Raw genomic sequence first — 142158 nt, 5'->3', positions numbered from 1 at the left:
GCGTGAGCGACTGTTGGGATTACAGGCGTGAGTGACTGTTGGGATTACAGGCGTGAGACACTGTGGGGATTACAGGCGTGAGCGACTGGGGATTGCAGGTATGAGTGACTGTTGGGATTGCAGGCGTGAGCCACTGTTGGGATTACAGGCGTGAGCGACTGTTGGGATTACAGGCGTGAGCAACTATTGGGATTACAGGCGTGAGCGACTGGGGATTGCAGGTATGAGTGACTGTTGGGATTGCAGGCGTGAGCCACTGTTGGGATTACAGGCGTGAGTGACTGTTGGGATTACAGGCATGAGCGACTGTTGGGATTGCAGGCGTGAGTGACTGTTGGGATTACAGGCGTGAGACACTGTGGGGATTGCAGGTGTGAGCCACTGTGCCCAGCTGACATGTGATTTTCACCCAGTGAGTTCACTCCTGAGAATTTATCCAAGGGAAATGCATGCACTTGTCCACATGTCCTCTGAGGAAGGAACACTGGAGCTGAGACCCGAAGGAGGGAAAGGAGGAACTCTGAAAAGGGTTAGAGGAAGAGCATTACAGGAAGTTGGGGCGTAGGGAGGGTCCCCTGGGGCTTGGCCTTCTGATTCTAAAAAGGCAACCTAATATAACGCGAAAGGGATGGGCCTAGGACCCAGGAACCTGTCAGTCCTGCCTCTTCCAGTCACTTGCTGTGCAACCCCCACAAGTTCCTCACCCTCTCTGAACACAGAGAACTTCTGACAAAACAACCTCTAGGAGCTGTTCAGCTGTGACAATCCAGGGGCATTCAATTGCAAAGCACAGACCACACTCTCTAAAGGTTTTGAGACCAAAAGGACAAATGACCGAGGGACCAAGTCCACCCAGGCAGTGTTCTGGACAAAACACATTGCATCTGAGGCCAAAGGGGATGAAAACTGAGGCTCCAAGGCTCTGACAGCCTTTGCTGCTGCAAAATGAAGATGTTCTCCTGTCTCCCTTCCCGTCTGCAGGAACGAAACAGGGTGGCAAAATCCCAGAGCCTTCCACTCAGCTGTCGGCAGCGCTGCGACTGGCTGCAGCCTCGGAAAGAAATGGTCCCGTCAGCTGCTGGGGAGGGTGAGCTCAGGATTTCAGATGAAAATGAAGTAAGAGGGAACGCAGCCCAGAAGCAATGCAAAGTAACGGCAAGGGGACGAAAAATCTTCCACTGCAGCAAGACGGACGCTGGAATGGTGCAATGGGACGCTGACCTCAGATCTGGAGACACTGGGGAATGAGCTCCTCCTGGGGGACCTGGCTGGTGGGCCCTGTGCTTCTGGGATCCAGGGGCTGTCTGAGGGGACCTGGTCCCAGCTGGCAGGACCACTGCTTTCTTGTCTTCCCCACCCCCACCCTGCCCTCCTCTTGCGAAAGCCGTATACTTCTGCGTGTGTCCAGATCAAACAGCCTACAATAATAGACCTGAGGGGCTGGCTAGCTTCAACCCCCTGCTAAAGAAGAGAGCCACAAGCCTGACAGACTCCTGCAGGAGAGAGACAAATTACAATCCCAAGAGAAGGGACAACACAGCAATAGGTCCCTGATCTGGGGGAGGAAAGATGACAACAATAACAAAATCCAGCATCTACCAGCACCTTGGATCCTGCTATAAAATCCAGCTTCAGGGTCTTTCTGTGTGTGTTGCTGTCACAGTTTCTTGTGTTCTGGCTGTGTCATCCTGAGCAAGTTATTCACCCGTGTCTCATTTCCTCCATCCCAGAAACGGAAAATCATGTTATCCACTATGGGGGTTATTGTGAGAAGGAAATATAAAAACTTTAGAACAGTATCTGGCACATGCTCTAAAGAAGTTAGATTCATTTTGGTTTTTATAACCGTATTATTCTGTATTCACCTGAAATATAGCTCTACCTGTACACAGAACCCACATCACATCAGCCAGGTTCAAACACCCATCCGAGTTCATTGATACTAAGCATCTATGGACCGGATTCATAGTAAGCACCCTCCTGCCTGACTCTCCCCAACCCCCACCCACTCAACAGTCTTGGGTGCTCACACACCCCCTTTTCCACACCCACCCTCCCTTTGGGCTATCCAAGCATCCGCCAGTGTGCAGTGCTCTGATGAGCTGTCTCTCTTCTTAAGAAAGAGAAAAGTTGAACCAGGACTTAAAATCGCAGATGCCTATGGAGACCAGACAGGTAGACAGGTAAAGGGTTCTAGAGTGGTGAGGACTGTGACAAACTGGAGAACCCATGCCCCAGCTAAAGGAAAACGTTGCTACCAGCTCTGGCCAATTTTTGCCAGGCAGGAATGCAGGTTCAGAATTGGCACATCTTCTAAGTTTTCAAGGGAAGCCAGAAATCTGGATTTGTATGTGAAAATCTCCTAATTTTCAAATATTGGCACATACTTCATTATTTTTAAAACGTGGAAGTCCTGGGAAGATACATCAGTTTGCACCCTCTGAGTAGAGGGGAATGAGCCCTCCAGCTATTACCATCAGGCAGTGCCCTCTCCCTGCAAGAACCAGAATCTTGTGGCTGGACTGAAGCACTGAGGAACTCTAGACAGATCTTGATTAAGTGCCAGGGAGAGCGCCTATTAGTTGATAAAGGCTTAAGAGAAGGGTAGGGGGAAGGGTCCCCTGAGGGCTGGAGCAGTGGAGGAAAGCTGAACGCAGGAGGTGGACTTGGAAATGGGCTTTGAAAGTTGCCAGGACGAGGAAAAACTGAGGAGCAAACCACAACCCAGAGGAGGGATGGAGGGAGATGGGGTTAGAGAGAACTGAAAGCTTTAACTCAGAGCTTCGTCCCTTCGAGTGTGGAGCCAAAATGTAACACTGCAGCACTCTCTTGAGGAGGATTATATTAGGAAGGTGCTGTGCACTGCTCGGGACTGATGGCATCTGGAGACAGCACCAAGGATTCAGGCTTCCTCCCAGGAGAGAACACGGTGCACAGTTCCCTCGAAGTGGCCACATCCTCCCTGGAAGTCCTCCACCACTGCAGGCTTCTCAGGGCACCCGGATCTGCTCATGGGCAGTCTCCTGCAGTGGAAAGTGAGCTCCTCCAGGCCTGCAAACGTGTCTTTTGCATCCCAAGTGCTTGCTCAGTGCTTGGCATATAGAAGGTCCTTAAACAATGTTTATCTAATGATCCAGGGAATGAAACCAAAAAACAAAAAACCGAGACATCAAAGAATAAGGTACAGAAGCATATTGCCGAAACAGAAATTTCCTCCAGGACAGGAAAAAGGCATGAAGGCACTGATGCTCATTACACACAGCTGCTGTGAAGATTTTGTGTTTACACAGAGGAACCCCTCGCGTGTAGAGCCAAGAAAGAAACAGTGAGTGACACCTCATAATGGTCAGGGTCAGCAAGGCCTCAAATGGCTCCAAAGCCCCCAAGAGACAGACACAATGCACCACCGGTTAGAGTTCTAGCAGATGTCTTAGATCATTCTGGAATAGAGTTAGGTATAACCCTTTCCCTGAATAGATGATACAGCTGAGGCTCAGGGTGCAGGAGGATTGTGTGCAACCACACGGCTAGTCTAGTGACACAAGCTGGACCAGAACCCAGGTCTCCTGACTCTCAGCCCAGGGTTCTTGCCAAAGAACCCTGGACTAGGAGCAGGGCTGGAGCTGGGATGAGGCAGGCAGGGTGCAAAATGTAAGAGGGAGCCAGATGTGGTGGCTCACACCTATAATCCCAGCATTTTGGGAGGCTGAAGAGGGCAGATCACCTGAGGTCAGGAGTTCAAGACCAGCCTGGCCAACACGGTCAAACCCTGTCTCTACTAAAAATAGAAAAATTCACCGGGTGAGGTGGCAGGGCGCCAGTAATCCCAGCTACTTGGGAGGCTGAGGCAGGAGAATCGCTTGAACCCGGGAGGCAGAGGTTGCAGTGATCCGAAATTGTGCCACTGCACTTCAGCCTGGGTGACAAGAGTGAAACTCCATCTCAAAAAAAAAAGAAAGAAAGAAAGAAAAAAAAAAAAGTAAGGGGGCACCCAAAAGCTCAGTCATCAAGATAAATAACATTTTGAAACAATCAAAATTAGTCCACAAAAATCCACAAGAAGCAAAATATCACATTGTCAAAGAAAGACTTCAGTGAAGTCACGCCCTTGCATGCCTCAACCTCACCTACTGCAACCTAACCCCAGCCCAGACCAGGAATCCCAAGGGCTGAGACCTGCAGGAAGTGCCTATATGGAAATCTGTGGGAAGGTGAAGGGATTTGGGGAATCAGGAACAGAAAGGGGAAGTGCCTGGGGCAGAGTGATTGTGGAGAGAGAGCAGGAGAATGCCCCCGTCCCAATCCCTGCTTTGACTCAAAGACCAGCCTGTACCCCACAGACACCCAGTGGGATCCCCTGTCTGAAGAGCTAACTCCAAACCAAGAAAATTCCACCCCACCCACCACTCTCAACAGATTCCTCCCAACTCCAACCAAATCCAAGCCTTTTCACCTCAAGGAGGAGATGGGTTTAAAAAAAAAAAAAAAAAATGGACAGCTCTGGATAACTTTTCCTGCCCTGGAAAAAACAGCCCAGAACTTTATGGCTTACTGACAGCTGGTTATGAATGGGAAGGAAGGCATATTCTTAAACTGCTGACAGTAACTCCCTTTTAAGGTGTTTCCTCAGGGCCAGCAATGTCACATTCTCCTCCTGCCCAAAAAATTAACAGCAGTTTTTATTTCAGTGACAAGCTTGGGCCTTTGGGTCAGGCAGTCCTGGGTTCGGATTTGACTCTGCCATTTACTGCGCAACCCTAGACAATCTGCCAAGATGAAAAGTCACCAACTCTTGCTTCCTGGGGCCTGGCAGTAACCGAGATGGCATGATGTGGGTAGAGGGGCACACCACAGGAAGCAGAAGCCACTGCCCAGCGCCAGCACACTGCATGGGTAAAGGATGTTGGCCAGATCTCACAGTGTTTCGAAAGAAAATATTGTATGTGAAATCTCCCAGTTTTTAAAGGTCAGCAACTAATTTTCAATTAATTTTTAAAAAATTTAACTCAGTAGGGACAAATAGAATAGGTCTGCGTGCCAGAGTCCACCTCCTGGCCCAGTTATGCCTCTGATGTCTTCAAATCACCCAGCAACCACCGGGCACCTCGTAGGTGCCTAGCAAGCATTGACGGTTCCCATCTTCTCAGGAAGCTTCCACGAGCATCATCAACATCTCTTTCCACACAACAGCTTGGGGAAGGATGCTTTTCAAGAGGAAAATGAAGACATGAGGAGAAGAGTGAAAAATCTGGAAGGCTCTAAGGGAGGGAGGAACTGCAAAGAGGGAATTCCTTAAAAGGACTTAAAAGGATTTTATTGGACATTGTTTAGCACAGTGAGGGATAAGATCAGGCAGTAATTTAACTCCTGGGTACAGCAAGTGAGTGTGTATGTTGCGGGTAGGCAGGACCGGGCGGAAGTCATTGTTCTCACTGAAGGTCTCCACACAGTGTACCAGGTCTTCTGTCTGCAGGTCACTGTGAAATTTGACTCAGGTGTACAGTGTTCTAACAAGCCCAGCCCCAGCTCTAGAGGTGGCCATTAGGTCCTAGGGATCCTACACAAGAAGAAGCTGGCTTGAGTCTCTCCCGGGACCTCATGAGGGCTCTGAGGTCAGACCCAGCTGGGTAGGGGTTCAAGTCTTCAATATCAGTGGTTCTCAAAGTGGGATCCCCAGACCTGATGCATGAGCATCAGCAGGGAACTCCTCAGAAGGGCCCTATGCCAGATCCACTGAATCAGCTACTCCAGGGTTGGGGCCAGCCGTCTGGGTTTTAACAAGCCCTCAGGGGAATTCAGATGCACAGTAAACTCTGAGAGCCCCTGCTCTGCATCCTTACCCTGTGATCATCAGTGAGGAGTCTGACTCTCTGAGACAGTCACATCTATTCCAGAAAACTGTCCTGAGTTCCCCCAGGAATCATTTCCAGGAATTATTTAAGAAGCCTGCTCTGTATGTGCCTAGCAGAGTGGAAGCTGCTGGAGAAGGGAGAGACAGCACACAGTCCTTGCCTTGATGGAGCTTGATCCCCAGTGGGGACACAGACAATATGCAAGTAAAAAAGATAGAAACATGGCCAGGTGCAGTGGCTCACATCTGTAATCCAAGCACTTTGGGAGGCCGAGGTGGGTGGATGTCTTGAGCCTGGGAGTTCCACACCAGCCTGTCTCTGCAAAAAATATATTTTGTTTTAAATTAGTGGTGCATGGTGGTGCGTGGTAGTCCCAGCTACTCGGAAGTCTGAGGCAGGAGGATCCCTAGAGCCCAGGAGTTAGAGGTTACAGTGAGCTATGATTGCACTACTGCACTCCAGCAGGTAACAGAGCCAGACCCTGTCTCAAAAACAAGATAGAGACAGCAATTTTCTGACTGTGAGCAGTGGCTCACGCCTGTAATGCCAGCATTTGGGGAGGCTGAGGCTGGCAGATCACTTGAGGTTGCAAGTTCAAAACTAGCCTGGCTAACATGGTGAAACTCCATCTTTACTAAAAATACAAAAATTAGCTGGGCATGGTGGTACACATCTGTCATCCCAGCTACTCAGGAGGCTGAGGCAGGAGAATCACTTGAACCCAGGGGGATGGAGGTTGCAGTGAACTGAGATCGCGCCCCTGCACTCCAGCCTGGGAGACACAGGGAGACTATGTCTCAAAAAAAAAAAGAATTTTCAGATGGGAAAGGAAAGCAGAAGCCTGATCCACCACAAGAGGAGTGTTTCTCAATATGTAATCCGGGGACCCTCTGACCACGAAAGCCCACTCCACCCCACTAGGGCCCCTCCCCTACACTGCTGGTTGGTCTCGTTGCTGTTTCTCAGACCTGCCTTCCTCTCTCCCGCTTGAAGGCCAGTGACTTTGATGTTCTGTCCACCTAGAAAGCTCTCTTCCCATCTTGCGAGATGGGCTCCTTCTCTGGGCTCAGGGCTCCACATAATCATCACCTCCACAGGAGCCCTCCCCCATAATTCTATCTAAAGCAGCCTCTCTGACTTCATTCTGCAATCACGTATTTCAGCAGTTTCCCAGTTCTGCCAAGCCCCCAGTAGAAGGTGAGCTCTTGGAAACAGGTCCTTAGGCAGATTCTTGTCTGTCCAGGCCTCCACCTCACCAGTAAGCCAGTGTTTTTATTCTTGTTGTTTTAGAGGCTGGCTCTAGCTCAGTCACTCAGGCTAGAATGCAGTGGTGCCATCATAGTGCACAATAACCTGGAACTCCTATGCTCCTCCTGCCTCAGCCTCCCAAGTAGCTGGGACTGCCGCGCAGGCTAGTGTGCCCTGCGCTCATTTCTTAGGGTTAACCCTAACCCACTTAATGAGCACCCACGACTCCCTAACCCACGCCCCACTCTTAAGCAGAAGGCCTCAGGCTGGAAGGCAGCAGGGTTTCTTCATGTCCTTTCTTGGTTCTCTGATGATGGGCAAAGGCAGTAGAGACAGAAAGGAAAAGAGGAAAGGAGTGCAAGGCGTGACCCTAAGAGGCCAGCCCTGCCAGCAGCACAGATCCCTCCAACCCAATAGATCCCTCCAACCCAACCTCCAGCATCTGTGCAGCATCCTACCAACTCAGAGGCTAGGCGGCCACACTGGGGCAAGACCCCAAGACCCCAGGACCTGGTCCAAGTGCCCTGCACTGGCCACAGGAGTGGACGACGAAATGCGGGTCTGCGGGCCCGGGAGGGCTCTGGGACCTTGGCCCCGCGGGACTGGAAGGGCAAACACCTGGCACGATGCGTACTGGCCCTAGGAAGATGGCACAGCAAGGTGCTGGCAGTCCCTGGGTGGCGGTGGCAGGAAGGGCCCAAGGGCAACATTGCTTCAAGAGGTCGAGAAAAGACGCGCGATTATGTGGTCCCCAGGATGTGGAAGCTTGCTTGGAGCGTGCGGCTCCAGGGCAGCAGCGCGTGGAGGGCCTTAAGGATGCAATACTTGCCCGGGGTAGGCAGGCAGGGGACCTGGAGACAGCGGTGCGCTTGAACTTCCAGGGAAAGGCAGGAGACATGGCGCATGTGGTTCCCAGGATGTGGAAGCGCGTGGAGAGCGGCCCTGGGGCAGCGGAGAGGGGGATTTTAATATCTGGCACATGTAGACCCTGGGGCGGTGTTGCTAGGGGCCCGGACCCGGGACCACCGGCGCACTTGGACCGCGGGGAAAGCTGACAGGGCGCACGACCCGAGGAGGCTTGCCGCGCCGCCTGGTGCGTGAAGCTCCAGGGCACCGGAGCGCGGGGACCTTAAAGGCTGGCGCGTGCAGGCGAAGGGGCCGCAGGGTGGGCGCTCCTGGAAAAGCAGACCGGGAAGAAGGCAACGGAAGGGAGGGCGTAGCACAAGCGTCCCGGACGCGGGCTCAGGAACGTGCCGAGAGGAGCGCAATCCAGCAGGCATGCCAGGGACCCCGGATCCAAGGTGCGGGGTCCCGATTGGGTGCCTGGACGCCCCGTGACGGTGGCGCCGCTGCCACTGTCCCGAAGCGGGGCGAGGCCCGGCGCCGCGCTCTCGGCTGCCCGCCCCTTCTCCCCGCCCCGCGCTCAGTCCCCTCCCTCCGTCCCGCCTCCTGCCCCGCTCCCTCCCTCGGCGGCTGCCGCGCCGCGCTCCCGGCGCACTCGGAGCCCTGCAGGGACCGGGAGGCAGAGACGGGGCGGCCGTGGCTCCGAGGGCGGGAGCTGAGCCGGGCCCCGGGACCGAAGTTTGGCGGCGGCTCTGGAAGGCAGAGCGGGCGCCCTGGGCGGCTTCCAGGCCCCTTTCGCGTCCTCGCCCCGGACCCGTGGGCAGCCGGGGGACGGAAGCCGCGGCCGGGCCAACTCTGAGGCGGGGACGCCGTGACGGGAACTTGAGGTGGGAACTTTGCGCGCTGCAGCCTCGCCGGGCGCCACCGAAGCGCGGGCCGGACCCCGAGCCTGCAAACTCGGGCTCGGGGGCGGCTGCACGTGGCCGTGGCCCTGAACTCCCTGTGGGGGCCTCGAAACCCGCCTGCGGGGAGGCCAGGGCGACAGAGGACCCGGGAGCCACCGCTGGTGGCGGCGTGGAGCGCGCTTGCTACGGCCAAGGTGCCGGTCGGGCTTCGGTTCTTCCCAAGGGGTCCCCGGGATGCGAAGTCCGGGACGTTCGCCACCGCGGTGACCCGAGCAGGGGCGCATCCCGGCTCTGGACTGAGATTTCTCCCCGGATCCCGGGAGGAGGGAGAGTTAGGGAATGGGGTGGGGGGTGTCTGTCACTTGCTCATTCACTGTATCCTTAGGCACGGTATGGAACCCCCCTCCACCCCCACCATGGGCCTGATTGAGTCAGTCATTAACTATGAACATAACAAGCATTTATTGAGCGCCTACTGTGTGCTAGGCGCTGGGGATACTGAGACAGTTCACTAGGCACCCCAGTAACTGGTAGGAAGGTGATGGTCTCAGCCTTAGGGTTTCCATATGGGAGAGAGGTTCAGCCCGGAGGTATGGAAGGAAAAGGGTGAAGTTCATTCATTCATTCATAGATTGGACAAAGATGGGTTGAGCACCTATTATGAGCAGCTCATCATGCCAGGTGCTCAACAGTCATTCATTCGGTTCACAAACATTTATGGAGGTGCTATCCTGGGGAGAAGTGAAGAGGGATGGGATGGGGGCAGGATAGAATGGAGGCACCCTTCAAGCAGCTTAGAGAGAAGTAAGGATTAAGACCCAGGCCCCCCCTTGGGGGGTCACAGACTGCTGGGGTGGCCAACTGTAGCAGCCCCTGTGTATAGGCAGAAGTCTTGGTTCATCTAATGCATTCATTCTCAAGGTGGGAGGCGTGGAAGCTGGAATTGGTTCTAGAATAGGAAGAAAAGATCTTTTCCAAGCTCCTTAGGGGCGGGTGATGGGGTAGGGTGGGGAGGAGTTGAGAAACACTGATCCGACATTACTAAGGAATGCAGGTGCCCACCAATGGGGTTTGTGAGTTAAGTTGTGCATTCAGCAGGCATTTTCTTAAGCACTTGCTGTTATTAAGTCCTTAAAGGGTGTCAGGCACCAAAGTTACCCAGGTAAATGACAGACACATAGAAGAGGAAGACAGACACATACGCCCCCACCCCCTTGGCTGACTCCCTGAGATAAGTACAGGGGGAAGTGAGAGGAGGGAGCAGGAACTGGTCTGATTCATTGTGGGTTGGGGGAAGCTCCTGCCCTATGAATCTGAGCAGAGGTTTATTCATCAGTGTGTATTTGCTACCCCCATACCCATGATGGCAGAGTCCCTATGGAGAGCCTCACCGGCAGCACATCTCCAAGAAAAGTTTGGCACTGCTGACCGGGGCCATGTCGTGGGCACTGTGGCTAGGTCATGCTGTCCTTCTTTGGGGGATTTTTCAGGCTCTACCAGACCTGAGCTCTACTTGTGCCTCCTCCAGCTTTTGGAGCTCTGCAGTCACCTGCTAGGAGGGGAAGGAGAGAAAGTGTGTTTGAAAAACAGGCAAGCGCTGGCCCCTGGGGATCACCCTCCTCAGTCATTCTTGAAGCCAGCCCGTTCCAGTGGAAAGATGTCTGTCGTGGGACACACTCCTAACCTGCAGGGAACTGCAAGCGCACTGGAAATGAGGCAATCTAGGTTCTTCTCCTGAGACCTGAGAGCCCAGGCTCACAGCCTACAGCCTGGGTTCTCAAGCCGTGGGAGTAAAACAATCAACAAAACCCCTAGTTTTGCCAAACTCTGGGTTGCCTTTTTGGCCTCCGGGAGGGAGATGTGACAGTGGAGGCAGAGGTTACTTGCTTCTCCCCATCCCCAAAGACTTTCTCGAAGCTTGTCCTGGAGCCTGATTGGTGCAGATCTGAGCACCACTTTGAATTTTCTGCACCAGATGCACAGCTGGGCTCTGGCAAGAGGGAAGGGAGATGCCTCAGGAAACAGAACAAAGAGATGTGTGCTGCATACAGGGCTAAGTGACTCAAACCAGCTCCAAGGAACTCACCTCCTGGAGCCTCAGTAGGTACCTTGGCTCAGCTGTCCTTTCTCCACCCTGCTTTCCAATGTTGATGAAGAGTCAACATTGCCTGTTGCTAGAGGTCTAGGAGTACAGGAATCTACTCTTGGTTGATACATTAAGCCCAGAAATGGAGCCCTTGGATGAAAAATGGCCCTTTAAGTAGAATTAATAAAAAGGGAGAGGCGAAGAATCTAGCAGAAGCACTCCATTGCTGTGGACCATTTTTGTCATCCAGCAGACTGTACTTGATTAACAAAATCAGAAATGAGGTGATTTTGCTACAAATAGGATCTGAATTGTGCCTAAGACTGTCCCTTGCCCTGAGGTGAGTCTTCAGTCTCACACCCACACCTCCCTAGGAAGGTCCAATCATGCTGTCCCTCCAGAGGACTCCGGTAAGCAGGTGTCTCCCTTCCTGCCGTCCCGAGGTCCCCACTGCTCCCGCAAGCCTGCTTCTCTGCTTAATTTTGAGCTACAAGGAGGCAAAGAGAAAAGGATCTTCTGGCTCCAGTCCCCAAACACCTCCCCATGGAAGAAGGCAAACGTAAACATGCATTTGGTGTTATTTTGCTTGCCTGCAGCACAGCAGGGAGGCTCTGGAGGCAGCCTGTCTTTTTTATAGCGGGGAGGGACACTGGCACTTTTTCTCATTTGGGGGCAAGTGAGGGATGGAGGGAAGAGCCCAGCTCCCAGCGCATAATCTCCCCAGGAACTTGGGCCCCAGCTTTCAGGAGGCTGGGCCAAGGCCCAGGGTGGTGGGACTATGGTGAGAACAGACAGCAGGTGGCTAAGAAAGACAGATTCTCCACCAGGGCACAGCAGCTCTTAGAAATCTAACATGCCAGGACCCGGGCCAGGCTAATGGTTGGATCCATTTTGATTAACGTTTTAATTGGGGATTAATGCAGCCTGACCCGCCTCTGAGTCGGCCGGCCAGGAGCCCTAATCCTGACAGATGAAGCTATACTGGCAGTGAAACACTGCAGGGCCTGGGAAAGAGTGGCATGGAGAGAGATGGACAGGTCCCCAAGACACCCACTGGGAGTGAGGGAATGGCAACGTTGAGAGACATGGTACGAGAGAGAGAAACCAAAGCCTGCAGAGTGCAGGAGAGAAATGCTTTCCTTCTGGAAAGTTGCCTTGGAGGCTATGTTAATTTCCTCCTTTCACATACTTGCACACATTTAGTGGCTTAAAGCAATACAAATTTATGATCATTATTATTTTATTTATTTATTTATTTTGAAGACAGGGTCTTGCTCTCTCACCCAGCTGGAGTGTAGTGTCACTATCATGGCCCACCACAGCCTTGACCTCCTGGGCTCAAGTGTTCCTCCCGCCTCAGCCTCCTGAGTCACTGGGACTAGAGGTACACACCACCATACTCAGCTAATTTTTTTTTTTAATTGTAGAAACAGGGTCTCACTATGTTGCCCAGGCTGGTCTTGAACTCCAGAACTCAAGCAGTTCTCTCACCTTGGCCTCCCAAAGTGCTAGGATTCCAGGCGTAAGCCACTACGCCCAGCCTGAATTTATTGTCTCATAGTTTTTGGAGCTCAGAAGACCAAATGAGACTCACTGGGCCACAATCAAGGCATCCGCAGGGCTTCTGGAGACGACTCCACCCTCTGCCTCCATCGTCAACATCTCCTTCCCAGAGGCCAAAATGGCAACCCTGAGTTTGGCAAAACTAGGGGTTTTGTCGATTTTTTAATAGTGATAAATATGTTTCCCCAGCCATAGACAATTACCTGCTTCTCTCCATCCTCAAAAACATTCCAAAATCTTGTCCATATGAAATACAGACTAGAAACCCAGTCCTTGATTCACTGCAAGGGGTGGAGACATCACCCCAGCTCCCCAAAAGGAACAAGTGGTTCAAGGAGTCAGTAAAAGACAGGGGTCAAAGAGGTTTGGCCTGGAGTCCCACAGACCTAGTTTAATTCTGGCTTCATCGCTTCTTGCCAGACATAAGTTTTCACTTCTCAGAGCCTCAGTTTCTTCATTTATAAAGTGGGGGTATTAGTGATAATGCCCACCTTTTTAGGAAAGGATGGAGACTCATGCAATTAAGCCTCTAGCACAGCACCTGGCACTTAGTGAGTTTGCAGTGGAGGGAGGCTGTGGTTGCTGCTCTTTATAACACTTTGTGCACTTAGCACTCTCTCTGCATTCCCCACTGCCACTTGGAAGAGGGACGGAGAGCATAAGACAGAAAGAACAGAGTCCAGAGAGGCCCGCAGTTTTTTGGAACCCCAGAGAGAGACCTGAAAGCAGTTGGGGTCAGCCCAGGACCATTTGTAGAACCATTTCATGTCCCGATGGAATGTAGCCATAGGGACAGGAGGCCTGGTGACACTGCTCATCTCTACAGCAAACCTCCGTTCACCAGATCCCCATAATAGCCCTGTGAGGCTGGCAATCTTATCCCCACTTTCTAGGGGAGGAGGCAGGCTCAGAGAGGCCAGCGGCTCAGTGGGTGTGATGGCCTGCTCAGGCCACAGGGTTATTAGCAGCAGCAGGGGCGACTAGCCACGCCTGGCTTGGACCTTCACTCCATCCCATTCCGCCCTCCCAAATCCCACCGCACAGGTCCTGCACCTGTACCCTCAGTCATGTGCTGACCTCAGGGTGGTCACATGACAACTGCCACTCAGAACGCCTTATGGTCTCAATGATCATTTATCTTTGGAAGTATGTTATCAGCCCTCAGCCATAGCTTATAAGCATCACCTTTTTCCCTAAAGGAAGGATAGAAAAATTGCAAGGAGAGTGTCAGTGGATCTCTGGGCTCCTGAATGGAAATTTGATCAAGGCAGCCCCAGTGCAGAAGATTTTTCTCACGAACCAGAAGGGATTCCATTTCTCCAATGAAGCGGGACTCACAGAGCCTTCCAGAGCCTCTAGGAGATTGACACATTGGCCAGGGGAGTCCTGGCCAAAGCCCAGAGCAGCTCCTGTGCCTGGAGGCCCCTGGGAGAGCTCCAGGCATTCCCAGTCCCCTCCTTCACGCAGAATCTCCAGGAGAGCCTGTGAAAATTCCTGGGCCTCCCCTCCAGGCATTCCCACTGGGAAGGGAGGGTCCCAGGAATCTGTATCTCCACCAAGCACCCCGAGCAATTCAGAAGGTTCTGTTGTTCTTGTGCTCTTCATTTTTCTTTTTAAACCTGGGTTAAAACCAGGAGTTGTACAAACCACACCGCTTCCCAGCACGCCTCCTCATTGGCCTGTGCCAGGCTGTCTCATCTTACTCATTTTTCTTCTATTTTCCAATCTCCGTGCTTCTTCCCCTTCCTTTGCCCTTCCAGGCACCCTCCATGTGGTTGATATAGATCCTCACATGTGCTGGAGACCTTGTAAAATATGTAATGTGTGTGTGTTCATTTACATGAATAGCACAGTGCTAGAAACTTCTGTTTCTTTTTCCACTCGGCACACTGTTTTTAAGACCTAAATGTGTTGCTAAACTTCCACCCAGTCCATTGCTTCTGATTCCTGGGCAATCTGCAGGATTCCAAAATCTGCCTCTATGAAGACTTGCTGTCCACTCCCCTGGGGATGGATGCTAGGGGACCTCCTGGTACCTTAAACAACACAGAACACACATTCTTGTACCTCGTTTGTTACTGTCTTCCATCTGGTTCCCCAGAAGCAAACCCTGAGTGAAGGATTTGAGTGCAAATAATTTATTACTGACAATGTCTGCCACAACCCTTTGTGGTCCCAGGTCTGGGAAATATACCCAGAAGTGGGATTCTGGGTCACAGGGCAGCGGCATCCTCATTTCCCTCATCACCACCCAGTGGCTTTCCCAGAGTGCTAGGCCAGCCCACACACCCTCCAGCAATGGGGTCCGGGGGTCAGATGATGCTGGATCCAAATCCCAGTGGGTCAGGTCAGAAAAGAAGATTCTCTTGGGAAGCAGGGAGCGGGGCAGCCGACTCTTCTCGTAGCTCGTGAGAATTCCGAGGCGACTACTGAGGGTTCACTGAGTATCAGGCATGGAGCCAAGCGTATCACCTATGCCATCTGCTTTTGTCCTCACCATAACTCAAGGAGGCAGGAGCTGTTTATAGCCTCATTATACAGATAAAGAAACTGAGTCTCAGGGGTAAGGCATGACTTGCCAAAAGTCACAGAGCAACTGGCCTTGAACCCAGGTCTCCTGATTTTAAAGCCTGTGCGCCCTTCTGCTTCCTCAGCTTGGGGTGGTTGGCACATTGTCCCCTGAGCTGGAGCAGAACCAGAGCCAGCTTTTTTTCAACATCCTTTTTTTTTTTTTTTTTTTTCTCAAGACAGAGTCTTGCTCTGTCGCCCAGGCTGGAGCTCAGTGGCGCCATCTCCGCTCACTGCAACCTCCGCCTCCTAGGTTCAAGCGATTCTCCTGCCTCAGTCTGCCCAGTAGCTGGGATTACAGGCGCCTACCACCATGCCCAGCCTAATTTTGTATTTTTAGTAGAGATGGGATTTCACCACATTGGCCAGGCTGCTCTCAAACTCCTGGCCTCAAGTGATCACCCGCCTCAGTCTCCCAAAGTGCTGGGATTACAGGCGTGAGCCACCATGCCCGGCCTCAGCATCCCATTTCCTATTGCAACTGTCACAAATTACCACAAACTGAGTGGCTTAAGACAGCCCAATTGTATTATTTTACAGGTCTGAAAGTCAGAGGTTGGAAATGGGTCTGCCTGGGCTAATATTGAGTATTGGCAAGGCTGTGCTCCTTTCTGCAGGCTCCAGGGAGCTCATTTCCTTGCCTCCTCCAGCCTTTGGAGGCCACCTGCATTCCTTGACTCATGGCCCCTTCCTCCATCTTCAAAGCCAGCAGTGGCCAGTGGAGTCATTCTCATGCCACAGCCCTCTGCCGCTCTGCCTCCTGCTTGCTTCTTCTTCCACAAATAAGGACCCTGTTGATTACACTGGGCCTGCCCAGATCATCCAAGATAATTTCCCATCTTAGGTCAGCTGATTAGCAGCCTTAATTCCATTTGTAACCTTCATTCCTCCTTGCAATGCAGTCTAACATAGTCACAGGTTCCAGAGATTAGGATTAGGACATGGATATCAAGGGGAATGTGGGGACATTTTTCTGCCTACCATATGCCCTGCACTGACCACTCTGGCCTGATGTGATACACATTCAGTGGTTACCGGACACAGGGCACAGGTGAGGCCCCTGCCTCTGGCTTCACCAGAGCTCTGCTACCCGGTGGCCCCCCTGCCCTTGCCAGTCTAGCCAGGTCGAAGCTGCCAGGTGACACCCTCCCCCCTCCGCAAACACACCCATCAGCTCAGCATTGATGGTCTGGCACCATCCTTGGGAGACACCCAAGGATGTCTCCACCCTCTCTCCTGGATTTTACCGGCATCCTCTTCGGTCCATCGTCCCACAGCCAGGAACGGCTTCCTCTGACTCAGCTCACCATAGCGCCACCTATCGGTAGCCTCGGTAAATGGTACCCCCGGAATCCTGATTCTCTTTCCCGCTCCCCCAGGCCCCATTCCTCAGCCAGTCCTGAAGGCTCTTCCTCCAAAGTTCATCCCAAATCCCTCCCGTTCTCCAGGACTTCCACCGCTGCAAACCTTAGTCGTTTCCACAATGACTTCCATAGCCTCCAGCCTGGGTTCTCCAGCCCACCCACTGTCCACTGACCTGGCAGGTGCACATGGACTCCTTGTCCCTTGCAGAATAAGCCCCAGCTCCTTATTGTCAGTCCCTGGGCCCTGCTGCACCTAGCCCCTGACCCCCTCCTCTTCTCCCAGCTTCCCCTTGCTCTGTGCTCGGCCTTCTCTGATCTTTGATCATCCAAGCCCACCCCCAAGTCAGGGAGCAAATTCTTGCCACTCCCTCTGCCAGGTCCTCACAGAGCTGGATCCATCCATGCGGCTCAGCCCCATGTCCCCTCCTCCAAGAAGCCCTTCCTCACCCCTCCAGCCAGTGTTGCCCCACATCCCACAGTAGACATTCTCCATCTCTCACCTTGCTCTGTCAACAACACTGCAGTCGCTGCAGCCTGAAATGACTTGTGTGCTCATTTGGAAGCAGTCTCTCCCACCAGAAGGTCACCTCCGTGAGGACAAGGGCTGGGTCTGTCTTGTTCTCTGCCGTGTCTCCGGCTCTAACACAGAGTCTGAGTCTGACACGTGGTGAGTGTTCAGTGACTATTGAATAAATGAGCAAATGAATGAATGAATGAATGACACCTGCCTCCGGACTTTACCTCACCTCCCCCATCACAGCCTCTGCCTCAAACAGCTTCCTGTCCCCAAACATCCATAGACCCTCGGAGGCAAAATCACTAAAACCCACCATGCTGTAGAACTAACACCATGGAGAAATAAAAATTTTCTTGTGAGGATGTCAGGCTGGGTGAAAAGCAGCATTATTTTTCAGAAGCCCAGGCTTTGGGGCCTCTTTGATTTATGAACTTTAGTGTAGGGTCTAGAGGTGCTGAGCCGTCCATCTCACATCAGATTGGGTATCTGCAAGACCAAAGGCCATGGAAAAATATGCCTGTTCTTCCTTTAGCAAGTTCCGGCCTCGGCATCTCCCTAGGGAACTCTGGCTTTGAGAACAAGGTCGTTACTGTGTTTATTACCCTCCGAGTAGCATCAGCCTCTCCATACTCACTGTGCTGCCGAGACAGGATCACTTTCCACACAGGAAACTCACATGGCGGCAGGGCGTGAAGGAAATAAATCACTAATTGGAGGAGTTTTCTGCTGGAGGGAAAGCTGGGAGGGTTGAAAGAAGAAATTCCTAAAAAGAAGAGGTCATTAAAGCCATGGAGATTCACAAGAGCCCTCCAGGGCTTGTGTGAGGCACTTTCCCTTTACCGCCATCACCATTCTTGCCAAACAGAATGTCACTTTTTCTCTTGTCTGTGGTAGCAAAGATGAAACAGCAGAGCTGAAAAGAGAGATCACCAAGGAAAGTGCCTGAAAGGGATTATTCCCACGCCTCCAAGGGATCCTGGCAGGCTGTGCCTGAGGAGATGGGTTCCAATTTTAGGTGAAGTTAAAAACACTCTCACCGTCTAAAATCAAATCATTTTCTTTTAAACACAGGTGTACCCTATGCAATTGTAGCCTGCCCCAAAGATCAGTGAGTAGTAGAGGGATGATGTGCTTTTGTAAAGCAATTCCTCTTAGGAAGGAGCCCCTTTTAAGTGTGAAGCACGCTGCCTCTCCTTCCAGCACCTATTAAAACACTTTCTCATTCATTTGTTCATGTGTTTGTGTATGTGTGCGTGCATGAGCGGGTGTATTCCTGAACTTGTCCACACCACCGACCCATATTTAAGTATTAGAAATGGGTTTCCATTTGGAATTGATAGACTTTTACCACTTGATTCCATCGGGGATTTGTCTAGGGAGAGGGCTAGTGAATTTTTTTTTTTTTTTTTTCTTTTTTGAGACAGAGTCTTGCTGTGTCACCCGGCTGGAGTGCAGTGGCACAATCTCAGCTCACCGCAACCTCCGCCTCCCAGGTTCAAGGGATTATCCTGCCTCAGCCTCCCGAGTAGCTGGGATTACCAGCACGTGCCACAACACCTGGCTAATTTTTGTATTTTTAGTAGAGATGGGGTTTCACCATGTTGGCCAGGATGGTCTCGATCTTATGACCTCGTGATCCACCCACCTCGGCCTCCCAAAGTGCTGGGATTACAGGCCTGAGCCACTGCACCGGGCCGAGGGCTGGTGATTTTTAAAAGCAGAGTGTTTGACTCCTACTAAGTTTTCTGTGCATCAGCTTAATTCCAGAGAGCTCTGTAGCTGTAATCTACGAGTCTCCAACTCAAATGCCTATAGGGCCAGGAAGGAAACACATGTGAGTGGAATAGAGTGGGCGTTAGGAAGACAATAGTGGGGGTGGGGGGTGGACTGTGTGGATTGGAGTATGTGCTGTCTAAAGGGGTAGCCATTTCTCAGTTGGCGTTTGGGCCAAGTGTTGCTGGATACCCTGATTTTTTAAGAGAAGCCAAGGATACGGATTTTTACATGAAATTTCTCAACTTTCAAAAACTTCTCCAAGCCAAGCAAAATATTTGTGAACCAAATTCAGCCCATGAACTGGTAATGAATAAGCGATCTTGTTCCAGTAGCGCAAACCCTTAGCTTTGAGGGTAGGGAAGGAAGGAGTCCATGTGAGTTGATGTTTTGACCTCGGTTCCCCAGAAGTCGCCTGATCATGTTGGTCTCATCAACAGGAGATGTACTTATTTAGCAAGCACTTCTTTGAGCCCTTACAGTGCTGAGCGCAGGGATTCAGAGATGACTGAAGCATGTTTCTTCCCCCAGGGAGCAGGCTGCCTAATGAAGGAGCCAGGCTTGCACACAGACAATTCTAGAACCGGGTGGTAAGTGCCATGAAGACGGATGCAGCACCAGTTGTAAGGGGAGGGGTGCTCGATTTAGCTGGAAGAGCCGAGGAAGGCTTCCTGGATGAACGTGGCTGTCTAGCTCACCCCTGCATCCATCCTCAAGGTGATGTTTGCGTCACCTGAGCAAACATGGCATTGCTTTCATAGCTGTGCATTTCTTTGTCCGTTGCTTCTGATTTATGGCAAGTGATACCTGTTTTCCATTAATGGAAACAATATAAGTTGTCCCTTTAAGATAAATAATAATAGGCCAGGCACGGTAGCTCACACCTATAATCCCAGCACTTTGGGAGGCCAAAGTGGGCAGATCGCCTGAGGTCAGGAGTTCAAGACCAGCCTGGCCAACATGGCAAAACCATTTCTACTAAAACTACAGAAATTAACCGAGTGTGGTGGCACACCTGTAGTCCCAGGTATTCGGGAGGCTGAGGCATGAGAATTCCTTAAACCCAAGGCGCACAGGTTGCAGTGAGCCAAGATGGTGCCACTGTGCTCCAGCCTAGGCAATAGAGCGAGCCTCTGTCTCAAAAATAATAATAATAATTGACAATAATTACTGAGTACCTACTATGTGCCAGGCACTGCATTAAATGCTCCTATGTACATAATTCACTTAGGCCTCCCAGTAATTTTATCAAATAGGTCACGTGGCTGTACCCATTTTACAGACAAGGAAATTGAGACACACCAAGGTTGAGTCACTTGCCTAGGCTGTGTAACTCCAAAGTCTACGTTCATAACCACTAACCAGGCTTCTCCACCTCAGCATTAAGGACATTTGGGACCAAATAAGTGTCTGTTGTGGGGACTGTCCTGTGCATTGTAGGACATGCAACAGCATTCCCTGGCCTCTACCTACTAAATGTCAATAGCATCCCCAGTCATGACCAGCAAAAATGCCTCCAGGCATTGCTACATGTCTTTTGAGAGAAAAAAATCAGCCCTATGAGAACTGTAGGTCTACACTAAATTGTTTTTCCAAGCCAAATACCAAAAAAAAAAAAGGTTAATTTAAAATAAAATGTTAAGTAAATAACAGTATATGTGTCACCTGAAAATCCACTAGGATATCAGCTGCCTGGGATCAGAGACCCCCTTCACATTCTGCACACGGCTGCATCCCCAGTGCATAGATGGATATGGGAGACTCGTGAAGGCTGGGAGATGCTGAACAATATTGTTGCTATTTCACTATTAGGTGAATGTCTTTGTCAGCTCAGGCTGATGTAACCAAATATTAATACCACAGACTGGGTGGCTTCAGCAACACTCATTTCTCCCCGTTCTGTTGGCTGCAAGTCCGAGAGCAGGGTGCCAGCAGCACTGTCCTCCAGGTTTCACACTTAGACGCCTCCCTGAGTGTTCACGCGGCAGCGAGAAAGCCCCTGCTGTCTCTTCCTTTTTTTTTTTTTTTTGAGACGGAGTCTTGCTCTGTCACCCAGGCTGGAGTGCAGTGGCGCGATCTCAGCTCAATGCAACCTTCACCTCCCAGATTCAAGTGATCCTCATGCCTCAGCCTCCCTAGTAACTAGGATTACAGGTGCACAACACCATGCCTAGCTAGTTTTTCTATTTTTAGTAGAGACAGGGTTTCACCATGTTGGCCAGGCTGGTCTCAAACTCCTGACCTCTGGTGATCCACCCGCCTCAGCCTCCCAAAGTGCTGGGATTACAGGTGTGAGCCACTGCGCCCCGCCTGTCTTCCTCTTCTTAAAAGAACATGAATCCCATCGTGGGGACTTTGCTGCCATAACCACATCTGAACCAAATCACATCTCAAAGCCCCCACCTCCTAATACCATCCCATGGAGGGCTAAGGGCTGCAGCCTATGGATGTGGGGGACAAAGATTCCATCCCTAACTGAATATCTGCGGAGTCTGCATTCTCAGCAAGGTGAAGCTAAGGGTGATCACTAAGGTCTTTCCTCCCTTCTCCCCACAGGCCCGAGAGGGATGTGAAGGCTCAAAATGACCCTCTTACCGGGAGACAATTCTGACTACGACTACAGCGCGCTGAGCTGCACCTCGGACGCCTCCTTCCATCCGGCCTTCCTCCCACAGCGCCAGGCTATCAAGGGCGCGTTCTACCGCCGGGCGCAGCGACTGCGGCCGCAAGATGAGCCCCCTCAGGGCTGCCAGCCCGAGGACCGCCGCCGTCGGATCATCATCAACGTGGGCGGCATCAAGTACTCACTGCCCTGGACCACGCTGGACGAGTTCCCGCTGACGCGCCTGGGGCAGCTCAAGGCCTGCACCAACTTCGACGACATCCTCAACGTGTGCGATGACTACGACGTCACCTGCAACGAGTTCTTCTTCGACCGCAACCCGGGGGCCTTCGGCACTATCCTGACCTTCCTGCGCGCGGGCAAGCTGCGGCTGCTGCGCGAGATGTGCGCGCTGTCGTTCCAGGAGGAGCTGCTGTACTGGGGCATCGCGGAAGACCACCTGGACGGCTGCTGCAAGCGCCGCTACCTGCAGAAGATCGAGGAGTTCGCGGAGATGGTGGAGCGGGAGGAAGAGGACGATGTGCTGGACAGCGAGGGCCGCGACAGCGAGGGCCCAGCCGAGGGCGAGGGCCGCCTGGGGCGCTGCATGCGGCGACTGCGCGACATGGTGGAGAGGCCGCACTCGGGGCTGCCCGGCAAGGTGTTCGCCTGCCTGTCGGTGCTCTTCGTGACCGTCACCGCCGTCAACCTCTCCGTCAGCACCTTGCCCAGCCTGAGGGAGGAGGAGGAGCAGGTAAGAGCCCACGCCCCGCGGGGAGATGCGCCACGAGGGAAGGGACGCTGAGCATTGTCACCTCCTCCAGGAAGCCTCCCCTGATTGCACACTGGCTGAATAGTATCCCTGGTCCCTCCTGACATCAGGAATGTTTGTGTGCATGGTCTGCCTCCCTGTTAATATGTGAGCACATGGGGGTCCATCCCTGTCCCTGTCCTGGCCTCCACTGTGCCTGCCATTGCACTCTCCCTTGCCAGTATCTAGAACAGTGTCCAGCACAAACAGGCTCTCAGCCACTATTTGTTGAATGAACAAATGAGTGGATAAATGGATGGCGTGATTTTTGTCGTGCCTGGCCCTGAGTGAAGCATATTACATAGATCATCAAATTTATCTCAACCACTTGGCCCTTTCTCAACCTTCCTAATCCTTTGCATCATAGTAGCCCAGACACATTTTCTGGGTCCTGAAGATAATTTTTACTGATGGGTATGTGTGTGTCTACAAATGGTGAGCATTTCTTTTTGTTACATAAGAGAATGAATGGAGTTTATTTACTCTAGGGCCTGACACGGGTGTGTGCTACGGTCTAAGGGCCCCCACTCATCTGGGAGTTAACGGGAGCCGGGAGCTGGGCTGCATGTGCCACCTACGTCTTATCTCCCCAGGGAATGATAAGAGCCCTGAGGAGCTCCCTGGAGCAACCCTGTTGGGGAAGTGTTTTCACACCCACTCGGCATTTGAGGACACTGCCCAACCCCAGGTCTAAGTCCAGTCTGTGTTTGTAAGCATGGAAATATGGCTCCCACGTGGCAGCTTGGGGACCTAATATAGCCCCACCAGACTATGTGATTTGGGAAACAGGGTTTCCCAAAAATTTGACTTGGTTGCCAACATTAAAAGTGAAGGTTTTTTACATAAAAATTCAAAATCTCAGCTTCTTTTAAAAATCGTAAGATCAGGCCAGGTATGGTGGCTCATGCCTATAATCCCAACACTTTGGGAGCTGGGGGCAGAAGGATTGCTTGAGCCCAGGAGTTCAAAATCATGCTGGGCAATGTAGTGAGACCCTGTCTCTACAAAACAAACAAACAAAACCAAAAAAAAAAATTTTAATTAGCTAGGTGTGGTGGCTTGCACCTGTAGTCCCAGCTACTTGGAAGGCTGAGGCAGGAGGATTGCTTGAGCCTTGGAGGTGAGGCTGCAGTGAACCGTGATCACACCACTGCTCTCCAGCCTGGGCAACAGAGTGAGACCCCATCTCTAAAAAATAAAATTTAAAAGAAAATTCTAAGGTTGGGTCCCTCCCCTCCCCCACCGCTGCCAACATACACACCAACCTGCAGTCCTACACGGCAGCTCCTGGGGACAGCCAAGTCCACAGGGGCCCAGTTCAGTCTTCTTGTGTATGAGACCATGGGCCTTTGAGTTGGTGACTCCTTCCCTATATATGGGGATTCTTAAGCTTCAAGAAAGACCAAAAGGTCTCAGAGGTACAAATTGTATAGGCAGTGGAGAAACAGGTATGGCGGTGTGAAATGAACGTAAATATCATGCCAGCCAGTATTTTTTGAGCACTGACTGTATACCCTGCATGTGCTAAGTGCTTTACATGCACTCTCGAATTTAACATTAGAAGTACTCACCATATCAGGATTTTTCCACTTATGTATGTGGAGGAAGTAGCAATAGCTATTGCACTAATAATCCACAGAGGGCTGCTGGTATTTTTTGTATACATTGAATTTTTTTTTTTTTTTTTTCTAAGAGACAGGGTCTTGCTTTGCTGCCCAGGCTGGCCTCAAACTCCTGGCTTCAAGTGATCCTCCCACCTCTGCCTCCCAAAGTGCTAAGATTACAGTGTACTGGAGTACAGTGGTGCAACCTTGGCTCACTGCAACCTCCACCTCCCAGATTGAAGCGATTCTCATGTCTCATTTGTATGCACTCTCGAATTTCACATTAGAAGTACTCACCGTGTCAGAATTTTTCCACTTATGTATGTGGAGGAAGTGAGCCCCCATGCCTGGCTTATAAGCTGATTTTTTAAATGGGTATTAAGAAAATAGCATTCAACTAGTAAAATTAACTTTTTAAACTTTTTTTAATTAGATAAACAATTTTAGGCCACGTGTGGTGGCTCACGCCTATAATCCCAGCACTATGGGAGGCTGAGGCAGGTGGATCACTTCAAGTTAGGAATTCAAGACCAGCCTGACCAACATGGCAAAACCCCATCTCTACTAAAAATACAAAAATTAGCTGGGCGTGTTGGCACTCGCTTGTAATCCTAGCTACTTGGGAGGCTGAGACATGAGAATCGCTTCAATCTGGGAGGTGGAGGTTGCAATGAGCCAAGATCTCTCCACTGTACTCCAGTCTGGGCAACAGAGTGAGACTCTGTCTGAAAAAAAAAAAAAATTAGAGATGGTGTGTTGCTATGTTGCCCAGGTTGGACTCGAACTCTTGGACTCAAGCATTCCTCCTGCCTCGGTCTCCTGAATAGCTGGGACTACAGGCACATGCCATCACACCCAGCTGGTAAAATTAACTTTTAATAAGCATGAAGGGTAGTGATGATGAGGTCAGGGCTAGAGCCAGATAGCCTGAATTCAAATCCTGCTTTCTCCTCTCTAGGTGGGCAGTAGCTGTGAGCAAGTTACTTAACCTCTTTGAGCCTCTGATTTCTCACCTGTCCAGGGTGGGTATGAACAGGCCCACCTCACAGTGTTGCAAGGATTCAGTGAGTTCACATGAAGTGATTAGAAGTGATTGGGGCCGGGTGCAGTGACTCACAACTGTAATCCCAGCACTTTGGGAGGCTGAGGCAGGCGGATCACTTGAGGTCGGGAGTTCGAGACTAGCCTGACCAACATGGAGAAACCCAGTCTCTACTAAAAATACAAAATTAGCCAGACGTGGTGGCACATGCCTATAATCCCAGGTACTCGGAAGGCTGAGGCAGGAGAATCGCTTGAACCTCGGAAGCGGAGGTTGTGGTGAGCTGAGATTGCACCACTGTACTCCAGCCTGGGCAACAAGAGCAAAAAAAAAAAAAAAAAAAAAAAAGAAGTGATTGGGCTGACTGAGTCCACACCACATGAAGGGATTAGAAGTGGTGCATAGCGAGTGTGCAGAAAGTCCTCTCTTAAGGATTAAGGTCAAGAAGAAAAAGAAAGAAAAGGGAAAACGCTCACCATTTGAGACCTGTCTGGAAATTGCTGTACTTAGTATAAGTTTCTTCTCAGCTCCAACATCTTTGATGGTGATTTTATCAGGAAAATACTAATAAAGCCACTTGTTTTGTTCGACTTCTGATACTTGCTTTTTGAAAAAATAGTAATACCTTGCCTTTTTAAGGATTCAGTGAAAATGCTGTTCTTCAACTTCATTTTGGGGCCCAGAGCGGGATTCACTGCTTCACTTGCTCCTTGTGCACACATTTGAGTGCCTACTGTATGCAGGCACTACAGGGGAGACAGGGTGACCAGGACAAGTCTTCCAACCTCAAGGAGCTTCAAGTCTATTGGGGTTGGGATGGATTAGTGGCGCCACCCCCCATCACCATAAGCATGAGACACAAGCCAAGGAGGCTCTGTGTGGGAGGCCCACTGACGCTGCTGGAGCTACTTAGTGGGGCACACTCCAGGAAGGCTTCCCAGAGGAAGGGGCTTCCCATCCCAGAAGTCTAAGACCTTAAAGCCCCACCAGGTATTAGCTCATATCTCCAGCCTCTAACATATTCCTAGAGACAGAATTGTTCGGGTGGGACTTGTCGAACTCAGCAGTAACCCAGAACCTCCAAGATACCCCAGGCTGAAACCACACTGGCCTCTCCTCTCTGCCAAAGGCCCCTTCAAGGATGAGGCCCAAATCCACTCAAGGACTGTTTACCACCCAGTTATATTCCAGACCAGAGAGGCAAGCTGGCAGCCTGCATGCCAGACCCAATAAAAATACGTGTTTTCGTGGGCCATAGAGTATTTCTTTGCATTGAATTACCACCAGGACTTAAATCAACATTTTATCTATTTAACCAACATTATCACCAACATTTATCACCAGGAGAGTTCATGTAAAACTGCACATTTCCAGCCTCTTTTGAAAGCTTTGGTGAGGCAGCCTTAGCCTAAATTTGCCTGGGGCAGTGATGGGGGCACTGAACATGACTATCCCTCAGAGTCCATTGGGAGCCATGGAGGGTGCTAAGCAGAGGAGGAACAGGATCCCTCTGGCTATGTGTGGAAAATGGACTGCAGGGATGAGGGAGCCCATTGGAGAGGTGACTGCAACTGTCCAGGCAAGAAAGAACAGTAGCCCGACCAGGTGGGAGCAGTGGACAGTGGGTTGGATTCTCGCACTGTTTTAAAGGAAGAGACTTCCTGGGAGTTATACACAAGGTGGTAAGGATGACGCCAGGGTCTTTCGTCCTGAGCAATTGGCAAGATGGGATTGCCGAAAGCTAGGGAGGGAAACCACCAGTGGGCAGAGGAAACCAGGATCCCATGGCAAGTTCGAGATGCCCCTCAGACACCCAGGTGGGAGCGTCAGGGAGGCAGCCGGTTGGAGGTCTGGAGTTCAGGGCCGAGGTGGGGGCTGGAGAGAGAGATGAGGAGCAGCCAGAGTAGAGATGGTGCTTAGTGCCGCAGGCCTCAGAGTGGGCACAACTAGGGAGAGCACCCGGGGCCACTCAACCTGGAGAGGTCACCTTCCGCCTGGGAAGCCCAGCAGGGCACAGGGCAGAGCTTCCGCGCTCCTTCCCTGGTGGGCCCGCTGACCCCTCCGGCGTCCCTTTCCCTCTCTCCCAGGGCCACTGTTCCCAGATGTGCCACAACGTCTTCATCGTGGAGTCGGTGTGCGTGGGCTGGTTCTCCCTAGAGTTCCTCCTGCGGCTCATTCAGGCGCCCAGCAAATTCGCCTTCCTGCGGAGCCCGCTGACGCTGATCGACCTGGTGGCCATCCTGCCCTACTACATCACGCTGCTGGTGGACGGCGCCGCTGCGGGCCGCCGCAAGCCCGGCGCGGGCAACAGCTACCTGGACAAGGTGGGGCTGGTGCTGCGCGTGCTGCGGGCGCTGCGCATCCTGTACGTGATGCGCCTGGCGCGCCACTCGCTGGGGCTGCAGACGCTGGGGCTCACGGCCCGCCGATGCACCCGCGAGTTCGGGCTCCTGCTGCTCTTCCTCTGCGTGGCCATCGCCCTCTTCGCGCCCCTGCTCTACGTCATCGAGAACGAGATGGCCGACAGCCCCGAGTTCACCAGCATCCCTGCCTGCTACTGGTGGGCCGTCATCACCATGACGACGGTGGGCTATGGCGACATGGTCCCCAGGAGCACCCCGGGCCAGGTGGTGGCCCTGAGCAGCATCCTGAGCGGCATCCTGCTCATGGCCTTCCCAGTCACCTCCATCTTCCACACCTTCTCCCGCTCCTACCTGGAGCTCAAGCAGGAGCAGGAGAGGGTGATGTTCCGGAGGGCGCAGTTCCTCATCAAAACCAAGTCGCAGCTGAGCGTGTCCCAGGACAGTGACATCTTGTTCGGAAGTGCCTCCTCGGACACCAGAGACAATAACTGAGCGCAGAGGACACGCCTGCCCTGCCTGCCATCTGTGGCCCGAAGCCATTGCCATCCACTGCAGACGCCTGGACAGGGACAGGCCGCTTCCGAGTGCAGTCCTGGCGCAGCACCGACTCCCACGCACCCGGGGAAGGACACCCTCACTCCCACACCCCGGGAAGGGCACCCGCACATCAGCAGAGGGGCCCTGCCCCTCCGCCTGCAGCCATGAAAGGAAGCCGCGTCATCAGCCCAGCCCCGCCCGCCCCAGCCCCTAGTCTGTTTCCCTCAGTAAGGAGACGGCTTATTCTTTTCACCATGCAAATAACATGCCCAGCAAAAACTTGCTTTATGGGTCTGCCTGGAGAAAAAAAATACAAACAGCAACAACAACATGTCTGTCTCTAATGTGGATCATGTCCAGGGAAAAGAAACTGATGAAAAAGAGAGAATGCCTTCCATGGGGCTCTCTTAAAAGGGGGAGCTGGGTTTCTCAGCAAAGCCAGCGTGTGGGGACTGGAAGTAAAGGGCCCTGTGTGCTTGGGTCGTTCAGGCCCGGTGGGGCCCTACTGGGCCTGAAAAAGAGAGAGAACAGACACTTTCAGGAAAATGACTTGTGAATACTGTACGCCTCTCGTTTCTCTCCCACGTCCGGGGCCTGCCTTTCTCCTTTTTCCCTTTTATCCTTCCTTCCTTCTCTTCCATCCTCTATTCACCTCTTTCACCCCTTAGGGCCAGTTTCTCAAACTTTCACACAAAGACGCCCCTGACAGTTGAGAAGTCAGCAGGGGGCCTGTCAGCATGGTTGACTATGAGGTGAAATCACGTCATTTTATCTTTTAAAAATCGTGTAGGGTTTTTATTCTATGCATTTATTTTAAGCTATGAAAAAATGCTTTACATCATATACCTGCATATAAATCTAAACCTAGAGCAGGGACAGATGTTTTTGAAAGGGGATCTGCAGTTCCCTGGGCAGACTGAGAAGCACAGTCTGCAGCCCCCACAGGCCTCCCTGTGACCCCAATGACCTGCAGAGCACCCACCCGACCTGCGACCTGCACCGACCCCACCTGCAACAGGTCCCCAACTTCATATAGCATGTGTGACCCACAGTAGAGAAAGCACCCAGGCCAGTCCAGCAGATTCCACTCCAGCTGGCATAGAGCCCCTCAGTGCCAGGCGTGGGGAGGGGGCTTCCCACTCAGGTCACGGTCACAAGCTTGTCCTAACCCATAAGGACACAGCAACATCATTCCCATCCTAGCACCTTCACACCTGCCCATCCCTCTGCCGGGGATATCCCTCCTGTGGAACACTGCATGGCCGGCTCCTTCCCTGACCACCTCTCAAAGAATCCACATCAGCACCACCACCGCCGCTTTCCTCTTAGCCAGCTTGATCTTCTATATCCAGTCATCAGCCTCTGAAATTGACTCATTTATTCCTCTTCTTAGCTACAGGACTCAGCAATATGGCTCACCATTGACTCCCAGCACCTCATGTAGGGCCTGCACCTTGTAGGTGCTCAATAAACATTTATTGAAGGAATGTTAGCCAGGTGTGGTGTAGACCCAGCTACTTAGGAGGCTGAGGAAGGAGAATCTCTTGAACCCAGGAGTTGGAGGCTGCATTGAGCCATGACTGCACCTGAGAATAGCCACTACATTCCAGCCTCGGCGACAGAGCAAGACCCTGACTTTAAGTGAAATAAATTAATTAGTTTAAAAAAGAATGAAGGGAAATAGGAAAGACGGCCAAAAAGCACAAGGCATTTATTTTTCACATTGGGTACTGGGTCCTCCAAGCACCTCTCCCTCTCTCTTTCTCTCCCCTCTCACTCCTCTTCGTCCTCCTCTCTCTCTCTCTCTCTCTCTCTCTCTCTCTCTCTGTCTCTCTGTCTTTCTCTTCTCCTCTCTCTCCCTCTCTCTTTTTCTCTCTCTCTCTCCTCTGCCCTCTGTCTCTGGTGGCGAGGCCACCGCAATCTCAGTACAATATACACGCAGTGATGCAGAGTGGAAATATCAGCTGAGTCACGAGAGCCTCGTTAAAGGCTCCCTTGACACCTGCTTCCAATGACTCACGTCTGAAAAGTAAGTTTTCTGACTAATTAGTGCTACCTTCCCCAGCCCGGTGGGTGTCAAGCAATCGTGCACTGCCGTCATCTTTAATAATGCCTGAGATTTATGGAATGACCTTTTATTCCCCTCGAAAGGGGCTATGAGAGGCAGGAGGCCACTGAAAATGCTAAACAGACAGAAATATGGTACCGAAAGAAGTATAAAATGGAGCCCTTTAAAATTCAGGAGAGCGGGGAAGTAAGCCATGTGGGATGGGGGCAGATCCCTGAACAGAACAGCACTGGGAGGGAGGAGGGACAGAGGCTGGGGTTGTGCAGGGAAGCTGGGGCCCCTGAGTAGTCAAGGTTTCTGGCATCATCTTGCAGGTTCTGACCTGTCCTGGCGGCTGAGGCAGAGGCACAGACTTGGGCACCTCTCAAGACCTCACTTGAGAGAGGGACAAATGTACTCCCGATCCTGACCCTCATGCCTGGAGCAGGGCTTAGGGGCTCTTGGCCCTAATTCCAAAGCTGGGTGGCTTCTGGACACCTAACAAACTGCTTCCAGGACTGCAACTCTAAGATTGTCACTTTTCTACCTCTTTTTTTTTTCTTCTTCTTTTTTGAGACAGAGTTTCGCTCTTTTTGCCCAGGCTGGAGTGCAATGGCGCGATCTCAGCTCACCGCAACCTCCGCCTCCCAAGTTCAAGCGATTCTCCTGCCTCAGCCTCTCGAGTAACTGGGATTATAGGCATGTGCCACCACGCCTGGCTAATTTTTGTATTTTTAGTAGAGACGGGGTTTCTCCATGTTGGTCAGGCTGGTCTTGAACTCCCGACCTCAGGTGATCCACCCGCCTCGGCCTCCCAAAGTGCTGGGATTACAGGGGTGAGCCACCGCGCCTGGCCTTCTACCTCTTTTTTAGCAATGGAACCTATTTTTCGCATGGAATCTGATGCAGAAAGTCCAGCCATAAATCAGATGGGATAAGAGCTGTTCTGATCAAAGTGTGGGGATACAGTTCCTTATGGGAGGTCCCTAATGGGACTCGCTTTTGACCCTGGTACAGACAACTAATTCCATACATGCAGGGGACCATCACTCCTCTGGGGGAAACAGCAAAACAGACCTTTCTAAATGTATTTTATTTTCTAGGTCATATGGTTTATCCCCCCATGTCTCAGAAGCTCAGTGCTTCTCTGGGACTCACGGTTGAGATCGGAAAGGCTGATTTAACAATACAGATTCTCGGGTCTCACCTGTGAGCAGGACCAGGAACAGTGAGGCACTTGCCTTTGCCCCAGAATTCAAGGGAAAGCCCAAGAAATCAGTAGTGGAGATCAATCATACTTTAATGTAATATTTTTAGAAATCAAAATTACTGCCAAAAAATTCACAATGCATAACATTTCAAAATTGCAAAGGATCTGTCTTTCCACTTACTTTTGTTCTGGTCGTGTCCCAATGCCCCTGGTATGTCCTAGCGAGACAGCTCTAATCAGCCGGTCCCCAAAGAAGCACAGGTGGGGGTCTTTGGCATGAATACCACAGCTGCCAGGGCACAGGCGTCCCATCCCATTGACAGGCATCAGGGTGGGTACCGGCGACACCCCCTCCAATGCTGCAGCGAGCACTGGAGACCGGGCCCTTGCCCTTGTGGAGACCACACAGGGATGGCAAGAGAGACAGACAGTGAACATGTGATCAGAAGAAAACAATTTCTGATGTTGGTGAACACAAGGGTGACCTGGCAAAGAGTAACCAGGTGGGGCACGGCCACTTCAGATGGTGCGATGAGGGAAGGACCTGCCGAGGAGGTGGCATCTAAATGGAGACCTGGAGGAGAGGGAGAGGCAGCAGTCCAGCCAGAGGAGACAGACAGTCCTAAGGCCCAGAGGTGGAGAAGATCGGGACATTCCACCAGCCGTCAAGGGAACACGTGGGCAGAGACGCAGCTCCCTGCTGGGATGCACCCAGGGAGAGGTCTCAGAAGTGCATTTCCAGAGCCTCTACTGTTAACCAGGCCCTGTCACAGCAGCGGGGACAAAACTAGACTCCAGTTCTGGGGCCAGAACTGGACTCAGTCCCCGCCCTGGAGTTGCTGGTAATTTGGTGGAGGGAGAAAACCGAGTGAATAAAATATTTCCGCACATGTGGGATGACAGAGGGATGAGGCCGCAGAAGCCTAGAAAGACATCAGCTAAAGAAAGTAGGATTTTCACTCAGATTACCGTTTGCCAAAATGGCCTCACATCTGTTTTCATTCTGAAAAAAGAAATAGGATTCCCACTAATACTTATCTCTCACTGTCTTCCCTCACCCCCTCCCCATCCAGTCCTGTTAGCCTATATCCGGAATCCTACCACTTTTCTTCTCCTCCCGTCCTCTCCCTCCTGGATGGTGATAGGACGCCTCCTGGTCTCCCTGCTCCCTGCCTCTCCCCTACAGCAGCAGGAGGACTGTTAGAACCCAAGTCTGATCACACTCTACTTCTGCTCAGAGTCCCACCCCTGCACCTCCAAAACCCCAACCCTGACAGTCTATCTTGCTCACAGTCCTAGCCAGAGTCTCTCTCAGCCCCAGCTCCTGACCTGGTCTCCTTGCCTCCCCTTCGTCTCTCCTTTCCAATTACACTGACCTCTTCTCTATTCATTGAACAGACCAAGCACTCTCCTGCCTCAGGGCCTTTGCACTTGCTGTTCCCTCTGCCTGGAGGACGCTTCCTGAAGACAGACCCGCATCACTCACTCACTCACTCTCCTCACTCAGGTCTCTGCTCCAATGTCCCCTAGACGGCAAAGCCTTATCTGGCTCCTTCTCCCAGCTCTGTATAAAAGTCCACACTCCTACCGTGTCCCCAGTGTATTAAATACGTCTTTTTTTCTGTATTCTGATGCTCTGTCATCTGAGACCTTGCTGACCCTGGAGGGACCGCCCCTCCCAGAGTTGGCCAATTCCTAGAGATAGTAAGCAACTTGCCTGGAGTGCACCTTTCCTATGCAAGCCGTGGAACCCAGAACGCACACCCCAGCCATCTCTTTTACTGAGCTCTCAGACTCCAGGCCACTGTCCACCTGGCTTAAGTACTCCAGGGCCAGGTACCAGACAGCTAAAGGAAGTCCTCATGTCCAGAACCTGCAGAAATTAGTCAAATCAGCCAACCCTAAATCTGCTCACCCTGTCCCGTGCCCATTCCTCTCCACAGAAACTACTGTAAACACTCTTGCCCATACTCTCCCCACCTCCTAACTGGCCTGGGCGTGCCCCTGTGTGTCTCGGTTCCATGGTGTGGCATGCCACCCTCCTCTTGGGAACTGTGAGTAGCAAACTATCTTTTCAATAGCAATCCTCTCCAGATATGTTAGCCTCACCAAACCTGAATAAAATCAAATCTACATTTTAAAACACCCAGCCCCCTTACCCTACTTTATCCTTTTCTAAAATCCATATTATCAACTGATACATTAAATACATATTTGCAGCCAGGGGCAGTGGCTCACGCCTGTAATCCCAGCACTTTGGGAGTCCAAGGTGGGCAGATCACTTGAGGCCAGGAGTTCAAGACCAGCCTGGCCAAGATGGTGAAACCCCATCTCTAATAAATATACAAAAATTAGCCGGGCATGGTGAGGCGCACCTGTAGTCCTAGCTACTTGGGAGGCTGAGGCAGGCGAATCACTTGAACCTGGGAGGCAGAGGTTGTAGTGAGCAGAGATTGCACCACTACACTCCAGCCTGGGTGACAGAGCAAGACTCCATCTCAAAAAGTAAATACATAAAATAAATAAATACCTATTTGTTCTTGGTTTTGTCTCTTCAGTTGATGGTCAGCTCCATGGCTGGCACATAGTAGGTGCTCAATAAATATTTGCAGGCTAAGTGAATCTGTGAATCCCTTAGTTCTGTCCAGGGCATTCCAAAATACATACATGCATCAACCATATTTGTTCACATATACAGTGACATGAATTTTATTAAGATCCATGCCTATTTACAGACACCACAGTTATGACAGGCAAACAACTCCTCCCCCAACAGATCACGTAATGATTTCTGTGAAACAGCCTCCACTGTGTGAAGTTAGTCCTCCATCAACATCCTTGTATTCTGAATCAAATGTATGAAAAGATACAGTGGGACTTGTGTTTGCAACCACAAGACACAGCCTAAAGGATTTTTTATTTCTTTTCAGAAAGGAGTGTGCCATTCACCCAAATGACCTGTAATAAAAGTCCAAGCTCAATTTGTTGAAATAAATGTAAAACCACCAACTGGTCTGGTTTGAAAAAAAAAAAAAAGCAAAACTGCCAGGACTATCTCCTGGGTCTGGGTTACTTGGTAGCTGTCGTTATTCTACCACATTTGTAATCGTATAGGCTTGAGACTCAACAAAGTAGTAACAAGTCCATTTAACAGGGGGCCAGAATGGCTGCTAAATGTAGAAAGGCTGCTTCTCCATCAACATAATTAAGTGGGAAATGCCTCACCTTAGAAGCTGAGGGGTCTTTTGCAATTGCCATAAAAATTACTCAGCAGTGGCACTCAACCAACCTATCTGGAGACCGTCGTGGGGAAGGGAGGGGAGGCAGTGGAAATAAAGCAAGACCTTTGTTCTGTTGCCCTCTGCTATTGAATCTCATCCCATCTAAGCTGCTGAGCTGTGGCTGACTTTCAACAGAGACTAAATTAGGAGGCTCAGCTGAAAGCAAATCTCAGATTGATAGTCTTCCAGGGAAGACTTGGAGTAGACCTATCAGCCTCCTCCACAAGCCCAAAGCACAAGCTGGTATTTGCCCAGAATCTCGGGGCAGGGTCTGGAAGAGCAAGGAGAGTGTCTCTGCAGGAGGACTTGCCCATCTCTCTTATGCAGTTCTCACATACGCACCTGCAGAGACCAGGGAACGATCTAGAGGGGAAACAAATAAAACCCTTGTGTCTGCAGAATTGTTGTCTGCGCTTGGACTTCTGGATACCCTGGTGCTTGGAGGGCAGACGCTGCTGGCTGCCTGCAAGAAAGTTATTCGCCCTTCTTCCCCACCAACAGGCCCCTCATCTGTCCCAGGTTTCAGTGTGCCCAGTCCCAAGGTTTATGCCAACCGAGGTAATCCCATTCCCCTTACCAGTGAGTCATTATGGGTGAGAAGTGACCCAGTCTTGGCCAATAGGACCTTAGAGAAAGCTGGCCTGAGATCACTAGGTGCTGGGGAAACTTCGTAAAGAGCAAACTTTTGCACCCCTTTCTGCCTTGGGTGCTGTTGCGAGAGGACAGGGGTTGAAGAAGTTGTGGGGACCCTGCCCGGTGGGCCCAGCAGCCCCTTTCTGTGTTGTCATAACTCCCAGCAGCCTCTTCTCTGATAGGAACCAAAGCATCCAGAGATGCCTGGGAAGCCACGCCCCCACCTCACCAGGGCAGCTCTTGGCAATGACTGATGGCCACAGCGGGGCAAGTCTTCAGACCCCGCCTCAAGGCGGAGCTTAGTCTGCAACTCTGTTCATACTCGGAGCTCCCTGGGGATCAGGCTGCAGCAAAGCTCCCGCTGAGACCACATCTTTGCTTCACTTCTTCCCCTGCCCCATCCTGCCTCCCCCCTCCTTTACAGGATTCTCCTAAGAGCACTCCATCAATTCATAGTATGTACTTGAATCCTCACCTAACATGCACATGAAACCTCACCCCACCCACATCCCCAGCCAGGGGATTTGCAGGGAGTCTGACGCTAGATGACAGGAGCTGTATCTGGATGGTCACACTTGTGCCTGGAGACAGCAAGTGGGAGGAAGGAAACCTAACCTGATAAGGGTGGTGGATCTGAGGATGCAAAGAGCCTACTGGGTCCATGAAGATAACGTTGAGCTGCTGAACTCACCCAGATCCTGCCCACCTCCAGACAATGCTTGTCTCTAGGATTTTAGCTACTGCTCATTAGGGAGACCAACTATCTTACTTTGCCCAGGACTAAGAGAGTTTCCCAAGATGCTTCGTCTCACATTTACTATTTCACACTAAAATTAGAAAAGGCATAGGAAAACCAGGTTGGTCACCCTACTGATAGTCAGGCATTCTCTGCTTGCAGCCAGAGGCATAGCCAGATGATGTGATTATGACCCCCATTTTATAGCTGGAGAAAGGCAGACACAAGAGGCCAAGTGAGCTGAGCACCCAGGATTACGGTGGCTCACACCTATAATCCCAGCACTTTGGGAGGTGGAGGCAGGCAGATCACTTGAGGCCAGGAGTTTGAGAACAACAGCCTGGGCAACATGGCAAAACCCTGTCTCTACAAAAAATATAAAAAGAAGCCAGGTGTGGTGATGCACACCTGTAGTCCCAGTCTTGGGGAGGCTGAGGCGAGAGGATCACCTGAGCCCAGGGAGGTCAAGGCTGCAGTGAGCCTTATTGCACCACTGCACCACTGCACTCTAGCCTGGGCAACAGTGAGACCCTGTCTCAAAAAAAAAAAAAAAAAAAGCAAAGTGTTGTTAGGCAACTACATAGCCAGTTTGAGGCTGGAATTCGTAATCCAATATTTTGACCAATCCAGGGCTCTTTGTACAACACTCATTTCATGAAGGAGGAGCTATTAGGCCCAGGCACAACACTGACTACCAACTTTAGTGGGTGCTGTAGTTGCTCTCCCCAGCATCCATTCCCTGAGTATCTGGTGATGGCCACTGTGACGGAAACTCTAGTGGCCCATCCAACCATCCACTTTCCCCTTCCTCCTTAGTAACAGAGCCCCAGTTTTATCCAGGCACACTGCCACTGGGAATAAAGACTGTACTTTGCAGTCTCCTTTACAACAAGGTGTGGACAGATTAATAAGTCCTGGCCAGGAATTTGTCAGCAAAGTCTTGTAGAGAACTTTGAGAAGCCTCCTTAAAAGAGAAGAGATGGTCCTTTTTTTCTTCCTGTTCCTGGAAAACAGATATGATTGCTGGATCTCCAACAGCCCTCTTGGACCACTAGGTGACCACAAGGATAAAAGACAAGCAGTAAGGGCGGGAGAACAGAAAGACGGGAGCCTGCGTCCTTGAGGACACTTTAGAGCTACCACAGTCTTGGACTCCTTCCTCAAAATGGGTGTGGGGATTTTTATAGGCCCGAACAGCAAAGTCTCTCTTCCTCTGGGAGTATCAACCTGAGTAGTTTAGAGATGGGACCCTGAGAATGCAGCTAACACAAAAGAAACAGAATCAAGGAATAGAGAGAAAAAAAACTAGGTTCTAATGACAACGACAGGTCCCTAGATCCAGCAGTTCCCGAAGCCATCCCTTTTCTTGAACTGTTTAGTCATGATATCTGATAAATTATCTTTTTACTTAAATTAGTGGGGTTGGGTTTCTGTAATTTTTACTGGCTGATACATACCCGAATCTGAATTAGAAGTCCAGGAAGGATCCTGCGAACTTCAGCGTTTTTCCTTTTGGCCTATCAAGACACCCTTTACAACGAGAGTGGCTTAAACCTGACTTAGCAGTCTCATCGGCCAAGCACATGGGTCTTTAGGAAGAGACAGTCCACAAAATGTTCTTAATTTTGTGGTTTGCTTTCAACAGAGAATAAATTGAGAGATCCAGCAGTCATATCCATGTTCCAGTAACAGGAAGAACAGAGAAGGGCCCTCTCTCCCACTTGAAGGAGCCACACTGAACAGGGATATACTATTATGTGAGTGGGACAAGCTAGAGCAGCAGAAAGTATGACACGTGCTGGGACAAACAGAAGGAACGTGGTCTTTGGAGCCAGAGAACTTCAAATTTGATTCCATGACAAGTCATTGCCTTGCTGTGTGACCCTGGGCAAGTTACTGAACCTCTCTGAACTCCTAGTTCATCCTCTTTAAAAAGGGAACAATAACATCATCCCTATTGGAGTGATGTGAAGATTAAATGAAACAAAGCAGCACAGAAAGCACCAAGTATCTGGGCCATAGTAAGTGCTCAATAAATAGTAGCTATTGTTAATAACGTCACAAGAACTCAACAGCAACAATGAAAAGGGTCTGTTCAATTAATAGCATGCATAAGATAACGGAATATGCTTCAGCCTTATTTTGTATAACATTTCAAGGGACTTTCACACATTCCTCACTTGCCTGCAAGGCGCAGCTAATTACAAATGCATTCTCACACTTCGCTACAACAGACTTGGCAGCACCACAATCCGGAGATCTTTTCATTAGCAGTTAGGTAATGAATGTGGGGGAACTGCACTGCTGTACAATTACTCAGCATACAGATTGTGTCTCTGCCTTCTCCCACCGTGGCTGTCAGAATCCCTGAGTCAGGTGGACGAGTGGCTTCCACTCTGCCGCCAGCCAGCACCGAGTGGTATGATGCATTGGAGCCCGTGCCTGGATCCTGCTTCTACCACACACTAGCTGGGTGGCCTTGAGCTAGTTACTTAACTTCTCTGAGCATTGTTTTCCTCATCTGGAAAACAGAGATGCTCACTTTCCTCTGAGGGATGAGTGAGGATGGAGAGGGGAGTAAATGAGATACGTAGCAAGGTGCCTGGCAAAGAGGATAAATACAGCAATGTTTTTTGTTGTTGTTTTTCTTTTTTCTTTCCTAAAGCCATTATATTTGTTAAAACTATGTTTCTAAATAGCAGAAAATCCAACTCAAACTGGCTTCTGCACCAAAAAAAAAAAAAAAAACACTGGTGAAGGGGGTGGTTGGAGAGAGGTTATCTACAGGTTCACATAACTGAAAAGCCCAGAGGTCCTGCCAGCTTCAGGGGCAACTACACTGTGTCATGAGAAGTCAGTTTCCCTCCATCTCACAACTTCTGCCATGTTGGCTCCACCCTTGTGTTCCCTGTGGCGATTCTTGGCAGGTCAAGATTCTCTCCTCATGCTGACAACATGGCTGCAGCGATCCAGCCGCTCATCTTCTCAAGTTCAAGTTCAATGGGAAAGCACAAGGTATCATTTGGGCAGCTCCTACCGAAGTCCTGGGATTCACTGTGATTGGTGCAGCTCAGACCGTGTGCCCATCCCTGAGCCAATCAGTGAGGCTATGAGAAGGCAGTGCTCTGATTGGCCAGGCCTTGGCCTATTGTCTGAAAGTGGATGGGGGATGAAAACAGTAGAGACCTGGGGTGGTCCTCTGGCGCCCTCTACTGAGAAAGCTTAACACTGCACTCACTGTAAACGAATGCTTAAAAGGAACTCTGTCCATTACGCAAAGCAGATATCGAAGGGTGACTTTGGAGCTGAGAGGCAATAAATTGATAGCTGACACACACCTTCAAGCCTGGCACTGTTGAGACATCAGCACGCTGCAGTCAGAGAGAAACTCACAGCTGCAGCCCAGAGCAGGGAGAGAACAGGGAATAAATTCCCCAATACCCACCTGCTGCTGGTACCTCCCGTTGCAAACTGAACCAAAAGCCCGAAGGCAGGGCACTTGAGTGATGCAATCCCTAAAGTCGGTCTCTCAGGGTAGAGAATCGGTCTGGGGAACGAACAGGTAATATCCAGCTCTGTAGGTACAATCATTATTCCTATTTCACAGAGGAGGCCCAGATAGGATGAGAAACTGGCCAAAGCCACACTTGACCCAGTTCCACCATAGCTGAGCCGCCCAGTCCTGGAGCCATCCTTCGTAAGCAGCAGCAGAAGGGAGCAGGCCTGGAGGCGGTGCTCCTGCTCTCCAAAAGAACATTCCTAGAAGCTCAAATGCCATTATGGTCCCTTCCGGCAATTGCAACAAACCTGCCTCTACTTGCTCAGGAGAGAATGGGGTGGGGAGAAGGGAAGTGAGTTTTTATTTCAATTTCTCTCCAGCTGGTTGCACAGCAAGAGTTCTCTTCTTCCCTGGGACTGTCTTTCATTTGCACATTGACCCAGGTTGCTGCGAGGTGAAAAGACAGTGAGAGAAAAGGAGAAGCAAAAAAATGCAAAATGCAACCACGTAGTACCCAAGCAGGATGGACCAAGCCATTGAAAACCAACTAAATAGCACCTGTGATGGGTGCTGTCTGCGTGTGGTGTGTGTGGATTTTATTTTTATTTTTTTATTTTTATTTTTTGTTAATAACTAGTGTGAGAGAATGTGTGTGGATTTTAAACAAAAATACATTCAGCCGCTGATTTTCACTGCAAGCCTGAGTCCTGGACAGTTCAGTGGAGGAAAAGCTGGCTTGTGTTTGCCTTAGGAAATACAGATGAGCTTTTGGGGTGGTCACAACTTCTCTCTCCTAGTTATGGCCAGAAGTAGCTGGTTTGCAATGAGTCTGAGGGTGCTGTGCACTCTTGCTACTCAAATTGTGACCTGTGGACCAGCAACACCTATGCTACCTGGAAGCTTTTTAAAAATGCAGATTCGGCTGAGCACGGTGGCTCATGCCTGCTATCTCAGCACTTTGGGAGACCAAGGTAGGAGGATGACTTGAGGCCAGGAGTTCGAGACCAGCCTGGGCAACAGAGTGAAACCCCGTCTCTAAAATAATAATAATTAATTAATTAATTTAGTTTAAAAATAGAAATGCAGCCAGGCGCGGTGGCTCACACCTGTAATCCCAGCACTTTGGGAGGCCAAGGTGGGCGGATCACAAGGTCAGGAGCTCGAGACCATCCTGGCTAACATGGTGAAACCCCGTCTCTACTAAAAATACAAAAAAAAATTAGCCAGGCATGGTGGCAGGTACCTGTAGTCCCAGCCACTCAGGAGGCTGAGGCAGGAGAATGGGATGAACCCGGGAGGGATGAGAGTCTGCATTTGCATAAGAATCCAGGTGATTGGTGCACACAGCGACATTTGAAAAGCTGGTATAAATCCACACTGGTGGGACCAGGAATTGGCTGAGAGTAAGGTAAGGGAAGCTGAGTTTTTACTAGGGTGACCAACCATTCTGGTTTTCCCAGGACATTCTTAGTTTTAGCACTGAACATCCTGTGCAAACCAGGATGGTTGGTCATCCCTGCTACTCCTCCAGCCACCTCTGCCAGCTCCGGGGGCCCTGGTGCCTAAAAATCCCAATGAGAAGACCCTGGCTCCCCGACTGACTAAGGCCTAAGAGTCGGCTGGGTGTGGTGGCTCACACCTGTAATCCCAGGAGTTTGGGAGGCTGAGGTGGGAGGAGTGCTTTGTTAGGGAAGTAAGAGCATAGCAGGGCCAGAGTAACGCCGCCGTTTTAAGTTCGGCTCCATTTGAGACTAGCAAAGCACATTCCTTGCTGGTCACCACCCATAGCCATGGGATGTTTTTAGTAGAGGGAACAGCTAAAGATGCCTGCAAGGACACACCCCTACAACAATAGAGAGTCCAAATGTCCCAATATCCATAACAATATATGTTTTCTAAATAATAATAGTTATGCTCTGAGGTACTCACACAAAACTCTCGAGGATCGTTTCCTTTCAATCCACACAATAATAAATGCTGTCATGCTGTCTGCTCACCCGCATGCAGGCACAGCTTAGTTTAGTCTTTGCATAAACAAGACCTCCATATAAGAAGAGCTTAGGCCGGGCGCGGTGGCTCATGCTTGTAATCCCAGCACTTTGGGAGGCCGAGGTGGGAGGATCACCTGAGGTCAGGAGTTTGAGACCAACATGGTGAAATCCTGTCTCTACTAAAAATACAAAAATTAGCCAGACATGGTGGCATGTGCCTGTAATCCCAGCTACTTGGGAGGCTGAGGCAGGAGAATCGCTTGAACCCAGGCAGTGGAGGGTACAGTGAGCCTAGATCACGCCATTGCACTCCAGCCTGGACAACAGAGCTAGACTGGGTCTCAAAAAAAAAAAAAAAAAAGAACAGCCGGGCACGGTGGCTCACACCTGTAATCCCAGCACTTTGGGAGGCCAAGGCAGGCAGATCACGAGGTCAGGAGATCGAGACCATCCTGGCTAACATGGTGAAACCCCATCTCTACTAAAAATACAAAAAATTAGCCGGGCGTGGTAGTGGGCAGCTGTAGTCCCAGCTACTCAGGAGGCTGAGGCAGGAGAATGCTGTGAACCCGGGAGGCGGAGCTTGCAGTGAGCCAAGATCGCGCCACCGTACTCCAGCCTGGGCGACAGAGCGAGACTCCATCTCTAAAAAAAAAAGGGGGGGGAAAAAGTGTAAAACAAAGGTGATGCCCTACTCTGTAACAGAGCAGCTTTCAAGAAACTCTCCCACTCACCTTGAATTCCTTCCTGTGCAACATCCAAGAACCCTTTGTTGGGGTCTGGATCAAGACTTCTTTTTCCAGTAACAGCTTGAGCTCAGGAGCTTGAGACCATCCTGGGCAACATAATGAAAAGTCCTCTCCACGAATAATAAAAACAATTAGTCGGGCGTGGTGACATCTGTGGTCCCAGCTACTCGAGAGGCTGAAGTGGGAGGATGGCTTGAGCCCAAGAGGTTGCAGTGAGCCATGATCACACCACCACACTTCAGCCTGACCCTGTCTCAAAAAATAAAAATAAAAAACATAAAGTCTAAGAGGCATAGGGAGGCCTTGAGTTCTCTGTGGCTTGGTCCCAGCGCCCCTCCCCAGCCCCCTCCTTCTCTGCCTCTCCCTTCTCTCTTAGAAGCTCCAGGCACACAGTGGGTTTGCAATCAGCACATGAGCACGCCGAGGCAGAAAGGCCCGATCCAGAGAAGCTGCAGATGATGGCGTCGTGGTTCGTGTCTAAACCTTCCAGGGTCTCTTGCTGCCAGACTTGTGCACATCCTGAGGTCCCGCTGTCTGGAATGCTCTTCCCTGCCTCCTCCTCACTCCCTACAGTGCTGGCAACCCCACTCTGCACTACCGCCACTCTCCCGATGCCCACCTTGTGCCCTGCTCAGTACATACTTGCAAAGACGCACAGTCAATCTAGTGAGTGAATAGCATGCAATCAGAGGACTCATCAAACTCAGCTGCCCTAAGACCTTCTTAAGATCCCCAGTGGTTCTCAGCCTGCTCGGCTAGAATTTTCTGAGGGCTTTTAAAATGTACAAATGCCTGTGCCCTAATACCAGAGATTCTGATCAAGAACCACTGAGCAGAACCCTTTGAATCTGCCAGCAGTTTCTCATCCAACCCACATTGACCCCAAAGGTCTCAGGGAAATGGGGCGGTGCAGGGGGAGGGGGATGGTTCGGAAACTCAAATGTAAAGCCACTGGGCCCAGACTGGCAACCCACATGTGTGAATCGAAGGCTATCAGGAAATAGAGGCTGCCAGGGCTGGAGCCCAGAGGCTGTCAACATGGCAGCCCAAGCAATGTATGTTCAAAGGACAGCAATGTAGGTGGCTAAGAAAGAGCTGTATCACCTTTTGGAGCCTCAGTTTCCTCCTCTGTAAAATGGGCACGCAAATGATAATGCCCACCTCAGCCCGGCACGGTGGCTCACGCCTATAATCCCAGGACTTTGGGAGGCCGAGGCGGGTGGGTCACCTAAGGCCAGGAGTTTGAGATCAGTCTGGCCAACATGCCGAAACCCTGTCTCTACTAAAAAAAAAAAAAAAAAAAATTAGCTGGGTGTGGTGGTGCACACCCATAGTCCCAGCTACTCAGGAGGCTGAGACAGGAGAATCATTTGAACCCAGGAAGCGGAGGTTGCAGTGAGCCGAGATTGTGCCACTGTATTCCAGCCTGGGTGACAGAGCAAGACTCAGTCTCAAAAAAAAAAAAAAAAGATAATACACACCTCATAGTTGTTATAAAGTAAGTCATTGCATGTAAAGCACTTAGAGTATCACTCAGCACATAGCATTCAATTAATATTGCTATAAATACTATTATCTAACAACCACAGTGGTTTATTTGGACCATGCATTGTATTCTAAGTTGCCAACATTTTAAAACTTGAAGCTTTTATATGAAAATCTAGATTTCTGGTTTCTCTGTAAAACTTGAACCTCTGGGCTGGATGCTGTGGCTCATGCCTATAATCCTAGCACTCTGGGAGGCCAAGGCAGGCAGATCACTTGAGCTCAGGAGTTCAAGACTAGCCTGGGCAACACAGCAAAACCCCATCTCTACAAAAAAAAAAAAAAATAGCTGGTATGGTGGCACATACCTGTAATCCCAGCTACTCGGGAGGCTGAGGTAGGAGGATTGCTTGAGCCCAGGAAGTCAAGGCTACAGTGAGCTGAGATCATACCACCGAACTCTAGTTTGAGTGACAGAACAAGATTTTGTCTCAAAAAAAAAAAAAAAAAACCCAGGGCACAGTGGCTCATGCCTGTGATCCCAGCACTTTGGGAGGCCGAGGTGGGCGGATCACCTGAGGTCAGGAGTTTGAAACCAGCCTGACCAACATGGAGAAACCCTGTCTCTACTAAAAATACAAAATTAGCCAGTCGTGGTAGCGCATGCCTGTAATCCCAACTACACAGGAGGCTGAGGCAGTAGAATTGCTTGAACCTGGGAATCAGAGGTTGCAGTGAGCCGAGATCACGCCACTGCACTCCAGCCTGGACAACAAGAGAGAAACTCCGTCTCAAAAAAAAAGTGAATCCCATGCAGCACCAGGCCTGTATTCCCGCTGGCTCAGCTGATGGGCACGGGCTGCCCCTTGACTCACTGTCCCACCAGCTGTGGGCAGTCCCTGTCACTGCCTGCTCTCCAGCCAATGTGTCTTGTGGCTGCTTAGGGCTGTGATCCTTCTCACAGTAGAAAAATATTCCTCTATTCTTACGTCTTGAACCCCTGAGCTCCTCTAACCCAAAGTGAGAAAATGAAACTCATGTGGAGAGAGCATGTGTTTCTTTACCCCACACCTTCTTAATTCATTTACATTCCCTTTGTGACCCCTGGTTTATATAACAGGAAGGAGGAAAGAATTTGCTTGTACATGCGCAAAAAAAAAAAAAAAAAAAAGCCTTAGAGTTCCTTGGGCCACAACACATGCTATATACATGTTCATTCACTTCCCTGCTTTAGAGCTCATGTGTACCCAGACTGGTTAATGTGCCAGAAACAGGCATTCCTATACCCCTAACTAGACTCAGGAAGCGGCTGGCTCCGCCTAGACCGCAATGGCCTGGATAGCTTGGCAGAGGTAGTGTCTGTTCCTTGTCCTTCACCTCCACCTACTGGTCCTTTCAAGAACTACAACCTTGGGTCAAAACCAAGCTCCCGTCTGACGCTGCTTGTAAATATCCAGCTTTGTACATTTCTATAAAGGAAATAGGAGTCTTAAAATGCCTATGCATCTGGAAGAAGTTTTCTCCAAGGATCCCCATTCCCCCGTGTTCTTTTGGACCGCTCCGTATCAGCAGGGGAAAATCATTCGGGCCGCCTCTAACAGCTGGTCTATGCCATCCTTAGGCACTTGGGATCTCTTCACAATAGTTTCACGGTTTCAACCTCAAATCAGAAGTCAATACCAGCCGGACGCGGTAGCTCATGCCTGTAATTCCAGCACTTTGGGAGGCTGAAGTGGGCAGATCACATGAGGTCAGGAGTTCGAGACCAGCCTGACCAACATGGTGAAACAACATCTCTACTAAAAATACAAAAATTAGCCAGGTGTGATGGCACATGCCTGTAATCCCAGCTACTTGGGAGGCTGAGGCAGGAGAATCGTTTGAACCCGGGAGGTGGAGGTTGCAGTGAGCCGAGATTGCACCACTGCACTCCAGCCTGAGCGACAGAGCAAGACTCTATCTCAAAAAAAAAAAAAAAACAAAAGTCAATCCCAAAACCTGAGTCATGGAAGCATGAGAAGAATACAGCCTTTTCTCAGGTCTTCACATGCCTGCCTGTTTCTCGTTCTTCCTCAACTCAAATGTCACCTCCGTGGTAGGTTTTACCCTGGTCACCTTTTTAAAGAAGCCACCATCCGCTACCGGCCCAGTCCCTCCTTACCACATCACCAGGACTGATTTCATTCATAGCTAAAATTATTGTTAATGTATTTTCTACCTGTTCATCTCCTATTGACCCTAATAGAAAGTAAGCATCCTTCTATTTTTGGTCTCGTCAGATCCTCACTACCACACTCCAGGACTAATATTATCGTTCCAAATACCTGCTTTGCAATGTAAAGGAAATGATTTCTTATGGCAGAAAATTGAGAGTATGAAATACAAACCATGAAAATAGCGGGGCTTTTTAGGTCAAAATAACCTGCAATTCCACCACCAAAAGAATAACATTTATTGATGGGAACGCTTTTAAACTTATAAAACATCACTTGTAAAACCAGAATGCAGTAAAAACCTGCCAGTGAAAGACAATTTTTCACCTATCAGAATGGCAGAATACAAAAAGCTTTATACTTCATTGTCACAAGGGAGTAGAGAAAGAGGTCCTCTCCTGCACAACTGACACAAACTTTTTGGAACAATTTGGCAAAATTGATCCAAATGTAACATGCATATGATCTTTACCCCAGTAATTACATTTCCAGAAAAATTATCCTATAGAAACAAGTGGGTATATGTACAAAAATGTTCGCTGCAGCAGTTTATAGTAGAAAAAAGCCTAGAAACCGTTGGGATTCTTTATTTCAGGGCCACAGACTCTCAGAGGATTCATGGATAGAATTGTATTTCCGCACAGTGGTTGGTTTCCCTTGCATTGTTATGTATTTTACTTTATGGATTTAAAAACGTCTTCCTGCCAGTCACAGTGGCTCACAGCACTTTGGGAGGCTGAGGCGTGAGGATCACTTGAGCCCAGGAGTTTGAGACCAGCTTGGGCAACATAGCGAGATGCTCATCTCTAAAAAATTTAAAAATTAGCCTCCTGTGGTGGTGTGCACCTGTGGTCCCAGCTACATGGGAGGCTGAAGTGGGAGGATAAATTGAGCCCAGGAGTTCAAGGCTATGGCGAGCTATGCTCTGGCCATTTCACTCCAGCCTGAGCAACAGAGTGAAACCCTGTCTTTAAAAAAGAAATTGTTTTAATACAATAAAATAATAAAAAATAAAAATACCTGTGGCTGGGCGCAGTGGCTCACACCTATAATCCCAGCACTTTTGGAGGCCGAGGCAGGCAGATCACCTGAGGTCAGGAGTTCGACACCAGACTGGCCAATATGGTGGAACCCCATCTCTACTAAAAACACAAAAGTTAGGTAGGCATGGTGGTGGGTGCCTGTAGTCCCAGATAGTCGAGAGGCTGAGGCAGGAGAATTGCTTGAACCTGGGAGGCAGAGATTGCAGTGAGCTGAGATTGTGCTCCTGCACTCCAGCCTGGGCAACTGACCAAGACTCCATCTCAAAAAAAAAAAAAAAAACCTTTTCTGAGCAAAGCTCCATAGGTTTCACCAGACTGCCAAAAGGAACTGGGCACAAAACCAGATGAAGAGCCCCTTTATGAAAAGGCACTGGTTAATCTGGTTACGGTGCATGCAGATGGTGGGAGGTTAACTGAGCTGTTAAAAATGAATTTGTTTTATCTACATGTTACTGGTCTGGACAATCTCAAAAGTACATTGTTAGCAGTGGCTCATGGCTGTAATCCCAACACTTTGGGAGTCTGAGGCAGGCAGATCACTTGAGGCCAGGAGTTCGAGACCAGCCTGGCCAACATGATGAAACCTTGTCTCTACTAAAAATATTTTTAAAATAAGCTGAGAGTGGTGGCACATGCCTGTAATCCCAGCTACTCGGGAGACTGAGGCACGAGAATCGCTTGAACCTTGGAGGCAAAGGTTGCAGTGAGCCAAGATTGCACCACTAAACTCCAGCTTGGTTGACAGAGCGAGACCTTGTCTCAAAAAAAAAAAAAAGTATACTGTTAAGTGAAAAAAGCAAGGTGTAGAAGGGTGTGTGGAACAGTGTGCAATGTATGCTCACATTCGTATTGAAGAGAGGGATATTTGCATATCTCTGCTTGTGTAGGCACACACCATCTCAGAAAGGAGACTTAGGACTCTAGTAACCATAGCTGCACTGGGGAAACAAGCTGGGGGTCTAGGAATTGGGGCAGGAGGGATACTTACTTTTTATTTGTTTGTTTCTCACCTTACCTTATGGTACTGAGATACTTACTTTTTACTTCTTATCTTTTTGTATTGTTCGAATTTTTTTAACATGTACAAACATTTCTTTAAAGTTCAACTTGGCATGTCTCGAAAAACCAAAAAATAGAAAGAATAAAGTTCAACTTGGAAAGTTTAAATAAATCTGAAGTGTAATCCTTGAAGCCACAACATTTAGTAGACTCTCATTACATTTGTTGAAGAAAAAATAAATGCATGACAAATAAAGTGACTACATAATTGCTTTTTAAAAAAAAGTTATACTAGGTCAAGTTCAGAGTCCACCCTGCTCAGAATTTCCTCCAAGGTAGACAGAGCTTGCCAGTCTCTGCGCTGTCCTGTGGACATCCACCGTGGATTCCACAACACACGCCTTCTTCCTGTCAGCCTTGAACCTTTCTGTTGCACTATCTAAATAGCTGGACCTCTGCTAAGAAAAAATGTAATCCTGTCTACTTTTTTAAAAAAAAAGTTAGCCTGATGTGGTGCACACCTATAATCCCAGCTACTCGAGCCTGGCTGGCGTGGGAAGGTCACTTAAGCCCAGGAGTTTGAAGCTGCAGTGAGCTATAATCAGGTCACTGCACTCCAGCCTGGGCAACAGGCTGTCTCTAAAAAAAAACGTGACGGGGAGTATTCGCCAGGCACAATGGCTCACACCTGTAATCCCAGAACTTTGGGAGGCCAAGGCAGGCGGATCACTTGAGGTCAGGAGTTCAAGGCCAGCCTGGCCAACACGGTGAAACCCCATCTCTACTAAAAATACAAAAATTAGCCAGGCGTCAGCCGCCACACTGTCTGGGAAGTGAGGAGTGCCTCTGCCCGGCTGCCCCACCGTCTGTGAAATAAGGAGCACCTCTGCCCTGCCCCCACCTCCCACCCAACCATCTGGGAAGTGAGGAGCGCCTCTACCCGGCTATGCAACCCTCCGAGTGTGAACTGACGCCTTGTGTGTGATCTTTGTGCCCTCCTCAAGTTTGTACTTTTTACATTAAAGTTTACTTTTTAATTTTAAAAAAAGTTAGCCGGGAGTGGTGGTGGGCACCTGTAATCCCAGATACTTGGGAGGCTGAGGCAAGAGAATCAGTTGAACCCGGGAGGCAGAGGTTGCAGTGAGTTGAGATTGCACCATTGCACTCCAGCCTGGGCAACAAGAGTGAAACTCCATTGAAAAAAAAAAAGTTTTTATCTGTGGTTTAAAAAAATGACCAAAAACTTACCATCTTAACCATTTTTAAGCGTTCAGATCAGTAGTGTTCATATACTCACACCGTTGGGCCACCCATCTCCAGGACTCTTCTTCTTGCGTAACTGAAACTCTGTATCCATTAAACGCTAACTCTCTCCTCTTCCCCTAATCCCTGCAACCACCATTGCACTTTCTATCTCTGTGAATCTGACTGCTCTAGGTGCCTTATGTAAGTGGAATCATTCAGTGTTTGTCCTTATGTGACTGGATTATTTCACTTAGCATAATGTCCTCGGGGTTCATCCATGTTGTAGCCTGTGTCAGAATTTCCTTTATTTTTAAGGCTGAACAATATTCCATTATGCATATATTATGCATTTTGTTTATCTGTTCATCTGTCAGTGGATACCCAGGTTGCTTCCACTTTTTGGAAATTGCAAGTAATACTTCTATAAACATGAGTGTGCAAATATCTCTCCATAATCCTATTTTCAGTGATTTTGATATATACCCAGAAGTGGACTTGCTGGATCATATGGCAATTTTATTTTGAATTTGCTGGGGAACCACCATGCTGTTTTCCATAGCAGCCACGCATTTTACATTCCCACCAGCAATGCAGCCACGCATTTTACGTTCCCACCAGCAATGTAGCCACGCATTTTACGTTCCCACCAGCAATGCAGTCATGCATTTTACATTCCCATCAGTAATTGCAGCCACCCATTTTACATTCCCACCAGCAATGTACATGGGTTCCAGTTCCTCCACATCCTCACCTGTTATTTTCTGTTGCTTTGATAGTATCTATCCTCATGAGTGTATAATCCTGTCTACTTTTGATAGATGGGGGCATCTGAAATCTCCAAGCCTGAGGCAGCCAAATTTCGAGAAAGCATCAATAATTCAGGCTTCTCTCTGAGAAAAAGAGAAGTGAATCCCTTGTGAGATAACTCAAAAAATAATAATATTGAAGCTGGGAGAGAACTTACAGGTCTTCCAATTCAAGCCCTTCATTTTACAGATGGGAAAACTGAGGCCAGAGAGAAGGGGTGTTTAGCTCTGAGCACAATTTGAGCTGGAAACGAAGTGACAGCTTTCATTCCACCTCACCACACTGTGGCCCCGGTCCAAGATAAATTTGCCTCAGTATTTGACAAGAAGGTTGTTCTTTCTGTCTGAAGGCAGAGTGCCCATGCGACTAAAGACAGTATTTACAGTTGTCAGGGCAGCGGCAAAGATGCAGCTGACGCCTCCAGGGCTGGGTGGGGCTCCATGGTTACAGTCTGGGTGGGGCTCTTGCTCACCCTGGTCTCTGGCTGGAGCAACACTGGGGTGGGGATGGGTGGGGGTCTCTGCCTGAAAGTTGCTGGCACATTCAGAGCCCTGAGCAAGGACTGGTTCCAGATCCCACCTCCCTGGTGTCTGTGCACTCTGTATAGAGATCCACCTCCTTCCCACAGACCCGATGCCCCTCTGCAGAGAGAGGGCTACCAGGTCTTACTTATCTAAGAATCCCCAGCCCCTTGCCCCAATCCCAGCCCCAGCTCCAGGCTCTAGACATGACAGCACCTGAGAGCTGCCAGGCACCTGATAAGCCTCAGCATACAGCTGAGCTTAGAAAAGGCTGACTGCACACACCTGGGAACCACAAGCCCCTCTGCTCTTCAATCCCTAGAGAGGCAACAGAGCCGAACCCTGATTCTAGAGCCTGGGTTCCAATCCCACCTCTGACACCTGCCACAGCAGGGACCCAGGGCAAGCCCAGTAACCTCTGCCTCAGTTTCTTCATCTGTAAAGCAGGGATAATAATAGTACTCACCTCATAAGCTGATCTTGTGAGTTAAATGAGTTAATATTTATGCAGCTGTTAGAACTGGCTCACAGTTCACAACAATTGCTACGGTTGTGGTGGTTGGGATGTATTTATTTTAATGTCCATTAAGAGAAAAACTAAACCAGTACAGAAAATCTAAGATTTCATAGACATTATTGCTATAAAACAAAAGAGACTAAAGTTTTTTAACAACAACAAGAAAATGGATTTAAAGAACGTGTCTTTTTAAAGCACAAGTGTGTACAGAATGACAAATGTTTTAAAGTGATCTAGCGCCCCCTCCTGGTAACGGAACGCAGCTGTCCTGCCAATTCTCCCACTCTGAAGCTGCTGAGGTCAGCACTGTCACTCACTTCCCTCCGGGGACTGACCTAGGAGAAGAGTTGGTCCCATGGGAAGACAGGATACTCCACATGGCCAGACCTGAGAAATGCATCCCTGCAGTGCTGAAGGAGCTCACCGGTGAGCCCACCCACCTTGCCGCCGCTGTTCAATAGTTAAGGAAGTGCTCAAAGCTGGAAGGCGACTCAAACTTGGTCAGCCCCCACTGTGCCCACCCTGTGATCCCTCTCCGGTTTCCCAGCCCTGCACAGTCCTGCCACAGGCTGGTTTTCTCCTAGGAACGTCTGCAGGCTTCAGGAAGCCACAGGGGAAACCCCTCCGAGGAGGCTCTCCTGCTCCCGCAGGGGTGTCCTGCGGAGCCCTGCTGGCCCAGTCGCAACAGAAGGAAGGAGTCTCCTTGGCTGGACCCCTGGGCTTTACACACCACACCGCCCAGTCCTCGGGAAGTCCGCAGAACACAGCCCACACTTCTCACAGTGGCCTGGCCCTGCGTCCTCTAGCCCTGACTTTAGCCTGTCCCCTCTCTCTCCCTCCCTGACTCCAGCCACACTCGCCTTGCCTCTTCCTCAAACACACAGAGCTCTGTCCCACCTCGGAGCCTTTGCCTTCGCCGGTGCCTCCACCTGGGCTGTCTCCACCCAGACCCCTCAGGACTTGCTCCCACCCGCAGGTCTGCACCTGCTCCCATCTCCCTCGAGGGTCCTGCTGGTGTCAGCCCCCACCTCCCCATGCCACTGTCCTGTCTCATTTCCTTCACGCCAGTCCCAGCAGTGCAATTGCTGTCTGTCTTTCCCCAAGTCTCGTCTATTGCTCCCACCAGCTGTGAGCTCCCAGGAAACAGGTGCCACTCCTGCTCAGCTCGCTCCACATCGCCAGCCCACATTGTTCCGCAAACGTGTGTTGAAGAGATGAACACTAGCCTCACTTTGCACACAAGGGAACTCAGAAAAGTGGAGTGACTTGCTTAAGGACAGACAGAAGTGTCTCCAAAGGTCTTGCCCTTGACCTGTGCCACACAGCCCAAGTTCAGCATGGCCTCTGAGTAGGGTAGGTCATCCCCCAGTGAAGTAAATTTTCCTATTTGAGGGGGTTGTCGCTGGCCTATGAACCCTCCCACATCACTGACTCTGGTGACGTCACGCAGGCGAGATTTAGTCATCGGGTCAGCTGCATATGGTGCAATCCCTGAGCCCGTGATTCATTCATTCCGACTGACATTTGCAAAGAATGTGTAGACACAATATAAGTGGAACGTTTCACTCACAGGGAAGAGGAACGGGTTACTCATTCCTTTAGCCACTAAATTGGCAAGTGAATTTTTACTGCCTCTGAGAGCTGGAGACAAAGGAGGGGCCTATTCTAGATGTGCTTCTAGGCATACTCAAGGACTCAGACACATCACACAGGGTTTTTTTTTTAAGAGTCATCAAATATTCCAAACTCTATTCAGACCGTAAGATGGTTGCCAGAGTGATTCAATCAATCATTCCACAAATAAACAAGGAAAGCATATAGTATGTCAGATGGTGATGAAGCCATGGAGAGAAACAAAGCGGGGAAGCCTGAGAGGAGATGCAATTGTAATTGGTATGTTTTGATTTTAAATTATTTAAGTTGGCCTGGCACAGTGGCTCACGCTTGTAATCCTAGCACTGTGGGAGGCCGAGGCGAGAGAATTGCTTGAGGTCAGGAGTTCAAGACCAACTTGGCCAACACAGTGAGCCCCGTCTCAAATTTAATCATAAAAAAAAATAAAATAAATAAATATGTGATTTAAGTAATGAAGAAAGGTCTCCCTGAGAAAGCGACATTTGGGCAAAGTGGAAGGAACAGCCCATGTAAAGGCCCTGAGGACCACGCCTGATGTGTTGGAGGCACAGACATAAGACAGCGTGATAGGGGCAGGGCAAGCAGGGTGGTGAGGCTGGAGAGGAAGAGGGCAGATTGGAGTCCTCTGGGCAATGTGACTTTTACCCTGAGTGAGATGACAGCCAGCGTAGGCTGGTTTCCTGTTTGATTTTTTTCTAGAGACAAGGCCTTGCTCTGTTTTTCAGGCAGAGTGCAGTGACATGCTCAGCGATCACGGCAGCCTCCAACTCCTGGGCTCAAGCAATCCTCTGGCGTCAGCCTCCTGAGTGGCTGAAGCCACAGGCATGCACCACCATGCCTAGGTTATCGTGTGGTGTGTCTGTGTGTGTGTGTATATGTATGTGTGTAGAGATGGGGTCTCGCTATGTTGCTCAGGCTGGTCTCAAATTCCTGGCCTCAAGCGGGAGTCACAGGCATGTACCACTGCAGCAGGCCAGAAGGGGGGCGTTTTGAGCACAGGTGTAAAAAGACACCCCTGAGGTGTTAATACGTTCCCTCTGGGAACAAGAGACCGGAGAGGAGGTGACTTTAACAGTTCAGCTGAGAGGGGATGGTATGTGGACCAGGTAGGTGATGAGAAGCAGGAAGATTCTGCATGTTTTGAAGGTAGAGCACATAGGGTGTTGATGACAAATGGAATGTGGGAATAAGAAAAAAGAGAGGGGCCGGGCGCGGTGGCTCAAGCCTGTAATCCCAGCACTTTGGGAGGCCGAGACGGGTGGATCACGAGGTCAGGAGATCGAGACCATCCTGGCTATATGGTGAAACCCCGTCTCTACTAAAAATACAAAAACTAGCCGGGCGAGGTGGCGGGCGCCTGTAGTCCCAGCTACTTGGGAGGCTGAGGCAGGAGAATGGCGGAAACCCAGGAGGCGGAGCTTGCAGTGAGCTGAGATCTGGCCACCGCACTCCAGTCCGGGCGACAGAGCGAGACTCCGCCTCAAAAAAAAAAAAAAAAAGAAAAAAGAGAGGGGCCAGGAGCAGTGGCTCGTGCCTGTAATCCCAGCACTTTAGGAGGCTGAGGTGGGTGGATCACAGGAGTTCAAGACCAGCCTGGCCAACATAGTGAAACCCTGTCTCTACCAAAAATAAAAAAATTAGCCAGGTGTGGTGGTGGGTGCCTGTAATCCCGGCTACTCAGGAGGCTGAGACAGGAGAATTGCTTGAACCTGTGAGACAGAGGTTGCAGTGAGCTGAGATCACAGTACTGCACACCAGCCTGGGCAACAAAGCGAGAGTATGGAAGAAGAAAGAAGAAGGAAGAAGGAAGAAGAAGGAAGAAGAAGAAGAAGAAGAAAGAAGAAAGAAAAAAGAAGAAAAGAAGAAGAAGAAGAAAGAAGAAGAAGAAGAAAGAAGAGAAAAGGAGGAGGAGGAGAGGAAAAGGGGAAGGAGGAAGAGGAGGAGGAGGAAAAGGAGGAGGAGGGGAGAAAGAGGAGAAGGAGGAAGAGGAGAGGAGGAAAAAGAAAAGAAAAAAAAAAGAAAGAGAGGGGTCAAGAACAATTCCAAGATTTGTGGCCTCGGCACCTGAGAGGAGGGAGGTGCCACTTTCGGAGCAGGGGATGGCCGTAGGAAAAGTGGGTTTGGGAAGGTGGGCTCAGGGGAAGTTTAACATGTCAAACCAAAATTCTTTGGACTCGTAAAGATCAAGATGATCCCGGCCGGGCGCGGTGGCTCAAGCCTGTAATCCCAGCACTTTGGGAGGCCGAGGCGGGCAGATCACCAGGTCAGGAGATCGAGACCATCCTGGCTAACACCGTGAAACCCTGTCTCTACTAAAAAATACAAAAAAATAGCAGGGCGAGGTGGCGGGCGCCTGTAGTCCCACCTACTCGGGGAGGCTGAGGCAGGAGAATGGCGTGAACCCGGGAGGCGGAGCTTGCAGTGAGCTGAGATCTGGCCAGTGCACTCCAGCTTGGGTGACAGAGCGAGACTCCGTCTCAAAAAAAAAAAAAAAGATCAAGATGATCCCAAAATGATTATTCACAGAAACCCAAACATCAGCCCAGCACCAGGGGAAACTGCTCAAGTGGTCTGCAAGCAGAAAGGGAAAAATTTTAAATGGGTGTGCAGAAACTCATGCTGGAATGAAAGAAGAGATTTAAAAAACTGCTAGAGAAGAGAAAAGAATGTGCCCCAAGGACAAGAGCATTGCTGGAGAAGGTAGCGCAGGGAGCCCTCCCTCCCCGCACAGAGTCGGGACAAGCACAAAACCTCCTTGCTTAATCAGCTCCCACTTCTGGTGCCATTAAACCACAAAACCAGAAAGGAGGCGTCTTCTACTCCGCAGCTTCTAATGAATGCCCTTGGGAAGGATCCCAATCAATAAGGAGTTGGGAACAAAAAGGGCAAAGTCCCTTAAACAGCCCAGAGTGTCTCAAAGCCTGACAGTCTCCTCTCGGCAGAAACAGTCTCAATGGCAGCTGCCTTGAACGGACGTCTCTCACATCGTACAGCGCCCGCCCTCAAAGGTGACTAACGGTCCCGTTAAAGCCTGAAGACAAGCATCTTACATTGTTCAGATTAGCCCCCGCTCCTAGCGACAGCAGGAACCGTTTCTGGACAGTTTTAAATAAAAACAAGAGGGCCTGGTGCCAGGGGAAGTGAGAACTGCAATCCCTGTCAACTGTCACTTTTCCCGACAGTGATGTGGAATGAATGGGTGGCAGCAGATGTGGCTCCTCAGACCCAGTGACCTGGGGCAGAGAAGCCCAGAGGGGACCTGGACATATCGTCAGAGGTTCCAAGATGGGACTGACCAGGAGGTGTGTGGATGCCACAAATCCCAGGGACAAAGAAAGATGGTCCTTCTGGGAGTGTGAAGATAAATATGGGCAAAGTTAGCAGAGTCCTCCCTTGGGGCCAGAAGCCTCTAGAATTGCATTTCTGTATGGGGACATCTTTTGTTTCCAGCTGCGCAGAGTCTGCCTTGACTTCTTCTGCACATACAACCTGGATTTTAGTGTGGAGAACTATGTTAATCATGTCTTTTTATTATGTATTTTTGCTGCTTTGACATCTTGGGACCTTGCTGACCCAGAAAGGACATTCCCTCCCATGATTAGCCAGTTCCTAGAGATAGTACACAATTGGACTGTGAGCATGTATTTCAAATACAAACCAACCAATCCAGAGCCCACACCCAAAGCACCTCCTCTACTGGGCTGTCACACTCCTAGCACTGTCCGCCTGCCCTAAGGTCACTAACACCCCGAGCCACCAGACAACGAGGGAGCAACCCAACACCCCCAGAGCTCATTGAAATTATTCAGATGAGCTGATCCTAAGCCTGCCTACCCTGTGTCATCTATTCCTTCCCACAACCACAGCAGGAAGCTTTCTGCCTGTTTTTCCCTGGAAACCTCTGCCTCCTGACCAACCATGATACTTCCAGGTGTGACTTCTCCATGGTGTATCATGCCCCATCCTCTTGGGATCTGTGTATACAACACTCTTTTCTTTCTTTCTTTTTTTTTTTTTTGGAGACAGGGTCTCACTTTGTTGCCCAGGCTGGAGTGCAGTGCAGTGGTGCAATCACAGCTCACTGCAGCCTCAACCTCCCAGGCTTAAGTGATCCTCCTACCTCGGCCTCCCGAGTATCTTGGACTCCAGGTGTGCACCACCACGCTTGGCTGATTTTTTTAAGAGGCAGGGTCTTGCTATATTGTCCAGGCTGCTCTCGAACTCCTGGTTTCAAGCAATCTTCCCACCTTGGCCACAATATTTTGAGTAACAGGCATCTCCTGATCTGTTGGTCTGTTGGTCTCTTTTTTTTTTTTTTTTTTTTGAGACGGAGTCTCGCTCTGTCACCCAGGCTGGAGTGCAGTGGCCAGATCTCAGCTCACTGCAAGCTCTGCCTCCCGGGTTTACGCCATTCTCCTGCCTCAGCCTCCCAAGTAGCTGGGACTACAGGCGCCCGCCACCACACCCGGCTAGTTTTTTTGTATTTTTTTTTTTAGTAGAGACGGGGTTTCACCGTGTTAGCCAGGATGGTCTCGATCTCCTGACCTCGCGATCCGCCCATCTCGGCCTCCCAAAGTGCTGGGATTACAGGCTTGAGCCACCGCACCCGGCCGGTCTCCTCATTTCTAAATAATAATAAAGCCTACATTTTAAAACAAGAACCCCCTCTCCCCAACTTGCAGGCCATAGGACTGGATCGTGCTGACCCCATTTACCCAATCCCCAGTCCAGATCCAGGGGTGGGCATGTGGCTGAGGCCTGGCCAATCAGAATACCCCAGCCCTGCTCGCTACAGTTTGCCCAGTGAGAACCCATCCTGGGTCCATAGTTAGACCAGCTGGGAAAGAGTGGCTGCCAGGATGGGCTCCACTCTGCCCTGCTCTCAGCTTCATTCTCAAGCAGGTGCTCCGGGGCGGGGGGCAGCCCACAGGCCCACTTGACTGAACAGCAACACAGTCAACTGGTGTTATTTCTCCTGCTGTGCTGAGCTGCTCAGGTGCAGGAATAGACTGGGAAGTTGGGTTTCATCAAGTCTGGGGTTTTGCCGAGAAACAAGGGCACAGAGTGAGCAAGGAAGGGATTCCAGTGGTGGGTGATGAAATCTCAGCTGGAATAGAGGAGAGTGAAAACATGAACAGGGTGCAGTGTGCAGGAAGTGGGATCAGGGATTGTAATGGGAATGGGCAGGGTGCAGTGTGCAGGAGGTGGGATTGGGGATTGTAATGGGAATGGGCAGGGTGCAGTGTGCAGGTGGTCAGATCAGGGATTGTAATGGGCAGGGTGCAATGTGCAGGTGGTGGGATCGGGGATTGTAATTGGCAGGGTGCAGTGTGCAGGCGGTGGGATTGGGGATTGTAATGGGAATGGGCAGGGTGCAGTGTGCAGGTGGTGGGGTGGGGGATTGTAATGGGCAGGTGGTGGGATCAGGGATTGTAATGGGCAGGGAATTACAATGGGAAGGGAAAGTCTAGTGTGCAGGTGGTGGGATCGGGGATTGTAATGGGAATGGGCAGGGTGCAGTGTGCAGGTGGTGGGATTGGGGATTGTATTGGGCAGGGTGCAGGGTGCAGGCAGTGGGATCAGGGATTGTAATGGGTGGGGTGCAGTGTGCAGGCGGTGGGATGGGGGATTGTAATGGGTGGGGTGCAGCGTGTAGGCGGTGGGATCAGGGATTGTAATGGGCAGGGTGCAGTGTGCAGGCAGTGGAATTGGGGCAGCAATGTCATAGGTCAAGATGTTGCTGGAATTAAGGCTGTGGAGGGAATTCGTTGAAAGGCTACGGGGTGGGCACAGTGGCCCACACCTGTAATTCCAGCACTTTGGGAAACCAAGATGGGTGGATCACCTGAAGCCAGACGTTCAAGACCAGCCTGATCACCACGGTGAAACCCTGTCTCTACTAAAAATACACAAATTAGCCAGACATGGTGGCGGGCACTTGTAATCCCAGCTACTTGGGAGGCTGAGGCAGAAGAATCACTTAAACCTGGGAGGTGGAAGTTGCAGTAAGCAGAGATTGGGCTATTGCACTCCAGCCTGGGAGGCAAGAGCAAAACTCCGGTTCAAATAAAAAGAAAAAAAAAAAAAAAAAGGCTAGAGACAGGTAGATCCAGGCTTGAGGACCCTGAAGCTTAATACTGCAAAGACCCTCTCTGGGAAAAAGATTACAAAATTATGAATATAAGATTGAGGGAGGCTGAGGCAGGAAGATCATTTAAGCCAGGAGTTAGAGGCTCCAGCCTGGATGACAGAGCAAGATGCTGTCTTAAGAAAAAAAACTCAGTCCTGAATGTGATCCTGCTGCTAGATCTAATTATCAGTTTATAGGAAATACAGAGGACAGAAGAACATGTTAAGCTACACAATGGAGCTGCAAAATCCAGACTGTGGGAAACACTACAGGACAAACAGCCACATTTCTTCAACAAACATACTGTCAAGGGAAAAGAAAAAATGGAAGGGAAAGTCTAGAGATTAAAAGATACATAAAAGACAAAAAAAGTTTAAAAAATAAAGATATACAGAAGATGTATCAATCAATTGGAATGTGTGGACTTTAAATACTCATTCAAACAAACAAGGGTTTTTTGGGTTTTTTTAATCCTAATATGGAGCCAATTGGAAATTCGAGCACTGACAGGATATTTAGTGTCATTAAAGAATTATTGTAGGCCAGGCTCAGTGGCTCACACCTGTAATTCCAGCACTTTGGGAGGCCAAGGTGGGAGGACTACTTTAGCCCAGGCGTCTGAGATCAGCCTGGGGAACATGGCAAGACCCCTTCTCTATGAGAAATACAAAAATTAGCCAGGCATGATGGCATGTACCAGCTACTTAGCAGGCTGAGGCAGGAGGATCTCTTGAGCTGGTGAGGTTGGCTGGAGAGATTGAGGTTGCAGTGAGCCGTGTTCACACCACTGCACTCCAGAGTGAGAAACAGAGGGAGAAGCTGTCTGAAAAAATAGTAAGTATTATTCTTCATTTTTAAGGTGGGTGCAGGAATTGTATTGTGACAGTTGCTTTTTTTTTTAACAGAGTCTTGCTCTGTAGCCCAGTGTGGAATGCAGTGGTGTGATCATGGCTCATTGCAGCCTTGGCGTCCTGGACTCAAGAAATTCTCCTGCCTCAGCCTCCAAAGTAACTGGGACCACAGGTGTGCACCACCATGCTCAGTTAATTTTAAAAAATTTTTGTAGGGGGAGGATCTTGCTGTGTTGCCCATGCTAGTCTCCAACTCCTGGGCTCAAGCAGTCCTCCCACCTCAGCTTCCTAATGTGCTGGGATTATAGATGTAAGCCATGGCACCCATAGATAGTTGCTTTTTTTAAAAAAAATCCTGGCCAGGTGCAGTGGCTCATCCCTGTAATCCCAGCACTTTGGGAGGCCAAGGTGAGCAAATCACCTGAGTTCAGGAGTTCAAGACCAGCGTGGCCAACATGGTGAAACTCCGTCTCTACTAAAAATACAAAAAATTAGCCTGGCGTGGTGCCAGACGCCTGTAATCCCAGTTACTCGGGAGGCTGAAGCAGGAGAATCACCTGAACCTGGGAGGCGGAGGTTGCAGTGAGCTGAGACTGCACCACTGCACTCCAACCTGGGCAAAAAGAGTGAAATTGCATCTCAAAAGAACAAAAAATCCTTATGTTTTAGAAATATTTATGGGTAAAATTATGTGGCAGTCAGAATTTTAAGATGATTTACAATTGCCCATGCCCTTGTGTGGGTGAGAATAAATAAATAAATAAATAAATAAATAAATAAATAAAAGAAGGGCAGTAGAAAGGCTCATTAAGCCAAAGATGAATTAAGATCTTTCCCTAGGAAAAATATCAACATCTTAGAAGATAGCTGGACCAATATGAAGAGGTAAATAAGAGCCAAAAGACCAAAATCTTAAAGGACAACAGACTACACCCAGGTCTCTTGGCTCCTACAGAGTTATCTGAAAAAGGGAGAACATCTGACTGCTACTGGGACCCAGAGAAATCTACCAGAGGAGAAAAGGTCAGATCTTGACAGACTGGAGCAGCCTCTGAAGATGGAGGCAAGATATGGAAAACTCTAAAAGCTGCAGAGAGAGAGAGCCCAAATAAAGAGCCAGAAGAGAACTGTCCCCTGGAGCTAGCTTGGTTCTGACTGGAGAGGAGAATATCACAGTAAAATATCAAAATTATTATTGGATGATTTCCAAGAGACAATTTTTCAGATGAAGACACAGGACTTGCCTGTGTCCAAAGAGAACAGGCTTGAAAACCTTATGCAATCCCAGCTCTAATGATAGGTTCAGTAAAGATAAGACAAATCAAAGAGGAACCACAGACTGAGTCGAAGCCTGGTTCAGAAGCGGGTCTGATGGGCCAGGCACAGTGGCTCGTGTCTGTAATCCTAGCACTTAAAGAAGGCCAAGGCGAGCAGATCACTTGAGCTCAAGAGTTCAAGACAAGTCTGAGCAACATGGCAAAAGCCCATCTCTACAAAAACTACAAAAATTAGTCGAGTGTGGTGACACAAGCCTGTGGTCCCAGCTACTCAGGAGGCTGAGGCAGGAGGTTGAGGCAGGAGGTTGAGCCTGGGAGGTTGAGGCTGCAGCGAGCTGTGATTATGCCATTGTACTCCAACCTGCAAGACAGAATGAGACCCTGTCTCTAAAGAAATTTATTTATTTATTTATTTATTTTATTTATTTTTTTCAGACGGGGTCTCACTCTGTTGCCCAGGCTGCAGTGCAGTGGTGTGATCTCGGCTCACTGCAAGCTCTGCCTCCTGGGTTCACATCATTCTCCTGCCTCAGCCTCCAGAGCAGCTGGGACTACAGGCACCCGCCACCATACCCGGCTAATTTTTTGCATTTTTAGTAGAGACGGGGTTTCACCGTGTTAGCCAGGATGGTCTCGATCTCTTGACCTCGTGATTTGCCCACCTCAGCCTCCCAAAGTGCTGGGATTACAGGCGTGAGCCACCGTGCCCAGCCAAGAAATTATAACAATTGAAAAAGTAACCTGTTTGTGGGAGATTTCTCCCAATTCAGGGGTCAGGCAATTACAGGCCACCACCCATTTTTTAAAATAAAGTTTTATTGGAACACAGCCATGCCCGTTTGTCTAAGTGTCGTCTATGGCCATTTTCACAGTGTAGCCATTGAGTTGTGTCGCTGCAGCAGAGATCAGATGGCTCGCAAAGTTGAAAGTATTTTTTTTCTGGCCCTTTACAGAACAAGCATCCTGACCCCTGTTCCAACCGGATTTACATTCATGGATTGTGGATGTGTAGACACGCAACACAGGCTGCCTTGCATCCTGATGAAGCTGGAACCAGTATTATTTTCTGCTTTTATCTTTAGCAATAATAACACGGGCCTAGATTATACCAGGAGGTGGGTGGTGGGTGTATCATTTTGCCTGTGTTTGGGGAACAGGGTCTGCTCAGGGCTGAAACTGGCTTATTTAGAAAAAGCCATGGGTACTGGGCTGGGGCTGCTATTTCCTCCTTGCATGATCTGTCAGCCTTTAAGAAGGCTCCTGGAGACTCCTTCGGCCTTTGAGATCCTAAAGGAATCATACCTGTTTAGGGTAAACAGCTCAGGTTGCAGCTACTGAAGGATCCTCTATCTGGCATCATAATGAGACTCCACATGGCTAAGACTGAACAGACAAGAAATTAGGGAAGATGAATTTGGACTCTAATTGTATTGGTCTTACAGCTCATAAGGGTAAGGGGGGCCGGGTATGGTGGCTCACGCCTGTAATCCCAGCACTTCGGGAGGCCGAGGCGGGCAGATCACGTGAGGTCAGGAGTTCGAGACCAGCCTCCCAACATGGTGAAACCCCGTCTCTACTAAAAATACAAAAAAAAAATAAGCCAGTCGTGGTGGCACATGCCTGTAATCCCAACACTTGGGAGGCTGAGGTAGGAGAATCGCTTGAACCCAGGGGGCAGAGCTTGCAGTGAGCTGAGATCACGCCATTGCACTCCAGCCTGGGCAAGAAGAGCAGAACTCTGTCTCAAAAAAAAAAGGGGGGGCAAGGGGATTTTAGTTCAGCCTTTAATTCCTTTGGATTTCAATTGTACCTTCAGTTACAAGGAATCTGGATGTTAATTTGTCCCAGGGAATATAATGAAGACTTTATATTCAAATATGAAATATACTGCTGGTTTTTATTATGAGAGTATATTTAATCTCATTACTAAACCTCTGATGAGTCACACTGGACAACAAAGCTGCACATAATTTGAGATGAGAAAGAAATAGGGAATTAATTGTCAGTGAAGAGCAGCCTTTGGGTTGAATGAATAAGCATGCCTTTCCAAGCCCACTGCTGGGCCACTCCGTCTAGGAGGTTCCGCAAGGAGCACTGACTGGTATTGGAGTTCAAGAAGGCAAGGCCAGGAATGGCTTCAGAGACCACTATTGCCCCATGGAGGCAAGCCACCCTTGGGTGTCCATAGGCCTAATAGCTATACCTAATGGGTCAAGAGAACCAAAGCTGGAAGGGAGAGTGTAGAAGGAGGACACCTATTTCCCATTCTTCCTGTTTGCTCAGAGGCACTTCCATTAAAACAGCAGCACTCAACTCCAATATGGCTGCACACTGGGCTCATCTGGAATCATGGGGCCACCTGATTTAGCAGCAATAAATATAAGACACCCAGTAAAATGTGCATTTCAGGTAAACAGCAAATACATTTTTAATATAAGTATCTCCCATGCAAGTTTTGGGACATACTTGCATCAAGAAAAAAAAAAAGGTGTTGTTTATCTGACATGCACATTTAACTGGGCATTCTGCAGTTTATCTGACAACCTTGGGAGGGGGGACTCTTTAGAAAAAAAAAATACCAATGTGACCAGGCACAGTGGCTCATACCTGTTATCCCACTACTTTGGGAGGCCAAGGCAGGAGGGTGGCTTGAGCCTAGGAGTTCGAGACCAGCTTGGGCAGTATAGTGAGACCTCATCTCTACAAAAAACAATTTTTTTAAATTAGCTGAGCATGGTAGGAGGTGCCTGTAGTCTCAGCTACTCGGGAGGCTGCTGTGGGAGAACTGCTTGAACCCAGGAGGTCGAGGTTGCAATGAGCTATGATTGTGCCACTGCACTCTAGCATGGGCAACGAAGGGAGACAGTGTCTCAAAGAATAAAAAACAAATAAATAAATTTTTAAATACCAATGTTTGACCCCTGAGATTCTGGCTTCATTGGGCTGGAATGCTGCCTGAGCAACAGTACTATTCAAAGCGCCCCCAAGTGGCGGGGCATGGTGGCTCATGCCTGTAATCTCAGCAGGCTGAGGCGGGTGGATCACCAGAGGTCAGGAGTTTGAGACCAGCCTGGCCAACATGGTGAAGCCCCGTCTCTAAAAAGACAAAAATTAGCCGAGGATGGTGGCGCAGGCCTGTAATCCCAGCTACTTGGGAGGCTGAGGCAGGAGAATTGCTTGAACCCGGGAGGTGGAGGTTGCAGTCAGTCCAGACTGCATTACTGCATTCCAGCCTGGGCGACAAAAGTAAAACTCCATCTCAAAAAAAAAAAAGCGCCCAAGCCATTTTGCTCTGCAGCTGAGGTAGAGTGGAGAGCGCTGCCCCAGAGTAAGTCCTGGCGTCTCTCTGCCTTGCTCCACCTTCTCACGCCCATCTAGGAAGGACGACTATTTGGCCAGCTGGTGAGTTTGAAGGAACTGGGCATGTGTGCTCTGCCTTGCCTCTTTCCTCATTTTAAGATCGGCCTGGGGGTGGGGGGTTGTCTGCTGAGCAGCCGGGCAGCTCTGTCCCTCTGGTGGTCCTGCAGGCTGGGACAGTATGTGTGTGGGAAAGGGTGGGACAGCATGTTAGCAAGACTGGCCATACCTAAGCATAGTCCCCAAATATTAGGTTGGTGCAAAAGTAATCGTGGTTCTTTCCATTACTTGTTTTTTTTGTTTTGTTTTGTTTGTTTTTGACACAGAGTCTCACTCTGTCACCTAAGCCAGAATGCAGTGGTGCCATCTCAGCTCACTGCAACCTCCGCCTCCTGGGTTGAAGAGATTCTCGTGCTTCAACCTCCTGAGTATCTGGGATTATAGGCGTGCACCACCACGCCCCAGCTAATTTTTGTATTTTTAGTAGAGACAGGGTTTCATCATGTTGGCTAGGCAGGTCTTGAACTCCTGGCCTCAAGTGATCCACCCGCTTTGGCCTCCCAAAGTGCTGGGATTCCAGGCATGCGCTACCACACCTGGCCCATGTTTTTGCCATTACTTTTAATGACAAAACCACAATACTTTTGCACCAACCTAATAGCTTTCTTACTCATAAAGGTAGAATTTTCATCGTTGTCTTCCTAACTCAAGCATCTTTCTCACTTGGTTCTGAACCCTCAGTATGAAAGAAACGGATGCGAAGCGGTGGCCCTCGAAAACCCCAACATCTGCTACCTCCTTTCCCTTTTTGTGGCTTGGCTAATTCGCTCACATTCTTCACGTCTCAGCTCAAAGGTCCTTTTCTCCAAGAGGCCTTCCCCAGACAAAGAAAGTCCCCTGGCAGTATGTATGCTTTCGTAAAACCCTCAGAATTCTTTATTTCTTTCTGGCCTACATGGAAACTGTCATTGACAAAAGAAGAATATCTCAACCTCAACACAATTGACGTTGGGGGTCCAGATAATTCTTTGTGGTGGGGGCTGTCCTGGACATTGTAGGCTGTTTAGCAGCATCCCTGGCCTCTCCCTGCTGGATGCCAGTAGCACCTCCCCTCCCCCACCCCAGTTGTGACAATCAAAACGTCTCCAGACATGGTGGAGTGCCCCACACTATATTATTGTGTTCAAGGTCAGCTGCATGAGTGCATGGCGTATGCAGTCACAGGGCCCCGTGCTCAGAGGGCCTTGTGCTTGGTTGAATGCTCTGCTGTTGTTGTGATATTCTTTTTGTTTGGTTGTTTTTGGTGCATATCTAATTTTATTAAAGCAGCCTTGATGACACCTTAATTTTAGGACTTCTGACTTCCAGAACTGTAAGACAATAAATGAGTGTTGTGGCATATCATTTTCAATTGCGTGACAATTTATTGGCTGGCAATGAAATTATTAATAGTTTTTGAACAGGGAACCTACAAATTATCTAGCTAGTTCTCACTGTATACCTCATTTTTTAACGCTACTCTCCTCATTTCAAAGCAAGGATGGGGGCTTTGGAAGAGCGAAGAATGTGTCTACCTTATTCACAGTGCTGTCTTCCAGGTGCTGGTGAAGGGAGGGTGCTCAAAAATATTTCAGGAAGGCAGGGAGTGATGGAGAAGTTCAATTTAGGCCCTGCAGCTACCCCTGGCTGAGAAACAGAAGGAAAGAATCACCTCGGTCCACTGGCATAAGCTGCTCTATTCATCAGCTAAGGCTGCAGGAACATTCTTCCAAACTCCTCAAGCGTGTCAAATGGCAAGTGTCCCCTGTGTGGTCTGTGGGTCTCTCCTTCAGCTCTCCATATGCCATGTCAGCTGGGCCGAGCAGAAATCCCCAGATGTAATAAGATAAGACCGGGTGAGAGCCTTAACACTGAATTTCTGAGCTCGGCTCATTCAAGGCAGCCTTTCACTTTGCATTAATTCTGGCCAATTTAGCTTGTCCTCCCATCTGAAAATCAGTCTACCAAGATGCAATTCTCATAGCCAGGGGAGCTAAGGTCAGCTAGGCAAGTATCTCTAACAGCAGGAAAATGCCATTTATAGTAAAACCATTTACAGTGGGGACTCAAATTTCAAACTAAATAATGAAGGGGAAAAAAATGTTTGATTGGGGCTGCATCTTGAAAACTGACACTAAAATTTCTAAGAACAAGCTTATTTCCTTTCACGGCTTTCTTCTGTAGGTTCACAGTTTGTAGGGCTTCCCGGGGGATGGGGTGGGGGATGGGAAAGAGCATGAGGAAGGTTCTGCGTTCCCCTATCATTATGTTTCTTGGTCTGGGAGGGAGATGGTGACAAAAGTGTGTTCAAGTTATGAAAATTTATCAAGCAGTACATTTAGAATTTGTGTATCTTTCTTTTTTAAAAATAGAGGCCGGGTCTCAGTATGTTGCTCAGGCTGGTCACAAACTCCTGGGCTCAAGTGATCCCCTCATCTTGGCCTCCCAAAGTGCTGGGATTACAGGTGTGAGTCACCACAGCCAGCCAGGATTTGTGCGTCTTTCTACATATAATTTCTTCAATTAAAGATTTTTTATAATGGTTCCAAATTTCAGGAACCTTGAATTACTTGCTTAATTCAAGAAGAAAGAAAAAAAAAGAAGAGGGAGACAGGAGAATGACAGAGTTTGTGAGGGAGAGTTGGACTGAGGGCATCACAAGGCAGTTAGGGGTTGAAATTGACATACCATTGGCTTCGATGATGGAGGAAGGGTCAAGAGCCGATGAAGGCAGGCAGCCTCTAGAAGCTGGAAAAGGCCAGGAACGAATCCTCTCCCAGAGCCTCCAGAAGAAAAGCAGCCCTGACCACACCTTGATTTTAGGACTTCTGACTTCCAGGATGGTAACAGGATAAACCTGTGTCAAGCCACTTCGTTTGTGGTAACTTGTTATGGCAGCAATAGGAAACTGACATACTTAGGTGCCATCACTTTTCATCTGTGCCTAACTGATCCCCTGCCTTTGTCCTTGCCCCATAATCTCCCTTTTTCACAGAGGGGCTGTAAGAATCTTGGTAATATAGAAACAGGGTCCCAGCACATTCTCCTCTTTTTTTGTTTTTTTTGTTTTTGAGATGGAGTTTTGATCTTTTGACCAGGCTGGAGTGAAGTGGTGCGATCTCGGCTCACTGCAACCTCTGCCCCCCTCAGCCTCCTGAGTAGCTGGGATTCAAGCAATTCTCCTGCCTCAGCCTCCTGAGTAGCTGGGATTACAGGCATGCACCACTACTGCCCGGCTAATTTTTGTATTTTTAGTAGAGACGGAGTTTCACCATGTCAGCCAGGCTGGTCCCAAACTCTTGACCGCAGGTGATCCACCCACCTCGGCCTCCCAAAGTACTAGGATTACAGGTGTGAGCCATCGTGCCTGGCCACATCCTCCTTCTTAAAACCTCCCATGGGTTTCCATGATCCTTAGAATAAGATCCAGACTCCTCACCATAGCCCATGATGCTTTGCACCATCTGGCCCCGGCCTCCCTCTTCCCATTCATTGTGCTCTGGCCTTAGCTGGCTTCTATGTGTCTTCCAACTCGAGATGCTCTTTCCAGTCTCAGAACCCTTGTACTTGCTGTTCCCCTTGCCTGAATGCTCTTCCCAGCTCCTCTCGTGGCTCCTGCCATCTCCTTCAAGCTTCTTGGCTGAAATGGCCCCTTGCCAGCGGTCTTCTCTGGCTACCATCCCAGCCCCCAGTCATTATTCCTTCTTGCAAATCACAATCTGTGATTGTATAACTGGTTATCTGTCCTCTTTCTCTTCTACTAGGATGTAAGGTTGTGTGGACAGATGCCCAGTCTGTCTTGTTCGTGGTTGTGTCCCTCTGTGCCGGGCATCAGTACCTGACCATTGGTAATGAGCGCTAAATATTTCTTAAATGAACCCGTTGTGTTTCCTTGGCATGACCGAAATGACTTCCCCATTGCATGTCCTCTACTTATAATAAGCACTCAGGTTCTAGTTCTGATAGAACAGAAGCAAATAAATGGGAAACTTGGGCCTCTGTGCAAGGTCAGGGTTGTCAAGCCGACAGACATGGGCAGACGTTTCTCTACAGAGCAACGGGCATGAGGATAAAATAAATAGCAGCTGTTGATTAATTAAATAGTCCTAAGCTGAGGCTGCAGTGAGCCAAGATCACACCAATGCACTCCAGCCTGGGAGAGAGAGAGAGAGACTCTGTCACCAAAAAAAAAAAAAAAAAAAGCAGCAGAAACAAAACACCTAGATAACTCACAACTTGCTGTTTTTTAAATTGTGAATAATTGAACTAAAGATTGGAAACCAGAGTCAGTGTCAATCCACGGTACTTCATAATAAACTATCCTATTTTTCACCCAAATTCTGGGCTTGCTTTTTGTTTGCTTGTTTGAGGTGGAATTTCACTCTTGTTGCCCAGGCTGGAGGGCAATGGCACAATCTAGGCTCACTGCAACCTCCGCCTCCCAGGTTCAACTGATTCTCCTGCCTCAGCCTCCTGAGTAGCTGGGACTACAGGCGTGCACCACCACATTCGGCTAATTTTGTATTTTTAGTAGAAATGGGGTTTCTCCATGTTGGCCAGGCTGGTCTCGAACTCCTGACCTCAGGTGATCCACCCACCTCGGAACACTGCCTGTGTAATACACCAGTGTCACACAGAGGATTCTCCAAGATTTCACTCTGGAGTTCCACATCTAGAAAGAAGGAGGCATACCAAATGTCTCAGAGTACATTTCTATTGTACCTGGAATACACTTCTGTGATTGTCAGAACATAGATTGCTTTCTACGCCCTGGCAGGGCATGAACACATATGAAGCAATTACCAAGTTTTGCTTAGAGTCAGTAAAGGATGACACTTAGGGAATGGGCTCTTCACCCAGAGCATCTGGATTCGAATCCCAAATAACACAGTACACGCTCAAAATATTAGCATTATTGTATTTAGAATAAAAACCAAACTATTATGGTCTACAATGTTTATGATGTTCCCTGCTTCTCAAACCTCACCCTGTCCCACTCTCCCTAATTGTTCGCAACCCAACTTGCCTCTGCAGTTTCTTGAATGGAACACTCCAAGTTTATTTGCCTTGGGGTCTTTACAGTTATTTTTCTCCCAGTATAGAATCGCTTCTTCAGATCTTTTGTAACTGGCTCTCTCTCACCTTTCAGGTTTTGGGTTTAATGTCATCTCTGACGCCTTCCATAATTAAGCTATTCAAAACATATCCCCTCCCCCACCCTAACATGTCACCGTTTCATTTCTTTTATGGCACTTATCAGTAATTTACTTGATTTATCTCCATTTAAATATGAACTTCCCTACAACAGGAAACCTTTTGCTCATTTTTATTCCAGAACCTAGAACAACAAGTACACTGAAGGCATCTGATGTTTGTTATGAAAAAGAAAAAAAAAAAATCAAGTTCAGGCTGGGCATGGTGCCTCACACCGGTAATCCCAAACACTTTGGGAGGCTGAGGTAGGAGGGCTGCTCGAGCTCAGGAGTTTGAGATCTGCCTCGGCAACATACTGAGACCCCCACAGCTACAAAAAATTTTAAATTAACAAATGGCTAGGCATGGTGGCACACACCTGTAATCCAAGCTACTTGAGAGGCAGAAGTGGGAGGATCACTTGAACCCAGGAGGTTGAGGCTGCAGTGAGCTGTGATCACAGCACTACACTCCAGCTTGGGCGACGAAGCAAGACTTTGTCTCAAAAAAAAAAATTGCGTTCAAATCCTATCTCACCATAAAAACCTAGCTACAATCCCCAGAGAAAACCAAATTTCAAATACTAACATATGCCAGGCGCAGTGACTCACGACTGTAATCCCAGCACTTTGGGAGGCTAAGGTGCACAGATCACCTGAGGTCAGGAGTTCAAGACCGGCCAGGCCAACATGGCGAAACCCCATCTCTACTAAAAATAGAAAAATTAGCTAGGTGTGGTGGCAGGTGCCTGTAATCCCAGCTACTCGGGAGGCTGAGGCATGAGAATCGCTTGAACACGGGAGGTGGAGGCTTCAGCGAGCCAAGATTGTGACACTGCACTCAGGCCTGAGGGATAGAGCGAGACTTTGTCTCAAAAAAAAAAAAAACAAAAAACAAAAAACTGAAATATACCCAGGTTGTGTACTGGGTAGTTGTCATATTTTTTTTTTTTTTTTTTTTGAGACGGAGTCTCGCTCTGTCGCCCAGGCTGGAGTGCAGTGGCCGGATCTCAGCTCACTGCAAGTTCTGCCTCCTGGGTTCATGCCATTCTCCTGCCTCAGCCTCCCGAGTAGCTGGGACTATAGGCGCCCGCCACCATGTCCAGCTAATTTTTTGTATTTTTTTTTTTTTTTTTGAGACGGAGTCTCGCTGTCGCCCGGGCTGGAGTGCAGTGGCCGGATCTCAGCTCACTGCAAGCTCTGCCTCCCGGGTTCACGCCATTCTCCTGCCTCAGCCTCCCGAGTAGCTGGGACTACAGGCGCCCACCACCTCACCCGGCTAGTTTTTTGTATTTTTTTTTTAGTAGAGACGGGGTTTCACCATGTTAGCCAGGATGGTCTCGATCTCCTGACCTTGTGATCCGCCCGTCTCGGCCTCCCAAAGTGCTGGGATTACAGGCTTGAGCCACCGCGCCCAGCCAGTTGTCATATTCTTAACAGCCCATCTTTTGAAAAATATTTCACTATTTGGGAAAATCCCACATCAGGAGTTCTGTCTTCCTATTGTAGATATAAAAACACAAATTCCCAGCCTCTCTTGCAGCTAAGATGTAGGCATGTAATTAGACTCTGCCTACCAGACACCGTCATAAGGTTTCACTCAGAAAATAATGTAGTGACTCTGCTTCTCGACATACGGACTGTGGCTGAAGTGTTGGGCTTTCTGGGACAGCAGGGGGGCCACGTCAAGTGAAACTGGTGAGACTGTAGTGGCAGTTTCCTTCGGTACTTTATAGAGCAGTACAACAAAGACACTGTTCTCCTAAGGCCAGTTTTGTGCATGATTTCAGGCATCATTCCTAGAAGTATAGGCTTGAATCTGTCCCCAAAATTCTCAAAGTACCTCCTATCACTTCAGTAAATCCTTTTCCCACTTAGCCAGTGAGCTCTTGCCTGTCCCCAGTGACAACCAGGTTTATAGGAACCACAACTGTCTATAACTTTAGGACATCAATCTTTAGAACATGAAATCATTTCTGTGTCTCGCTATTTGTTTCCTGATATGTATCAGAATCAGCTGTCACTGGAAGGAGATGAAAAACACAGGCCAGCCATCTTTGTTCTCCACTCCAGGTCTCAGTCATTTACTTCCATAACTTGTTGGGAGGAACAGTCATAAGAGGCCTGCTTCATCTTTGGAAGAGAAGGGCATACCATACTTGAGGTACACCTGTTCAAAGAATGAGTTACAATGTTTCACAGTTAAAAAGTGATCACTAATTTTGAATTTGTTAAATACCACCCTCTGATAACAACACAAGATTCTATAGCAGAAATTGCAAACTGCTAAGTAAATCTGGTCTGCAGAGGGTTTTTCTGGCCTATGATGCATTTAAGCTTTAAAAAAAAAAAGGTTAACAGAGATACAAAGATTTTGTAGTTATAGCTGTAATTTCTGCCATTCTTTACAAACAACAGCACCCACTGATGATTATGAGTCTGCACGCAGCAAGTAGTGAAGGAACAGGCCCCCTTTTGACAGGCTATCAGTTCAACTGGCCACTGATAGGCACTCACAAATCAAATTTTTACTTATAATGTTGTTGTCTATATTGGAAGTTGGGGAGACTACCTACTATTTTATGAAAATGTTAAGTAAACAAACACAAAAACAAATTTTACATTAGTATAAAATGGTGGAATAAAAAAGATTAAATCAAAAGAGAAAAGGCAAATTAAAGGGGGAGAGGCAAAGGGTTGGGACTTCGACTTAAAGATTCCAAAGCAAGTCAAACCATAGTATGCAATTTACACAATGCTATATGTGTGCAACATAAGGTGGACCATGAAACTAACTTTAAGAAAACAGTAGCAATTTATAAGAGGCACTGACAGACTACAAAAGTGGTTTCCTTTATTTTGGTAAACTTTAAAGATCTAGGGTGGGCGTGGTGGTTCACGCCTGTAATCCCAGCACTTTGGGAAGCCAAGGCAGGCGGATCACGAGATCAGGAGTTCGAGACCAGCCTGACAAACCTGGTGAAACCCCTCTGTACTAAAAATACAAAAATCAGCCAGGCGTGGTGGCGTGCGCCTGTAATCCCAGCTACTCAGGAGGCTGAGGCAGGAGAATCGCTTGAACCTGGGAGGCAGAGGTTGCAGTGAGCTGAGATCGCACCACTGCACTCCAGCCTGGGCAATAGAGCGAGACTCTGTCTCAAAAAAAAAAAAATCTCATTTTGATACTAATTCAAAATGCCAAATAAAAGGACCCCCTTTCTGAATAATTAAAACAATTTACATTTTAAATATGTATTTCTGTAGGATGTATTCTATCATCTGAAATATTAATAAGATCCAAGAATTTCTTAACTAAACAGTAAACAGATCCTAAATATATAATCTGTGAAAATGATTTAGAAAGCACTTTGATGGGGGAGGTGGAAAATAAGGACAGCTAAATGATCTGCAGTTTAAAATACAAATTCCTGTCACGTTACATCTCACATGTACAAGACACCCTCCGTGTGCTGGAAAAAAAAATGATAGTTCTCAGAAACAGTATAAACCATTAATAAGTCATCCAATACAAAACAATTTTTAAAACTCCTTATAAAAAAGGAGTCCATGTATTCACAGATACTGTAGAATCCCCAGCTCCTATGCATATTATTGAAAAATTCAAATAAATGTATCTTCGAGGCATTACGGCAATCCACATCTTTCCCATCAGACTATAACGGTCACCTTAGTACTGCGGAAATGTTCCATCGATTTTGGCAGCCCAGGCCATGAGGCCCCCCACAACATCCCGAACTGTTAAAGTGTCTAACTCTTGAGCTGCTGCTAAGGACTGGAGGACCTTCACGGCTTTCTGTGAGTCATTTCCCAGTTTGCAAATCACATAAATGGGGACAGCAGCCTCTTCCTGTGTGCCCTGCTTCCCTTCCCAGATTGCTTCTTTTAAGAGTTTCAGGCTCTCCGCATCCCTGCGTTCCAAATGTTTCAGAGGGATGTGTAGGGCATGAGGCAAACGACAAATGTCCACCTCCACCTGAGGCCTGACGTCCAGCAACAGGTGGGATGCCCCAGAATCCAGAAGTCGCTTATAGTCGGTGACAGAAATACGCTCCTCTGGGCTCAGTAATTGCAGGGAGCGGCATTTATCAGTGGCTGAGGAGCCACAGAAGGCTTCATAGTCCAGCAGATCAGTCACAGTGGGCCGTTCCCCGCAAACTGCACAGTCAAGCCTGCGGCTCCGCAGCCGAATACAGCGGAAATGCCCTCGCAGGGCATCAAAAAGCAACAGACTGCCACTGTAAGAGGGGCCCAGACCCGCAGCGATTTTCAGCACTTCCAAGGCCTGTAGGCAGCCCAGGACCCCAGTTACGACACCAAGCACCCCGCCGTCCGCGCAGTTGGTCACTGTCTCCGCTGGGGGTGGCTGGGGGAATATGCAGCGATAGCAAGGCCCACCGTCATAATGGTAGACTGTGATTTGGCCCTCGAAGCGCAAGGCACTGGCAGACACGAGGGGCCGACCCGCCAGCACACATGCGTCATTAATCAGGTAGCGAGTGGGCACGTTGTCCGAACAGTCGGCCACCACATCATATCGGCGGACCAGGTCTAGGGCAGTGGCTGGCGTAAGGGCCTGAGTGTACGGCACGCATTCCACTGCCGAATTGAGGCGGCGCAGCGAGGCGGCGGCCGAAAAGGCCTTGGCCTGGCCAGCCAATGCCTCTCCATGCAGCACTTGGCGGGCGAGGTTGCTCATCTCTACCACGTCATAGTCCACAAGGCCAAGGCGACCCACGCCAGCCGCCGCCAAATACTGCGCCAGTGGACAGCCAAGCCCACCGCAGCCCACGACTAGCACGGACGCGGTTGCCAGGCGCAGCTGTCCGTGCACGCCCAGCTCCGGCAGCACTAGCTGCCGGCTATAGCGCAGAATCTCATCTCGGGAAAGAGCGGCCTTCGGCGGCAGCGGCGACACCGGAACCAGCCGTCCTGGCCGCGGTTCCTGCTCCGCCAAAAGGGCCGACGCCAGTTTCTGCTTCAGGGAATTCAATTCCTCCTCACGTTGGGAAACTTCAGCCTGTAAGGCGAGTACCTCCTCCCGGGAAGCCATGGCGACCTCTTCCGGAAGGTGTCCTGAAAGGCATTTCCACTTCCGGCTTCTGTTTCCTAGCGACTGGGATAAACTAAAAAACTTTATGGAGCTTGGGAAAAGGTGATTAATAGATATTTACTTCCTGAAGAAATCTTCAGATTAAACTTTAAAGATGTATACGTCCTGAATATTTGTAATTGAACCATACAATGGCTCTAGAAGAACTAGCGCTCAATCACACAGATCATCCCCCGCTTCCAAATTTGGTACGGTCCGACCCATCCTTTTTCCGCGCCGCATTTACGTAATTCCGCTTCCGGCGTCTGGCTCAGTTCCGCCATGGCCTCCTTGGAAGTCAGACGTAGTCCTCCCAGGTCTCGGCGGGAGCTGGAAGTGCGCAGTCCGCGACGGGACAGATATTCGGTGCTTTTACCCACCTACAACGAGCGCGAGAACCTGCCACTCATCGTGTGGTTGCTGGTGAAAAGCTTCTCCGAGAGGTAGCGCACCAGATTTCCCTCCCCGAGGAATGAGATGAGCTGGCTTCCCCGGCCCGGGTGTCTGCAGCTGGCTGCGCGAGGCGGCCCTGTCCAACCTTCTTTGCCGAAGGCCCAGGGAGAGGGCTACCCTGTGAGGGAAGCAGAGACGGATGCTTGTTGGGTTTTCTTCGTGTCCTGGGTTCTCATTCCTGCCCATGGGTTTTGTGAGACACTCATTTATTATGAAGTACTCGCGTCCCCCGCCTTTCGTAGAAAGGTTGGCCACTCTTTTACTTGGAAGGGAGGCTGAAAGCGTGACCCCACTCCTCCCTCTAGGCGGTCAGCATCTGTGGCAAGAGCCAGGAGTCCAAGCGAGAGCGTTCACTCTCCACTCCGCTGCCGAGTGCTTATATAAGCATGAGGTTTGGTGTGTGTGGGTTAGGGAGCTATTGCTGGACACGATAACCTTTCTGGAAAGGAGAGAGCAGAAGGGCATCTTCGCTGATCACTGGTGAATGTTTGATGTGATTGTTAGAACCGGGATGGGGGGTGGGTGGAGTTCGAATTTGGAAGTGTGTTAATGCAGTGTTTTTAAAAACTGCAAAAAATCCTCGAGTCAGTACGGAGTAACTTGTTTTACGATTGCACAAATGGGATCATGCTGTGAAATCTTTGAATACTTTTTTTCATATTAATATATCCAAACATAGCAAATTACTTTGGAAGTTAGGTAACATTCCGTATGGCTGTGTTATTGAATCAGGTCATGGCAGTGAGCTGGATTATTTCCAGCGGCTTTTGGTTGTTTTTGTTTTTTGACTTTTGCTTTGCAAATGAGAACAAGGACTTTGTTCACACTATATTTTCCAGCTAAATTTAGAAAAGTGCTTGACACATAGCGGTGCTCCTTTATAGCATCAGTGTTGGCAGCAGACACACTCATACTTTTACTTGTGTACTGGGGATAAATTATTGGAGGTAGGATTGCTAGGTAGACAGAAATGTGCTTAAAATGGACAGTTATTGCCAAATTGCTCTGAAGAAAAAAAGGGTTGTACAAGTTAGGACTCTCCATTCTTCACAATTGCTCTAAAGAAAAAAAAAGATTGTACAAGTTAGGGTTCTCCATTCTTCAGAGGGCCTGTTTTCCCATCAGCCAGCCAGCCTGAGCATTATGAAACTTGACATTGCTGGAAGCGCCCATTTGTGAAAAGCATTGCTATTTTGATTGTATTTCCTTGCATAACTGCCTGCACATGCCTTGCCCCTCAAAGTTTTAAAGTTTTTGTTTTTCCTGTTTACTATTTTAATTTTGATTTTTATAAGCTGTAAATTAAATTAACTGTCATACAACCGATCTCGTTCAGGGCTTGTATTCTAATTTTGCAAATTTTTTTGTTGCCTTAATTTTTTTATGTAGTACAGTTTATCTTTACTTTTAATGGTTTGTGAATGAATCTTTTAAGATCAAAATGAAGTTTGATAAAGGAAACAAAACTTTTCTTGTCAGACGCAATCAAATTACCTGAAGTTAGCCCAGTTTGGTATCTTTAAGCTGCCTCACCCTCAGGTGGTGTAGCTGCTTTGAAGTGGTAGGAGACAGTAATTTGCTTTTAACGATCCCATTTTGTTTATGGAATTTCTCTTTCAACACGTCTATTAAAATCACCTTACATATTTTGGCATGTAAAGGCACCAGCGCCCAAATTTAAGGCACAGTGGGAAGCCAAAGTCATTGTGTCTACTCTTGGAGAATAGATAACACAGGATTTTGCTTTCTTGTCTTAAAAGTTTGCTGGGGCTGACTTGTTAAAGCCTTTTAACAGTGGAATATGTTTTCTGGTTGATTTTCTTGCATATGTTTCTTAAAGCAGGACCAAGAGAAAATGGAATGTTATGTCGTAGGTATTGGGCTGTGTCTCCTCTTCTTTCCCCTTAACTTTTCCTTATAAAATTAATTTTTAACATGTCTTTAAAAAGGGAGGGAGTAGGGGGTGACCACATGTACAGCCATGTAGTATTTATCCACCAAGTATTGTGTTGGTTTGTTTTTAGACTAGAAACGTACCACCTGAGGTTAATGGGAAGTAACAGATGTTAATTCTGAAGTGCAGTGGAATCTTTTGTAATGCTACTCTGCTTTTGTTTTTTTAATTTGATAATGTGAAGTAGTAATAGGCACAACTATTTGAAATTGTGGTTTAAGATTGTGTCACCATTCTAAAATAGGTTTTTTTTAAGGTGAAATTAAATCAGATTTATATTTGATTATTCTATTTGGATCAAACTAACAAGAATAATCACTCAGTTACTCAGGTTTGAGTTAACGTGTAAAGTACTTTTGAAATATTTTATGTAACTAAGATTTGCTATTAAGGTTCAGAATTCTATTTCATATAGCTGGGCATGGAGGCTCATGTCTGTAATCCTAGTACTTTGGTAGGCTGAGGTGGGCAGATCACGAGGTCGGGAGATTGAGATCATCCTGGCTAACACGGTGAAACCCCGTCTCTACTAAAAATACAAAAAATTAGCCTGGCATGGTGGCAGATGCCTGTAGTCCCAGCTACTTGGGAGGCTGAGGCAGGAGAATTGCTTGAGGCCAGGAGATGGAGGTAAGCCGAGATTGTGCCACTGCACTCCAGCCTGGCGACAGAGCAAGACTCCATCTCAAAAAAAAATTTCATGTGATACATGGGTCATTACCTGATTTTCTTTTGAACTAAAATGTATGTTCTCTGGGTAAGAATTCTTTAATATCTCAAGACATTAGCATGTTTCAGCAACATACTGGGTTTGCAGGTAAAGTACTAAATGTTTGACATTTATTTCATTTGATAATTGAAGTTTTCCTCAATGATTAATATAGCAATAAATCTCCACTTATACTTTTAAGGAATTAGTAATTTTTAAATTACTTTTAAATTTGAGAACACTGACATCAATTATTAATACAAATTTAATTTTTTTAGTGGAATCAACTATGAAATTATCATCATAGATGATGGAAGCCCAGATGGAACAAGAGATGTTGCTGAACAGTTGCAGAAGATCTATGGGTCAGACAGAATTGTAAGTTATACGAACATTTTTCTGTCATATGAATTGTGATTATGTAGGGGAAAGATGAGACATGAACAATGCTTAAATTCAACCTATCTGTTTAGAAACTGAAAAGATAAAGAGCAACTTAACACATTTGGGATTTAAATGTATTTTCATTGTCCGTAAAATGTTACGTATCTTTGGTATGTTGGGTCAATGGTTATTTTACAGCAAAGAGTGTGCTTTTGGATAAACTCTGTTTATGACTAATTCTGCAGATAAATATTCTTGAAGGGCAAAAATTAAAGCATGATACTGAATTGACAAGGAATATTATAGAATTGGGTTGTAATTGGTAGTGTGTGTTTTAATCTTTCTTGCTCCCTTTCGGTAAGTATTCTCATATTTTCATTAGAGAATACTGCCTGAAATTAAGAGCTTGTAGGTAGAAAAAGTTATTGTTTTCTTGTGAAACATTAATGACTTCTCAAAGTACTTGCCATTTTTAGTCTATAGAATAGTCTTGTGGAGGTAGATTGACTTTCTTAGTCCTAAACTTTAGATTTTCCACTATACTTTGAAACTTGTTATTCTAATATAGAAGTTACTTAGGCAGATACAGAGTTTATTTTATAATGGCTTCATGAATTTTATTTTTGGTCGCTGGTTTGGATTTATAAGTGTTTATGTATGCTTGTGAGCACTTTTATAATTTATATTCATAAATAATTACAGACCAGAGTTTTTCAGTCTTGGCACTATTGACGTGTGGACAGATTAATTCTTTACTGTGGGGGTTGTCCTGTGCGTTGTAGGATGTTCAGCACTATATCTGGACTCTCCTCGCTAGATGCCATTAGAAACCCTCCTCCCCACTTGGCAACCGCAAATGTTTGGATATTGTCAGATATTTCCTTAGGTGAAAAATTATCCTTTGCCTCCAGTACAGAACCATTGGTGTAGAGAAAGAAGTCCCTTTGAGAACCTTTATTGTTACTTACAATTCAAGAAATGGTAAATTAATTGTCATTCTAAAAAAAACAGTCATCCGGTCTAAATATTCTTGATAAATCTCAGTAATAGAAATACTTTCTACTTAGAGGTCAGTGTCAGTTGTATGAGGTCTTAGTGGCAAGAGTTCTGAAGGAACTGTGTTACTCACTACATGGTAAATCTGTACTACAAATTCTTTCAGTCTGTCTCACAGATGAGTAACTCAGGTCTGTCACGCCTCAAGTCTTCTCTGAAAATCTTCTAATGGATAGGAATACAGAAGGAGGTAAAAAGTTGACAAATTTTCAGGCTTCTAGCAGAGTCTTTCGGTAATGCTAGGTTCGAATTTTTGGCCGGTAGCTCCCCAGGTTTTCTTTTAGAAGCCCAGGGTGAAGGCCACTGATTCACAACATTCTGAGTTATGTGCTGCCATTTAATCTGGGACCATCAACCAGACAACATTTTGAATACTTTTGGCATAAAACCTCAGTCTTAGGATGTGATTGATTGATTTTAGGGAATGGTTACTAAACCTTTCAAATTTTGAAACAAGGTTGTCTTCAAAGGCATTTTTCCTATCAACCCGATAAAATTCAAAATGAGAAAAGAATTTGTATTCACTGTTGTGATTTCCCTCTACTACCAGATAAAATTCCTTATTCATTCATTGTTTTATGACATTTAAATAAGTTAAATAGAAAGTGACTTAAAAAAAAGAAAAACAGTGTTAATCCATGCTAGGGCTGACACTTGCTTTCAGTGACATACGTATGTTTAGTTGGGAAGATGAGGGATTATGGAAACCATGTTAGAATACCTCAGATAAAGTATTCACCACAGATGCTTTGTCAGCCTTTCAAACTGGCTGAAATGAATCTTTCAGAAAATAAGCCAAAGAAGATATTTTTTAAAATTCTGTAAGTGACACAACTGAAGCAAGAGGTTAGGTCATTTTTAATGACCTAACTAGGTAGGACCATAGAGAAATTTGGGGCACTTACTCTGAACTATTCACAGTGCTTACAAGGCAGAGATCCGAAATTGTGAAGGACTTCAAGTGCCCTATGTTGAATGTTTCTGTTTGGTTTATGTAGTTTGTTTCATCCTCCAACCTGAGATCAGATAAAGTCATTGCTATTTTGTCATATTGTCTTCCAGCGTTGTTGAGGTAAAATTGACAAAGTTACATATATTTGAAGTATGTAATGCGATGGTTTGATACACGTATACATTCTGAAATGAATACCACATTTGGAGAATGAATCTGTCCATCACCTCACTTAGTTACCCTTGGGGGCAAGTTGACAGTGATGAGGACGGTTAAGATCTGCTCTCTGTCAATTTCAAGTATATAATATGATACTATTAACTATAGTCACCAGCCTCCGAACAACCTATGCCAAGACTACACCAGCCAAAGTGCAACACACAATTGACCCAATAACTTGACCAACGGAACAAGTTACCCTAGGGATAACAGCGCAATCCTAGAGTCCATATCGACAGTAGGGTTTACAACCTCAGTGTTGAATCAGGACATCCTAATGGTGCAGCAGCTATCAAGGGTTCGTGTGTTCAACGATTAAAGTCCTACGTGATCTGAGTTCAGACCGGAGCAATCCAGGTCGGTTTCTATCTAATTCCTTCCTGTAAGCTCTTACAAGACAGAGGTGTATTTTATCCATCTTTATGCAACATGTACTTTGCTATAGATGTAAATTATGACTTAAAAATTTTTAAATGTGAGGACAGTGGAGTAAGTGTAGAGGATTTTTTTTTAGCAGTTAGAGTTAGATTGTTATCAGCTTAAAATAGCCTATTATCACTATAAGATGGGTTTTGTAAGTCTCATGGTAATCATAAAGGAAAAGCCTAAAGTAGATTCACAAAAGATAAAAAGTAAGGAATCAAAGCATAATAGTACAGAAAATAATCATAAAGGAAAGGAGAAAGGGAAAGAAGCAAAAGATCTACAAAACAACTAGAAGCAATTAACAAAATGGCAGTAGGAAGTTCTTACATGTCAGTAATTACCTTGGATATAAAGGGATTAAATTCTCCAAAGACTTGGAGTGACTGAATGGATTTTTTAAAAAAGAGCCAACTATATGCTTCCCACAAAAGACTTGAGTTGTGAGGACACACATAGACTCAAAGTGAAGGGATGGAAAAAACATTCCATGCAAATAAAAACCTCCAGCAGATTGCATGTAGTGAAAAAAAAAATTCATCCTGCTTTAATTGAAAATGCTTTGTTGAGAGATTTGCAGTCAGAGGCAACCTGCTTATATACCGGCAAGTGTAGAAGGGGACAAGATAGACAAGACATGCTCACTAATGAGTCTACCTGAACCCCATACCTCAGAAACACAGGGCACAGTGAGAACTTTGGCATTCGACTTTTTAAGTGTCCAGCCAAAAGGAAAAACTAAACAAATAAAGTCAGGCTCCAATTATTAAGCAAAAATATTTAGAAGGACTAAATTATTGACAAATAAAAAGAGAAAGAATTTAATTAGGAATATGACATGTCCTTGGACCAGTAGAGGAGATGAGGTCATCCAAGCATAAGGTTAAGATAAGTTAATAGAGGAAGAGTCACATTAGTATTCAAAACCCAAAGGGAATTGAGAGAACAAACATCAGATTTCCCAAGAAGGTGTGAAATAATGAGGTAAGTCCTACATTTTTCTAGGAAGGAATCAATAGGTTTAAAAGGAAATTCAAGTATAGATGTAAGGACATGTTATTTAAAATAGTGAGTGACAACAGAAAAAAAAAATTTTTAATTTTGATTTAGAGTCGGGGTTAAAGAATCATGCTTTGCCTCAGAAGTTATGTTAAACTATTTGGTTTGTTACCAAATGCTTTTTTTTTTCTTTTGGCAAAAAAACATTAACCATACTCTGCTTTAAGTTCTAATAAGTGCAACAATATTTCTATTAAAATGAGTATGCATCTTTGAATAAAATAAAATTTAACATAACATTTCTGTTTCTTTGTGTAAAACGCTGTTTCTTATTTTACAGCTTCTAAAACCACGGGAGAAAAAGTTGGGACTAGGTAAGTCGCGGAACCTCTAACCCCTCATACCTGCTACTTGCCTGGTGACATGATCCAGTGTGTGTTTGCCCAGTTTGGAATAGAGCCAAAATACAGTAACTTACTGTGATGGTTTTTAATGATCTTAATGACATTTAAATGGTATAACTTGGGTTGCCTGTATAAGTCAAGGCCCACTCAGGAAAATGGAAACCACTGTAAGTCTTTCAGCGTAGGGAATTTAATACTGAGTCTCTGGTTACACTGGTGAAGGAGTTCCTGAGAAACCAAATGGAGTAGTGAGGCTACTAAGATTAGTAACAGCTGGAGGTCACTGCCACCCCTAGGGATGGAGCAACATCAGGATGAGATGTTTTAAGAGCCTAAGAACCTGGGCTGCCCAGAGGGAGCTAGAATGATGGGGTGGGGGCTGCCTGGCAGGAGCTAGAACTGTGGGAAATTCCCACTCAGAGGTAGGGGTTTCTCCATGTTGGTCAGTCTGGTCTTAAACTCCCAACCTCAGGTGATCTACCTGTTTCAGCCTCCTAAAGTGCTGGGATCACACGTGTGAGCCACTGCACCTGGCCAATTTTTTGTATTTTTAGTAGAGATGAGGTTTCACCATGTTGGTTAGGCTGGTCTCGAACTCCCTGACCTCAAGTGATCCACCCATCTCAGCCTCCCAAAGTGGTGGGATTACAGGCATGAGCCACCACACCCAGCCGATATTCACTTCTTAACAAAATAAGTTAGAAGAGTTCAGCCTTGCTCATAAAACACTTGTGAGGTGTCTGAACTAGAGAAGGCAGGAATCCCCAAGTCCTGCTCCTTACCAGTTACCCTAGCCTGCCAAGTCCCTGTGGGACTTTGAGGCATGGAGCTGGCTAAGTAATTGTCAGCAAGGCCTTTGGCCCCCAAATACCAGAGCAAGGGTCTAGCGTACCAGGCGTACAGTGTAAAAGACAGTGTGTGGCTTTTGTGGAAATGGACTTAGAGCTGGGAAGAGCAGAAGCAGGGAGCCTTGTTAGGTAGTCATCTAAGCATCAGAAGGTAGCACCTGGAACTAAGTGAAGATCGACAAGAGAAAGGGAATTGAAATGTTTTGGATGGTGAATCAATAGGACTTAATTATAGTTTAGAAGTTATGGTTAAAAGTAGGAAATTAGGAGTCATCTCTAGACCTGTGGATGGAGCAATTGGATAGTTGGTGCCATTTCCTGGAGATGTGGCCTGTAAGAGAGAGGTAGAGAATTGGAAGATGATTTTGCAATGTTATCTTTGAGATTTCTGAAATACCCACAAGGAGATATTAAGTGGGAAGCTGATTTGTAAATGTGGTGCTCTAAGGAAGGGTCTGACTTCATCAGTCTCTTAGGGGGATGCTAAGGAAACACCAGATGGGTTTTTAAAGCATGAGAATGTGATGATTGCTACATAATCTCAGACTTTTGAACTTATAAACTATTTGCTCAACTGAAATAGAGGTATGATCTCTTCTATTAAATTGACATCTGAATGGGGGTGTGTGGCCAGCTACCTTCTTGATTATATATGTAATATACATGAACCTGTGTACTTAAGGTGAAAAATACCAATTTATTAATATCACTTTTAGAGGACTAATGTGTGCTCTTCAGGTGCTAAACAATTTCCTCCATGTTCTAATGTGTATGTTAAGATTTCTGTTGACTTTCTTGAATGGATATACTTTCATTTTTAGGAACTGCGTATATTCACGGAATGAAGCATGCCACAGGAAACTACATAATTATTATGGATGCTGATCTCTCACACCATGTAAGTGGTATGTTTCTTTATTAGCTATTTATGATAACCTTAGCCTATTTTACTGACTTTACTGTTTATTCTTTCCAAATTTCAGCCAAAATTTATTCCTGAATTTATTAGGTAGGTACTGTTTCTAATATTTGAAAGAAATATGACTGGAACCGTTTATCTTACTGGTTTGGGGCTTATTTTCATTTTTTATTAATCAAAAATATACGTACTATTTTTTTCTATCAAAAATATAAACAAAGCTTGGGAGGTCAAGGCAAGAGGGTTGCTTGAAGTCAGGAGTTTGAGACCACCCTGGGCAACAAAACAAGTCCTTATCTCTACAAAAAAAATAACAAAAATTAGCCAGGTACAATGGCATGCGCCTGTAGTCCAGCTACTCAGGAGGCTCAGGTGGGAGGATCACATGAGCCCAGGACTTGAAGGCTGCAGTGAGCTATGATCATGCCTCTGCATTCTAGTCTTGGTGACCCTAAGACAGAGTGAGACCTTGTCTGTAAAATATTTATCTGTATATATAGTAGACACACACACATAACACACATTTGAGACTAAATGATGTACTTTAGGAGTCCTGAGGAGCAAATCAATAGGTAGTTCCTTTGTTTTCTGAATTCTTTCAGACCACAGAAAAAGGTAGAAGATGGCTTCTTTGATAAATGGAATTAAACCTTGAGTTATTAGAGTAAAACACCATGAACAAAAGAGTTTATTCCAGGAATGCCAGAATGGCTTATTATTGGTAATCACTCATAATTCATTCATTATGTTAACAAAGTAGTGTGGTTAAGTCTATAGATGCTAAAGGAGATATTATTTACTACCATTTTCTAGTTAAAAATTTAAGAATAGAAGGAAACCTCTTAAGGTAATAAAAAATAACCCAGTCCTAATACAAATATCACACCAAATAGTGAAATGCTGAATCATTTCCAGTAAATTCATTAAGATAGGCATGCTAGCTATCATTAAACATGGAAATGTTAATACAGTAACACAAGAATTTAGTTAAATATTAGTAAAGTATACATAATTTATTTGTAGGCAATATAATTATATTCTTAGCCCAAAGATCACAAAACCTCTGTGAATAAGATTTTGGAAGCTGTTCTGAGTTTAAGCTAGATACACAAAAACAATCAGATTATTGGCCCTCCAGTTTAGAATAGTTCAGGGAGTTCCCACTAACATCTAGGGAAAAATTCAAGCTCATTCCCTTGTCCCTCAAGCCCCTGTGTGTTTGTTGGCCTCTGCCTCCCTTTCGGACCTCTGTCTTGTGCTCCTTCCTCTGTCTTGTGCTCCTTCCTTTCCTTTCCATGCCATAAGCATGCTTCTGAGTTCACAGAGTTCTATTTTCCTTTGCCTGAAATGCTGTTTCCATGCTCCTTGATGACCATCTGCTGCTCATCCTTCAATCTCTGCATAAAGTCACCTTATACCTTTTATGCTTGTATCTCCAGTACGCAAAAGCCTCTTTCACCTCTAGAGTAGAAAATGGGCAAAAAGATACAAACAGACCATCTATAGGAGAAATCCAAATGGCTAATAAAAGAAGACGTTCTTCCTGGGATGTAGTCAAGGAAATAAACACAAAATAACTGCGTGTTACCATTTTATTATCCATTAGTTTAACAAAGTTAAAAACTTTTAGAGCAGTAATATCCAGTACCAACAAGATGGTAAAAAGTGAACACACAAATATTGCTGAAGGAAGTATAAGTTGCTATAACCCTTTTGGAAAATACGTGTTCGAATTTGGGAAAATACGTGTTAGAATTAAAAATACTCAGGCTTCATTTGGGCAATTCCAGTATATTCCATTTTGGGGAGTCTAAGCAGTAATACATTTATAAAAATGTTTATTGTGGCCAGGCACGGTGGCTCATGCCTGTAATCCCACACTTTGGGAGGCCGAGGCAGGCGGATCATGAGGTCAAGAGATAGAGACCATCCTGGCCAATATGGTGAAACCCCGTCTCTACTAGAAAAAAAAAAATTAGCCGGGCATGGTGGCACTTGCCTGCAGTCCCAGCTACTTGGGTGGCTGAGGCAGGAGAATCACTTGAACCCGGGAGGTGGAGGTTGCAGTGAGCCAAGATCTCGCCATTGCACTCTAACCTGGCAACAGAATGAGACTCCATCTCAAAGAAAAAAAAAAAAGGTTTATTGTAGCACTGTTTATTGTGGTTGAGAGAGGGGGCACCATGGAGACAACCACAGAGGTGTGTGAGTTGAATATTTTATGAAGTAGTTTTGCAACTATTAAAAAGAATGGGAAAGAGCTCTCTTGACCTATAGGGATGTCTATGATTCCATGACTTGCATTGTTTTTGTTTTATGATGGAAGCTCGATCTGTCATCCAGGCTGGTGTGCAGTGGCACAATCTCACTCAGTGCAACCTCCACCTCCTGGGTTTAAGCAGTTCTCTTGCCTCAGCCTTCTGAGGAGCTGGGAATACAGGCACGTGCCACTAAGCCTGGCTAATTTTTGTATTTTTAGTAGAGACAGAGTTTCACTATGTTGGCCAGGCTAGTCTCGAACTCCTGACCTCAAGTGATCCACCCACCTCCCAAAGTGCTGGGATTACAGGCATGAGCCACCGCATCTGACTCCATGATTTGTGTCATTAACTGACAAAGGCCAGGTCACAAAATGTACTTTTTTTGCATTCCAATTTTGTAAATGCAGCCAAAAATCCTAGGGGTATATGTGTGTATTTATCTTTCTGTAGGCAAAGACAAGTGTAGCAGGACATCAGGCTGTTTTTTAGTATTATTTGCTTCAGAGAAGGCAAGAACAGAATGGAAGAGTATTGGGAAAATTGAGAGACAAGGTCTTCCGTTGTCACCCAGGCTGGAGTACAGTGGCACAATCACAGATCACTGCAGCCTCAACCTCCCTGGGCTCAAGCGATCCTCCCATTGCAGCCTCCCAAATAGCTGAGACTAAAGGCATGTGCCACTGTGCCCGACTTTTTTTTTTTTTTGAGATGGAGTCGCCCAGGCTGGAGTGCAGTGGTGTGATCTCGGCTCACTGCAACCTGCCTCCTGGGTTCAAGCAGTTCTCTGCCTCAGCCTTCTGAGTAGCTGGGATTTCAGGCGCCCGCCACCGCGCCAGGCTAATTTTTATATTTTTAGTAGAGATGGGGTTTCACCATCTTGGCCAGGCTGGCCTTGAACTCCTGACCTTGTGACCCACCCGCCCCGGCCTCCCAAAGTGCTGGGATTACAGGTGTGAGCCACTGCACCCAGCCTGTGTTGGCTTCTCTTAAAAGTTTTGTGTACCTCATGAAAATGATGTTGAAATGGCTTTTTCTAATTGACAGCTAATTTATTCTACAGGAAGCAAAAGGAGGGCAATTTTGATATTGTCTCTGGAACTCGCTACAAAGGAAATGGAGGTGTATATGGCTGGGATTTGAAAAGAAAAATAATCAGGTAGGTACATGGGTTACAACTTCTTCATTAGTATAACTACTGGAAGTGTATTCATAGCAAGTATTTGGATTAGCTGTCATGCTGCCTGGGATTTGTGGGATCAGGTTATAATTTCTGGTAAATATTCCCAGATAGTTTCTTACGGTTTTTCCTGTGATTAGAGCCTGGATGTTTTTTATTAAGGAAAAATCAGCATAAACCTTTGGACCTTTGGTAGAAATAGCCTCATTCAGCAAAAGTTACTATACTGGACCTCCAGTTTTAATTTATGTGACCTGTTCCATACTTTTAGACTAAATATGTAGGGTTTCTCCCCATAATTATAGTGTTACTTTAATTAAGATCGATTTCAGACAGACCTGGGTTAAAGTCTCAGCTCACTGCAACCTCTGCCTCCTGGGCTCAAGCGATTCTCCTTTCTCAGCCTCCTGAGTACCTGGGACTGTGGACACGCGCCACCATGCCTGGCTAATTTTTGTTTTTGTAGAGATAGGGTTTCACCATGTTGCCCAGGTTGCCCTCGAACTCCTAAGCTCAGGTGATCCGCCTGCCTCAGCTTCCCATTAGCTGGGACTACAGGCACACACCACCATGCCCAGCTAATTTTTATATATTTTTTAAGATTTTTATATATATTTATATATATGTATTTATGTTTATATATGTATATTTATATATATATATGTATACTTTTTTTTTTTTTTGGTAGTGATGGGGTTTTGCCATGTTGCCCAGGCTGGTCACTCCTGCGCTTAAGTGATCCACCCATCTTGGCCTCCTGGGATTACAGGTGTGAGCCACTGCGCCTAGCCAGGTCTCCTTTCATTGACTAAAAATTTCTCTTTTGTTTTAGATAAATAACATTTTTATGAAATTAATGTTACATTTATGAAATTAGTATAGCATTTTAACACTGTTCTTCAATGTGTTTCTCTTGTTTATAAATTGTATTTTGTAAAGAAAATCTGATTGTTTTATTTGGCAGCCGTGGGGCCAATTTTTTAACTCAGATATTGCTGAGACCAGGAGCATCTGATTTAACTGGAAGTTTCAGGTACAGTGAAAATTTCCACTATTTTTATATAACTTCTTGGCTAACTTTCTTTACAATGGATATTTTAAAGAAACACTTTACATTTCCACCTTGTATGCATACTGGGATACTAAAAAGGCAGACTAAAATTCCTAGAAGTTGCTAATGAAGCCTAAACATATCAAGGAGACATATTGTGCTTTTCCTTTAAAAAGTTGAAGGCAGTTAGGTTTGTGTACTTTTTAACATTAGTATTAAGGCTCAACTGCTCTTTGGAACATTGCTATTACTGATAATCTGTTCCAAAGAACAGCACATACTTCAGTAATTTTCTGCATTTCATGTGAATACTAACAGCATTGTCCACAGAAAAGGTTAAACTTTTTAATATTTATATAGAGCTCTCTCAGTTACCTTGTTCTCCATGTTTAAGGAAATTGTTGTTGTTGTTTAATTTGGTCAAAGCTTCGGTCCCGGCCGGGCGCGGTGGCTCAAGCCTGTAATCCCAGCACTTTGGGAGGCCGAGACGGGTGGATCACGAGGTCAGGAGATCGAGACCATCCTGGCTAACACGGTGAAACCCCGTCTCTACTAAAAAAAATACAAAAAATTAGCCGGGCGATGTGGCGGGCGCCTGTAGTCCCAGCTACTCGGGAGGCTGAGGCGAGAGAATGGCATAAACCCGGGAGGCGGAGCTTGCAGTGAGCTGAGATCCGGCCACTGCACTCCAGCCTGGGCGACAGAGCGAGACTCCGTCTCAAAAAAAAAAAACAAAAAAAAACAAAAAAAAACAAAAAAAAAAGCTTCGGTCCCTCTGAGTTTTGTGTATGTGTTTCTGGGTGTATGGGGTGGTGTTCTAGATTTGCTGTAGTAGATGTGAGCTGCTTTGTGTGACTGACCATGGCAAATGACAAAACTTGCCAGATTTTTTTTTAATCTCTGAAACTAAAATGCACCCCTGCATCTACTTTAGTGGCCCCAAGCCCCTCATACATTACTTAATAATTTATATTCGTTGATACTTCTTTCCACTAAATAATGTTGATTGTTCGGTCCTTTGCTTAATGCAGGAAAATTTAAGTCCTTAAATGTGAGAATTGACACGCACACACACAAATTAGGACCTGGCTGTTAACAGTCAAAAAAAAAAAATGAAGCCTTTCTGGAACTAAAAAGCAAATAGACTGGAGAGCTGAACTTGGGGATGAAAGAGAGGGGAGGCTATACGCTAAGGCTAAAGAGTCATTTGTGATATGATTAAGATCTCTGCGATGGCCAGTGGCTGGTGGATGGACAGTGGCTTGCGCCTATGATCCCAGCACTTTGGGAGGCCAAGGCATGTGGATCACTTGAGGTCAGGAATTTAAGACCAGCCTGGGCAACATGGGGAAACCCTGTCTCTACTAAAAATACAAAAATTAGCCGGGTGTGGTGGCGTGTGCTTGTAATCCCAGCTACCCAGGAGGCTGAGGCAGGAGAATCGCTTGAGGCCCAGAGGCAGAGGTTGCAGTGAGCTGAGATTGCGCCACTGCACTCCAGCCTGGTGACAGAGGAAGACTGTCAAAAAAAAAAAAAAAGGCTGGGCGTGGTGGCTTATGCCTATAATCTCAGCACTTTGGGAGGCCGAGGCAGGTGGATCACAAGGTCGGGAGATCGAGGTCATCCTGGCTAACTGGAACCCTGTCTCTACTAAAAATACAAAAAATTAGCCGGGCATGGTGGTGTACCTGTAGTCCAAGCTACTCGGGAGGTGGAGGTTGCAATGAGCTGAGATTGTGCCACTGCACTCCAGCCTGGGCAACAGAGCAGGACTCCATCTCAAAAAAAAAAATATATATATATATATATCTCTGATTGCCACGTGGCAACAATGCAAAGAATAGTGGCACTCACAAAATCTCTGTACAGAGGGAAGGGCCAGTGTGGATTTCACAGGCCACAGTTTTGATGGTTTTGAATAAAAACTCAGGGTAACTGGTTGTGGAGATAGAGGTTGTGAAGAAAAACCCACACGGAGAGGAATGGGGTGAGGGTGCTTTGCTGCATCAGAACCATACAAGGATTAGTGGAGGGGATGGGGTTGAAGGATGGCCTGGGAGTTCTGGATTTTCATGTATTGAGAGCAGTGATTAGCTGTGTTCTGTATAAATGACAGAGCAGCCAAACAGACAAAAATGAACCTGTTAATTGCACAATGTTTTTTTTTTTTCTTTCTGAGATAGGGTTTCGCTCTTGTTGCCCAGGCTAGAGTGCAATGGCACGATCTTGGCTCATCACCACCTCTGCCTCCTGGGTTCAAGAGATTCTCCTGCCTCAGCCTCCCGAGTAACTGGGATTACAGGCATGTGCCACCATGCCCAGCTAATTTTGTATTTTTAGTAGAGACGGGGTTTCTCCATGTTGGTCAGCCTGGTCTTGAAATCCTGACCTCAGGTGATCCTCCCACTTCTGCCTCCCCAAGTGCTGGGATAACAGGTGTAAGCCACCGCACCTGGCCCAAAAAAATTTTTGAATAGTTAAATCTCATTGTCTTCTCATTAGAGTGGTGGTTTCTTAAATACACGCATTCAAGTTCACTTGTTGGTAGACAAAGTTCATTTTTGTCATTAAATCCCTAGATTTAGGAAGCAGGTGCTTTTTACTAAATAACAGGAATCCTGGAAAGGCTACAGTCTAATATAAAGCCATTTAATAGCATAGATCACCTGGATCCTAATCCTATTTATGGGATTATATGGCTTCATGTAACATTTTACTTTACTAGCCGCAGTGTTAAAGATATCATGTGGCTGGGGAGGAGGGAGGTGGCAGTGAAAAGAAATCTTAGAAAATGATTCTTAAGGGGAATAAAGCAACTCTTAAAGTCAGGAAATATTTCATAGCCTAATCCCAATTTTAAAGTAATGCTGGCTGGATGTGGTGGCTCACACCTATAATCCCAGCACTTTTGGGAGGCCTGTGATGGGAGTGTATCTTGAGCCCAGGAGTTCAAGACCCCAGCTCTGGCAACATAGTGAGTCTCCATCTCTACAAAACCTAAAAAAAAAAAAAAAAAATTCTAAATTATTCTAAGTTATTTAGCAAATATTTAATGGCCTTTCTTGCTTAGGATAAATTTTTTTTTTTCTTTTTTTTTTGAGGCGGAGTCTTGCTCTGTCGCCCGGGCTGGAGTGCAGTGGCCGGATCTCAGCTCACTGCAAGCTCCGCCTCCCGGATTTAGGCCATTCTCCTGCCTCAGCCTCCCAAGTAGCTGGGACTGCAGGTGCCCGCCACGTCGCCCGGCTAGTTTTTGTATTTTTAGTAGAGACGAGGTTTCACCGTGTTAGCCAGGATGGTCTCGATCTCCTGACCTCGTGATCCGCCCGTCTCGGCCTCCCAAAGTGCTGGGATTACAGGCTTGAGCCACCGCGCCCGGCCTAGGATAAATATTTAATGGCCTTTCTTTCTTAGCCTGGCATGGTGGCACGTGCCTGTGGTCTCAGCTATGTGGGAGGCTAAGGTAGGAGGATCTTTTGAGCCTGGGAAGTTGAGGCTGCAGTTAGCCATGGTTGTGCCACTGTACTCTGGGCAACAGAGTGAGACCCTGTCTCCAAAAATACAAATATATAAATAAAGGTAATGCGGAAACATTGTCCCATCGGTATCATAGTTCTTCGCACCCCACCATCCCAGTGCTCACTCCCCTAACAGCATCTGACATATATCTTATTGAGTTTTTAAGTTCACTCCTTAACCCCAAAACATAAAATAGTACCTGATACCCAGTACATTGGTCAATAAATATTTGTTATTGAATAAATACTGCTACCATCAGATTCTCCTCTCTCCATATTTATTCCAAATTTATTCCTTTGAATCCTTAAGGAAACTATGTGGATAAAGGAATGCACACACTAAGCTGTCATGTTTTTCTAAGGGCTGTACTGTCCTATACCCACTTCATAATCAAAAGATAAGGTCGCCTTAGAAGTCTGAGGGAAAAAAATGTGGATTCAGGGTGAAACCCTGAGGCATAGTAGGTCCAGATGGCCTTAACTTTGAAGACAACAAAATTACACCAAACTGCCTCTTCCTGCTTTCTCCCCTCTCCCCACAAAAAAAGGTAGAAATCGCTGCCTCCCTACCAACTGAAAACTGATCTTTAAAAAAAAAAAAAGTAAAGTGTCTGTGACTCTGAAAACAGGGAGCTCCCTGCTATTTAGTTACTGAAGAAGGTTCTTGGGTTTACCCCTGGACTGCCCAACTCCGCTGTCTTTGTAAATCTGGTGTTTGGCCTGCAGTCCATCTAAAGTTAGGCTGCACATTCACCCACTGTTAAGTGTCTATCTGTGACCTCAATTGGTGATAGGTGAATCCACCAGGATTGTTTTTATCCTGTGATGCCTCGTTCTGTTTTAACCAAGCTTCCCAAGCTCATCCTAGAGCAGCTTATCCTAGGGAATTTATAAAGGAAATCATGAGAAATTGAAACTCATCATAAACATTTATTGGGAAATGACTTAATTATGAGATTCTTTCTTGTCATCTAATACATATTGTTGCTTCATCATCATCTGTTCACCCAGTTGTTTCAATATTTGGAACAGTTTCTTTCAACCTTAAAGTTTAGGAAAATCTTAAATAATGGATGGTTCTGCATCAAATGATTCATTTTACTGTATTTCACTAATTTCTGATAGTATGATGGGAAAATAATTCTATAAAAGATATTAAGAATTCATTTTCAAAATTATTCTAAGTTATTTAGCAAATATTTAATGATCTTTCTTGCTTAGGAGAAATGTATCATAATCATCAAGTGTGCGAGCTTTTCTGTTTACCAATGGCCAGTGAAAGTTTTAGGCTTTATACATACCAGTGAACTCTTTGAAAGGTCAGGATACATGTAGGCACGTGTATTTATCCAGATGTTGATATATATTTTGATTTCTTACAGATTATACCGAAAAGAAGTTCTAGAGAAATTAATAGAAAAATGTGTTTCTAAGGGCTACGTCTTCCAGATGGAGATGATTGTTCGGGCAAGACAGTTGAATTATACTATTGGCGAGGTATGCAACTGATGCTAAATAGTATGTCATGTTCCTGGTAAAGGAGCAGTAAGGTTTAGAATTTTTGTAATATAAAGTTTAACTTTCGTAACTGCTAAATTGTGGAGGTCTCCTAGTTGTTTAGAATGTTCATGCACAAAGGGTAAAAATTCACATTAGTACATTTGAACAGTAAGATTTAAAACATTAACAGTCAGCATTCTCTTTTAAATAATTAAAAGTTCCTGGTACTTTCTCAATCCTAGCCCTTTCTTCTAACCACTCAGCATTATGGACTGAGTCTCTTTGCTTCTCTTCCTTTTGTCACAGCCAATGGCCACCATACTTTAAAATGAATGATGAGTTCTGTATGTCCATTTCCTGTTAGTCAGTGAAGATCAGGAATTACAGAGCAAGGGAGTGGTGATCTATACTATTTAGGGCTAGTGAGTGAGCTCTTAGGGTAGGGAAGACTCTCCTCATTTAATAGTAAAACTCTTATTCAGAGCAAGAAAATACCTAACGTGGAATGTCACTTTTCTTGTGGAAGTTACAAGCTATTTTACTTAATGCTAAACCATTATAGCTAAATTTGACAACTGAAAAATCTGAGCAAAAGGCCATTTTACTTTTGGAGTATAATTTTTCCTTGAAATGCAAACTGAAACTTGAGTAAACCAAGATAATACCTAGAATCAGTGCTTTTTAAAACAGTTGTAGATTTGGTTCATATGACCTATCTTTAGATAATGCATGTTTAATTTTAAAGACTTGGAGATACACACAGTTGCTTTAAGAATCCCCTAATTTTATACTTACTTTAAGGACCTCTGTTGTAGTACTAATCCTATTTCTGTTGTGTTGGTAATGTGGTATACCTGCTAAGCTGCCTAATTTTTTTTAAAGACTAACGTTAATTTTATTTTTTTTTAACTAGGTTCCAATATCATTTGTGGATCGTGTTTATGGTGAATCCAAGTTGGGAGGAAATGAAATAGTATCTTTCTTGAAAGGATTATTGACTCTTTTTGCTACTACATAAAAGAAAGATACTCATTTATACTTATGTTCATTTCAGTTTATACATGAAAGAAGCCTGGTTACTGATTTTTATAAAATGTACTCTTAAAGTATAAAACATAAGGTAAGGTAAATTTCATGCATCTTTTTATGAAGACCACCTATTTTATATTTCAAATTAAATGATTTTAAAGTTGCTGGCCTAATGAGCAATGTTCTTAATTTTCGTTTACATTTTGCTGTATTGAGACCTATAAATAAATGTATATGGGGTTTTTTTTGGGTTTTTTTTTTTGCATAAAGTATTGCTGACTTCATTAGAGTATGTGAATGTAGAATTTTTTACATGGGGAATAATTTGAAATAGTCTTTATAAAAACTGGAATCATAGATCTTTACACCTAATAGGTATCAGAAGTAAGATAATGTTAACTGATGAAATGTTTATGGCTGTGTCTGTAGGAATTGAAAAAGAAATACATACCTCTGCCCTTTCCTTAAAAATGTATCTCAAATTTCTTAAACTAGAAAATACATTTAGAGCAGGCATTTACAGTTGGGTTCTTTTCAGCTGTTGAATTGATGAATCATTTCATCTACCAAAGCAGGTCTATTTAAAATGCATATTGTGAATTGGGAAACAATTTGGCAGCAGTTGATTACATAGCCGTTTCTTTTCTCTTTTAAAAGAGTAATAACCTCTATCAGTAAGGAAAAATATTAATGACACTGAGGCAGAAACTTTAGCTGCTACAGTAATTATTAAACATCTTACTGAATTATATAACAATTTTTTTCTCAAAAGACTTGTTTTCATATTACTTAAAGACCCTCAGCAAAGCTCACATCCCTACTAATTTGAAAAATCTCTGCCTTAAGCTCTTCTCTCCATTTAGAAAAGTGTTCTGCCAGTTAAAATTTAGGCTAAGCTATCCAATAAAGCCAGGGCAAATATTACGTTTACCCACTTTCTCTAAAGTAGGTATTTCAGAAGAGATCAGTTAATTTCTCACTGTAGCATAGGTTATGGTCATGTAGTATCTTTTAAAATTTGAGTAAGAGCATGCTTTGAGCAAGTAAGTTTAAGTTGACTTTCTTCTAGAAATAAAAGTAAGAGTGTCTCTAAATTACTTATTGAACAATATTCCTAATTACTAGATTTTCCTGGCTTCATTTGGCTGCTGAAGAAATTGAGGCCAGGCACAGTGGTCCATGTCTGTAATTCCAGCACTTTGGGAGGCCAAGGCAAGAGGATGGCTTGAGCACAGGCGTTTGAGACCAGCCTAGGGAACATAGGGAGAGCCCCTCTCTACAAAAGTAGAAAAAAATAAGCTGGGTGTGGTGGCACTCACCTGTGGTCCCAGCTACTTGGGAGGCTGAGGTGGGAGGCTCACTTGAGTCTGGGAGGTCAAGGCTGCAGTGAGCTCTATGATCATGCCTGGACAACAGAGTGAGACCCTGTCTTTTTTAAAAGAAAAAATTGAAAGTCTAATTTTTCATTTGCATTTCTGACAGATTCTACCAGAAATGAATCCCAGACTATAAAACCTGTGGTGTCGTTTCGAACATTAAAACCACCCCTTCCCACACTTCTATAGTTGAACCCATAGTACACATTCCAATAAGGACCACTCTTGTTCTGTTTCCCTTATGTCCAGAGCTGTCCAGCTGGCCAGTGAGGGACCTGCCTTCCTTGGGGAAGAGACTTCTCTCATTCCTAACAAGAAAATTCATCAGTGCTTGATGTGAAATTAGTTTTAAGCTAAGATAATAGAAATGTAATATTCTCAGGTTTTTTGGAGAGGTTAGAATTCATTTTTTCTTAACCTAAACTCAAAGTTGAGTTCTCAGTGTCAAGTATGTGGAGCAGAAATTAAGTAACAACCTTAGAGAACCTACTATAGAGATAGTACTGCCTTCTCAGATACTAAGTAGATAATGTTTGCCCTTTAAATCTTTTCAGTTATTCCCACAATCACTATCACAACACTGTCACTCTTGGAATGTATCATAGAGAGAGTATTTGAGCAGTGAAGCCTCAAAGCATTTGGAAGCCATTTAGAAAAGAATCTGGAATATTTAGATGCATTTTTGTAGTAAATCTGGTGCTTAAACACTGCAAAATTAAATATTTACATCTGAATTCAGCATCCCATTTTGCTTTGTAAATGAGGCCAAAGATGAAATCCAGATGTTTTCCCTTTGTATTTGTATTATCACTATATGGAATCTACGTATATCTAAGGAAAACTAAACTTAAACTTACTTTATTTCATTAGTTTTTGTCTGTCTTCTGCAGTGTGTAATTAGATTCTTTATCTTTAGTTCTCTGAATCAAATGCTTTGCCCCAACCCCTTTTTCCACGACTTTTTTCAGCTGTTTTCCCTTGAAGTAGTGACTTGGTTTTTAAAGATACATTTTATCACAATTGCAGAAATGTGTTGTATAAAAGTTTGTTAAACAGGGCTAACTGAAGTCTTAGGCGTTGAACAGCTATGTGTAACCACAATTTATACTACTTGCAGCGAACTCAGATTATTTTCGGATGTTAAGTATGGCCTGAAACTATGTTAACTTGAAATGTAAAGAAACAGCAAAGGACAGGTGTATTAACATAAAAATCAACATATTAAGGAAACAGGCTTGGTTAATTCTTCACTATTGACATCTATTACTTGTCAATACATTTAACCAACCAATGATAACTTTAAATCATAATGATACTTCAACCAACCTTTTAAGGTTGGTTCAAACGTGTTGAGGAGATAATGTATTGGTTGGGATTGACCTAAATTTACAAGGCAACCATGTGCTGTTTTATGCTACCCAGATTGCAGGAGGACCAAAAGCTATGTCCCTGGGACTACAAAGTGTGTTGTTTTAAGGATCGTGTGCAGAGAGCCAATGCGCCTGTGGCAACATCACTTCTCATCCTGAAGTTTCACCAGTTGGGTGGCCTCAAGGCACTAGGATTCCTTTTTTTTTTTTTTTTTTTTTTAATTCAGGTCAAAGAGAAGAGTCCATCCTGTGACTGGGAAGAATGTCAATTCACAGGGTAACGGCGGACCTTAATAAAATCTCGGCCCCTCTGCACCGAATACCCCACTAGGAAGGGCTAAGGCATCCATGGGGTTGTGTCTCATCTCAAGTCGCTGTGTGAAGTACGAGGCCCTCACACCTCATTTAAGGAAGGAGGCGTCAGGGGCGACCGGCCAGGTGTCCCGGCGCCTTCCCGCCGCTTCTCAGCCGTGGAAGCGCGGGCATCTGAGCACGTGGAGCCGCCCCCGGCCGCCCCGCACACCCCTCCCACCAGATGTAGTCCAGGCCCAGCTGGGCCCGCGCAGGGATCCCCAGCACGGCCACCTGACTGAGTGCTGGGCGTGCTGCGGCCCGCTGCTTCTGCCTCCGCAGCCGGCGCTGCGGCCAGAGGAAGGCGCCCGCCAAGCACACGGGCCCCGGGAGCGCACTGCGGCCATTATCCGCGGCGCCTCCTAGTGGGTCAATGGCAAATCCGCCTGGTTCTCGCGAGAGCTCCCCCCTTCAGTGGGGATTATATAATTTGCCTCAGGCGGGGGTGGGGGTGCTGAGAGCACCCTCCCTCAGGAAAAGTTAGGTGCAAACATAGGTGGGAGTGAGAGGAACCCCCCCTGGGGAAAAAGGGGTTAGGGGTGCTGTCTCCACTGCCCCCCCTACTTAGCTGGACAATGAGTCCTCTTATGCTAATGAGGCACTTACGTCACTTCCGCTCTTTCTCGGCCGCCATTTTGGCTAGGGCAGGTTCGGGGACTCGGTCCGAGGCGCTTGTATTGTCTGCTGAGGGGAGACGCGGGATCAGCCCCCTCCCCCGCCCGTTGCCGCCGCCGCCTCCGCCGGCCCGGTCTCCCCTCCGCCGCCCGCCGGGATCCATGAGCTGAACTCCCGCCCCCCCGGCCGCCGCCATCTTGTGCCCCCTCCCCCTCCCGCAGGCAGCGCTAAGGGGGATTTTGGCGTCTTCTCAGACACAGCTCCCTCTCTCGGTCCCCGCTGCTGAGGAGCGAGAGGAGCGCGGCCGCCGCCGCCCGCGCCGGTGAAGCCGCCTCTCCCACACCCTCCGTCTCCTCCCTCCGCCCCTCCTTTGTCTGCACCGCTCGACGACGCCGCCGCCGCCCGCCGCTCTGCTGCGCCCGCCGCGCCCCCCGGCAGCACCCGCGGCCGCGGCGCGAGCCGGAGTCCGCCGAGCCGGAGCGCGACGAGGCCCCGGGCGCGCCCTCCCCGCTGTCGCCACCGCTGTGCCGCCGCCATCCGCCCGCCGCCGCCGCCGCTGTCCGGCCCCCGAGCACGCCGGCCCTGCGCGCGCCTCGAGGCCGAGTCAAGGTAAGCCCGGCGCCGCCGCGCGCGGACCCGCGGCCCTGCCCTGCCTCCCGACCCCGGCCCGCGCGGCCACCAGCCCAGCCCGGCCCCGGGCGCGGGCGCATTGTTGTTCGCATCGCCGTCCTCCAGCCGCACACACGCTCCTTCGCACACCCCGGCGCGGACCGGTCGCCCGTCCCGGCACGGACCGCTCCCCGACTCTGCTCTGGAGGTCCAGGCGCCCCCTCCTGCAGCCCGACCCCCTTCTCCGCTCCGTGATCCCACCGAGGCCAGCAGCCTGCCTGGCCGCCGGGAGCTTTTGCAGCTAAGGGCATCTCCCCCACCCCGCCCCCAGCCAGAACCGAGCTTCTCCCATCCCTGGAACTAATCCTGTCCGCCCCCCACCCCCAAAAGAAGCCCCCCCCACGCACACCCCCATGCCTGGAACGAGCCTTCTGCCAGGTCTGCCCACCCTTACCTGGGGGAGGGGGGACGGAGTTGGGGGGGCGGGGAGCATGCATGGCATGGAGTGAAAGTCTTTGCCTCCCCTGTGCAATCCTTCCTCCCCAACCTGCCAGCTTCCCTCCTATCCTGACCACAGTTCACCACCATCCGTTTTCCCCAGTCTCAGCTGCCTGGTCAGCACCTCTTTCGAACATTCTGAGCCCCAACTTTGCAGTAAGATGGTAGAAAATGGAAACCCAGAGAGCTGCAAAAAGATCTTCTTTTAATGTAATGAATGGGGAGTAGTTTTTGTGAACACCCTCGTATTCACCTCTTCTTTCCTCTGGGTGGCCTGGCTGCCTTCCCCTCCCCCCCAACCTTGATCCCTGTCTGCTGGAAAAGGCGCGATTGCTTCTCTTCCTCTTCTGCCCAAGACCAAGACTGTAGGTCTGATATCCTTTTTAGCCACACACACCCCCCACACACCCACGAGTCTTCTTAATCTTCTTGCATTTACCAATTCCTCTGGACACTTCTTGCCATAACCCCATTTCACAGACAAAGGCTTAGGAGGGAAAAAGAACCAAACTATTTCAGTGTTTGCCATGTTAATGATGTCCATCCCCACACACCCAGTTCCCATCCCTGATGCTTCTTGTGCCTGTATCTTGAACCTTCAGAATGGAAAAAAAAAAAAAATCTCTTGGATAGCTTGATACAGTTTCTTTAGAAATCTGCATTGTTGCTTCTGGTTTATGGCCATGGAGAAAATACCAGCCCCCACCCAAAATGCACCGCAGCCAAGTCGGCTAAAGGCGATGAGTGTTGGAGTCAGTAGGGGGCGCATTCTCTGCACTGGGTAAGGCTGCAGAGGGGGGAAGGGCCCCCGAGCTAGAACAGGATGTGCTTCACAGCGCCTTCTACAGACCATGGGAAAATGGGCCCAGCAAGACACACTCGCACTCTTAGTTGGTGAGCTGACAGCAACATGGCGAAGGATTAAGTGAGTCAAGAGCAGTGATTTTACTTCTTTTAAAGAGCCCACCCTGCATTTCAGAAGTTTTCTCCTTTTACTTTTTCAAAACTGTTGGCCCCTAGTCCACATTTGTTCTTGACGAATCACCTTGGCACATCCTTGGTTCGGATTCCCTTCCTCTGGAATTCTTCCACCTCAAGTTTTGAATGTGTCACCATATCTTTCCTAAGTGTCTGGTGGTAAAGGAGAAGGTTTGAAACCTGAAAGTAACAGGTTTGGGGGCATTGCTGGTTAACTCCCTTCTTCATAGGCCAAATCTTTCCAATTCTTTGAGAATTAAAAATCATTCTTGAGAGATGTTGGATTTTTGTGGGGTAGTAATAGTTATAAGTGTGTAGATAGGTGTCATGATTTGCAAAGCCTTGTTGGTAAACATCAAGCCCATGTTGGGTTCTTCATTGTCGAACTCAAGTGTTGATTGTAAAAATTTCGTTTCCCTCCAAATTTGGACTTGTAATTGCCATTCATTATCCCAGCAGCCAACCACCTTTACAAAAATGTTGATACCAGTCTTCTGTGAGCACCCACCTTCTTAGGGTGTGTTGATTTCTATAGATTTTACTCCTCTTGTTATTTCCATAGGTGTGAGATGCACAATGCGAAACCTAGGCCCCAGCTTTTACACCATGATGCGCAGGGTTGTACTTTTTGTACTGAACTGATAGGTGGCCTAGTGGTTATGCCCTGTACTACCATTTTGAGGATCTGGACTCCGTTTCCTGCCTTGCTCTTTGGACCACATTGTCAATTCACACCGGTGGGTATATTCATTTTGGAGGGTGGGAACTGCAGCAACAGGGAAGCCAGAGACTTCCTCCTCCTTGGTCACCACCAAAACCAACACTTCCAAAATTTCAGCCTAGCCACATTCCTCAAGGAACCGGTTAGAGCTGGTTGCAGTAGTGGGTTCTGAACACTTACTAACATCAGAAATGACTTACAGCTTTTTTAAGAAATTTTTACAGATGCTAATATTGTAATCATTTGCATTCTACACCCTTGTGTATAAAGTATAAGTATTCAGTTACTATTATTTTGATAACCCAATCTCTAGAGTTGCTAAGCTTCTAAAAGCCTTAAATGTCTGATGAAAACCTGCTTTTCCATAAACCTGTTCTTACTACCAAAGATTGACAGTGGTTGATGTTTGTAGGTACCTTTAAGACTTTGTTACAAGTATGTTACATAAATACACCAAGATAAGTTTATGGGGAATGGAATGGGTGTATTCTTTGATACCTAGTTAACCAGTTGGTGCTTAACAGGAGAATTTTTCATTGGAGAATTGCTACCAAGTAACATTTTGGTGAGTGAGAAGGAGGCCCTTTGGTACAAGTATTTGACTAGAGACATTGCTTCTACAATTTTTTAGTCATTGTGAAAAATAACATATTTAAATGGAATTATTTTAATTTTTAAATACTGTATAGTGTTTGTAGACAGGTATAGTTTTGATATTTATTTGGTGTTTTATATGCAGTTATTTAAGTTCTGAAAATGAGCATATAATTTGAAGGCAGCTTATTTGAGGGAATGTTTGAAATGAAGATTGTGGAGGGGCTTTTGTTTGATTTGGCAAATGAGATACAGTGTTGAATGAGGTCCTAAGTGGTAACAGCTATTTTCCCTTAAAGGAAAACTTGCTGTGAGCTCTTAGAAAGCATGTATTCTACAGTTTCAAAAGTTTCTTGGTTTTAACACTCAAAAAATAAGGTGAGGCCAGGCAAGGTGGCTCACGCCTATAATCCCAAAACTTTGGGAGGCTGAGGCAGGAGGATCGCTTGAGGCCAGGAGTTCAAGACCAGCCTGGGCAACATAATGAGACTCCCGTCTCTACCAAAAAAAAAAAAAAAAAGTGAAACAATTGGGCTTGAAGACTGGAATTTATAGTAGGCAAACTATATACTTCATTAAAGTATAGTAAAAGACTCAATTAACTAGAGTGTGGGGAGTGGGTATTCTGTTTAACTGAACTTTTAGCAGAAATTCCTTCTTTATCTTGGCCTTTGTTGAAAAATTTCCTGAGACTAGCTTATCAGGAGCTGCTATATATTGAAACTAACCTCTTTGATTTTGGTGCTTATAGTCCCTGTATAGAAAATATAGGAGATTGGGCTGAAAATCTGTTAATCATCCCTGGCCCTTCCAACCTTGGAAGTCGTAGATTTTAGACATTCCTGCTGTGAATTAGCTTTGCTTTGCTTAAGTTTATCTTTTTCTCCTTATGCCAGAGTGCAGGAAGAGTTTTAATACTATTTATATTAAAATAAGAACTTCACAATGTTGAACAGATTGTTTTGGTACCACTTGCAAGTAACCAACCAGTAGACTTTTATCAGACGAAAATGGCTTATTATTTATATTTGATTATTAAAAGCATAGGTTTATAAAGCATACTGTGAAGTTGTTGCTTTCCTTGTAACTACTTACAAGTTTTGAAAGTATTAAAAAGTTAGTACTTTTTAATAAAAGTACTAAAACTAAAATACTCAGCAGTATATTGGTTGAATAAGATGATACTGGCTACAAATTTTATTTTGAAAATTGCAACTTAAGGAAGATAGAGCTGTTTTGTAAAGGAGAAAGTAGGGATTGATGCTTCATAGGGTAAAAAAGGAAAAACTTCAGTGTTTGTGCTTCTTTTGAGAATCATATATAAGTAACAAAACTGCATAAATTGTAATAGACCTCGGCCAGTTGATTTCATAATTGGGGTGTGTGTGTGTTTGTATGTACACATACACATAAAATACATGTGGGTTTTCTAGAGCTGGAAATGATTGTCATATTATTAAATATAGATGAAAAGTTCAAGTATCAGGTGTAGTTTGGGAGAAAGTACACCTAGTTTTGAGATGTAGATTGGGGACAATACATCTAAGTGTAATAAAAAACGTACCAGAATTAAACTTTCTATACATATTTTTTCCAAGTAACCTATTTAAATCTTAGTGAAATAAAGATTTTAAAAATGATATAAAAGAAAAAAATTGAAGTTTTTATTTTACAACATTAGAAGCATTATTGTGGTTTACACCAAAGTACCCATGACTGTTGTGTTAATAAGCTACTTGTTCAACCTGGAGTTCCAAAGGACTTTTATTTTAAATGAGTGTCATAAAGTCTGTTACGTCTTACATAAGGTAAAATACTTTCAGTGGGAGTTTAACCTTCATTCTCTTGCCTGAGAAGCATGTACATTAAGAGAAACATTGCTCCCCTATGTGTAAATAATTTAATTATAGTTAGATTCACAGAGCTTGACTTGTTATTAGCATCGGATAAACTTAAAGTTTTTCGTCTCCTAGTTTTTGTGTTTTTTGTTTGTTTGAGACAGAGTCTTGCTCTGTCTCCCAGGCTGGAGTGCAGTGGCGCGATGTCAGCTCACTGCAACTTCTGCTTCCTGAGTTCAAGCGATTCTCCTGCCTCAGCCTCCTGAGTGGCTGGGATTACAGGTGCCTGCCACAACGCTCGGTTAATTTTTGTATTTTTAGTAGAGATGGGGTTTGCCATGTTGGCCAGGCTGGTCTTGAACTCCTGACCTCAGGTGATCCACTTCGCCTGCCTTGGCGTCCCCAAGTGCTAGGATTACAGGTGTGAGCCACCGTGCCCAGCCCCTGTCCTAGTTTTGTAAGAGCTTGTGATATTAACTGTGGAGCAGATGTCGTAGTTTGCTCATGTACATTACTGTCAGTTTGGAAACTCGGTGTTTGAAACTGGTATAAACCAAAGCCCCATGCTAATTAATTGATATTTTGAATGTAAAAGCTGTTTCTTGTTTTTACATTGGCACTTTCCACTTTGACTCTTGAGATACTTTATTAGATAAACCATCCATGCTTTGCCCATCATAGGTGGCCATTGTGACTTCATGGTTTTTTGTTTGATCCTGTTAATTAGAAAGTGAGGAGAGAATGATTATGTTCTTTCATCTTCTCAGTGTCTTAGTACTCCTTACACCTGCGTTACGTTATGACCTACCTTTACTATCTGCCAGTTTTGGGGTCATCTTAAGTCAGAATTCATATTCTGCTTCACTGGAGTGACAGGGCTCTCCTCACGTATTATCGTGCTTCTCAAGTTGGTATATGTAAGCCAACTGGATTATGTAGAGAGTGTGTGTGTGTATGTGTGTGTGTAGGAAATCACAGATAAAATTTGAGCCAACTATGGAAAGTGACAGTTTTGATTGCAGGGCACACGTTTTTATTCTAGTCAATAAAAAATGCAAAATTCATATTACTGTTTTAGTCCTGGGTCCTCTCATCTCTGTGTATTAATTCAGTCCTCTGCCTTTAGGAGTTCCCTGAGATTCACTCACAAGCTTTGGTATTATTGATCCCTACCTTGGTTCCAAGACAGCAGCTAGATAAATCCTGGAACCCCTCAAGAATTTCAACAGTGTTCTAGAAATAAAGATTTAGGCCGGGCGCGGTGGCTCACGCCTGTAATCCCAGCACTTTGGGAGGCCGAGATGGGCGGATCACGAGGTCAGGAGATCGAGACCATCCTGACTAACATGGTGAAACCCTGTCTCTACTAAAAATACAAAAATTAGCCGGGCATGGTGGCGGGTGCCTGTAGTCCCAGCTACACGGGAGGCTGAGGCAGGAGAATGGCGTGAACCCGGGAGGCGGAGCTTGCAGTGAGTGGAGATCGCACCACCGCACTTCAGCCTGGGTGACAGAGCGAGACTCCATCTCAAAAAAAAAAAGATTTAGAAAATAAGAGGAAAGTATAGACAACGTTGGATAGAGTTTACAAAGGGAAGGCTGCTCTGAATATATGCCACAGTTTTAGATTTCAGTTAAAGATTTAATTTAAATACATACACATTTAAAAGAGTCATGCATTATTTGACCAGCTGTTAGAATTAAAAATGAATCTGTATATCCTAATACCCTCTTCAGTAGGGTATAGATTTGTAATTGAGTCACTTAGCTATGGGTTGTGTTTATATGTCACTTCTCATGTGACTGTGATGGCTTTAATAAGAATTTGCTGTTTAAGTGTAAAGGCCCCCTCACTGGCCTTTATGGATGATAGTATTGATGGCTTGCCCGTTTTATTTTCTAAGCACTTTATAAACTATTCCCAATTCTGTCAGGACTATCCTTGTTTCACAAGTAGGGAAATCAAGACACTACCACATACAATGATGAAATGAGCCACAGAATGTGTCTGGACTGGTTCCCAAGCCTGTGCTTGGAACACAAGCCTTATGGTGCTCTTGTAAGCTGTTTGGCTAATGGGGGCTCACATGAATGCTTCCCATTTCATAGTGAGGTTTTATGCTTCCACGTGAGCTTACACCCAAGGATCCCAATGGTGTCTACATTTAAAGAAGCTAGCCACACCCCCAATAGGAAGAGTCTGGGTATAAATTGTGCAGTTGGCAGTTAGTTGGAGTAGCATATTTCTCCTTTGAAGTTAACTGTATATGGATCGAAAAAGAAACTTTATGTTCCCTTTTCCCAGTTTTTTAGTTTAAGACAGTGTCTCCTGAGCAGTTATTTTTTTGTTAAATAATTGCTGGCTTTTACCCTTTATTTTTCTGAATCCTTCGTGCTCCATTTAAGAGCTTGTCGAAGGCTGTGCTTCAGTTGACAATCTGTAAAGCTCTGCTCTTCTGCTGGAAGCTGGTGACTTGAGAACCTTTTGAGTGGTCTCTTTTGAAGAAACTCCTGTCTAGTGGAAATATGGTGGAATTTATTAAAATTTTAAATTGGAATTACAAATTTAGGTTGCCAGAATCCTTGCTCTTGTGAAGGAAGTGAGCTAAGACTGGGAGTATCCAAATGCAAGAAGTGCTCAGAATCCTGCTTCAAGATCAGTTACACTTGGCCGGGCGCGGTGGCTCAAGCCTGTAATCCCAGCACTTTGGGAGGCCGAGACGGGTGGATCACGAGGTCAGGAGATCGAGACCATCCTGGCTAACACGGTGAAACCCCGTCTCTACTAAAAAATACAAAAACTAGCCGGGCGAGGTGGCTGGCGCCTGTAGTCCCAGCTACTCGGGAGGCTGAGGCAGGAGAATGGCATGAACCCGGGAGGCGGAGCTTGCAGTGAGTGGAGATCCGGCCACTGCACTCCAGCCTGGGTGACAGAGCCAGACTCCGTCTCAAAAAAAAAAAAAAAAAAAAGATCAGTTACACTTAAAAACAGCAAGAAGAGGACGGGCGTGGTGGCACACACCTGTAATCCCAGCACTTTGGGAGGCCAAGGCTGGCGGATCACCTGAGGTCAGGAGTTCAAGACCAGCCTGGCCAACACGCTGAAACCCCCGTCTCTACTAAAAATACAAAAATTATCCTGGTGTGGTGGCACGCACATGTAGTATCAGCTACTTGGGAGGCTGAGGCAGGAGAATCGCTTGAACCCAGGAGGCAGAGGTTGCAGTGAGCCAAGATGGCACCACTGCACTCCAGCCTGGGAGACAAAGTGAGACTCTGTCTCAAAAAAAGTAAAAATAAAAACAGCAACAAGAAAAATGCAAATAAAACTTCTCTGGGGAAGTTGTAAAAAAGTGAGCCATCAAGTGGCAAAACCTGGTACAAGAATGCTTTTGAAAAGCTGCCTTTGGTGAAGCCTTGATCCTGGGAGATGGCTTAGAAAAACTTGAATAGTTTTTCTAAGTTTAAATAAATTGTTACTCAAGAATGGTGAAAGAAATATATTTCCTATTGTGGGAAATTATTTCTGAGTAGTTTTGGTAGAGCATAAAAAATGTATTATTAGAGGATCAAAATAACATCGTTTAGATAGACTAGGCATGCGTTTTATGTCATTTAGATAGACGTGGCATGCTTCTGAAATAATTTATAAATGGACATAATTTATGTGTCCTCTCGTGGTGGTGTGATACATACTGGTTTTCGTCCACCACGGTTCCTGGCTTCCCCACCCATAACCCCATTACCATGTTTTGTTATAGGGGTGCGTTAGGTCTCAGAAAATAATCTCTGACCTTCAGCTCTCACTTTACACCTGCCCCAAGGCAAGACTCTAATCTTGACCCAGCTTTCTGATTGTAAGTCTTGAGACCCTCCCTAGAGAGAGGGTGTTGCCCTATACCCCAGGGAAGGGAGGTAAGAAGAGATGACTACATTATAAAGCTTTTATAAAAACCCAGGAGAGGCCAGGCGCAGTGGCTCATGACTGTAATCCCAGCACTTTGGGATGCCGAAGGCGGGCGAATCATGAGTTCAGGAGTTTGAGACCAGCATGGCCATCATGGTGAAACCCCATCTCTACTAAAAATAAAAATAAAAATAAATTAGCTGAGCATAGTGGTGGGGGCCTATAATCCCAGCTACTCGGCAGTCTGAGGCAGGAGAATTGCTTGAACCCAGGAGGCAGAGGTTGCAATGAACTGGGAGTGTGCCACTGCACTCCTGCCTGGGGGACAGAGTGAAACTCCATCTAGAAAAACAAAAACAGAACTGGGTTCAGAGAACTTCCAGATAGTTGAACACACCTGGAGGGTAGCGCCCCCAGGGAGGGCACGGAAGCCCAGTGCCCCTATGCTTTTCTTCATCTGTTTTTTCTTATAATAAACCGGTAAACATAAGTGTTTCCCCAAGTTTTATGAGATGCTGTAGCAAATTAATAGAACTCAAGGAGGGGGTCTTGGGAACCACAGCTTGAAGCATCAGTCAAAAGTTCGGGAGGCCCAGACTTCTAATTGGTGTCTGAAGAAGGAGAGAGCGGTCTTGGGGTTAGACTAAGTCCCCAACTTGTGGAATATGACACTATATCCAGGTAGACAGTGTGAGAACCATATTAGGACACTCAGCTGGTGTCTGCTGCTTGGGAAAAAACCCCGCACGTTTGGTTACAGAAGACGACTCATGACTTCTGTGTAGTGTGAGGGCAGAGGAAAAACACAGTTTGAGAGTCTTCCCCTAAAACACTCCTTAAGGGCTACTTGTGAATTATTTCCCTTTTTCACATTGGTCTTAAGCCAGGTTGTCCGCTTACAGTGACGGCAAGTGACTGTATGCCTGTGGAGTTCTTATGTAGACAGTGGAGTGCTAGAATCACTCTATGCTGTGTCTCTGCCTTGCTGCAATACCTGTTTAGAGTGAAGTAAACTGGGAAGTGCTCCTCACCTTACACTCTTCCTAAACCTAGATTGGTATATTATAAAAGATCCTCAGTCTGTTTTTCTTGTTTAAGTACTGAGGCATCTTCCCCGCTTTCAAATACAATTTTAGGTGAACTCTTAAATTGATGAAGTGTCAGGAGGCCAGACCTCTGACTGCCCAGTTGTCGCCTTGTCCCTCAGGCATCATCATCCCTCTATTTGTATACATATCTTAAACTCTTAGAGGAGTTCCACCTGAAAACAACTGATTCTACTGGTGTGCTGGAAATTCTGGTGGTCACTGCTAGAATTCTTGCCTGAAATCTGAATACGGAAAGCATCAGGATAAGCAACAACACAGTAGCAGTTTTCCGGTTGTGGGCACCAGTCTTGTAGTCTGCAAATCTTCCTGAAAGACTGGTGACTCCACATAGTTTTTAAAACATAAGATATGCAAAATCGAGATGACAGCTTTATGTTTCTACATAACTGTTAAGTCACCTGTGTTTGTTTAAGATAGTTGCAGATGTTCTGTTGCATAAATATTTTAAGTGTCACTGAGCTTGTAAAGTTAGGAATATGCTAACCTGAGTATGAATGGCTCACACAGATGTAAAATATTATATAAAAACACTACTGTGCATGTAGCACATTGTAATGTGTACAAGAACAGATGTTGTTATGGCAACCACATCTGATTCTCAGTCATAACAGTTTGAGCTTTTTGGAGAGGTTATACCCTGGTGTGAACTCAGAATTTTCAAAGTGATTATTTTAGTATCTCATCTGGTTTAAGGTAATAATGGTAACTGCCTTAAGCATTAACTTGCATCATCTCATTTAATCCTTCTGACATTGCAACAATTAGATAGTGTCCTTCTGCTTATACCATAAGAAAACAGACCTCTAGAGGTTAAATAACGTGTTTAGGATCACAAAGCTAGTAAGTGGCAGAGCGAGGATTTAAATACAGATCTGTCCAACTGTAGGGTGGACCCCTGCATCCTACCTTTATTTTATAACAAATAAAAGCTTTACTGTGCTATGTCATCCTATCTCTTATTAAGGAGGTTTGAAGTTATAAGGTGTAAATTGTTTTACATATGGCTGATCAGTAAATTTTTGTCCATAAAAATAGTATTATTGGCACAAATTTTGACTTAAGGCTATAAGCTTCACCTGTGAACCTTTTCTTTTCTCTTCCTTTTACTATCACCACAGTATCCTATTTAATCTCATACCTAAGGCAGTGATGGTTTCTCAGACCTCTCAGATTGAGAAGATGGGCATGGGTGTAAGCTCCCTCAGGTGATTCTGAGGGTTGGGTAGGGCTGGTATCTACTCTTACCTAATTGACTTCCTCCGGGCTTTTTTTTTTTTTTTTAAGATGGAGTCCAGGCTGGAGTGCAGTGGCACAATCTCGTCTCACTGCAACCTCTGCCTCCTGGGCTCAAGAAATTCTCCTGCCTCAGCCTCCCGAGTAGCTGGGATTGCAGGCGCTGGCCACCACACCCAGCTAATTTTTTGTATTTTTAGTAGAGATGGGTTTCACCATGTTGGTCAGGCCTCCCAAAGTGCTGGGATTACAGGTGTGAGCCACCACGCCCAGCCCTCTGGACCTTTCTTAATGGAACCTGCTGAATACAACCAGATTAATGCTTCTTTTTTTTTGGAAATGGAGTCTGGCTCTGTTGTCCAGGCTAGAGTGCAGTGACTGCAACCTCCGCCTCCCAGATTGAAGCAATTTTTCTGCCTCAGCGTCCCGAGTAGCTGGGACTACAGGCATGCACTACCACACCCGACTGATTTTTGTATTTTTAGTAGAGACGGGGTTTCACCATATTGGCCAGGCTGGTCTTGAGCTCCTGACTTGGTGATCCGCCCATCTTGGCCTCCCAAAGTGCTGGGATTTCAGGCATGAGCCACCACGCCCAGCCCAGATTAATCCTCTTAAAGTGCCATTAGAATCAAGTCCCTTCTGTACTTTGATATCTGCAGCATCTCCTCCGTGCCTCCCAGACATGGCAGCAGATTCCAGCTTCACGTTCAGGGTCCCCATCCTATCCTCACCCCGCCTGTCCAGTCATGTCGTTCCTTATTACTCAGAAGCTTGACATAGCAACCCTTCTGACTCAGTGGAGTTAAGGAGGGAGTTCCTAGAACACCTTGCTTTCTGGCCTCGACCTGCGCCAGAAGCTTTTTGCAGTAAATGCAGATTCTCCACCTAAGTTAGTGGCCCCAACTCAGCAGCTGTTGCCACCCTTCCTGCTGAGAATGAACTAAACATGAAGCAGCCTAGGATTTAGTTTGTGACACATCTGATATATCGCCTCTTTCACTGCAAATATTTATTGGATGTCATGTCTGTAACCCTTTTCTAGGCAGGGATTCATTCATTCAGTCTGCATTTATTGAGTGCCTGCTTTGTTCTAGCCACTGACATAGATGTTAGAGATACAGCAGGAAAAAAAACCAAAGTCCCAGGGTCTCCCTTTGTAACCCAGGCCGAAGTATGGTGGCACCATCATAGCTCACTGCAGCTCAAACTGTCCTCCCACCTCAGCCTCCCAAGTAGCTGGGACTATAGGCCTGCACCACCACACCTGGTTATATACATTATTATTTTTTTTTTTAAGTAGAGTTTTCACTATATTTACCCAGGCTGGTCTTGAAATCCTGGGCTCAAGCAGTCCTCCCACCTCAGCCTTCCAAAGTGCTGGGAGCTGGGAGCCACACTTGTGAGATGGCACCGTTGTCCTGCTGCATATTTTAAGGGTTCTGTTTAGTCAATCAGTTGAGGTTGGGAAAATAAATGTGCTAAAAGATAATATGTAATGATAATAATTTATAGACATAAATGCCAGCTGTATCTGTTAACTATTTTAGGTTGTATTTACTAAATCTCTGAGATCACCTGTGATGAGTTTTTAAAATAAATAAAACTTTTAAATCACAGTGTGATTATAATTTTTGTATAATTGGTAGGTAATGTGATGAACCAGGCTGTTTACCGTTAGATTATTGGTTTGCTGTTAATGAACTACACCAGCATGAGAGAAAACAAACTTCCTTAAAGTGCTAAAATTAAATTTTTCATCATTCTGTTAAATTTCAAAACCTTTCAATTTCATTTTTCCCAGGACCTCTTCTCTTGCTCTTCTGCTTTTGAGCGGAAACTTAAGGTGATTTGAAAATTTAACATGTGGGAATTCTCTGAAGATCTTTTCTCTACTGCCACACGCTCAAGTTTGCAAAACAAAGTAGTTGAATGTCTCACTGAAGGAACCCCAGCTGTATTAAATCTATTAGTTAAGCCAGAGTGAATCAGGGCCTTCATTGCCAAAAGTAATATAATACACTGTCCCTGGCCTCTTGGAGTGGAGCAGATTTGCCAATAACGTGAACTCTCTACCATTTTTTTTTTTCTCTAAGTACTTAAAGGTTTTGGAGCCGCCTAGGTTCCATTAATGTATTACTACTCATATTAAATGATTATAGTGTTAAAAATGGTCTGGAAATTTGTATAGACCTTCAAAATGCTGTGTTACGTCACGGTTTGTTCTAGAGGATCTGTCCTTTTCTGGGGAATATTAACAAATGCCTAATACTCAACATTTTGGTAAAGAGACCCATCAGTGAGAAATGCCCCTGATTTTGAACCCAGACTACCCTGCTCTTGAAATTATAAGCAGGCTTTGTCTGCTTCCCTAATCAACACTGCTGCCTTAAATTTCCCAGTAATCACTTTACAAAAAAAAAAAAAGAATGTGTTTACTTTTAATTGTTGTAAAGTATACATAAACTTTACCATTTTAGCCTTTTTTAATCTTGCAAAACTGAAACTCTATACCTGTTAATAACTCCCCGTTTCTTCCTTTACCCAGCCCCTGGCAACCACCATTTTACTTTTCTATTCCTATGAATTTGTTTATTCTAAGTACCTCATGAGTGGAATCATACAATATTTGGCCTTTTGTGGTTGATTTTATTCACTTAGTATAATGTTTTCAAGGTTCATGTTGGAACATGTATCAGTACTTTATTCCTTTTCATGGCTGAATCATATCCCATTATGTGGATATAAACACGTTTCATTTATCAGTTGATTTGAGTTGTTCCTATTTTGGGGGTATTATGAATAATGCTGCTGAGAACGTTGATATACAAGTTTATGTGTGGTCCTGTGTTCCCGCTTCCCAGTTGCTTATGTAACTTTTTGGACTTTTAACTGTTCTCCCAGTTTGGAGCCTGGAGGTAGTTGAGAACAGAGAAGCCTCCTATTAACTCCCTCCTTTCAAAAAAAGGAAGCCTCTAGTTTCCCAAGGGACTTTCAGAAGACCATGCTTAGAGGATTAACAAGGGGAAAATAATAAAGGGGAGACATAAGATACATCTGTTTTTTGAAAAGCTGGCCTGTTATTTAAGGATATCAAGGTTGTGGTTTTCATTTTACAAGATACTGCCCTTATGATTTTGATAGAAACAAATTATTCAGTTGTGACTATCTAGTGACTCTTGACCTCCATGGTGATTGTAAGAGTGATTTAAGACAAGTGTCCTCAGAGCTGAATTCTTTCTTCTCTGGATGTGATGGAACCATCTGACTGACTTGAGATATGTACAGATTCTTAATCTCTGTATTACTGCTTCAGCTGGTTTGGCTGAGCCTTTTAATTTTTGAAGACCATTTCAACCTTGGGTATTGAAGTTCTGGCACTTTCAGGTATGTGTAGGGAACATGCTGCTGTTTGTTTTTAGTGAATGTCAGATAGAGTTCGGTCTGCATGGGTAATGAGAGGAGTGCTGCATCTTATGTCTGGAGGGTGGCCTTGAGACCCAGCTCGCTCATGGGCAAGCAGTTGCTTCACCTCAGCTGCTAATTTGTAAGATGAGAATACTTTAGATTAGGCAACCCCTGGGTTCAGTGATCCAGAGTGCTGCTTTTTCATAACGGATTTCAGTTGATGGTTTGATTTGAAAGATGAATCTCAGTCTTTTGACTTTCCTAAGGCCTGTACTGGACATTTGTTTTTTCGTTTTTGGTTTTGTTTTTCCAACCCTCATTTCAGAAACAGAATGCTTGTGTTCCTGCAGTTGAGGAGACACTGAAGACTGGTGATTGTGATTTAGATTCAGTCCAAACTATCTTTTTCCTCACCAGCTGAACAAGCTAACTCTGAAAAGGCACTGCATATTTTAAAAAATATTTTTTATGTCATATGTATGAAATGGATGCCACTGACACAAATGCACTTTTCAGGGGCATTAATTGAAAAATAATGTCCAGAATTAGGGTAGTGTTGTCTCACTTGACATCTCCTGAATATGTCACATCCGAATAACAGTTTATCCAGGGAACCGGGGAGACTGACAAGCTGGAGCTTATCCTTTGGAGAGTGGCCTGTGAGATCACGGAAGGAATGGTGAGAAGAACTGATCCTGGTTCACTGGGAGAAGAGGGGCGTGTCTTAAAGTTTTGAAAGGCTGTCATTTGACTGGGGAATTTATAGCCTAACTGAGAGCTATGGGCAGGTTACACAACATTGTAAAGCTGTCCAGTGTGGAATGAGCTGCCTGGTGGGATTTTGTGCCCCCTCTCACTTGAGGTGATCAGGCAACAATCTTTTAGAGCATGTTTTTTTTTTTAGAAAGGATTCACACATGTTGATGGAAAGTGACAAAAAATATTACTTTGACTAAACATTTTTGTATGGAATGCTGTATTTAGATAAAATACCATCTTTCGCCTTGCATAAATTTACACTAAAGAAATGGTTATAAAAATTATAAAGAATAATTGATAACAGTTAAAAACTTGAAGAAAATCAATGTTTATTTTTGGAGGCAGTTTTGTATTTGGTTATCTTTCATTATCAAACTGGGAGAATAGTAAAAGTCCAGTGAAGTTAGTAAAAATAGAAGAATACAGAAACTGCTTATCTTTATTAATATACGATTATCCTAGGCAATATAATTGATGTTCATTGTTCAGATTTAGCTTTCAGTACATAAGTGTCATCATTTGCAAAGTAGTTTTCTTTCTAATCTTCCTGGTTCTCTAACTCCCTCACCCCCTTTTTAGCCTCAGTACTACTGTACATTTTCCAGTCAGCTTAAGGAAAGAGGAGACTAAACTTTATTTTCTTACCTCTCTCTTGCTGCACAGTTTTATCTGCTAATCCAGAAGATCATTCTGCCCTGGATAGTCAGAATTACGTGTTTTGTGGATTGGGGAGGGAGGAGAGGAAAAGGAGGAGGTATCAGAGCTGCTTTTCTATGAAGAGTTTCCGGCATCTGGAAGCTCTTTTGCCCAAGCTTAGAGGAGAATGGAAATCGGCTACCTCTGTTCAGGGCTGTGTATTTTAGAAAAAGACTGAGTGGGGTGATTATTTCCAGACTGTGGCTGTAGGCTCTCAATCTTAAAGCAAAGCTGTATAAGATTAATTTTTTAAAATGCAAATATATAAACCTTTTTGCAACTGGTTTGATTTAAATGTAGGGCTTAATGACATGTAAATAAAGTATGTTCACTACTTCAGATGCAAATCCTAAAATAGGAACAATAAGGGCTTATTGGCTATAAGAAGAAATAGGGTTTTACTGTGACCACAGTTTTTGATTCAGTGAGTGATATAGACAGATATTAAATATGTTGCTGAGGGAAAGGTAGGAAGGAAAGAAAATGCATAAATACAAGAATGATGGTTTTTTCTTTCAACATTTTATTTTTTAGTTTCTGAAATACAAATCAATATATTTTGTTACATATCATTTTAACAAGCTTGACTTTTTTTCAATATAAGAAGACTTGATATAGGTACTTTAAAACTTTCTTTTTTATTTTTATTTTTTATTTTTTTATTTTTTTTTGAGACGGAGTCTGGCTCTGTCGCCCAGGCTGGAGTGCAGTGGCCGGATCTCAGCTCACTGCAAGCTCCGCCTCCTGGGCTTACGCCATTCTCCTGCCTCAGCCTCCCGAGTAGCTGGGACTACAGGCGCCCGCCACCTCGCCCAGCTAGTTTTTTGTATTTTTTAGTAGAGACGGGGTTTCACCATGTTAACCAGGACGGTCTCGGTCTCCTGACCTCGTGATCCGCCCGTCTCGGCCTCCCAAAGTGCTGGGATTACAGGCTTGAGCCACCGCGCCTGGCCAAAACTTTCTTTTTTAAAAACACCATACATTTTATCTGGGGAAAGCTTATCCAAAAAAAATACACATGTACATGGGAAGTTGTTTTTCATTACTTGAGAGCACAACCCCCAACTTAAAATGTGGTCCACTAAAATATGTAAATATTCCTCCTGTCACAAAAATAAAATCTCATGGTTGGGGAAAAATAATATTTGGCATAGGCCTGAGCGAGCTTGAAAAACAAGTTAGGATGTTTAACTGTATGGAGGAACATCACGGAGGGAGTCCATCTAGAACCATCTAGCAGAAGGACTAGCCTGTTGCTATTGGAGCTAATCTACTTCAGAGACTGATACAAGGTGCATGCTTGGGGGGTACTGAAGATTCACAACAGCCACGGAATCACTTACTCAGAATTAGCTGAAATTCAGTATACAAGAATATATGACAACAGTAGAACAATGTCAATAGTTATGCAGTGCCTGGAAAGCAAGCTGTAAGTTTAGAACAAGAACCTCAACAGGAACAATAGTCAACATGTTTGTAAGACTTTGAAGGTGAGAAAACATTTGCAGATGATGTCTTGTGCCCAAGTACGTTATTTTCCAGGACACTGGGGACAGCATCACAACATACAAAGTAAGAAGAAATCCAAGCTGTTTAATCTCCTACCATTCTCTTGAGTATTAAACCCAGGCCACCTTTGGCCACTTGCGGAGTTTCTTTTCTTCTTTATTCTCTATGTAAATATTGCTTCTTGGGACACCAGCAGTTTTGCTTCTTCACTCTTATCACAGACTAACTGTGGAGGGGTGTTACCCTCAGTGTCTTGGATGTTTGTGGATGCTTTGTAATACAGAAGGATATGAATCATCTTCAAGTTACCCTTGGCTGTGGCCCGGTACTTTGCTGTAGCCTCATAATGATCCTTAACATCTGGATTAGCCTCACCTTCTAGTAACATGACAGCAATCTCATGCCTGTTTTTGGAAACTGCATGATGTAGGGGAGTAGAGCCATTTTGATGGACAGCATTCACTTGAGCACCTTTTCCAGAAAGGCTTTTACAGTCTCATTCTGGCCAGCACAAACAGCAGTCTGAAGAGGAGACCAATATTGCGTAGTATTTATCATTTACTGGCACTCCAAGTTGAAACACAAATTCAGCAATTTATGTACGTCTGATTGAGCCTGCCCAATGCAGTGCACTTCTGTCCTGGTCAGTTCTCCTAGCCAGGGATTTGTTGGCCAGAATCATCTCCTTCACCTCCTCCAGCTTTCCGCTGTAGGCCCAGTTGCAGACCGTTAGGTTAGACACACACCCCTCTGTTTTGTTTTCCCAGGATTGATGTTTTCTTTCTGATTAGTTTTTATCTTAACAGGTACTGAATGTTTCCACAGAGACATAATAAAATCTGTTCTTTAAATAAAAGTGTCGTCACAGGTAGCGGTTAACTGATGCTTTGATTCTGTTCATGAGAATCAGATGCTTGTCCCTCTTAGAAAATTGCCAGCATAACTTAACATTTTTTAGTTAGATCATTGGTTTAAAGAAACTTCAAAAATCTTACTCTTAAACCCCAGTGGGGGTTATAAGATATATGTAAAAATTCTTACATCAGCATCAGTTGGAGTAATTTAAGTATCAAGGGTCTGAAATTCTTACATAGTAACTTGGGTTGATGTTATCAAAAAATGAAATTGTTTATATCGTCTTCCTAATTCCTGATTGTCTTCCTAATTTTTATTAACTTAGAAAATACAGCTACCTTTTTTTTTTTTTTTTTTTTTTTTAAGACAGAGTCTCACTTTGTTGCCCAGGCTGGAATGCAGTGACGTGATCTCTGCTCACTGCAACCCCCACCTCCCAGGTTCAAACAGTTCTCAGGCCTCAGCCTCCCAAATAGCTAGGATTACAGGTATGTGCCACCATGCACAAGTAATTTTATTGTATTTTTAGTAGAGATGGGGTTTTGCCATGTTGGCCAGGCTGGTCACGAACTCCTGGCCTCTAGTGATTGCCTGCCTTGGCCTCCCAAAGTACTGGGTTTACAGACATGAGCCATGGTGCCCATCCTGACAGCTGCCATTTTCTTCACTAGTAATAGCATCATTTCTAGCCCTTGATTCCACACTCTTCTCTTCTCCCAACCCCAGGTAAAAGATAATCCCAGAGAGAGAGTGTTTTTCTTTACAACTTTAGGGTAGAAATGTTTTTTTAAAAATCACACTGTAAACTTTTATTTTCTGATCCTTTAGGTTTACTGTGGATTCCCTATCACTTCATACTTTGATCAGACTAATGTTATTTGGTGAAGATTTTCAGTAAACTATCAGAATTCTTCTGTAGCCATCTAGGCCCAGATTCTACATTTCGGTAACCTGCCACTTTTGCATAAATTTGCATGACAGGCTTAGTTTAGATTAGTGACTATTTCCTGGAGGTACTGGTGGCAGGGAACCTTTTTTTCCTCTCAACCTGAGCACCACTAGTTTTTATCTTTTTTATATTTCACCTAAGATTCCTTTGGAAACAAGGATTTCACAGCTTTTAAAAAATAAAAAGTTTGAAGCTAGGTGCAGTGGCTCACACCTGTAATCCCAGCACTTTGGGAGGCCGAGGCAGGCAGATCACTTGAGGTCAGGAGCTCGAGACCAGCCTGGCCAACATGCCGAAACCCCATCTTTACTAAAAATATTAAAAAATTAGCCCGGCCTGGTGGCATGTGCCTGGAATCCCAGCTGCTTGAGAGACTGAGGTGGGAGAATCGCTGGAACCTGGGAGGCAGAGGTTGCAGTGAGCTGAGATCACACCACTGCACTGCAGCCTAGGTAACAGAGGGAGACTCCATCTCAAAAAAATAAATGAGGTTTGAAAATCACTGGTTTAGCCGGGCGCGGTGGCTCAAGCCTGTAATCCCAGCACTTTGGGAGGCCGAGACGGGTGGATGACGAGGTCAGGAGATCGAGACCATCCTGACTAACACGGTGAAACCCCGTCTCTACTAAAAATACAAAATATTAGCCGGGCGAGGTGGCGGGCGCCTGTGGTCCCAGCTACTCAGGAGGCTATGGTGAGAACCCGGGAGGCGGAGCTTGCAGTGAGCTGAGATCCGGCCACTGCACTCCAGCCCCGGCGACAGAGCGAGACTCCGTCTCAAAAAAAAAAAAAAAAGAAAATCACTGGTTTAGGCTAAGTGCAGCTTATGTTTAGGTGTTAACCAGGAAGAAATAACGATCGTTGTGTAGCTCTCAGTGAAATATTAGAGATTCTTTTCCTAGTGGAAATGAAAGTTTTGCATTCACTGTAACTGATACATTAATCATCACTTTGGGAGATATGCAGGTTTGGGTTCCCGAACATTGTAAAGTAGCAAAGTTACACCTGCAGTTGAAGGAAAGTAGGACACACTATGACATACTAGATCCGCACTTGAAATAGTTTAAAATGTGATCTGGACAAGTTTGGACTTGGAGGCTAGCTTTTTCTTCTGGCTTATCTGTGCCTGTTAGAGGTGTTCAGCTGGGTTGTCTTTTGCTTATCTAAAACAGGTTTATCTTTTTGTTTGTTTTGTCTTTGTTTTACTTTCAGATGATACTAGTAAATGCTTTTCTGCTTTTTTTCTGCCCCTAAAAATACAGACTATACAGTGCCATCCTTGATGTGGTAGCTCTGCAGGACTACCATAGACAAGTTCCACTAATTCTTGGTGTGTCAGATCCTGCAGACCTTACCTTGAGCCTGCTAAACTAGGACTGTCATCTGATGGGTGATTATCCGTCTGCCTGACCCAGAAGAAGCTGAGTACAGCCTCTGACTAGATCCAGGGCTTTTGGCAGAGCAGTTGTTTCGTAAATGATTGTGATTGTTGGTCAGTTAATTACCTCTTCGCTTAAAGTTCACAGTTATCAATGTTATGTCATCATCCTTCCACTGTACAGTGAGCTTACAAATATTTTTTCCTCGTGAGCCAGGTTCTCTGTACCTCTTGGTATGTGGAGTAAATGTTTTTACTTTTGATACTTGAAAGAGAGAGAGGATCAGATTTTTTTTAATTAAAAATGTTCTATGTGTATTAATTTAAGGGATACAAGTGCAGTTTTGTTACACGGACATATTGTTCAGTGGTGAAATCTGGGCTTTTAGGGTTGGGTGTGGTGGTTCATGCCTCTAATCCCATCACTTTGGGAGGCCAAGGTGGGCAGATCACTTGCGGTCAGGAGCTCGAGACCAGCCTGGCCAAGATAGTGAAACCCCATCTCTACTTAAAATACAAATATTCGCCGGGCGTGGTGGCACGTACCTGTAATCCCAGCTACTCAGGAGGCTGAGGCAGAATTGCTTGAACCTGGGAGGCGGATGTTGCAGTGAGCCAAGATCACACCATTGTACTCCAGCCTGGGCAACAAGAGTAAAACTGTCTCAAAAAAAAAAGCAAAAGAAATCTGGGCTTTCAGTGTATCCATCACCCAAATAATGTACAAGGACACCTTATTCAGTCAATGTTGCTAGGAAAATTGGATTACCATGATGCGGAAGAATGAAACTAGACCCCTATCTGTCACCGTATACAGAAATCAGCTCAAGATAGAAAAAAGACTCAAAGTGAGATCTGAAACTAGGGAAAACTCTCATGGACATTGATCTAGGCAAAGAATTCATGATGAAGACCTCAAAAGCACAACCAACAAAACCAAAAGTAGATGGGACTTAAACTGAAAAGTTTCTGCACAGATACATATATCATGCGTATGGTTTTACTTTATCTGTAGCCTAGGACCTAGATGAATCTCAGATTTTCATTCCAGCCGTCTGACTCTTGCTTTGTAAGAAAGCACATGAATAGGATTTGGGCCTGGATTAGTACAACTTCAATGTTTGGGCCCTAATCAGTAGATATGGGTATAATTTGCAAGGACTAATAGAAATGAGTATGTCTTGTTCACTTAACAGTGTTAGTCTCCAAAATTGAATGTTGGCTGGGCACAGTGGCCCATACCTGTAATCCCAACACTTCGCAGAGCCGAGGTAGGAAGATCACTTGAGCTCAAGAGTTGGAGACCAGCCTGGGCAGCATAGGGAGGACCCCTATTAAATTTTTTTTTAAAAATTAGCTGAATGTGGTGGCGTCTGCCTCTAGTCTCATCTACTTTTGAGGCTGAGGCAGAAGGATTGCTTGAGCCCGAAGAATTGAGGCTGCAGTGAGCTGTGATCATACCACTGCACTCCAGCCTGGGTAACACAGAATGAGACCCTTTCTCAAAAATAATAATAACGGAACGTTTACATGTAGTTCATCAGGTGGCATGTGCTTACCAAAAAGCTAGTTACTCTCTATTTATTTTAAAGGCAGGACCTTACTCTGTCACCCAGTCTGGAGTGCAGTGGCACGATCATTGCTCACTGCAGCCTTGAACTCCTGGGCTCAAGTGATCCTCCCACCTCAGCCCCCCGTGTATCTAGGACTACAGGTCCACACCCGTTTCTACACAGGTCTTGCTGTGTTGCTCAGTCTGGTCTCAAACCCGGCCCCCTAACATGCTGGGATTATGGGTATGAGACATTGTACCCACACCTAATTACTTTCAGTTGTAAATAAAACACTTGAAAATGTTAATTCTGTTATTAATAGGTCGTTGAGCTTTCTCTGAATTATTTGAGAATTTAGGTTAACTCTTTTCATATAGTGTTTTTTGTTTTTTCACTTGATGAAATCAGAGCCAAAGCATTTTTTAGAGTAACTTTCATCTTACAAACTCCTATTCTTTTTACTAGACCCAGTTCACAAGTGTAATTATTTTGTATAAATACCCTATCTTGGTTGGCATGGTGGCTCACACCTGTAATCCCAGCATTTTGGGAGGCCGAGGTGGGTGGATCACGAGGTCAGGAGATCGAGACCATCCTGGCTAACACGGTGAAACCCCATCTCTACTAAAAATATAAAAAATTAGCCAGGCATGGTGGCAGGCACCTGTATTCTCAGCTACTCGGGAGGCTGAGGCAGGAGAATGGCGTGAACCCGGGAGGCGGAGCTTCCAGTGACCCGAGATCGTGCCACTGCACTCCAGCCTGGGCGACAGCAAGACTCCGTCTCAAAAAAAAAAAAACCCTATCTTCCCTCTTAATTATTTACTTTCTCTTCTGTGTCCCACTGCACAGTGGGTCTGTCAAGACTTTTGGTTGTGAGTGACATGAACTTAGGCAGAAACGATAATGTGTTTGTTTATATATATTGGAAAAGGCTGGCATAGGGAAGTACTGTTCTTCAGGCACAGCTGCATTGAGGACCTTAAACAATATCAATAGGGATTGTTGCCTTTGCTTACTTCATGTGATGGCAGGTCCCAACTCTTGTTTTCAGTGTCAGTGTCAGCCCTGTTTAAGGGACATGTCCAACTCTAGTGGTCATTATCTTACATAGATGAAATATTCTTAGCTAGTCAAACTGAGTTGTGTATACTCTGCTCTGCTGGAAAAGTGACTTTCTCTCTTCCATCAATTGTGGCAGAGGCAGCTCCAAGAGGAGGCTGGGCAGGCAAAAACAAATGTCTAAACCCTACTGACTGAGGGCTGGCTGGCTATGTGTATTCCAACCTGGAAGAAATGGACTGTTGAAATGGAAGAACCATGTCTTATTCATCTCTCTATTCCTAGCATAGTTGAGTGGCTAAGTGCAAGTGCTTTAAAAATTATTGTCTAACAGATGAACAATATATATGGGTTTGTTAAATTGGATATTTTTCCTTTTTTATGTCATGAGCTGAAAGGTTTGGCTGAAGGGAGCTACTTCTCCTTGGTATTGGAATAATGATGCTCCTCTGGTTTTTGTTTTGTTTTGTTTTGTTTGAGACAGAGTTTTGCTCTTGTCGCCCAGGCTGGAGTGCAATGGCGTGATTTCGGCTCACCGCAACCTCTGCCTCCTGGGTTCAAGCGATTCTCCTGCCTCAGCCTCCCAAGTAGTTAGGATTACAGGCATGCTCCACCACACTCAACTAATTTTGTATTTTTAGTAGAGATGGGGTTTTTCCATGTTGGTCAGGCTACTCTCCTGACCTCAGGTGATCCACCTGCCTTGGCCTCCTAAAGTGCTGGGATTACAGGCATGAGCCACCACACCGGGCAAATTTTTTTTTTTTAAATGGCCATGCCGATAAGGAGGCAAAAGAGAAAGGATTAGCTACCAAGGGGCAAATCTGGGGAGACAGTATGCCCATCTTTCCACATGTCAAAACCCATCTCTGGGACAATTTTTGGCATTAGTATTAAGGTTTCTTTCTCCCTAAAGAGTAATAATTATCTATATTTTAGTTTTTAGCTCTCTTTGCATTCAAAAGTGAGGAAAGGACCCTGAATTTCAGGCAGAGATAATTTCTTATCTATTCTGTTCCCACCCCTCAGTTACTTAAATATAGATCCCTTGTCCAGACTTGTAAAGGAGAATCAAATAGATAACATTAATGAACCCTGGAGCCAGCTATTGATCTGAACTTAGGTTTCTTAACAGCAAGCAGTAGATGCAAAGAAACATAGGGTCCTTCTGTTCTTTTTCTTACCATCCATAATGATTGACTGGTAGAGTTTGATTGAAACTTTTTCCAAGGAATTGTTTGGCTTGTTATAGTTCAAAAAGCTCACAAGAAAGGGTAACAATGGCCCCTTCTGGGATGGGGAGTTGCGTGGTTGGTGGGATAGGAGTGAAAAGGAAGCCTTCTTTGCTTATATTTCTGAATTGTGTGCTTGTTTTATCTACTGAGAAAGTATTTAAAGCAAAAAAAAAAAAAAATCTTTGCAAATGCTTTTGAAGGTGCCAATGCATATGACTGTTATTTCAGCTCCAAATGGAGAAAATCTTAGAGAAATGACCTCCATGAGCAAACGCATGGAGGGCACACACTTATCTGGAGAAAGGGACATTATGGAATTTCCAAGGTTATTAGGAATGTCAGAAATAGGCTTATGAAGAGCATTATAATCTTTACACTGAAAAGATGTAGAATGTTCTGAGTTAACGTGAACATAGATTCCTGGCCAGGCATGGTGGTGCACACCTGTAATCCCAGCACTTTGGGAGGCCAAAGCCAGCAGATCTCTTGAGCTCAGGAGTTCAGGACAAGCTTGGGCAATGTGGCAAAACCCCATCTCTACCAAAAAACAAAAATATAGCCAGGCGTGGTAGTGTGCACCTGTAGTCCCAGCTGCCTGGTAGGGCTGAGGTGGGAAGATGACTTATGCCCAGGAGGTCGAGGCTGCAATGAGCTGTGATTGCACTCCAGCCTGGATGAAAAGTGGAACCCTGGCCAGGCACAGTGGCTCATGCCTGTAATCCCAGCACTTTGGGAGGCTGAGGCAGGTGGATCACCTGAGGTCAGGAGTTTGAGACCAGACTGGCCAACGTGGTGAAACCCTGTCTCTACTAAAAATACAAAAATTAGTGTGATGTGGTGACACGCACCTGTAATCCCAGCTACTCAGGAGGCTGAGGAAGGAGAATTACTTGAACCCGGGGGACAGAGGTTGCAGTGAGCCGAGATTGTGCATTGTACTCCAGTCTGGGCAATGGGCAAAACTCCGTCTCAAAAAAGGCCGGGCATGGTGGCTCACACCTGCAATCCCAGCACTTCGGGAGGCTGAGGTGGGCATATCACGAGGTCAGGAGATCGAGACCATCCAGGCTAACACATTGAAACCTCGTCTCTACTAAAAATACAAAAAATTAGCCAGGCGTGATGGCGGGTGCCTGCAGTCCCAGCAACTGGGGAGGCTGAGGCAGGAGAATGGCATGAACCCAGGAGGCAGAGCTTGTAGTGAGCCGAGATCCTGCCACGGCACTCCAGCCTGGGCGACAGAGCGAGACTCCATCCCCAAAAAAAAAAAAGTGGAACCCTGTCTCCAAAAAAAAAAAAAAATACAGATTCCTCTTAGTTACTAAGCCTACAGCAAAATAACATTTTTTTGGTACAGCATTTCCCAGTAAGCAGTGTCACTGCTTTATTTATAAGCCTTTTAAATTCAAAATAGATAAGTAAACCCAACACCAACTCTGTGGCTGAAATACCGTTTTTTATAAATTACAAGTTTCTTACAACTAAGTTCCCTTATGGGCATACTCACTTTTTCAGAAAAAAATACCTACCAGGCAGTGAGATGCTTCACCTTAATGTCTTAAACCAACTTTTTAAGCTGTGGGTAGGCACTTAAGAGAATGGGTTTTTCTTTCCCCCAAGCTGCCGCTTGATTCTTCTTAATGTTTTCTATAGACTAATGACCCAAGTGGTGGCTGCATTTCCAAATCTTTATGTCTTTGTTTTTCTAAGATTGTTGAGCCACTCATCCAGAAGGCAGGGAAACCATTAATGTCCGGCTTCTGGACACATCTCTTATGAAGTGTGAAGCAGAGTTCACTCAGGAAGTTCCCAAAGAACTGAATTTTGGCCCAAAGAGAGTTTATGAAATGAATAGAGAAACAAGATGTCTCCTCCCAGTCTTGGGTATCTGTGGGCATCCATTTTAATACCTGATTTCTTCAGAATTAGCCTGTGACACTTTTCTGTATTTCTGAAATATTTTTCTAGCATGTGCTTCTCTCTAAAAGACCTGGTTTGTAGTAACTGTGTTTGTTTTTTGTTTGTTTTTGAGACGAAATCTCACTCTGTCACCAGGCTGGAGTGCAGTGGTGTGATCTTGGCTCACTGCAACCTCCGTCTCCCAGGTTCAAGCAATTCTCCTGCCTCAGCCTCCTGGGACTACAGGCAGGTGCCACTATGCCCAGCTAATTTTTTGTATTTTTAGTAGAGATGGGGTTTCACCATGTTGGCCAGGCTGTTCTTGATCTCTTGACCCCTCGTAATCTGCTCTCATCAGCCTCCCAAAGTGTTGGGATTACAGGTGTGGGCTGCCGCGCCCAGCATGTAGTAATTGTTTTAAAGGAAGCGAGTGATAAAGAATTTGCCGATTTTAAGCCACCACAAAAAGATGGTTTAAAATAATTTAGCAATACAATTTGGACGAAAAATAATTGATTTGGTCTTAATTTATATCAGAAGTGACTTCTAAGTCTGTAGTTGGCTTCACAATAGATTATTAGCAGAGCAGAGAGGGCAGGGGACATCACAGTCAGTCACTTCTTCATAGTGAGCAGCAGTTCTATCTTGAGTTATGATAAGGCCGAGAAGGTTTTTTCAAAATACTTTTCATTTTTGGCCCCAGTTATTCTTTGGTACTTTATATAGAATATTTTGAGACTTCTAAGTTAGAGTAACATATTCAGCTTGAAAATTTCTAGGGGTTACTGTTTGATTTTGGTAGATTTCACTCTCTCCTTTTATTTCCCATTTTTTGTAGTTAACGTTGATTTTGGATTAGAGTAATAAATGAGGCAACATTTTATTACATTTGGATTAGTTGACTTGCCATTTACAGATGATACTAGTATTACAGAGTAACAGCCTTTATTAATTAGAAAACTGGATTTGCATATATTAAATTTTGATTCCTGGTGCGTTGCCTTTTGTTTTTGCTATTTTGGGTTTTAGAACTTGATATCCTGTGAAATTGTGTTAGATTTGGATTATTGATAAATTTTTACCATATTATGAGAAGCATTTATGATCTCATTAGAAACCATACATATTCTCAATTGCCCAAGTTTTACTGATTTTATTTTCTCATTAAAGACAAGCTTTTGTTTTAAGGAACTTGGGAAAGTTGATCTATCTAATGTATGAGGTCATTAAAATATTTTTCAGTTCCCTTACACACATACAGGCTTTTCGTTTTTTCAAAAGGATCCTCTTTAAAGTCTGTAACAGTTAACATTTGTGAGTGCCTTTGCCCAGGTATGTTGCAGGCACGGGTGGAGTGGGGGCATGTGTTGGTCGAGTCACATATCATTACTGTATTTAGTTAGGGAAGTATACAGAAACTTAAGGTTTTTGGTTTTTGTTTGTTTGGTTTTTTTTAAGAATACCATAGCAGTAGGCAGGACAGTTCCAATTCAACAAAAACCTTTTTACCCTGGCACTCAAAACTGTGTAATGATGATGAACTGGTAAGCATTTTTGTTTTCAGATGTTCAACATCAAAAGGAGAAAAGAACACTTGATTTAAAAATAATTGATTGCTATTGTTTCTCTAATTTTCAACTTGAAGTTCATTGCTGAACTGTTTTTTAAAAGTCTTATCAGAATTACGCCAGATCAGACTCATAGTCAAAATGTCCTGTTAAAAACTGGGAAGGTCAGAGAGTACTTATTTTGCCTGCCTGCTTTAAGTATCCAAAGTACAGTAGATACGTGCCTGGCTCAGTGGCTCACACCTGTAATCCCAGCACTTTGGGATGCCAAGGCGGGAGGATGGCTTGAGTCCAGGAGTTTGTGACCAGCCTGGGCAACATAGTGAGACCTAGTCTCTACAAAAAAAAATTTTTTAATTAGTTGGGCCTAGTGGCGCACTCCTGGAGTCCCATCCTCTTGGGAAGCTGAGGCGAGAGGATCACTTGAGCCCAGGAGGTTGAGGCTATGGTGAACCGTGAGTGCACTGCAGTCATGAACCATGAGTGCACTGCACTGCACTCCAGCCTGCACGACAGAGCAAGACTCTGTCTTAAAAAAAGGATGAATGGATGGATGGATAAGTCGAGCCATATGCACATGCAAGCGTGTGTGTCTGTGTGTGTACACACTAGATGAGGATACCTGTGCACCTTTTTTGTCAGATGGGTAGGGTTTATGATCCTGTCATCAGTGGAATTAGTAAATATTACAAGTTGTACGTGTTTTGACTTTGACTTAAATTTTTTTTTCCAATAGAAACTATGTTCCAACTTCCTGTCAACAATCTTGGCAGTTTAAGAAAAGCCCGGAAAACTGTGAAAAAAATACTTAGTGACATTGGGTTGGAATACTGTAAAGAACATATAGAAGTAAGTAGCATGTCATTTTTAAATTTTAACATGACTCAGCTTCTGATCCATTACTTTGTGTCAGTGGCCATGATGGCTAAATCTTAGATGTGATTCTGAATTTCAGCCACAGCAGTAGCTCACGAAAGCATTCTCAACAGCGTAACTTGTGCCTTTCTCCCTAAAATGGGCTTTTTCTACCATTGAGGACTTAAGCATGTCAGGCATTGAACTAGGTGTCGTAAAGTTGTCTATACGTTTAATCCTTAGAACAACCATGGAGGCGGGAGGCAGTGTAGCAATTCTTATCTACACTTTACAGATGAAGAACCAATAAATAGGCCCAGCCTTGCAGCTGAGAAAGTGGCAGCGTCTGTGGGACTCAAAGCCTGTTCTCATTCTGATACGCTTGAATGTTCTGGTTGACCTTCTAATTGTTGAGGCATGCTTGTGTGGGTGCTTGTCGTCTCTTTCCTTAGGATTTGAGCATTTGTTGCCCCTTTTGACCCATCATAGACAATTACTTTCCCCCTTGTATAACAGTTTGGGCTTTATCAACTGTTTTTCAAGCTGTTTTATTCTATGAGCTTTATAACAGCCCTGTGGGATAGCCATGCAGTGGTCTCCTCCTTTTCAACATCTCACTGTTTCAGGTCTTACAGTTTGTTGGTCAAAGTCCCTGAATGAAAAGAAATGTTTGAAGCTGTTTCCCCTACTAACCTTTAAGTTCTAGCTGGCTAGGGACCATAGCTACCTTGTTTATCCATTTAGCGCCAGCACCTAGCACAATGTTTTGCACATAATAGGTGGTCAGTAAATGTTTGAATGGAATTGGAAGTAAAAAAGCAAATTCATTCATGCAACAGGTTTTCTTATTTTGAGTTCCACTAATAACACTTGAAGAGTATGTCATGGAAACTGAAGCTGCTCAAAAGTCGACTTCTCTAGTTATGTTGTTCCAAGTGTGGAAGTAGCCCGTCTCCAACCCCAAAGTTCAGGTAGATCTGCCCAAATGAAACAGTCCATTCACTTTGCACTCTGTGGGGTCATCTTCATAGAAATAATTCCAACATCACAGTACATTTTCTATCATGCATTTGATTTGTTCCTTCTATGATTATTTATGTGTAGACTTCATTTTCCACCTTGAACTGTGAACTTTTTAGGAACAAGTGGGATTTTACCCTAAGACTTTCAATCTTCCTAGTCTGGAGGGAAGTGGACCATTAAATTTTTTCATGAGAGTATAAATTTAACATCATACTGCTTAACTTTCTTTAAATAGCTTTCTTTCTGCCTTTTTGCGTTTGAAATTTCTGAGTTTTCTTTCTGATCTGATCTCCTGCCCCCTTCCCTCAAAAAACTTTTTTTTTTTTGCACAGAACCAGAAATCGTATCTGCAGTGCTATAAGCAAACATTGCTATTTTAGATGTGATTCCAGTACTGTAACTGACAAGTTACAGTACTCTAATGAAAAGTGCTTTGATATTAGTGTGTGGCTGAATTTTTTTACTTAATTAGAACTTCCAGCAGTTTCCTTGGAAACCTGGCTGACCATCAGGAAAGTGGTTGGTTAATATAAAATGTAGACTGCAATTTCCATATGCCTTTTTATATTTAAGAGCCTCATCACTCCTAGTTTAAGTCCTTATTGACGTTGGTTTTCCTGTGCCTCTCCCCATCTTAGTTAAGAGATGGGATTTACATGTAAGATGAGGTTAGCATTTATACCACTATGTTTTCGTAAACTTCTTTCACTGTTTTCTAGGATTTTAAACAATTTGAACCTAATGACTTTTATTTGAAAAACACTACATGGGAGGATGTAGGCCTGTGGGATCCTTCACTTACGAAAAACCAGGTAAGTGGCACAGGAGGCCTCAGGTGGCAGCTGCTTGGTGTAGTGGCACAGGAGGCCTCCTCAGATGGCAGCTGCTTGGTGTGGTGGCACAGGAGGCCTCAGATGGCAGCTGCTTGGTGTACTCCTCTCAGTTCTAGGCAATGCAGTGATTGTGGGCAAATGCCAAACATCGAAAGTGTCAAAATTGCATTTCATATTTTCCCGACCAGTGGGAAGACTAAGAAAAACTTTTTGTTTGTGGTTTTTTGTCATTGGACTGAAACTTGAGGTGTAAGAAGAAAAGGAAATTTTGTTACTTAAAAGTTACGAAGCCTGCTGTATCCCACCATTTCCCCGAAAAGTGCTCTGGCTCTGTTTTTCTGCATCTGTGTTGCTATTCTTGTTTTTTTCTGCACAGAAAAAGACAAGACCCTTCCTTATATTTAAGCTTTTTTTATTTCTCTATGTTAATGGCACCCAACTTCTATGGGAGGCCTGGGGAGGTGACTCTGTAGGATGTCAGTGACAGAGAAAACTTTTTACAAATTGACATTAAAAAGAAGATTAGCAGTGCCAGCAGGTGTCAGTAGATGATGATGTCATACAGATAGAGGGAGGCATAGGTGGTATTTCCTTTTGCAGAGAGGTAATTGTCAATTTAATTTTTACCATTACCTATTTTAGGAGTGATTCTCATTCTGCATTAATAATCTGTTCATCTATTGGAACATACTTTTCAGGAAATTAGTACTTTTAAACTTTACCTCAGATATTTGACTTTTTTTTTTTTAAATACCCCAGGCAGAGGTACTAACCAGCAGTCTTAGAATGAGAATGCTTTCCAGTGGGACATGGCATTTATTTCAGTTTTATCAATCTGAAAGCCTCATAGCTGAATACTCAAGAAGAGTTGAGCTTTGAGGAGAAGCAGAGTATTTCATCTTGGTTCAAACCAGTATCTGAAACAAAGTAGGTTTCCAGGGAGAAAAGATCTCTCTCCAAGCATGTGTCAGTTCACCTGTCTTCGTCGCAGGACTGACTGCCTAAGTGTTAACAATCATAATTCTGAAAGTTACTCTTTGATATCAGTATATTCTATAATGTATTATTGGCTTTTAAATACCACACCCTCCTCACAGTCTATAGGACATTTTTATTTAACTTCTTGATTTGAATCAAAGCAGCTGTTACTTCATTAGCTCTTTTGAAGCATTCTTGGTTGAGAAGGAACAGCAAGGCTTATAGAAGAAAGCCAGCTTTTCAGATCAGTCTTTCTTTTGATCAGCACTGAATCTAATACTACACTGTACTTTAATCAGAGAAAAAAATGGAGATTTGCCTTTTTTCTATGAAAATTTATCCATAAAGGGGAAAGGAACAAAAGATACAGCTTTATCTCTTGTAATTGTGTAATTGCACTAAAACATTCTGGACCCTGAATTTTACCGAAGTCATTTGCCACATAACGACATTTTGGTCAGTGACGGACTACATCTACAACAGTGGTCCCATAAGAATATAATGGAGTTGAAAATTTTACTACCTAATGACATCATAGCGCAACATATGACTCATGTTTGTAGTGATGCCAGGTGTAAACACACCTGTGCTGCCAGTCATATTAGAAGTATAGCACATACAGTTATTTACAGCACATAATACCATCATGCATTGCTTAATGATGGGATGCCATCTGAGAAATGCCTTGTTAGGTGATGTCATTGTTGTACAAACGTCATAAAGGGTACTTACACAGACCTAGGTGGTATATCCTGGTATACCCCTACGCTACGTGGTGTGGCCTGTTGCTCCTAGGCTACCAACTTGAACAGCATGTTACTATACTGAATACCCTAAGAGTGATTAACACAATGGTAAGTATTTGTGTTTCTAAACATAGTGAAGCATAGAAAAGGTGCAGTAAAAATACAGTATAAAAGATAAAAATCGGTACACCTGTATTGGGCACTTGCGGGAATGGAAACTTCCTCTGCTCTGAGTGGTGAGTGAATATGAAGGGACATTATTGTACACCACTGTAGACTTTATAAACACACTTAGGCTACATAAAAAGTAAAACTTTATATTTTTAACTTTTAAATCTTGTGTAATAACACTTAGCTTAAAACACAAACACGGCAACCTGCTTGGGTCCCCCTTCCACACTGTGAAAGCTTTGTCCTTTCGCTCTTCACAGTGAACATTGCTACCGCTCAAAAATAAAAAAAAATTGTACAGCTATATAAAAATATTTTGTCTTCATATACTTACAAACTTTTTACTAGTCTTAAACTTTTTTTTTTTTAACTTTTTGAACTGTTAAAAACTAAGACACAAACACATAATTAGCCTAGGCCTACACAGGGTCAAGATCAATGGTATTACCATTGCCACCTTCACATCTTGTCCCACTGGAAGGTTTTCAGGAGCAGTAACACACATGGAGCCATCACCTCCTGTGATGGCAGTGTCATCTTCTGGATACCTCCTGAAGGACCTGGCTGAAGCTGTTTTAGAGTTAACTTTAAAAAAAAAAAAAATAAGTAGAGGTGGTACACTCAAATAATGATTAAAAACTCATTACCAGCCGGGCTTGGGGCTCATGCCTATCTTCCCAGCACTTTGGGAGGCTGAGGCGGGTGGATCACCTGAGGTCAGGAGTTCGAGACCAGCCTGGCCAACATGGTGAAACCCCATCTCTACTAAAAACACAAAAATTCGCCGGGCGGGCAGGTGCTTGTAATCCGAGCTACTCGGGGTTGGAAGGGGTTAGGGGCGGCGGGACAGGAGAATCGCTTGAACCCGGGAGGTATAGGTTGCAGTGAGCTGAGATCATGCCATTGCAGTCCAGCCTGGGGGACAAAAGCAAGACTCCATCTCAAAAAAAAAAAAAAAAAAAAAAAAACATTATCAAAATCCTTGCATATTTAAGTCCCACAGTTGGTCCTGTGGAACCTGCATGTACCAAAAGCTAGCCCTCTGTATAGGAGATTTGAGCTTCCCAAGAATATTGTATCTTTGATCTGATCTGCATTTGTTAGGAAAAAATCCACATATAAGCAGTTCAAAGCCATGTTGTTGAAGGGTCAACTATATAGTAAATACTACGTGACAGAAATTTTTCAGTCCCATTATAATCTTGGGGGAACATAGTCGCATATGCAGTCTGTACTAGATGGAAACATCAGCACATGACTGCTTGATAATGACAATTAAAAACTGTTACCAAAAACTGTATTTATGTATTTACTATATATACTTTTTATTATTTTAGAGTGTACTTCTTTTTAAAACAGCTTTTCATGGTAAACTAGTAGCAGCCTCATATAGCTCGTGTTTACTATGTCTCTTGATGGCATCATATTCTTGTGCTTGGTTTAATCTCATGGTATTTTGTTCATCATGGCCCCTAAGCATACAAAATCCATAATGTTGCCAGTAAGGGGCCATGTTGAGTGACCTGGAAACAGAGTTAGAAGTGATTAAGGACTACGAAGGTGGAGAATCAGTGATGGTTATTTCTTGCCAGTCAGGCGTGTCCCATTTTACCATAGCTACGATCTTGGAAGAACAAGAGCAAAGTGACAGAAGCTGTTAAAGCATCTGCTTCATTGAAGGCAATGAGACTAACAAAAATTAAAGAAGGACCTTTATCAGACACAGAGAAGCTTCTGATGACCTGGAGTGAAGAGCAGACACAGGTGCACACGGTGCTGTGTACCTCTCCGCACCATGATGATCACAGAGCAAAAACTGTGTGTGTGGTGTCGAAAGAAAAGGCTGGACATGGCTGTGATGTTGAATTTACTGCTAGTTCTGGGTGGTTTAAACAATTATAAAAAGAATAGTTTCATTACATAATGGGAAAGTGGTGAGTTTGTGAGTGCTGATGTGAAGGCAGCTGAAGAATTTTGGGAAACTCTAGATAAGCTGAGTCTGGAGGAAAATCACTTGCCAGAGCAAATTTTCAGTATGGATGAAACCTTTCTATTCTGGAAACAAATGCCTGAAAGCACTTTCATCCATAAGGAGACCAAAGCAACGCCAGACTTCAAGGCTTTTCAGGACTGGATGACAGCCTTGCTGGGGCAATGTTGCAGGCCACAAATTGAAACCCTTTGTGATTTGGCACAGTGAGAACCCTAGGGGCTTCAAGCATATCAATATACACACACTTGGCCAGTGCATTGCAGGAGACATAAGTCGTGGGTGACCCAGCTCCTCTTTCAAGATGCTGTCCTGAATTGATATGCCCGCAAAATTGAGAAGTAGTATTGAGAGAATAACATACCCTTCAAGCTTTTGCTTATTGTCGATAATAAGCAGATGCCTCCTTTAAGTGGCATTTTTCATCCCAGTATCAAACACCACCTCTTTGATCCAACTGATGGAGTTACAGCAGCTTTTAAGGCCTACTATCTGAGAAAGGCCTTTGTCCTGTCATCACAGCTGAGGAAGACACTGAGAAGATTCTGATACAATTCTGAAAGGATTACAATATCTGTGACTACATTAAGAATCTTGCTTGGGCTTGGGGTGATGTCATCAAGGAGTGTATGAATGACATCTGGAAGAATACACTCAAGAGGTTTGTCCATGACTTAAAAGGATTTGCATAAATCACAAAGTCTGGTTGAGATGGCAAACAACTTTAACCTGGATGTGGATGAGGGCGATATAGAAGAGCTCCTAGAGGTGGTTCCTGAGGAATTGACTAGTGAGGAGCTATGGGAACTGGAACAAGAACGCATAGGTGAAGAGGAAAGAGAAAAGGAAACTGCAGGAAAAGCAAAAGAAGAACCCTCAAGAAAATTCAGAGTGAAGGATTTAGCAGTGCAGACCTCAGCAAGCTCCTTAAGTTTGAAAACACGTGGCTGGGTGTGGTGGCTCGCACTTGTAATCCCAGCATTTTGGGAGTCTGAGGCAGGTGGATCATCTGAGGTTAGGAGTTCGAGACCAGCCTGGCTGACATGGTGAAACCCTGTCTCTACTAAAAATACAAAAAAATTAGCCGGACGTGGTGGTGGGCGCCTGTAATCCCAGCTACTGGGGAGGCTGAGGTTGCAGGGAGCCGAGATCGTGCCATTGCACTCCAGCTTGGGTGACGAGAGAAAAAAAAAACTCCGTCTCAAACAACAACAAAGTTTGAAAACATGGATCTCAATACCAAAAGGTTGTCGTTAATAGAGAAGAATATTCATGGTTCATTATCTGCTTACAAGCAAATCTATGATGAAAAAAGGAAACAAAGCACCTTGGACTTACTCCTGATAAGTGTGACACTTCCTCAAGAAGAGCCTAAGGCAGTTCCTTCCACAGTTATCCAGAAGAAGGCATTGTTACCATGGGAGGTGGCAGTTCCATGTGTGTTACTGTTCCTGAAGACCCTCCAGTGGGACAAGATGTGAAGGTGGAAGGTAGTGATACTGTTGATCCTCATTCTCTCTAGGCCTAGACTAATGTATGTGTTTGTGTCTTAGTTTTTAAGAAGAAAATTTTTTTTAAAGTTTTTGGGTTTTCTGTTTTTTTGAGACAGAGTCTTGCTCTTATCGCCCAGGCTGGAGTGCAGTGGCACGATCTCAGCTCATTGCAACCTCAGCCTCCCAAGTAACTGGAATTACAGGCACCCGCCACCACGTCCGGTTAATTTTTTGTATTTTTAGTAGAGATGGGGTTTCGCCATGTTGGCCAGGCTGGTGTTGAACTCCTGACCTTGTGATCCATACCTGCCTTGGCCTCCCAAAGTGCTGGGAAAGTTTAAAAAAAAAAAAAAATTTTTTTTTAACGCTTATAGAATAGGTATATGAAGGTAGAAAATATTTTTGTACAGCTGTACAATGTGTGTTGTTTTGTTTTGTTTTTGAGATGGAGTCTTGCTATGTTACCCAGGCTAGAGTGCTGTGCTCTGATCTTGGCTCACTGCAACCTCCGCCTCCTGGTGATTCTCCTGCCTCAGCCTCCCGAGTAGCTGGGATTACAGGTGCCTGCCACCACGCCTGGCTATTTTTTGTATTTTCAGTAAAGATAGGATTTCACCATGTTGGTCAGGCTGGTCTCGAACTCCTGACCTCAGGTAATCCACCCGCCTGGGCCTCCCAAAGTACTGGGATTACAGGCGTGAACCACTGTGCCTGGCCAATCTGTTTGTGTTTTAAGCTAAGTATTACTACAAAGGAGTAAAAAAGTTAAAAATTGAAAAGTGTATAAACCACAGCAAGCTGAGGTGATTCAAGAAAAAATATTTTTTAGGGCTGGGCACAGTGGCTTGCAATCCCACCACTTTGGGAAGCCAAGGCAGGAGGATTGCTCAAGCCCAGGAGTTCAAGGCTAGCCTGGACAACAGAGTGAGACCCTGTCTCTACAGAATTTACCCTAGTGTGGTGGCACACACCTGTAGTCCCCAGGACTGAGGTGGAGGTGGGAGGATCGCGTGAGCCCAAGAGGTTGAGACTGCAGTCAGCCGATTGTGCCACTGCACTCCAGCCTGAGCAACAGAGTGAGACTTTGTCTCCAAAAAATTGTTTTGTTTTTAGTAAATTTGTGTAGCTTAAGTGTTCATAAAGTCTACAGTAGTGTACAGTAATGCCCCAGGCTTTCATATTGACTCACCCAGAGCAACTTACAGTCCTGTAAGCTTTGTTCATGGTAAGTGCCCTATATAGTTGTACCAGTTATCTTTTATATCGTATTTTTACCATACTTTTTCTGTACTTAGCTATGTTTAAACATACAAATATTTACCATTGTGTTAATCATTGCCTATGGTATTCAGTACAGAAACATGCTGTACAGGTTTGTAGTCTAAGAGCAATAAGCTGTGCCATGTAGCCCAGGTGTGTAGTAGGTTGCACCATCTAGGTCTGTGTGAATACACTCTAGGATTTCACACCATGATGCATTTTTCAGAATGCATCCCTGTGGTTTAGCAACACATGACTGTGTAGTAAACCTGAAGCCTTTAGCGACTTCCTTCATTTAGGTTATTGTTACTTCTAGCTGCAAAATGTTTGTCTTGAAGTCATTTGTCTTTAGTTTGGCTAAAATGTGACTTTTTTTTCCTAAACATTAAGAACTTAGCATTGACTTTTTAATTTACACTGACAAAAATATTTGGTTTAGGATAGCTTTTTTTGAGTTTCAGTTTTATAAAGTTAACTATACAAAAGGAAAAAACATAATAAAATCTGTGGCTTTTTTTTGTTTTGTCTTTTGAGACAGTTTTGCTGTTGTCACCCAGGCTGAAGTGCAATGGCGCGGTCTAGGCTTATTGCAACCTCCACCTCCCAGTTTCAAGCGATTCTCCTGCCTCACCCTCCCAAAGTAGCTGAGATTACAGGCGCCCACTACACCTAGCTTATTTTTTTGTATTTTTAGTTGAGATGGGGTTTCACCATGTTGGCCAGGCTGGTCTTGAACTCCTGATCTTAGGTGATCCACCCACCTCAGCCTCCCACAGTGCTGGGATTACAGGCGTGAGCCACCGCGCCTGGCCTAAAGTGAATGCATTATTAAGAATGTCTGGGGGGGATCTGGAATCTGTTAACTGCCTATCTGAAGTGGCATTCTAATTTTAGTTTTTGTGTTTACTTTAGGACTATCGGACAAAACCGTTCTGCTGCAGCGCTTGTCCATTTTCCTCAAAATTCTTCTCTGCCTACAAAAGTCATTTCCGAAATGTCCATAGTGAAGACTTTGAAAATAGGATTCTCCTTAATTGCCCCTACTGTACCTTCAATGCAGACAAAAAGACTTTGGAAACACACATTAAAATATTCCATGCTCCAAACGCCAGCGCACCAAGTAGCAGCCTCAGCACTTTCAAAGATAAAAACAAAAATGATGGCCTTAAACCTAAGCAGGCTGACAGTGTAGAGCAAGCTGTTTATTACTGTAAGAAGTGCACTTACCGAGATCCTCTTTACGAAATAGTTAGGAAGCACATTTACAGGGAACATTTTCAGCATGTGGCAGCACCTTACATAGCAAAGGCAGGAGAAAAATCACTCAATGGGGCAGTCCCCTTAGGCTCAAATGCCCGAGAAGAGAGTAGTATTCACTGCAAGCGATGCCTTTTCATGCCAAAGTCCTATGAAGCTTTGGTACAGCATGTCATTGAAGACCATGAACGTATAGGCTATCAGGTCACTGCCATGATTGGGCACACAAATGTAGTGGTTCCCCGATCCAAACCCTTGATGCTAATTGCTCCCAAACCTCAAGACAAGAAGAGCATGGGACTTCCACCAAGAATTGGTTCCCTTGCTTCTGGAAATGTCCGGTCTTTACCATCACAGCAGATGGTGAATAGACTCTCAATACCAAAGCCTAACTTAAATTCTACAGGAGTCAACATGATGTCCAGTGTTCACCTGCAGCAGAACAACTATGGAGTCAAATCTGTAGGCCAGGGTTACAGTGTTGGTCAGTCAATGAGACTGGGTCTAGGTGGCAATGCACCAGTTTCTATTCCTCAACAATCTCAGTCTGTCAAGCAGTTACTTCCAAGTGGAAATGGAAGGTCTTACGGGCTTGGGTCAGAGCAGAGGTCCCAGGCACCAGCAAGATACTCACTGCAGTCTGCTAATGCCTCTTCTCTCTCATCGGGCCAGTTAAAGTCTCCTTCCCTCTCCCAGTCACAGGCATCCAGAGTGTTAGGTCAGTCCAGTTCCAAACCTGCTGCAGCTGCCACAGGCCCTCCCCCAGGTAACACTTCCTCAACTCAAAAGTGGAAAATATGTACAATCTGTAATGAGCTTTTTCCTGAAAATGTCTATAGTGTGCACTTCGAAAAAGAACATAAAGCTGAGAAAGTCCCAGCAGTAGCCAACTACATTATGAAGATCCACAATTTTACTAGCAAATGCCTCTACTGTAATCGCTATTTGCCCACAGATACTCTCCTCAACCATATGTTAATTCATGGTCTGTCTTGTCCATATTGCCGTTCAACTTTCAATGATGTGGAGAAGATGGCCGCGCACATGCGGATGGTTCACATCGATGAAGAGATGGGACCTAAAACAGATTCTACTTTGAGTTTTGATTTGACATTGCAGCAGGGTAGTCACACTAACATCCATCTCCTGGTGACCACATACAATCTGAGGGATGCCCCAGCTGAATCTGTTGCTTACCATGCCCAAAATAACCCTCCGGTTCCTCCAAAGCCACAGCCAAAAGTTCAGGAAAAGGCAGATATCCCTGTTAAAAGTTCACCTCAAGCTGCAGTGCCCTATAAAAAAGATGTTGGGAAAACCCTTTGTCCTCTTTGCTTTTCAATCCTAAAAGGACCCATATCTGATGCACTTGCACATCACTTACGAGAGAGGCACCAGGTTATTCAGACGGTTCATCCAGTTGAGAAAAAGCTCACCTACAAATGTATCCATTGCCTTGGTGTGTATACCAGCAACATGACCGCCTCGACTATCACTCTGCATCTAGTTCACTGCAGGGGTGTTGGAAAGACCCAAAATGGCCAGGATAAGACAAATGCACCCTCTCGGCTTAATCAGTCTCCAAGCCTGGCACCTGTGAAGCGCACTTATGAGCAAATGGAATTTCCCTTACTGAAAAAACGAAAGTTAGATGATGATAGTGATTCACCCAGCTTCTTTGAAGAGAAGCCTGAAGAGCCTGTTGTTTTAGCTTTAGACCCCAAGGGTCATGAAGATGATTCCTATGAAGCCAGGAAAAGCTTTCTAACAAAGTATTTCAACAAACAGCCCTATCCCACCAGGAGAGAAATTGAGAAGCTAGCAGCCAGTTTATGGTTATGGAAGAGTGACATTGCTTCCCATTTTAGTAACAAAAGGAAGAAATGTGTCCGTGATTGTGAAAAGTACAAGCCTGGCGTGTTGCTGGGGTTTAACATGAAAGAATTAAATAAAGTCAAGCATGAGATGGATTTTGATGCTGAGTGGCTATTTGAAAATCATGATGAGAAGGATTCCAGAGTCAATGCTAGTAAGACTGCTGACAAAAAGCTTAACCTTGGGAAAGAAGATGACAGTTCCTCAGACAGTTTTGAAAATTTGGAAGAAGAATCCAATGAAAGTGGTAGCCCTTTTGACCCTGTTTTTGAAGTTGAGCCTAAAATCTCTAACAGTAACCCAGAGGAACATGTACTGAAGGTAATTCCTGAGGATGCTTTAGAATCTGAGGAGAAGCTAGACCAAAAAGAGGAGGATGGTTCAAAATACGAAACTATTCATTTGACTGAGGAACCAACCAAACTAATGCACAATGCTTCTGATAGCGAGGTTGACCAAGACGATGTTGTTGAGTGGAAAGACGGAGCTTCTCCATCTGAGAGTGGGCCTGGATCCCAACAAGTGTCAGACTTTGAGGACAATACCTGTGAAATGAAACCAGGAACCTGGTCTGATGAGTCTTCCCAAAGCGAAGATGCAAGGAGCAGTAAGCCAGCTGCCAAAAAAAAGGCTACCATGCAAGGTGACAGAGAGCAGTTGAAATGGAAGAATAGTTCCTATGGAAAAGTTGAAGGGTTTTGGTCTAAGGACCAGTCACAGTGGAAGAATGCAGCTGAGAATGATGAGCGCTTATCTAACCCCCAGATTGAGTGGCAGAATAGCACAATTGACAGTGAGGATGGGGAACAGTTTGACAACATGACTGACGGAGTAGCTGAGCCCATGCATGGCAGCTTAGCCGGAGTTAAACTGAGCAGCCAACAGGCGTAAGTGCCAGGTTCCTTGGCGTTGGTGACATGCTGCAGCCTGGAACTCTGATCTCCATTCAGTGTGACTGCAAAGCTGTCTTCTCACTGGTACTGCCTTGTGAGTACTGGTTGGACTGGGGGGCATGTGGCCGCTGCAGTTCCAGTGGTTATTTCTAAGTCTATGACACGACAGGCTGATCTTGCTTCAGAACCTTCTCTGACAGACACGGTAACTAAATGTGAAAAACCAATAAGCTGGTGGCTCATGAATACATACGAGGAAAAGCAGAGGTTTATTTTATCTGCCTTTTCAACATTTCTTTCCCTCTGTGAAATGATTGGTCAGATGTCTTTGAGAAGCGTTAACCTAATTCACATGGTAGTGTAGGGCCAACATTCAAGCTACCAGTCTAATGTGTATAGTAGACTTTGGGAAAAGCGATTTTTTTTCATGTATTCATTCTGAATAGTTGAAATGTATATTTGTACAGTCTTTTAGACCTATTCAAGTGATGCTCATGATACTGTTATTGTGTGCCCATCATAGATTTCTTTTTTTAGTGTTGCCCTTGCTGTGTAATAAATGCTATATCTAGTTTACCTAGCAAAAGCTCAAAACTGCGCTAGTATGGACTTTTGGACAGACTTAGTTTTTGCACATAACCTTGTACAATCTTGCAACAGAGGCCAGCCACGTAAGATATATATCTGGACTCTCTTGTATTATAGGATTTTTCTTGTTCTGAATATCCTTGACATTACAGCTGTCAAAAACAAAAACTGGTATTTCAGATCTGTTTTCTGAAATCTTTTAAGCTAAAATCACATGCAAGAATTGACTTTGCAGCTACTAATTTTGACACCTTTTAGATCTGTATAAAAGTGTGTTGTGTTGAAGCAGCAAACCAATGAGTGCTGCATTTTGGATATTTAGTTTTATCTTTAGTTCAACGCCATCATGGTGCATTCATTTATACCATCTAATATATGACACACTGTTGTAGTATGTATAATTTTGTGATCTTTATTTCCCTTTGTATTCATTTTAAGCATCTAAATAAATTGCTGTATTGTGCTTAATGTAAATATTTGCTTTATTACCCATGACAGTCCTGTGTGTCCATTATATCTTTTGCCATTTAATGCCATAACTCTTTCATCAGAGATGGCAGCCACAGTCACAGAGGAAACTTGTGGAAAACCCAAGATCTGTCGTCTGCATAAAGAATGCTTTCTCTTGAGGCACCTGGTACAAAATCTGTTTTGCGGGTTTTTTTTGTTTTTCTCTTTTAACTGAAAAATAGACACCCTTGAGTTCTTCAGTTCACCTTTTGTTAAGGAGCAGAGCCTGGATATATATGTAAATGTCTCAGTGATTTTAAAAAAAAAATGTAAACACGGATTGGCATTAATTTGCAAGCAGAATCTTAACAGCCTGATGGGTTGTTTGTTTTTTGTTTTTCCCTTGTAGATGAAGTTCAGTGTTCGTTTTCACCTTACACTGGGAACAGTTGTAGTGCAGGCAGCTCTGCCTCTGTGCCACTCTTGGCCATCTTGCTATTAAGGGAAAGGCTTTGAAGAGCACACACTTACAGGGCTGTAAAGATGGAAGGAGCTGGTATTTTTACCATGCGTAGATTCCCAAGAGCAACTTGTACTAAAAAGCAGAAGGTTACAAGGAAGCAGAATTAGGCCAGCATTTCCAGCAATGAAAACAATGATGGGATGCTCCAGTCCATGAGGAGGCTGGTCAGTCACCTGTCAAGGATCCTGGTGTAAAGAAGTCTGAAGTGGCTGATGTCCGTAACTTCCGAGTCCCTTTCCAAAAGACTTGTTAATGCTGTTACCAGAGAGTAGAGATTTGACCAGCCTCTCCCTAAAATGTTAAGCTTCTCAACAACAGTACAGGAACAAGTGCAAGAATAGATTAGAACCTTTAAGGAATTTGGGGCTGGAACGGAGCTACGTTACATCTGTTGTTATACAGGTAGATTATAAATTCTACATGCGCCAGCCAAAACTTAGGACAGGATGTCCCCAAATTAAGATGCTGTAGATTACCAAATCAGAAATACCAGCTGGATTTAGGCCAGCTCACGTTTATTTGGAAATTACCCTCCTCCCTGATTAACAGGCTTCTGAGTTGTACGTGGAGGACTAATGAGACTCGTACAAGACACCACAGGGCTTGGGGTCCAGGTCCCAGTTGGCTATGGGAGTAGAGACAGATCAGTGTGTTTCCTCATTAAGGTGGTGGGAGTGTGCCTTTTGGCATTCAGAAAAGGGTTTAGCCACCCTAAGAGTTGGAAATAAAGATCCCTAAAAGTGTCTCAATAAAAGCCATTTTAAAAGAATATTGTTGCTGCTGTTTGCTTTCCAAATAATGTGGAGATTGTTGGCTATGGCAGCATGGCACCTCCTCATTACAGAATGCCCATAAATGTAGGCTGAACAATTCTAACATGAGAAAAGCTAAGTATCCTAGAGAGGTCTGGTGTTTTTTTGTTTTGTTTTGTTTTTGCAGGAGGGGGTGGGGCGTGTTTCTGGCCCTGCAAGTTTTCTTGTGGGAATGAGTTCCATAGTCAGACAAGCTAGGACTGGGGTTTCTCTCCCTGTTCATCACATAGAGCATTTTCTCAT

The 142158-nt window shown here is 45.6% G+C and overlaps 5 protein-coding genes and 1 pseudogene across 9 annotated transcripts; 3 read left to right on the top strand and 3 right to left on the bottom strand.

The window, feature by feature from the left end:
- The first annotated feature begins 8563 nt into the window (after positions 1 to 8563).
- Positions 8564 to 28006, top strand: KCNG1 (potassium voltage-gated channel modifier subfamily G member 1). Of its 2 annotated transcripts, XM_033186741.1 has the most exons (4): positions 8564 to 8830; positions 19251 to 19309; positions 21276 to 22075; positions 26866 to 28006. In XM_033186741.1, exons 3-4 carry the CDS (start codon positions 21302 to 21304, stop codon positions 27631 to 27633), a joined length of 1542 nt encoding a protein of 513 aa, XP_033042632.1. In that variant the 5' UTR covers positions 8564 to 8830; positions 19251 to 19309; positions 21276 to 21301; the 3' UTR covers positions 27634 to 28006. The 2 variants fall into 2 exon arrangements, with proteins under 2 accessions (XP_033042632.1, XP_033042633.1); XM_033186742.1 differs by lacking the exon at positions 19251 to 19309.
- A 43226-nt stretch (positions 28007 to 71232) lies between these two features.
- MOCS3 (molybdenum cofactor synthesis 3) lies at positions 71233 to 74388 on the bottom strand. Its single transcript, XM_033186737.1, has one exon. It carries the CDS (start codon positions 74204 to 74206, stop codon positions 72824 to 72826), a length of 1383 nt encoding a protein of 460 aa, XP_033042628.1. The 5' UTR covers positions 74207 to 74388; the 3' UTR covers positions 71233 to 72823.
- A 108-nt stretch (positions 74389 to 74496) lies between these two features.
- Positions 74497 to 94347, top strand: DPM1 (dolichyl-phosphate mannosyltransferase subunit 1, catalytic). Its single transcript, XM_033186738.1, has 9 exons — positions 74497 to 74688; positions 77640 to 77739; positions 81735 to 81768; positions 83468 to 83544; positions 83630 to 83655; positions 86887 to 86982; positions 87968 to 88036; positions 92952 to 93066; positions 93983 to 94347. The coding sequence occupies exons 1-9, from the start codon at positions 74528 to 74530 to the stop codon at positions 94085 to 94087; spliced, it is 783 nt and encodes a 260-aa protein (XP_033042629.1). The 5' UTR covers positions 74497 to 74527; the 3' UTR covers positions 94088 to 94347.
- LOC117068931 (spidroin-1-like) lies at positions 84236 to 98870 on the bottom strand. Of its 2 annotated transcripts, none has more exons than XM_033186739.1 (2): positions 97802 to 98870; positions 84236 to 85108 (listed from the first exon to the last, which is right to left on the bottom strand). In XM_033186739.1, exon 1 carries the CDS (start codon positions 98728 to 98730, stop codon positions 98038 to 98040), a length of 693 nt encoding a protein of 230 aa, XP_033042630.1. In that variant the 5' UTR covers positions 98731 to 98870; the 3' UTR covers positions 84236 to 85108; positions 97802 to 98037. The 2 variants fall into 2 exon arrangements, with proteins under 2 accessions (XP_033042630.1, XP_033042631.1); XM_033186740.1 differs by having other exon boundaries at positions 84236 to 85026.
- ADNP (activity dependent neuroprotector homeobox) lies at positions 97819 to 141872 on the top strand. 3 transcript variants are annotated; one of them, XM_033186733.1, is made up of 5 exons: positions 97819 to 98419; positions 100458 to 100632; positions 126905 to 127017; positions 128766 to 128858; positions 136430 to 141872. In XM_033186733.1, exons 3-5 carry the CDS (start codon positions 126910 to 126912, stop codon positions 139538 to 139540), a joined length of 3312 nt encoding a protein of 1103 aa, XP_033042624.1. In that variant the 5' UTR covers positions 97819 to 98419; positions 100458 to 100632; positions 126905 to 126909; the 3' UTR covers positions 139541 to 141872. The 3 variants fall into 3 exon arrangements, with proteins under 3 accessions (XP_033042624.1, XP_033042625.1, XP_033042626.1); XM_033186734.1 differs by lacking the exon at positions 100458 to 100632; XM_033186735.1 differs by lacking the exons at positions 100458 to 100632; positions 126905 to 127017 and having other exon boundaries at positions 98293 to 98419.
- On the bottom strand, positions 115120 to 122657 carry LOC117068320 (annotated as a pseudogene).
- Positions 141873 to 142158: the final 286 nt, after the last annotated feature.

Source organism: Trachypithecus francoisi, unplaced genomic scaffold, assembly GCF_009764315.1.
Source record: "Trachypithecus francoisi isolate TF-2019V2 unplaced genomic scaffold, Tfra_2.0 Lachesis_group21, whole genome shotgun sequence".
Classification (NCBI taxonomy): domain Eukaryota; kingdom Metazoa; phylum Chordata; class Mammalia; order Primates; family Cercopithecidae; genus Trachypithecus; species Trachypithecus francoisi.
This window is presented reverse-complemented; position numbering and strand designations above follow the sequence as displayed.

What these genes read in the sequence shown, in the direction of transcription:
- KCNG1 (XM_033186742.1), top strand. Translation starts at nt 21,302, where the DNA reads ATGACCCTCTTACCGGGAGACAATTCTGACTACGACTACAGCGCGCTG. An exon ending in TGAGGGAGGAGGAGGAGCAG is followed by an intron (nt 22,076 to 26,865) that starts GTAAGAGCCCAC and finishes CCTCTCTCCCAG; the next exon opens with GGCCACTGTTCCCAGATGTG.
- MOCS3 (XM_033186737.1), bottom strand. Translation starts at nt 74,206, where the DNA reads ATGGCTTCCCGGGAGGAGGTACTCGCCTTACAGGCTGAAGTTTCCCAA.
- DPM1 (XM_033186738.1), top strand. Translation starts at nt 74,528, where the DNA reads ATGGCCTCCTTGGAAGTCAGACGTAGTCCTCCCAGGTCTCGGCGGGAG. An exon ending in GGAGAAAAAGTTGGGACTAG is followed by an intron (nt 81,769 to 83,467) that starts GTAAGTCGCGGA and finishes TTTCATTTTTAG; the next exon opens with GAACTGCGTATATTCACGGA. An exon ending in TTGAAAAGAAAAATAATCAG is followed by an intron (nt 86,983 to 87,967) that starts GTAGGTACATGG and finishes TTTATTTGGCAG; the next exon opens with CCGTGGGGCCAATTTTTTAA.
- LOC117068931 (XM_033186739.1), bottom strand. Translation starts at nt 98,730, where the DNA reads ATGCCCTTAGCTGCAAAAGCTCCCGGCGGCCAGGCAGGCTGCTGGCCT.
- ADNP (XM_033186734.1), top strand. Translation starts at nt 126,910, where the DNA reads ATGTTCCAACTTCCTGTCAACAATCTTGGCAGTTTAAGAAAAGCCCGG. An exon ending in ACTGTAAAGAACATATAGAA is followed by an intron (nt 127,018 to 128,765) that starts GTAAGTAGCATG and finishes ACTGTTTTCTAG; the next exon opens with GATTTTAAACAATTTGAACC. An exon ending in CTTCACTTACGAAAAACCAG is followed by an intron (nt 128,859 to 136,429) that starts GTAAGTGGCACA and finishes TGTTTACTTTAG; the next exon opens with GACTATCGGACAAAACCGTT.